Source organism: Castor canadensis, chromosome 3 (genome assembly GCF_047511655.1).
Source record: "Castor canadensis chromosome 3, mCasCan1.hap1v2, whole genome shotgun sequence".
Classification (NCBI taxonomy): Eukaryota; Metazoa; Chordata; class Mammalia; order Rodentia; family Castoridae; genus Castor; species Castor canadensis.
Genome location: NC_133388.1, coordinates 13709444 through 13853622, shown reverse-complemented (window position 1 = coordinate 13853622; position 144179 = coordinate 13709444). Strand labels below are relative to the sequence as shown.

The window sequence follows — 144179 nt, the reverse complement described above, 5'->3', positions numbered from 1 at the left end:
AACCACTGTCACACTCACTCTTCTCTGCCAGCATTGTGGGCTGGGTTCCCCAGCAACCTGACTCACAGAGCAGCAAGCAATGCTTCCACAAGGAGATTCAATGTCTTAAAATGTCAGACGTGCAAGTTGCTGCTGTCAGCTTTTACGTCCCTGTGATATTTATCAGAAAGAAATAATTAAGTCCCCGAGAACCTGGGATCTCCCTTGGAGCTTGGGGTAATGATAAAAATGCATATGAGTGAGGTGTCTCATGGTGTTCACTGATCTAGGAACCTGCACTGTGACCTCCCCCTACGGGATGGGGATGGCACTTTACACACATGACCTGGTTTCCACATGAATGTGATGCCAGGAACTCTGTACTGGTCCTCACTTTATAGATGACAGAACTGAGGATCAGTGATGATGTGACTCGCCTAAGGCCACACAGATGGGAAAGACAGGGCCAGAATTTGCCTGCCATTGGAGGTCAAACCTATGGCCTTTCCAAAATTGGGCAGCTTTCAGCACCCACAGTGGTGCCCAGCATAGAGAAGACACTTAGCAAACACTCATTGAATGAATGAAGGAATGAAAGACTGAGTGACTGAATGACTGCCTCATGCCACACTGCCTTGAATGACAGAACTTAGCACCTTGGACAGGTAACCTCATCTCACCTCACCTCACCTCACCTCCCTTTTTCAAAGGTAAAAATGCCAGTTCTTTATAATTGAAGTAGAGGATAGGAATTAATTTTCATTTTTTTACCTCAGTTAAGCTGACTTGCTGACACCAATTTCAGGGTCAAGGGAAATATTCAGGTCTCAAGAGACTCAGGTCCAAGGGCTCTTAAGTTCAGACAAGTCTGTCCTATGCTCTGAGCCTCTATGTCCCTCCTCCGTGGAATGGGAGACTCAGATGAGTTGGACAGCGAAGCCCTCTCTGTATAGTGTCCTCCAATAAAGCAAAGAGATGGACATGCAGGAAGAAAGGCTGGGGGGAGGGTTCCTCCTTCCAGAAAAGACAGTGGGGGAGATTTCCTTCCAAAAAAGGCTTGAAGGGGTAGTCCTCATTGGAGCATCATCAGGACCATGGCCCCTTTCTACTGTTGACAGCACAGTCAGATGAAACCACCTGCCCCACAACTGCCCTACACATTCCCCCTTTTCTGCCTCTGTTTAGACTGAGCCTTCTGCCTGAAGGGCCATTTCCCCAGCTCCGCCTGGTGAAATACACCTTGCCAAGCACCTCCCTCACTACGCCCCCCCATGTACTCTCTGTTCCCATGGCACTTTGTGCCACAGTAACACTTCGTCCCTGTGTTCATTCACTCACTCACCAATTTATTCATTGATTCGCCCTCTCAAGGATTCTCTCCAGCACCTTCTGTGTGGCAGACCCTGAATTATACAATTTCATGTGTCATCTCATTTGATCTTTTTAACAGCACTGTGAGGCGGCCATTGTGATTATCTAGATGTCACAAAGGAGCAGACTGAGATACAGAGATCTGTCATCTGGCTCCCATGTAGCAGAATTTGCACTTGGGTCATGCAGTCTAACTCCAGGTTCCAAGCCTTTCTAGTGTCTCCTCTGCCAGATTCCAGGCTGCCCCAGGATAGGGGCTGTCTTATTCTTGCACCCAACATCATTCAAGAAGTTTTCACTGAGCACTCACTATGCATTCGCCCCTGTGATGGACTCTGCAGTCTTGTGGTTACAGTGTGGCTCCCACTGTTGTAGTGTGTCAGGTTTGGGGCTTAGCTTCAGAAAGGATGCATTGAGCTTCCTTGCTGGGTGGCAAGGTAGGTAATGGTAGGCAAGGGGTCAAGTCCAAGGCAAGGATCTCAGGACAGATCCTGGCATGGCTGCATTGGAGACCAACGGCTGATGGTGACAGATAGTGGTCAGAGACAGGGTGGTGGGGTGAAGTAACTTATGCTGGGTGGGGAAAGCCAGGCTGAGGATGCAGAAAGACAAGCCTCACTGCTCCAGATTAGCCTAGGGCTGCCCCCATGCCTGGATTCAGACAGAAAATTCTGCTTGCCACAGAAATATGGGGCCCAGACTGTGTACATGGGTGACCTGAGCCAGCCGCCTCTCACCTCCACTTAGGGGCCAGTCTCCTTCACAGAGTAAAGGCCTGGAAGGCAGAGGGTTTGGAGAGGTGGATGCAGTACCAGGTCCTTCCTCCAGGCTCGACTGCATTTGTGCATCAGAGAGAAGAGTTCTTGTCTGGCTCTACATCTTGCAGAGCTGTTCCGCTTCCTCTGAGGGCTTCAGAAGGCCCAGAAATTTCCACCACTTATTGCCCTAGTAAAGTAGAAATCCTGCAACTTGGTTTAATGTAACACCAAACTGTTCATTCTGTTATATGCTGGGTGTGGCACTGGGCACCGGGACAAAGCAAGGAGGAAAGAAACAGCAAGGAGGGAACTTCTCTAGGACAGGGGCCCTAGAGAAGGAGATATGTGTGCAGCTGGCTCTGTCCGCAAGCAGGCAAGGCCATTTGCTGTCACTGATGAACAAGCAGGGCACTGTGATGTCCTCAAACAGGGATAATGTGTCCTGCTGTGTTGAAAGAAAGCTTTACAGAGAAGGTGAAGTTTGAGCTGGACTGGGAATGAATGAGGTTTTGATAGGCTGAGCACCGAGGCGTTTCTTTCAAATGTGTAGAATTTATTATAAAGAAATAAGCCAAACAGACTCTGATCAGAAGGTGGCCCTCATGAAGCAAGTGACACAAGGTCTTTGTGCTGCCTCAAATCTTCCTGGGATTCCCATTCCTAGGAATGTCACTGCCACTAATACCCCCTCCTCCTGGAGGTCTGGCCCCCTTTACCTATAGTTGCAATAAATTGTCCAGACCTACCCGGTCTAACCTTAATGGCTCTCAGGTTTCCCATGCCCCTCCAATTATTGTACCAGTGACTGTTCAGGCCACCAGCAATTCCTGACCAGACCACTGCAACACTCTCCCTGCCCCAAGCTGAGCTCTCTTTTGCTTTCCTCTGGATTCTCAAAGCACTTTGACCTCGTGTTTATGATCATCTTTTTCATGTTGTGCTTTGCAGTTTTTCGTGCTCTGAGCCCCACATCTGGCACATAATAGATGCTCCCTAAGTGTCTCTCTAAGTGAACTGATGGGTTGGCACTACCCCCAGTATCTTTATTTACATCAGCCTACACAATATTGCTGTAAAGAGGAACTGAGTGGTGAGCTGGAGAGCCGGTTGAAAGTTAGGGCTCAGTCTCCAGGGAGCTTGTCTAACTGATCTAAGCAGTCCTATCAATTCCCCGTTGACCATAAAAGTGGGCATTCCCAGTGACTGCCAAGCACTGGTAGGGGCATTGTGAAAGGGGTTGGTGGGAGGCCACATTAATATGAATCCCAACTGCAGGTGTCTCAGTCCATATTGTACTTCTATAACAGAACACCCAAGGCTGGGTTGTTTGTAATGAGCAGAAATTTGTTTGGGAAGTTCAATATTGAGGTGCTGGCATTTGATAGGGACCTTCATTCTATGTCATCCCATAGTGGAAGGCAGAAGACAAGAGAGGGAGAGAGTAAGAGGAGGTGGAACTACTTTCATTACAACCTGCTTTTGTGATAACTAACTTACTCCTTCAAAAGCAGCATCCATCTATTCATGAGTGCAGAGCTCTCCTGATCTAATCGCCCCTTATTAGTTCCCATCTCCCAATATACAATGGAGATTACATTTCCTACACATGAAATTTGGGGACACTTTAAAGCACAGGAACAAGTAAGAGGGAAGATGTGAAGATGACAGTGGCTGAGCTGCATGGCAAGATTAGTGCCATCCCATAAAACGGGCACACTGTCTGTAACTGTGGGGATTCTGCTCAATTCCTAGACATCCTGTCATATGGCAAAAGGGAGGGAGAACCAGCTGGTGTTGAGAGACATATCCAGTTTCCAGGATCTCTGGAATGGCAGATGACATGGAACTCTGCAAAGAACATTGAATTGGGAGTCATGAGAAAGACTCATGCATGGATTCCAGCTGTTCTGTCACCTGGCTGCGTGGTGACAGTCATATCTAAGGCAACACACCCACTCCAGCCCTAACCATCATCCTGCACTCATTAAGGGATTCACCCATATGTGGACCATACTTGATTATGAGAACTACTTCCCCATGCAGTGGCCAAGGCGAGTGAAAGTGAGGATCAGGCTGCCTGACTTCCACATTAGGAAGGGGAAAGCTTCCACAACTGCCATTCTTGTGTATTGTCCACGTGCTCTCTGGTACTCTCCTACTCCCCAGCCTCCCCACATCTGCACAGGCACACAGAGTCTATTAACTTGCCCCTCCTACTCTGGCTCTCCATCTCTTCTGCCATGACCTCCAAGGTTCCCCTGCTCCCTCCCCATCTGGACTTCCATCAGATAGATCTTACTGGTGTTTGGTCCCAATCACCTTGCATTCTTGCAGTCCAAAGTACACACCCCAAGCAATAGAAATTTCACCTACACAAGGAGTTTGGTGCCTTGCCATCTCCCCTTCTCAAAGCACTGTGCAAATTCCCAGCGACAGTCACTTTCTGGTGAAGAGCAGCGACCACCTGCTGAGGCCAGGCCCTGGCAGGGAGCCAGTCTGCTGGCCCAGGGATACTTATGCCTCAGCCCTCTCTACTGTTGTGCAGTGGTTCCAGTTGCCTTCCCAGTGAGGGATCAGACTCTCAGGAGGAGGAGAGGGTTTTGAATGTTTTGTGACATTCAGCACAAGGTTCACTTGGCAGAAGTCCCTGGGTGGTGGGGAGCTGGGTGGTCTGAATGCCCCTCCTAGAGACCCAGGGGAGGAATACAAGGCTCCTTGAATACCTCTGTGCTTTTGAGATTGCCAAGGAAGATGAAGTGACTATGCAGTACTTTGGAAAGAATGACAGAAATTGGGGTGGAGGGAGATCTGTAAGAGAAACAGGCATAGGTTGACTTACTTAAGTCAATCTTGGGTTATAGTGAAAGAGCACAGGACCTAGACCTAAGGTAGAGCTATGTTCTGGCTACACTCCTCATTGGCAGTGTGACCTTGAGGGGAGTCACCCCACAGTTTATGAAATGTGAACAGGAATTCCTCTCTCTAGTGCTGCTGAGAGGATTAATTTAGAGAAGGTTCTTGGCAGATCAGAAATTGTGAGCACTGAGAAGCTAGGCCAGGGAGCAGCCAAATGTCAGCATGAACAATGGGGCCTTAGGACATCAGGCTTGACCTAGGAGCCTAGTAGGCTCTCTTGATCTCATCTGTAGGTAGACAGAAGGATTGGACAGAGATCAGAGGCCAAGGGCATGGTAAGAGCAGCCCCTGAACACTTGGACAGAGCCAGTGGTCTAAAGTTCATGTTCCTTGAAATATCTGCAGAGAACAGACTCCCACCACACCAGGCAGGCTTGATGCTGTTCCTGATGCTCCAAAGAGTAAACAGAGTCAAGCCAAAGAGTATTCAGAATAGGCATCAGGAGAGTTTTGGAAAACTCAGGCAGCAATGGTGAAAGCATGGATTATCCTAGTTCAAGTCCAGAAGCTTCTAGCTGGATGGTTTTGAGACCATCCAGGTGCCTCTACCTGGATTGAAAAACCTTAAAATGTGTCTCCTCGCAGCCACTGCCCAAGCACTTTCCCAACTGGTGTTCAGAAGTATTCTAGTTCCTGCAGGATATTAATGGTGTTCCTTGAGGCAAAGACTCTGTGGCCCAAGCTGAGGCCCAAGCTGTTTTGGGAATGTTGAGCAAAGCAGTATGATGTGTGCTTCTACACAGGTGGACTTCTTGGTTCCCTTACAGTGCTAGTGTTCCTGGGAAACTTCCAGAAAAGGAGAGGGTGCGCCACTGCTCCCAAGCTTACTTGGTAAACCATCTTCATTTCTGCTCATGGAAGTGAGATTTGATGAAGCATGGTGTGGGAAAAGGTGGCTTAAAGTATAAGATGACGGGCTGGGGATGTAGCTCAGTGGTAGAGCATTTCTTAGCATATAGAAGGCCATGGATTCTGTCCCTAACACCGGAAAAGAAAATAATCATGAAATCTAAATCCCTTAGGCTAGCATTCAAGATAACCTGGGATTAGATCCTAGAATCATGGAGAATAAAGTTGGTTGTGTCAAAGTGAGTTGTCTACTACCAGGGAAGCCTCCACTGAGCATGCATGGATAGCAGAATTCTTGGGCATGGTGCTGTGGGTAGAAGTGTGTGTAAGTGAGACCTGAGGAGGTGGATGTATGAGAGTCAGGCACACTAGAGACTCTGTGCTTAAAAAACAGACCCTTGCTGGGTGCTGGTGGTTCACACCTGTAATCCTAGCTACTCAGGAGGCAGAGATCAGGAGGATCTCAGTTTGAAGCCAGCTCAGGCAAATAGTTCATGAGACCTTATCATAAAAAAAGTCATCACAAAAAAGGGCTTGTGGAATGGCTCAAGGTGTAGACCCTGGGTTCAAATTCCAGTACCACACAAACACACAAAAACAGACCCCTGCAGAAAGGAAGTTTCTGGTTGAACATCACGAAGGGAGACTGTTGCTACCATGAGTGCAGCACTACCATCTCTGTGTTCATCTGAGAAATGACCGTGACAAGGTCATAGGACATCACAGCATGAACCCGCTTTAGAAGTCACACAGCTCAGTGGTGTCAGATAGCAGTGCTCATGACCATCACCTGGAGGGGCTTTGTCACACATATAGCCACCCCACATTCACTTACACATGTCAGAAATCCTAACACAGTGGATCTGAAAGGGAACGTGGAATTCTAAATTTGAAACAAGCTCCCCGGGCAATCTGACTGGGCAATGCGACCCTTAGGTCACATTTCAACAGATATTGATCAGGTAGATATTGGATAATAAGTAGAGATCACCCTTTATTGTATAAGGATGATGAAGCTGAGGCTGCCCACATCTGTGGGGGCTGAACCATAGGTTAAGATGCCCTCTACCTCACCAGGGACTGGTGAGCTCAGTATCTCCCATGGAAGAAACCGGTTTAAAGAGCTGAGGAGTAATGAGGAGTGAGTGGCACCCTTTGGTGAGCTTGCGGTTCAATGTGATAAACAGGAAGTACATGCAGAGGAGCAGATGGGGGTGGCAGTCCCACTGGTTTTAACTGACTGGTTAGAGTGAAAGGAGGCATTCGGGGAGCAGATGGGGGTGGCAGTCCCACTGGTTTTAACTGACTGGTTAGAGTGGAAGGAGACTAGCTGCTAGGGAGACCAGGGTATGCTCCGATCCATGTGGCACTCAGGCACATGAATGGCACCATGGAGCTGACCCTCCACTTGAGGTAAGGGCTGGGCCATTATACTCACCCATCAGTCTGGTATTAGTTGCAAACTGCCCCATCCTGGGAAGTGGAGTCGGGTACAGCTTTCCCTATCAGGTGACTTACTACAGTTGAGGGAGTTTTCCAGAGAGGGGGCTGCTGTGATCTGTGTCTGCCAACACTCAGGGCAGATGGGAACAGATACATGGGAGCAGTAGAGGGGATCTGGTGGGGTACACACAGCATCCACAGTAACTCAACTCCCTTTTACTCTACAGAAGTGAAACTGAAGTCCCAAGAAAGTAAGTGCCTTGCTGAGGGCCACATAAGTCAGTTCTTGAGTTTAGCACTCTGATTTCTTTTTTTGTTCTTTTCAACAGTGCTCTATTTTCAACATGTCCCATATTTTTATCCACAGAGCCTCAAAGCCAGAGGGTGTCCCCTGGTGAAATCTGGTTTTTTGTCCTTGCTCAGCAAATCCAACAACTGCTAAACTTCAGGGCACAATGAAAGACATTTCTAAAGCTGGTGCCATATTGACTTTTTCGGGAAGTTGTCATGGCTGCATCTATCTTATACACAGTAATGAATTGCTTTCCTTCCTGCTTGTGCCCGGGGGTGACTGTGTTGTGCAAGGGGCTGTTTTAAAAAGCAAACAGACGACCATGTCCTTTCCGGTATGTTTCCCTAATGGACAAAAAGGCATTCTTGAATGAATACGAATACTGAAATCATTGAATTTAGCACTGACAAGGGAACCCCAGAAAACATCTGAGGACCAGAGGGTAGAGGGACTCTTTCAGTGCTCATGCTAAGACAGCACACACTTTTCTTCGGTCATCGTTTTCTATGGCAGGTTTTGACCACAAGCCTGCAGGTAGAAAGTGGTTAATTCTACCCTTTACTTTTCATTCATCAGGCACAGGAAGCGTAGGCAATAAAATAGCACCCCATGATTGCCTGTGGTGTCACTTACCACCTAATGAAGCGTCTAAACAGTACAGGAAAATCCAAGCCACCACCTGAGCTGGTATCGCTCTACCCCAAGGAAAGAAGGTTGACATTTTAATTAATGTGTATGACAAATGTAGAATTCCCAGGAGATGCTTTGAAATATGGAAACAGTTCCTGGGTCTCAATTTCAACCTTCACATTCCCCAGGGAGTCTGGGAATGCCAGTTGGCATCCCATAAATACTTTCAGATTACAGATGGGAAAACTGAGATGTGAAGTGCACAAGCAATTTTCCCAGTGCCACATGGAGAAGAAGATGCCAAACTGAAACTCAAGGTCAGACATTTCCTTGGGACTCAGAGACTCCACATCAAAAGTGAGAGCCAGGGAGATCATGAGTGAAAACAGGCATTATAAATGAGAAAGTTCTGTACACATGAAAGTGCTAGCCTTCCTTGAGTGTGTCCTTTTGAAGGATAGCCCTGACAAGCATTAGGACGCGAGAAGTCACGAGGAACGTGGAAATGCTCAGGACTTCGCAGCTTTTAATAAGGAGAACCAAGGCATTTTTCTTGGCTCCTTTTGAAGGTGATCCCTACAGCCCTGACTGACGATCTTTCCCCATTTTAATAGCGGTCTGGTGGTGATATCATAGCAAATAAATTTAAGTGACACAAAGAGTGCAATTGCCAACTTTAAACTCTAACTAAGCACTATATATTTTGTTTTCTGAAGATGTGACACCCAGCAGATTGACCTGCATTTTCAGTCATATTTATAGGACAAAAGCTTTCTTGGCAGCAACATGAATTAGTTCATGATCTTCAAGACTCAAGATAAACCAGCAAGCTAGAAGGGCTGGAATCATTATTATTCTCGCCCATTCCTCCTAAGTTCACTGCCATGTTGGCTCAGGCTGCCCACCCCATGGTAGAGTAGCCTCCCCAGGTGCCAAGACTGCTAGGAAGATGTGAGGTCATTTGAAAGGTGTTGTTGAGTTGCTTCCTCTGAGGCTGAAATTCCACAGGAGTGGTTCCATTCAATTTCATTCATTGACATCCAAACTGGAAGGGGCCTGAGATAATAATCTAAATTGATGTCTTCATTGTACAAATGAGAAAACAGCTCATACCAGGGGGATGTCTGGTTGTGGCCACATAGGTATGGACAGAGCCAGAACTGGAATGTAACACCATTGGCTTTCCCTGGAGGGCTGATTTTGCCATCACATCCACAAAGACAGTGTGGATCCAGGTCCTGAAGTGGATGGCACTGGCACCCACTGGTTCTTTCAACACACACTTTACTGATCACCTCTTATAAGGGAGGCATGGGGAGCAAGTGACCATCAAGATAAAGACTTTGTTTATGTGAGCTGCTATTCTAGGAGTAGCTATGAACTGGTAGATTAATAAATAAATAAGCAGACAACATCAAAGAGTTAGACATACAATAGGAAAAAATACAGCTATGTGGTTTTGATGCTTGTGCCCTCTAAAATTTAGGTTAAAAAGAATCAAAATCTATAAATGGTTATGGTGTGGACTAAATTGTGCCCTCTTCCTTCTCCCCAAATCCTTATGTGACTGTATTTGGAGATAGGGTTTTTAAAGATATGATTAAGTTAAAATAAGGCCATACGGGTGGGTCCTAGTCTACTCTGCCTGGTGTCCTTATAGGAAGACGACATTTGGACACATAGAGAAATATCAGGTGCTCCTATGTACAGAGCAGAGACCATAGAGGGCACACCAAGAAGGCAGTCATCTTTAAGACAATAAGCAAGGAGGAAACTAGCCTGCTGACAACACCCTGGCCTTGGCCTTCCAGTCTCCAGAACTGTGAGGAAATATGTTCTTGTCTAAGCTACACACTTCGTGCTATTTTGTTATGGCATCCCTAGAAAACTCATAAAGGTTACAAGGAGAAAGGCATTTCATCTGGCCAGAGGGGAAATAAGTTGTTCTCTAAATCTTTCAAAAACTTGGTTCCATAGGGACAGGGGACAAAATGGATAGGATCCCAGGGTTCAAAAGACTGAGGGTCCCAGGGGCCAGAAGAGCCTTCAAGATGAAGGTAGAGACTTTCACAGATAGGGATGTGTGTGAGAGAGAGAGAGGGGGAGAGAGAGAGTGAGAGAGAGAGAGAGAGAGAGAGAGAGAGAGAGTGTGTGTGTGAGAGTGTGAGTTTATAGAGCTGTGTGTTATAGGAGCAAGGCATGGAACTCGGGAGCAGGGGGTGGGCTTGAGAATAGCACAGGAATGAATGACAAGGTTCAGCTGTGGAGGAAAACTGGGCCAATCATGACAACTGGCTCAAAGAGGTGTAGTCACATGCCCAAAAGCAAACAGCTAGTGGCCAGGCTAGGCTACGAATCAAAACCTCCTTGCCTAATTTTTGCACCCCACCTCACCTCTGCAGTAATTTCTGAAGGGACAGATTGCCTGGCCAGATGGACCATCTGCCCAGCTCTGGCTGACAAATTCCTTCCTCTGGCATCAACAGGCATTGTTCACCGGACCAGAGGAGCGTGGATACCATCCTGTCCTCCATGGGTTTTTGAAGGCTGCGAGACGACCAGAGATTGAGTGGAGGGGTTTTGGTTCTAGGAGAACCTCAGGGGGCTCAGAGAGCCAGCAGGTGTGTGACACATGTGCTTGCCAAGTTCTGTGAATGCTAGCAGAGGGAGAATTCTGAGCACGGCTGTTGAGTTGGGGAGGGAGCAGGGCAAATTTTTCAGCCACAAGCCTTCCAAGCACAGGTGGACAATGAACTTCATGTGCCCTTCAGCCCAGAGTAGCTCACTTTCACCTTTGGCTCTAGAATGCCTGGGGGAAATGACAATGGCTTCCACTCATTAAGACCTACTAAGCACAGGTGCTATGCACATGTTATCTTGTAGCTAAATGGAAGAACAGGGATGATGCATTGCTAGTCACTGAAGTCAACTTAGCAGGAGCAGGAGACCTTTGTCACATGGGTGAGTGCCAGGGCAGTTGTCACCAAGGCCTGCTGAGTGGGCAGAAGGGGGGTGTTCATCCTGTCATGATCCCGTGGCCATGTTGAGTACGTGGCCAGGACTCTGTATGCCATCTGTGTGCCCAGAGAGGTACAGAACAGCTGAGCTTCCCATACCATCACAACTCTGCCAAACCCCCCCCCCCTTAGCTTCTGCTCTTCTGGCAACTTCCAGCCATCTCCCCACAGGTTCCCTTCCTCCATTCTGAGAGGCTTTGACTGTGGATTCAGCACAAAAGCAAATCCAGCTCTCCTCCCTTTACTAGGGAACTTTCTGTTTCATTAGAGCAGGTTTGAGCAATTGCGCCTTCTGCTGCAAGCTTCTGGATGCACAATGATCCCGCTGGCCAGCCCTCCAGAGAGTCCTTATTTTCTGCGCTAGTGGTTTATTGGGAATGGACTCAAGGAAACTGAAAAGCATGTAACCACATGCATGAGGGTCCAAGGCCTTCAAATTAGTTAGCTTATCTCCTGCTTGTCTGGATTGCAGCTTTCTTAGTTCTTGCTGAATTGTGTCTCTAATGGCCTCTCTCTTCTACTCACCTGTCATTCAAACTGAAAAGACCCCATGAGCCTGGAGTAGGCAGAACAGGGGCAGCCACTGAAGAAGTTTGGAGTAAATGTGAGAAAGGCCTAGATGTTAGGGAAAGAAGGAAGGTGAGTCTACAACCAGGAAGGCTGAGGTAGAGAGAAGTACAGAAACCTGCTTTTCTTAAACTCTGCTACACACCAGTGCTTGACACCACCAGTAAGGACACCCTCCTCCCAAATACTTCTGACCTCATCACTTCTCTGCTTAAAACCCTTCAAGGGCACATTAGAATCAATAGGATAGACACCCAAACCTTGAAGACTCTCCAGCTCCAATCTCTGCTTACTCTTACACTGTCTTCTTTTCTCACATCCTGACCAACACTACAGTTCCCCAAAGACATCCTTGTGTGCCTTCAAGGTTCAGCAGTGCTGGTTCCTTTGGCCATGATGCCCTTCCACATTTGCATCTGTCAGATGGTATCTATTTGTTCTTTTAAGTGTCTCATCTTCTGGATCATCCTCTTGTTTCCCCTAGGCTGGGATAGCCACCCCTATCTGGGTTTGTGTGCATTCCATCCTAAACCCAGTGCTAGACATGTTCCCCTACATGGTAGTGGTTGCTATGCTTCAGTGGGCAATGAGCTCCTTCCGAGCTGGTCCTGAGTCCCTCAGTGTTCAGGCCCCTGTGTGGTGCTGAGCATGTAGTCATCCCTCTGAAAATGCCTGCTGTGTGGGTGATGTCTGACCTTGTTTGGGGAGAATTGGAAGAATTCCAAGTTCCTTTCCAGAACTCCCATTACTTTTTGATACCCAGTGAGGCAGCTGGAGCCCTCTGTGGCATTTGAAGTGAGAAAGACATCATAGGGCTTTGGTGGGTGCACACACAAAGGGATCTGCATTTGCAGGAAGTGCAGGAGAGGAAACAAAGATAATCACCAGAAGGTCTGACTTCTGAGTCACTCATGCCTGGGCAATTCAGAAAGCAGCAGAGTGCTGTGGGCTAAGCCAGGAGTTTGTTTATTCTGCCAATTTCAAGCCAGTGTTAATATAATGACTTTCAAATTGGCTGGTTTAGCCTTCCTCATTTGTGTAAGCCCAGAGTGCCCTCTCCAGCAGCATATAGACATTCATTCACTTACTAGTTCCTTCCTTCCTTCCTTCCTTCAGTCAGCACATAACCTATTAAGTGCCAGCTCTAGCATTCCTCTATGCTAACACCTTGCGACTCAGAGATGATCAGAGGAGATGAACACCCTGAAAGATGAAGAAAGCTGGTGGTCCAAATTCTATGATAAGTGCTACTTAGCACAGAGGGGGGTCTCATCAGTGAGGGGTTCAGGAAGGCTCAAACTTGAGGGATAGGGACAGGAGGAAATGGGTGGGCTAAGTACTGGAGGTGCGAGAAAGTATTACATATTGACAGGATTTTGGTTTGTTCATCATTGATGGACAATGATGTCAGAGAAGGGGAGGGACTGAACCTATGTGTCCAGGTCCATGAAAGGTCAATTACTGTTATCTTAACCGTTGTGTGATGAGAAGCACTGAAGGGATTTAAGAAAGGTAGGATAGAATCTGAGTGGCAGAGTTCACCAGGCTGTGATTGGGAGCATGGAATGAGGTTGGGAGCACATGCTGAGGTCAGGGAGCAATTGATTGTGATCTGTGAAAGGTGTTGGTCAGGCTCTGGCCCTTGACCCATGTGAGGATGTTCCCTCTAATGCCTGACACCATGACTCCATGCATCATTTATGTATTCCATCCTCTTACAAGGACTGCATCCTCTAGGTATAGCCTGTGCCTTTTAAGGGGGTCCTATACAACATGCTGAAAACTTGGATTCCGTGCTTACCTTCTCACCAACATGACTCCTGTTACAGACATCCCAGGGTTCAAAGGGATTCACAAAAGCTACAAATATGTACCTTCAAGAAGCCTTGGAGACCATCTATCCAAAGCCCTGTGCTGACCACACCTGCCCTTGTCTCTTTCATTTCAGCCTGTTTAGGATGTGACTTGAAAAGCACCATGACCACAGACTTCCCCCAGTTATGGGGACTAGATCCCCCTCTTCAGAATCTTCCCTTTCAGCTTTCATTTATCTGAAAATTTCATAATTTATCTTTCTTTGTTCAGATACAGAATTATTGGTTCACAGTCTTCTTTCTCAGGACTTTGAATTTGCCATCCCACTGCCTCCTAGCTTCCTTAGCTTCTAATGAAAAATCAGCTGTTAATCTTATTGAGGATCCTTTATGCATGGTGAGTTCATTCTCATTTGCTGCTTTCAAAATTCCTTTGGGTTTTGAAACTTGACTATAATGTGTTTTGATGTGAATCACTGAGGTTATCTTGCTCAGAATTCATTGAATTTCATGAATGTGTTGATTCATATCTTTAATCAGGATTGGGGAGATTTTAGCCACTATTGTCTCATATATTTTGGTTCTTCTTTGTCTCTTCTTCTTCTGGACTTCCAATGATGTGTATGATGATGCAATTTATTGTGTCCCACAGGTACCTCAGGTTCTGTGCATTTTTCTTCATTCCTTTTTCTTTTTGCTCCTCAGAGTGGATCATTTCAATCGTCTTATCTTCAAGTTCTCTGATCATTTATTCTTCCTGTTGCTCAGATCTACTATGGAGTCCTCCAGTGAATTTCCCATTTTAGCTATTGTACTTTTTAGATCCAGAACTTGTTGAGTTCACTTTTATAATTTATGGTTTTTTATTGATAGTCTCATTTTATTCATACATCATTTTCCTAATTTTTAAAAAATTGTTTTATTATTTATTTGTGCATACAAGGCTTGGGTCATTTCTCCCCCATGCCCCCATCCCCTCCCTTACCACCCACTCCACCCCCTCCCTCTCCCACCCACCCCCTCAACTAATGAAACTAATTTTCTTTAGTTTCATACCTATGCCTTCCTTTAGCTCATTGAACATTTTGATACAGTTGGTTTAATGTCTTTGACTAGCAATTACAATGTCTGGTCTTCCTCAGAGATGGTTCCTGCAAGATCCTTTTTTCCTAAGAATGGGCCATACATTCTTGTTTCTTTGTATGCTTTGTAATTTTTGGCTGAGAACTGGACATTCTGAATGTTATAAAGTGGTAATTCTGGAAATCAGATTCTTCCTTCCTCAGGAAAAGCTGATTTTGTTGTTTGTAATTTTCCAAATTATGCTTGCAAAGTGTATATTACTTATTGTGCCTGGTCGTTGAAGTTTATAACCTATTATCTTTGAAGTTGGCTAGTAACCTGGTAAAGATTTTCTTGAATGTCTGGCTCCAAAAACAGGAGGGACAACATTCTGTCTGTAGATCTTTCAATCAGTACCACCATGGGAAGTCACTGTTGACAAGAGTTTGAAGGCCTCCATACCAGTTCCTTAGGGCACTGTCAGATCAACCAAAATGCACAACCCATAACTTTTGGATCCCAAGGTCCCAGTACCCATCCTTTCATCAGCCACCTGTGACAAGTGCATGTGTTGCTACACCACAGTTGTGGTGGGGTTGAGGAATAGGAATAGTAGTCTGTCCAGTTGATTCACTTATAAATGATCAGCAGCCTTCCCCTTCACTGAGCCCTTCAGTGGGTGTGGTAAATGTTTGTTTGGGTTCCAGAGTCCCAAAAGAATTGATTTCCATTGTTCTTTTCAGCTTCACATTAACTTTGGTGGAGGAACAGGCCATTAGAGATATTTGCTACACCATTTTACACAATGCTACCTGGAATCTTTTTCTTGGTACCCCTATACAGGAAGTATTTGGGGCTTGGTAAAATGTCAGTGAGCAGTTCAGAGACCAAACAATGGGGCATGGCCTCTTAAGACTGTCTCCTGTCTTGGACTCACAGAGAGAGATAAAGGAGAAGAAGAACATCGGAGTTCTCTTTTTTTTTTGTGGGACTTTGACTTGAACCCAGGGCTTTGCACTTGCAAATCAGGCACTCTACTGCTTGAGCCACATCTCCAGTACATTTTTCTCTGGTTATTTTGGAGATGAGGACTTGTAAACTATTTTGGGCTGGTGTCAAACCACAATTCTCTCAATCTCAGCCTCCCAAGTAGATAGGATTATAGGCATGAACCATCAGTATCTGGCTGGGGTCCTCTTTAAGAGTACATAGCTCATCTTCTTTGGGCAGGATGAGGAAGCAACTGACATTTATCTAATGCTAAACTTTTCTCATTAGAATGTCACCAGTCTTGAATGGCAGATTTATAAATGAGGAGACAGAGGTTCTAAGAAGTGGAGTGATATTTCTCACATTATACAGCTGATAATGGTGGAGCTGAAATTTGAACCAAGGTCTGTGGGCATCCCAAGCTTGTACTTCTAGGCCTGCATGAGAGAGGCATGCCTTGGGATAAAAATGTGGCCTCTCAAGAGAGCTTCTTGCTTACATCTTTAAAAGGCCAAGTTCCTTCTGATGCTTGGAACTCAGTTCCTCCATCTCTGTAGTGGGGGCTTGCAGTGGCTCACCTATGGGATTCTATGGAATTCAAAGAAAACAGAGGCCTGAAACAGGCCTGTACAGCCCAAGTTTGAGCCACCCAGCTGGGATAGGCCATATTTCCTCCACCGAGCACCAGCACCAGTCCCCCAGCCTGCCTGGCCCTTCTTATGCTGAGGCGCTGGCATTTGCTCAGCATCCTGACAGGGGTGAGGAGGGATGCAAATTAATCCAGGCTAAGGAGGACTAATCTTCCTTTGTCTTCCTTGGAAGGACCTTCCTTACACTTACAACCTGGGCACTGCAGTGTGCCTTGTCACTGTCTTGGCTAAGGACTAACTTTGGCTGAATATAGATTGTCTTTAGAGAGCACTGTATGCTCAGCTGTACTTGAAGTCATTTTTCACCTTGATGCTATCAACTCCCCAACCCTTGATGTCTTCTGCATGTCAGCTGTGAGCCCATGCTTCCTGTCAGTGTAGAACCTACCCTTCAGCTGGCAATCACCATTTGTAGTGGAAAGTCAGGCCTCCCATGGAGCCTTCAACTCAGGGAAGTTTCCTCCTATTGGCCTTGCCCTGTAGGAAGAAATAAATAACAGTCCTTTCTTGTCATAACCAATGCCAGGTACCAACTGAACCTCGAAACACTTTATTTGGGCTCTTCTGCCTCCTCTTCTATGCCAATCAATCCTCAAGGGCAGCAGACTACATCTTCCTCTCTTGCCTTCCTTTCAAATAGAGTGCAAACCTACAGACACATAGGTGCTCCAAGCACAAAGGCACCAAGAAGAGAGTTGGTCTCTGGTCTCAGCAGTTCACAGGTTTCATGATAAATGTTAGCAGATTTACTAAGGTCAGAGTTGCTAAGAGGCCCCAGTCAGAGAGGTTATGGAGATATCCTCAACCCTTCCAACCAGTGAGGGCTGGGACCTGCCCTGACTGACAACACGCTGGCTGTGAGCCAGAGATAAGCCATATAGCCTGGAGCCTGCTGCTACCTATGGTGTTGGAGACAGCAAGGCTATTTGGCAAGTTCTCCAGAGAAGTAGAACTGGATATGTGTGTGAGTGTATGAGATTGAAGAAAGAGGAAAAGAGAAAGATTGGGTATGAGAAACTAGAAACTGGATTACTTGATTTTGGAGGTTGGCAAGCCTCAGGTCTGCAAGCCAGCAAGCTGGAGACCCAGGAGAGCCAGTATAAAGTTACAGTCAAGACTGGCAGATGTGAGACCCAGAAAGAGCAGATGTTTAAAGTCTGGAAGCAGAAAAATCCAATGTTCCAGTTTAAAGGCAGCCAAATAGAAGTTCCACCTTAGTTAGCCTTTTTTTTTTCTTATTCAGGCCTTCAACAGATTGGACAAGTCCCATTTACTTTACTCAGTTTACTGTTCAAATATTAATCTTATCCAAAAACACCCTCACAGAAACATCCAGAATACTTTGACACATCAAAGTAATCATCTCAGGAAGAATTATTCACTGGTTTCTGGGTGTTGAGTCTTGTCTCCCTCATAGTGTTAGGAAAGTGTAGTCGAGATTAACAGTGCAGGCTCTCTGAGCTATCAGTATTTGTACCCTGTACTTTTGTCTATGCGAACTTGGACCCTTTGTTTAACCTTCACTGTCTAAGCTATTGCACCAGTAAAATGGAGCTCTTAACAGAAAGCACACCATGGCATTGTGAACACAATAGAAAGTAACCTCATAAAGCACTTAGCACAATAATGAGCATAGAGAAAATGCTCAAAAATTGTATCATTGGTGCTGACGCCATTCCAAACCTCTCATCTCCCTCCGTGCTGTGAACTAACTCAGCACAGAGGAAAGTACACAGGGTTTGGATCCAGACAGGCCAAGGCAGCTCCACCTCTTACCAGCTACACATGTGGGGCCAATTGTCTCCGTCCTTTGTGCCTCATTGTTCCCTGTGTGTACCTGGATGCAATGTGGCCTCATTCAATGGCTTTAAGGATTAGAGGACACCCATTTGGTGTTCAACCTGTAGAAGCCACTCAGCGGCTGCTGGCTCCTTCTCAGTGCCTGAGAGACAGAGACCACATTTCTTTCTTTAAAATCTCTGGTGAGCACTTAGCTTGTAGTAAGTGCTCCTAAGGTATTGTGAATGCAGTGGTTTTGCCTGGTGAGTAAACACGGCCCTCCCTATCACCAGAAACCTGTGCAGAGACTGGGTCCAACAAAGCCTCTGCAAAGCTCCTGGAATGCCAGACCCTTGCAAGCTGATGGAAGTCAAGACAGATGGCTGGTGGGAAAAGAGCAAGGTCACTGCTCAACTCTGAGGCAGTTGGAAGTAGACAGACAGAATCAGTTGTACTTGGGAATGATTCAGAAACAATTGGCAGACCACTCCAGACCCCTGGTCCTTGTTGCTTCCTTCCCTGGAGGAGAACAGGAGCCTGGGTAACAGCCTTGCATCTCTAGGCACCAATTCCATTGTGCTCCAAGAGCCATCACCCTTTTGATGATGGCTTTCCTATGTCAACCTAGTGTTTTCAGTTTGTAAAGTACCTGGGCTTTCCCACCATTTCTCTGAGAGGTAGGCCAGTCATGGCAACAGCTCTCAGTTTTCAGAAAAGGAAAAAGACTCAGAGAGGTATAGGGTTTGCCAAGTTCACACAGCTACTAAGTAGCAGCAATTCTCATTCTTGCGATGGTGTTTTTCTCCATGAAGACAAAACTAGAGTCTTTTTGGAGTATCCCTGGTGGCTGGTCATGCAGAAAGCACAGCCCCACAGCTGTTTCAGACAGGCAATGTCCCCAAGTAGCTGGAGATGAAGAATTTCTTCAACAGCAAATTGCATCTAAGTCACTGTGACAGGGGCTGAGCTCTGACTCCCAAGGCAGCCCAGCTGGTCAGGACACATGTCTCACTCACCAAGCCATTTCTTTCCATGCTTGTCAGTGACTGCCAAAGTCTTTTTCTTTCCTCCTGTCCTCCCCTGCACTCCCTCTCCTTTCTTCACTCTCTGCTCCTCATCTTCCTTCTTTTTGCATAATTGCTTATCTTGAGCAGGTTGCACAGGAAGATCCACATTTTAATGGACTGTCCTTGGAATAAAGTTATCACTATTCTTAGGAATCATTCAAGGGATTTTTGAGACTCCTTTTAAGTCAAGGATTATTGACCTGTTGCCATAGACAGTGATTGGCTCTGAAAAATAGAAACTATGAAATTATCTTAAATTTGTGTGGTCAGATTTTTATATGAATTCAGAATATGGGCCACAGCATTCATCAAATGCTCAAAAGACTCTTAACTTACTACGTGATGGTAACAAAGTGATATAACGGGGCTTTCTCAGCCATAGCAAAATGGCAACAACTAAACAAGGAGGTGACTACACACAGGAGTGTCCGGAGCCAAGCAGGATCAATGAAAAGAGTTGCTGTGCCAATAGGAGAAGGGGACCAGGAACTAGAGAAAAGGTTAGATCAAGAAGAATTAACCTAGAAGGTAACACACACGCACAGGAAATCAATGTGAGTCAATGCCCTGTACAGCTATCCTTATCTCAACCAGCAAAAACCCTTGTTCCTTCCTATTATTGCTTATACTCTCTCTTCAACAAAATTAGAGATAGGGGCAAAATAGTTTCTGCCTGGTTTCGAGGGGGTGGGTGGGAGAGGGAGGGGGTGGAGTGGGTGGTAAGGGAGGGGGTGGGGGAACAGGGGAGAAATGACCCAAGCATTGTATGCACATATGAATAATAAAACAATAAAAAAGAAAAAAAGAAAGGAGTTGCTGTTTTCTTAGGTATTTGGTTTAGATGAGTGGCCCTTTCTCGTTAGGTAGAAGTGGCATGGAAGAAAACCCTATTGATGTACCTGATTGGTTTGCAAGGAAAGGTGACTAATTTCATTCTTGCAGGAAAAATTTCCTTCCATTTCTGGAGAATCCCCAGTCAGAAGGAATGAGAATACACTGAAGCTAGTGAGAAATTAGTCTGACAAAAGAATTAACTTCTTGGACACCATCAATTAGTCCAGCAGTTGGTATCCCCATCTGTCTTTTGATACAGCGTAAAGGGCCAGGAAATTTAGGGATCATGGGTCAGCCTGAGGCACAGTGGTTGGCCAATGGCCGAAGGGAGTCCTTTTTCTGTTGTGAAATCCCAATTCTGTCGCACAAAAGCTAAGTATGACCCTCAGGATACCAACATGAGGGTCTGGTGGGGTAGGCAGGCAGAAGCCAGGTATTCTAGTGGAAAGACATCAGGCTTTGAAGTCTTAAAGACTTTTAAATCTTTGCTGCAGCAACTCACTGGTTGTACAATTTGGGGTAAGTCTCCTCTCTCCATAACATTCCTTCAGCACAAAATGGGGATGAAGACACTGACCTGATCATTTGCTTATGATTTATTGAGATGGTGTGTGATGTTAGCTCAGGCATAAGATTGATTGCCAAGAAGAGACATTGAAAAAAATATCAAATCTGAACCAATGAGTGTCATGTATTAGTTCACCAGGCCTGCTGTGACAAGAAACCTCAAGCTGAAAAAGGGCTCAGCTTGTACCTACATGTCAGTTCCCTGCCACCCTTCCACAGAATGTGTTCATCCAAAGGCCTCACTCCAGGCTACCTGTACCCCTCAGAATGGAAATCTGAAAGCAAGGGGACATAGTACAGGTGCAAACCAAGAAGTTGCTACAAAGCCAAGGACTGAGCTCCAGCAGAAACTTCAGGTTCCCTTTTTACCCTTATGTCTCACTAGCTTATTTATCTTCCAAACTTTTAGCTGGTTAGAAGCTGAAGTAGAATTGTGTTTGTAAAGCAAGACACTATCAGACTCAGGCATAAGATTGCCAAGAAAAGACACTGAAAAAATATCAAAACTGAACCGGAGGTAGGACCAGTGAGGGTAGTGTATTAGTGTGCCAGGGCTGTTGTCACAAAAGAACCCAAACTGGATAGTTTAGCCAACAGAAATTTATTTTTACAGCATGGAAGGCTGGAAGTCTGAGGTCAATGTGTTGGCTGGGCTGGATCCTTCCAAGGAGTGAGGGAGAATCTGCCCCACACTTCTCCTGGCTTCTGGTGATTTGCTAGCAATCTTCAGCCTTCCTTGGCTTATTGACCATGACCACACTCTCTGCCTTCATCTCTATCTGATGTTCTCTCTGTGTCTATGTCCACTTTTGTTGGTTTCTTTTTTTTTTTTTTTTTTGCAGTACTGAGTTTGAACTAGAGCCTACACCTTGAGCCACTCCACCAGCCCTTTTTTGAATGGGTTTTTGTTTTTTGGTTTTTTTTAAATTTTAACCAGACACAGATTTTATTTATGTTTAATTTTTTTTCTTTCTATTTCATTTTTTTTTATTCATATGTGCATACAATGTTTGGGTCATTTCTCCCCCTTTTCCCCCACCCCCTCTCTTATCCCCCCCATCCCCCCTTACCCCTCACTATCTGGCAGAAACTATTTTGCCCTTTTCTCTAATTTTGTTGAAGAGAGAGTATAAGCAATAATAGGAAGGACCAAGGGTTTTTGCTAGTTGAGATAAGGATAGCTATACAGGGAGTTGACTTGCATTGATTTCCTGTGCATGTGTGTTACCTTTTTTTTTATTCATATGTGCATACAATGTTTAGGTCATTTCTCCCCCCTTCCCCCACCCCCTCCTTTACCCCCCCCCGCCCCCTCTCTCTCCCCCCCACCCCCTCAATATCCGGCAGAAACTATTTTGCCCTTATCCCTAATTTTGTTGAAGAGAGAGTATGAGCAATAATAGGAAGGACCAAGGGTTTTTGCTAGTTGAGATAAGGACAGCTATACAGGGAGTTGACTCACATTAATTTCCTGTGCATGTGTGTTACTTTCTAGGTTAATTCTTTTTGATCTAACCTTTTCTCTAATTCCTGGTCCCCTTCTCCTATTGGCCTCAGTTGCTTTAAAGTATCTGCTTTAGTTTCTCTGTGTTGAGGGCAACAAATGCTATCTAGTTTTTTAGGTGTCCTACCTATCCTCATATCTCCCTTGTGTGTTCTCACTTTATCATGTGATCAAAGTTCAATCCCCTTGTTGTGTTTGCCCTTGATCTAATGTCCACATATGAGGGAGAACATACGATTTTTGGTCTTTTGGGCCAGGCTAACCTCACTCAGGGGATGGGTTTTGTTTGTTTTTTTTTGAGATAGGGTCTTGCAAACTATGCCAGGGCTGGCTTCAAACTCCTGATGTCTGCCTCCTGAGTAGCTAGGATTACAGGTGTGAGCCCCTGGCACCAGCTCACATTTACTTTTCTTCAAGGACACCAGTCATGTTGGATTAGGGGCTCTCCCTACTCTACTATGACTTCATCCTAAGTAATTATATCTGCAAAGGCCTTTTTTCTAAATAAGATCACATTCTGAGATACAAGAAATCAGGACTCCAACATTTGAATTGGGAGGGCAATCACAATTCAACCCATAAGAGTAGAAACCCATGTTATTCAGTTCAGTTTAGGGACAAACATCATCTACTTCCTGCAATACTATGCATTTAGTCTCCAAACAATTAATGATATTCAGAATAACAATTCTGGCTTGTTAAGAAGAGAATTAATCTTTTTCAGCATCTCAGGTATTTTAGGAAAATCAATATAAAAATGCTAATTGCAAGAAAGTTGGTGTTGGAAGTCCACGGGCATAGACTCTGCACCAGGCGTGCGAGGCCAGCCAAATTGTACACTGCAGAATGCATCTGCTGATCATAACCAGCAGTCCAGATGTGCAACACAACATCAGCTTTGCGGTCATAACCTTGAGCTCCAGCAGCCCCTAATCCATATGCCTAAGCCCCTGAGTCCACAGGGCTCTGCTGGGCCAACCTGCAGGTGTTTGTAGAGGAATCACAGTGCACACCGAGCTAAGTCCGGCTCTGTCTGGATTAATGAGGTGCAAATCAGGCTACGGTCATATGCCCAAAGGAGACTTCCAAGGTCGCTGGCTTCCAGGAATCCTTCCTCTTCATTGAGCACGTGAACATCCCTGGCTCTGAGTCGTGTATACAAATGCATAAATGATGGGAAACAAATAGCGCCTACTGTCTGCCTCTCCTGATTTGCCTTTGCACATGGCCTGAGTCTGCAGCTTGAAGCAGCAAGCAGAGCACTGGTAGGAGTAGTGTTTTAATCTGCAAACTAGTGATGACTTCCACACAGGGGGATGGCAAACATCAAACGGGGAGTGTGGGTGAGAGACTTTGAACATATGCAGGTGTGAAGACAGGCATGCTGAGTACTGAGGTGCCTGACCTGGACTCTTTAAGGACTGATGTACTCTGTGGCTGCTAACAATGCATGTGTGCATCCTTTGGGGGCTGGCCTTGGCTGATGAGGGCTGCTTTGCAAAAGATGCCTGGGATATTTGGCCAACCCCCACAGGAGTGACCGGTGAGCAGCAACCATCTGATGTTGTGGTCACATCTTGCACCCTGCCCCTCCCAGGCTGACTTCTATAAGGGCAGCACAAGCTCAAAGTGCCAGTGGTAGCGGGCTTGGCCCTCCTAAACCCTTTGCCAAGCTCCTCCTTCCATGTTCCTCTCTCTTCACTCCTTTCCAGTTCTCCCTAGAATGCTCCCCTAATTGACCCTATTTCTGGGGGACCAGTGCTAAGATCAGACACTGCGTGGGGTTTTCTCTCTCAGCAGTGATGGCAGACCTGACTTGACTCTACCATCTTTGCACTGAGTATGTACTCTGCCCTGAATGTTTTTCCCAAGATGGCCAGCTGGCTGGTTCCTTCTTGTCACCCAGATCATAGCTTAAATGTCACCAACATAGAGAGGCCCTTCCTAATTGTAATGCAAAGTGGTCATTTAAATTCCCCGCATGGCTCCTGGTCTGCCTCCTTGTTTATTTTCTCTCTCCTTCATCTTGGGAAGTGATCCTCGGTTTTCATCTGCAACGGCACATTTGGGCTGGACGGTCTCTGAGGGTCTTTCCTCTTTCCACGCACTGGGACCTATTAGGAAGCATGGCTGTTCCAAATAAAGCCAGCAAACAAATGACCCATGGCAGCTGTGTGGCCACTTGACTGCTCAGCCTGGCTGACCCTTTCTGGGCCTGTGTCCCCACCTGTAGCACAGAAGGAGGACCAGGGGACCTCCAGCTTTAGCCCTGTATTCCTGATGACACTTCACATCCATCGTTTCTGCAACCTGGGAACATGGTGCTCCTGCAGAATTGCTTATGTCAAACCTTTGTTTCCTCAGCTCTCTGTAAAGCAGTTGCAATCAGCTGACACAGAGCTGGGAAATGCCTTTTTACTATTTGGAACAACATGCCTGGCTTCATTTCATTGCTATTAGATCTGGGTCTCTCAGACCTCGTCCTTTCCAGTCACAGATGCTGAGGAGGAACCTGGTTCTCCCTGCCACCCTCAGGTGGGTGGGACAAGGAGACCTAAAGTCTCTGTACTGGGGAGGCTCCCACGTGACTGTAGTTCAGCAAGCCATACTTATTCATTCATTTGTTCCTGCGATAATCCATGCATTAATTCAACGAATACCTACAGAGTGCCCATTCTCTATGCTCTGAGGACTCAACAGTGAATATAACAGACTGCCTGCCCTTGGGAGTTGACCTTGTGTTAGCTAGGTATTTAGGGCGCTCCCAAGCACTAAAGAGGGAATAGCCAGCTCCAGCTAGATCTTGAAAGCCTTTCTTGAAGAGACAACATTGGGCTGGATTTTAAAGAATGAATAGACATTTTCCTGGGGGAAAAAAAGCGGGGTAAGGCACTGGTGTGGCTGGGTCCGAAGGCCAGTGGCCTGAAGGCCAGGGTAGGCCACAGAGGAGAGCAGTGTAGGCCATGTCTCTCATGCCAGATAGCTGTACTTTATCTTGAAGGTAATGGGGAGCCACTGATGAGGAGATAATGTTGTGTGTTTTCACACTTTGGCGGTGTGGCTGAGTGTATTTGTTTCCTGTTACAGCCACAGCAAATCAGGTGAGTTTCTGACAGCAGAAATGTATTTTAAAATTGTATTTTCTGGAGGGGAGAGGTCTGAATCAAGGTGTTGGTGTGTGTATGGGTTTTCCTTCTGAAGGCCCTGAGGGAGAGTGTGATCCAAGTTCCTCCCCCAGCTCCTGGCAGACTCTGGCAAACACTGGCACCCTTTGTTCACTCTACTCTCTGCCTCCATGGCCTTCTTCCTGTGTGTTTCTGTGTCTTCATGTGGCAACCTCCTCTCCATGTCTCTTCTTAGTAGGACATCAGTCATGCTAGATTCCCCACCCATCTTACCCCAAGGTGACCTCATTTTAATTAATTACACCCACAATGACCCTATTTCCAAATAAGGCCATGCTCTGAAGGCCTGGAGGTTAGGATTTCAGCATACTTTCTGTGGGATGTAATTCATTCCAGAACACCATAAGTGGTGCAGAGGGGTATAGCCACAGGGATGGGGACAGGTCACAGACCTGAGCTACATCAGTCTCGGCAAAGGATTTCTTTTTTTTTTTTTCTTTTATTATTCATATGTGCATACAAGGCTTGGGTCATTTCTCCCCCCTGCCCCCACCCCCTCCCTTATCACCCACTCCACCCCCTCCCTCTCCCCCCCCTCAATACCCAGCAGAAACTATTTTGCCCTTATTTCTAATTTTGTTGTAGAGAGAGTATAAGCAATAATAGGAAGGAACAAGGGTTTTGCTGGTTGAGATAAGGATAGCTATACAGGGAGTTGACTCACATTGATTTCCTGTGCGTGGGTGTTACCTTCTAGGTTAATTCTTTTTGATCTAACCTTTTCTCTAGTTCCTGGTCCCCTTCTCCTATTGGCCTCAGTTCGGCAAAGGATTTCTGTGCAGGGTTATGAGTTTGGGGTATTTCTGCTGTACTCTGTGGGAGACTGAAAACCACCAATTGTCCATAACAAAGAATGGGGTAAGTGGCTGATAGAGTGTAGGAGATTAAACCTCCCATCCCCCGCGGCCCCCTTGGTGATAGATGGTTCCAACCCTCTGATAGTGCAGGCCATCCCTGAGAGCAACTTGCACTTTTAGGCTCTAACTTGTGTGCTAGATCCATGCTCACAACAGCTGCATCCACTCCCACAACCCATGCCCAGGCCCACCATGATCTCTGGGACTGCTCGCCCAGGGGCAGCAGGCACTCTGGAGCTGTGCCCCCAGCGGTACTCATGTGAATTACAGTCCTTTGCCAACTTGGAGATTCTTCTGTTACACGTAAGGCAATTCCAAACCTTGGAGCCGCTACAGCTCCAGGAAATGCAAGACCTGGTTCCCAGCCAGCTTGGCTTTTTGGAGTCGGTCCTCTGTGAATGGAGCTGCCACTGCTACTCCCAGCCTCTTGGACACTGGTGTGGGAGGCTGACTAGAGGGCATAGCTTCTTCCAAGTGGGAAAGGCTGCCTGGCCTTGTGCCTTCAGAAACATTCCCACAGCACCCCCAGGCTAAAGGAAGGGACCTGGGTCCTGCCAGCCAGATTAAACTCCAGCCATCAATAGGGAATGGATGTCAGATCCAGATGGCCGTCACCGGCATGTGCCTCTGTGTTGGGCTGCTTGTAAGGAGCGAATGAAATACCAGATTCATGAAAGCCCATCATGATGCTTGCACTGGCTGTGCCCATGAAAGCCCTGAGATCACTCGCCCCGGGAAGGGTGCCAGTGCCCAGGCTCAGCCCCTAGAAGATGCAGCCTTCCACACTGGGTGCAGCTGCCTGCAATCCAGGGCCTGGAAGAGTGGATTAAACCACCCGCCAAGTGCAGTTCTTGGAGGGATTTCCCCTCTGATCTCCTTTTTCATTGCAGGGTGTTCTTTGGCAATGTGGTTTTATCAGCAAGCGGCCTCTGGCTGAGCTCTCATCTGACCTGGGAGGGAAGGGGCCCAGTGCTCATTCATGGAAGCAAATTCACCTGCACCTCCCCCGGCAGGGCTCCACATTGACTTTCTCCTATGGGTCTATCACTCTGCTGGGTTTTTTTTGTTGATGTTGGCGGGGGGCGGCGGAGGGGGGCGGCGTTGGAAGTACTGGGGACTTCATTCTTGGTAGGCAGGCACACTGCCCTTCAAGCTACTCCACCAGTCTTTTAGCATTGGTTATCTTTGAGATAGGGTCTCACTTTATGCCCAAGCCTGCCTGAACCACAGTCCTCTTATTTGTATTTCCCCAAGTAGCTGGGATCACAGGTGTGCACCTCCATGTCCAACCACTGGTTGAGATGGAACCTTGCCTGGGGTGGTCTCAAGCCATGATCATCTAATCTCCACCTCCTGAGTAGCTAGGATTACTGGCTTGAACCTGCACCTGGCCTACCCTACTATTTTGATTGGTGTTTCATAGAGCAGTTTTCCTCTGAGGGCCTTCACTGAAGATATGCACAGCCAACACTCAATCATTTGGCTCCCACCTCCAACAACTCTGGGAGCAAAATGGCAAGTGAGGGATCTCTACTCTGTAAGAGGAAGAATGGAAGGATCCATCCACAAAAAACAGCTCCAGACAGCTTTCACCAGAGGAAAGTTGTCTTGTCTCTGCCCTTGAGACATTAAGCCAAAGCAACTGGGGTTTCCTCTACCTCCTCCCTCTTGTGGTGTGCTCCCAAGCCTCCAGTGATGCCTCCTGAGGTGTGGGCTGAGTGCTCTGTGGCTTCTGCCTTCTTGCCTGTCACTGGAACAAATCACGGCACCTTTCTGGAGTGCCTGATTCTGCCAGGGCCAGAGGGAGCTATCTCTGATTCTTCCCCCTTTTGGAGAGACACAATACAAGGTTAAGCACACAGTCAGAGGTATTCCTGGAGAATGAAAATCTTCATTATGCTGCATTATTTTAAGAAATCTTTTATTTGTTATTTTGAATATGCAAAATGAACATGTTACAAAGAATACAGAGAGAAAGAAGCATAATTTTTCCTCCTACCTGACCTTTGGCCTTACAGCAAGCATGTCATCAGAGCTTAGGGTTTGACATCCACAGTGTCTCTCTCTCTCTCTCTCTCTGTCTCTCTGTCTCTCTCGTTCTAAACCTTGCTTTTGCCAGTTAAAAGTACTTATCTTTGAGGGAACTTCTACTTCTGAGAGAAGCAGACAAGCTTTTTCCTATTTTTTCCTGCTAAGTGTAACGGAAATCCTAGGCATTGTGTATAAGACTCTGCAAGGTAGAGGTACGGCCAACTGACTAGAGACCTTATTACCCAAGGAATAACATGGTGGTGAGCTTGTTGGGACTTTTTTCTGCCTCACATATCCCAGAATAGAACCTAAAGAAGCCAGTATCCCAGAAGCATCAATAGGCTCATGCATGCATGCATGTGCACATGCACATAAGCACACACACACATACACACATGCACACAAACACACACACACACCCCTATTCCCTCTAGTCAGAGGACCTTGGAAGAGACAGCCTAGTAAGACAGAGCACTATTAGATAATAAATCCCCTTTAGCCAAACATTGCACAAAAATACCTGACCTTTCATTTTCAATTGTGCCAAAGGCTGAGTGGGGAGCCAAGATTTTTACCCTCATGATGTTATAACATCAGAGGAGCTGGTGTCAGAGATGGCCAAGTTAGAAGCCAGGAATTTCATCCCTGCCAGCAGACCATAAGGCTCTCTTTCTATCAGTGTAGACAGAGGTCATGTGGGGATCCTGGACTCCCACACTTGCCTGATATTATGAAGAGCCCCTTCAGTATAAGCAAAGGCCAAATGTGGGAGCAGGATGTAGTGACAATTGCACCACATCTTTTTATAGATCAGTGTTGGGGGAAAAAACCATCACAAACACTAGGTTTAAATAAAATCTATAGTCTCATTGTATAGTACAAAATGTCCAGATCTCCATAGAAAACAACTTGTCATAGCATAAGTCAGAAAGATCACACACTGAATGAGAAAAACTGAGAGGACAGGGCTGTTAGAATTTTTGACAAACATTTTGAAGCATCAGAAAAAAAATGCTTCAACCTGTAGCAATGAATATTTTTGAAACAAATTAAAGTCTTGAGAAAGAAATCAAAGCCTCAGCAAAAATGAAAAGAAAATTTAGAATTAAGAATACAATAGCCAGTATAGGTAGCCATTGGTGGGCTGAAAAACACAGTGGGAGAAGACAGAGGAAAGAATCAATGAACTGGAATTAGGTAATTAGGAGTTACATGCTTTGAACCAAAGAAGAAAAATAAACTGTAAGAACATGAACAGAGACTCATGGACCAGTAGAAATACACCAAAAAGTCTAACATTTGTATCTTTGAAGCCCCCTAAAAGATAAGAAACAGAATGGGACTGAAAAAGTACTCAAATAACAACTGAAAACGTCCCAAATTTGGCAAGACAAACAAACCTATAACTTTGAAAAACTGAAAAAATCTCCAACAGGATAAACTCAAAGAAATCCAACAAATACACATCATAATTATATTTCTGTAATTTAAAAGCAAAGAAAAATATCTTTAAAAAAGTCAGAGAAAATCAACAGCTTACCTATAAAAGAAAGACATCCAGAATGACAGTGGATTTCTCATTATAATTTATGGCAGCTGAAAGGAAGTAGAATGGTATATTTAAGTGCTCAGAAAAAGGAACTTTCAACCTGCAGTCCTATAGCCAGTAAAAATATCCTTCAGAAAAGAAGGGGGGAAATGAAAATATTTTCAGATGAAGAAAAGTTGAGAGAATTTTTCATTGGCAGACATGCCCTAAATAATGTCTAAGGAAAGTCCTCTAAACAGAAAGGAAGCAATAAAAGAAGACATCTTGGAACATCTGGACGGAAGGAGGAAGATGGTAAAAAATAATGCAGGCAAATACTACAAGTTTTCTTTCTCCTCTTTGATATTCTAAATTATGTTTTGTATTTGAAGCAAAACTATAGCATTTTCTGGTATGGTTCTAAATTTATGTAAAAATGTTTAAGAGAATTATATTATAGAAATGGGACAGACTAAAGGGACATAAGAGGAAGTAAGGTTTCTGTATACTTCATTCAAAATGATACTAGTAGACTGTGATGACTTAAGTATATGTTATGGCTTGGATGTAGTTCACCCCCAAAAGTTCATATATTGGACTCTTAGTACCCAGGTACTAAGAAGGTAGTGAAGGCAGTGGTATCTTTAAGAGGAGGAGCATAGTGGACGGTGACTGGGTCATTGGCATGCTTCTTACAGAAAGAAGTGATGTAGTTCTTTTATCACAGATGGCATGATTATCTTTGTAGAAATTCCCAAGAAATATGAAAAATGAAACCCACCTAGAACTAATACAAGTGTTCAGCAAGATCACAGGATACAAGGTAAACACAGAAAATCAATTGCATTTCATATACTAACAAACAGTGGTCACTGCATTTATAATCACTTAATAAAAGAAATGCTTAGGTACAGATCTAACAAAACATGTACATGGAAATTTGTCGTAAAAATTGTAATTTACTGATGAAAGAAATTAAAGGTCTTCATAAATGGAGAGGCATACCATGTTCATAGCTTGGAAAACTCAGTGTAGTGAAGACTCAGTGTACTCAGTTCCCCCAACCTGATTTGCAAGCTTAATGTTTCCTACAAAATCACAGAAAGATTTTTTTGTAACTATAGTCAAGATTATTCTAAAAGTTATGTGGCAAGACATAGGAACTAAAATATCAACAACAATTTTGGAAAAAAGAATCAATCTATTCAACTTGAACCTGTTACAGTAATCAAGACTAAGTGGTGTTGGCAGGGAGATACACACTTACAGAACCCAGAAAAAACCCCACACAAATGTTCCCAACTGGTTTCTGACAAAGTGGAACAACAATCAGAGTGGAAAGACAGCTCTCAAAACAAATGGTGCAGGTGGACATTGTGATTCATGCCTGTAATCCTACCTACTCTGAGATTGGGAGTATCACAGTTCAAAGCCAGTCTGGGAAATAAAAGTTCAAGAGACTCCCATCTCAACCAATAGCAGGGCGAGGTGATGCACACCTGTCACCCCATCTACATGGGAAGCTGAGATTGCCAGGATCACAGTTTGAGGCAAGCCAAAGTAAAAAATTCACAAAATCCAATCTCAACAGAAAAGGCAGGGTATAGAGGTGTATGCCTGTCATCCCAGCTACGGAAGGAAGCATAAACAAGGAGGATCATGGTCCAGCCTGGCTTGGGCCAAAAGTAAGACCCTATCTCCAAAATAACCAGAGCAAAAAGGGCTGAAGACGTGCCTCAAGTTGTATAGCACATTCCTAGCAAGTGTGAAGCCCTGAGTTCAAACCCCAAAACTGCTAAAAAAAATGGTGCCAAAACAATTTGACATTCATAGAAAAATACGTGAGCCTTGACCTATCTCACACCATACACAAAAATTAACTTCAAATGGATAATGGAATTAGATGTAAATTTTAAAGCTACACATTTTTTAAAGAAAAAGAAACACAAAATGTCTTTGGGATCTCAGGCTAGGGAGAGTTCTTAGACCTAACATCAAAAGCATAGTTTATAGAACAGAAAATTAATAAATTTAATTTCATCAAAAGGACAAATTTTTGTTCTATAAAAGTTTTGCAAAATTCATATATTAAAATCCTATATGTATTTTGGGTCATTTTGGTAATACTAATTTGCTTGTCTACTCCTGCACAAATTCCACACTCTTAATATTGACAACTTTAAACTGGCACAGTGAATAGCAACTGTGAATAAATGCATTTTGAGTAAGTTATGTATTTATTTTATGAGTAATACAATGGTTTGTTATTTTTAGCATCCAAGTTCTTTATTTGTATTGTTGATTTAGAAAATGTGGACATTTCAGAGATAGCATGACTTTGGTAACTATGTTATGTAATTTCTTAATTTTTAAATGTGCCTCTTAAATCATAGAAGTTTTCCAGTCTCCTTTTATCCCCTGAGATGCTCAGCCAGAAAATAGTAGGAAGAGAGAATGGAAAACAAGATAAGTTGAGGAATGAACCATGACTCTCTAAAGAAGTCCTATATACCTGAAAAACATGACCCCACAAATGTCAACCTCCAGACAACACTCAGAGAGAAGGGGAAGTTCCTGACAGCTAGGACCTTGTGTCCCTGCTGGTCTATGTTTGGCCCTTAGAACTGAGCCCAACACATAGTATGTGTTCAATGACTTTCTGTTGATGAATGTAATTCCATGGAGAAGAAATGGATCCACTCTAGGCCTTCCATTGGGAAGGGCTATTGTAGAACTTCCTCCTTCTCTATGGAAATAGCAAAGTAGTCTTGTTCCTCCTCTGACTCAGTTGGTCTTTCTCAGTCATCTCAGGATAAAAGACAAAGTCACTCACCCCTTGCCTGTTTTCTAGTCTGTATATGAAGAAGGCAAAAACTTCAATTAGAAATGGCCCAGTGGTTTGGGTTGCTGATGACTTCACAAGGTAGGGGCCAAAGCTGGGAGTCACAGATTTGGGGGAAGTAGTGTGCAATTTTGGAAACAACATGGGCTTTCGACTGAGTGAGAGATATGTCTGAAGACCCTTTCTGCCACTTAATAGCGATGGGACCTTTGTTTCTGTTGCTTAGCCTCTCTTATGCTATGATGAGAATAAAAAGAAATCCTGAATGTTAAAATATTTACACTCTAGAAGCCATTCAATAAACCCTTGCTAAATTAGTTGATAAAAAGATAAGAAATTTATAGCATGAAGTACTGACTGAAAAGAGCTTGGGTTGAGAGTTAGATAGACTGAGGGTTATCTTATCTCTGACATTTATTAACTTTGTCCTCCAGGATGACTTGAATGCACTCAGCCCATTGTAAAAAAATAATAATAATAAATTAATGATCCGATAGCAATGAAGTCTAGAGGGAGAGCAGGCTTCAGAGTGTAGATTCAAGGCTCAATAATGTCAACAGAGACTCAGCCTCTTCTTTCTCTCTGCTCAACCGTGGCTCCATCCTAAGGCAGAATGAGGTTCCCCTCATGCCTATTCAATAGCTGCCAGCAAAAAGTGGGATCATCAGCCGAGAAAGAGCATCAGCTCAGAGGATCCCACCCTTCACAAGTCAAGGATCTTGCCCCTGAATGGCAATGTGGTGCTTATTGGAGACAATAAGACCAGGCTCTGGATCCAGGGATGTAGTCACCTTCCCCTATGGAGACAGAAGGAGGAGGGAGGTGAATGCTGGGTATATATCCAAAAGTTTAACCAGCTATAACTATAAGCAACTTTTATTTAACCACCTTGAGATTCCATTTCCTCACTCACAAAACAACCCTACAGTGGGGTGTAGTGGCTCAGGCCTGCAATCCTAGCTACTCAGGGTGGCATAGATTAGGAGGATCATAGTTCAAGGTTAGTCCAGGCAAAAAGTTCGCTAGACCCCATTTCAACCAGTAGCTGGGCTTGGCAGTGCACACCTGTCATCTCAGCTAGGCAGGAGGCATAAATAGGAGGATTGCAATTCAGTTTGGCCAAGGTGTGAGGTGAGACTCTATCTCAAAAATAGCCAAAGCAAAAAGGGCTGGCAGTGTAGCTCAAATGGTAGGGTGCCTGTCTAGCAAGTCCAAGGCCCTGAGTTCAAACCCCAGTACCATCAATAAAATAAAATACATCCATCCTATAATTTCGCACAGGATTTTCAATAGTGGTATAAGATGCAGAAGTTGGATCTGTAAATGAAGAGGCATTTTTATTATTTTGGCACTAGATGATGGCTCCCAGAGCATTTAGAGTTCTTAATTTCCATATGGAAAACTGAGGCTCAGAGACATCACATAGCCATACACAGCTTGCTTTGCTGGTAGAAAGTGTCTGCCACCAGGCTCCTGGCACTGTGATCCCCATCCTCTAGCTCTCCCCTCCTTACAAAGGTCCCAGGGGAGAGCATGATGTCCTCAATGGATGGGAGAGGGCTCCTAAAGGAGGCAGGGAGGCCTGAAGAACACCCTTTCCTTTTCTACTGAGACTCCCCAAGCTGGGGCTACTGATGACCTATTTTAGCAGCTCTGAGCATCTCCATTGAGAAGTCCCAGTCTGCCCATGCTGCTTAGTCAGATGGGCTTCTCATCCCTCCAATGTCTGGCCAGAGAAGAAAACACATAAACATCTTACTGCTGCCTCCATGTTCTGCCCAGCAAGTGGCCCTCAGGGAATGAACTCCAATAAAGTATGAGCTGGCAACTGGGGGAGAGGCCAGGCCTGCCTCTCGAGAAGCTGCTGATGCCAGCTTTCTCACCAGTGAGAGCATCGGCCAGCCACTTCTGAGATGGAGCTGAGTTGTCTAAATATGTTCCCTCCTGAGGGCCTGCTGCCTGTTTCAAGCCAAGCCTGCAGATCCCTTCCTTGGTACACACAGCCCTTTCCCAGGGCCCTCCCTGATCTCTGTGTTGACTTGCCATCTACAATACAAGGATCGTACTGGGGTGAAGGGAGAATGCAGGAACTTGAATCTCAGACTTGGGCAAATGTGGATCTGGTATTTCCTAGCTGCGAGTCAGCAGCCCAGTTACTTTGCCTCCTTGTAACATGGATTAAAATTCCACCTATTTTGGATGATACATGTTGTTTCACTTGGTGCCCGGCATTTAGTAAGTGCTCATTAAATGGTGTATTTAAAAACAAAAAGGAGCTCCAAATTTGACCTTATAATCTGAATGTGTTAGGGATAAGAAAATCCATTGTCAATTCAATGGGTATTTACTGAATGCCTTCTACAGGTTGAGCCTTGTACTAATCACTGGAGACATTATGAACAAAGAGGTGTTGACCCTAACCTCATCAAATCACAAGGAAAAGACAAGCGTTACTCAAATAAACAAGAAGATGTATATTTCACTGAGCAAGAACTTACATAGTGCTTGCTATGGGCCAAGAGGTTTTTGTAGATGTTTTACAAATAACTCATCTGATTCTGATGAAGATCTCATGAAGCAGCTACTATTAATTCTCTATTTTTACAGATGGGAAATGAGGCACAGATAAAGTAACCTGCCCAAAGATACCTGTGTCAGTTAGCTAAAGCTACATAACAAAGTAGCCTCAAACGTCAGTGGCTTAAAACCACCCTTTATAGTTTCCCACAAGTGTAAGCTGTGATCGAGGCTGGGCTCAGCCGGGTGGTTCTGCTGTCTCATCCACATACCTGTGGTCCATGGGCATTGGCTCTGTTGTCCATGCCTTCCCCTCTCTTCTGGGACCAGCACGCTAGTCTGGATGCATATGTCTTATTGTGATGGCAGAAGTGCAAGAGAACAAGTATTTTTGGCACCCTGTCACTTTCCACTTAGTTCTATTGGTTAAACCAAGTCTGGTGGCTCAATTCAAGGGTAGGAATCAAGCCTTACCCAGAGAAAAGCACTGCAAACTGGCCTGCCAAGGGAGAGCTGAGGAGGTCAGCACATCACCTATGTGGGAAGAAGTGCTGGGTCAGGTGTGCACCTGCAGCCTTGGTCTATAGTCCTGTGTTTGTACAGTTAGCCAGTCTGCCTCCCATATGTGAACACATGGGACAATTGCTGGGAAATGCAGCATGGGGTGCCATAAGCATGATCAACAATGGCCATGCCAGGGACTTGGCAGTCAAGAAAAGACTTCTTTAGGTAAGTCCTGTTTGGGAGCTGCAGGAAGTATGGGGTTAATGCAGCACAAAACACACTTTGAGGCCCCAAGGCAGTAGCAGCTTTACTTTCTAGCAGGGGAGAGAGGGCTCTGTGGTGCTCTCCTGAACACCCTTGCAGCTCCCCTCTCACCCATGTGCCCTCCCATTCCAGCAAGCCTGCTCTGTGGCCATACAGGACTTCTGACCTTTCCAGACCCAACTCTGGGTCTCTACCTTCTGTTGGTCAGTGTCCTCCTCCTGCAATCTCCTTCCCCTAAAACTCAGCTCAAAAGCCCCCTCCATGTGGCAGCATGCCTTGGTCCTCCAGATAGAATTCACTCTTGGGACGACATGCCACCCCACTGCCACTACAGAATGCACTTCACACAGCTTTGTAGTGCCAGGCTTGCCAAATAACACAGAGACTTCCACTCGATCCTGAAAGTCATCGGCTCAACCTCAGGAGGAGAAATAACGGTAAGCAAGGTATGCCATTCTCTTGCTCTGTGCAGGCAGCCATGACAGTCAGCTGATGCTCAGAGCTGTGCGTTGAAGGGTCCTTCTCTTGTACCCCCTCCTGAATAGTGGCCACCCAAGGATATCAGGCCCTGATCCCTGGAACCTGTCTATGCTTCTTATGTACAAAAGGTTCTTTGCAGATGTGATTCAGTTAAAGATCTGGAGATGAGGAGGGCCTCCTGATGTCATCACAAGTAGAGGGAAATCTCTCTCTTTCTCTCTCTCTCTCGCTCTCTCTCTCTCTCTCTCTCCGTCTCTCTGTCTCTCTCTCTCACACACACACACACACACACACACACACACACACACAAAGTGCCTGTGAACATAGAGGCAGAGGGTGGCGCCTTAAGCCACGGAATGTCAGCAGCCACCAGAAGTCAGGAAAGGAAGGAATCCTCCCCTAGAGCTCTGGAGGGAACCTGGCCCGACTCAGTCCTTGACTTTGGACTTGTGCTTTCTGGAATGAGAAAGAATAAGTTCCCATGCTGGGCATGTTGGTGCACAACTGCAATCCCAGCTATACAAGAAGACAGGAGGTTGTAGGGTAGGAGGATCTCTGTCTAAGGCTGGCAAAAGTATGAGACTCTATCTGAGAAATAACTAAAGTAAAAAAGGCTGGGGATGTGGCTTAAGTGGTAGAGGGCTTGCCTAACAAACTCAAGGTCCTAAATTCAAGCCCTAGTACCACCAAAAAAGGAAGGAAAGAAGAAAGAAAGAAGGAAGGAACAAAGGAAGGAAGGAAGAGAAGGAGGAAGAGGGGAAACAAGCTAGACGCCAGTGCCTTATGCCTGTAATCCTAGCTACTTGGCAGGCTGAAATCAGTAGGATCAAGGTTCAAGGCCAGCCTGGGCAAATAGTTCCAGAGACTCCATCTGCAAGATAACCACAGCAAAATGGACTGGAGATGTAGCTCAAGTGGTAGACCACCTGCTTTGCAAGTGTGAAGTCCTGAATTCAAACCCCAGTCCTGCCAAAAAGAAAAAAAGGATAAATTTCTGCTGTTCTGCGCTGCCCACTTTCTGGTGGTTTGTTATAGAACCTATAGGAAACCAAACAACCCTCTTGGTTCCCCTGCTGTCTCGGAGGAGTTGGAGGGAAGGGTCTAACTGTAGGCAGACCTAATGAATTTGGTCATATTACCAGTGACATCTTCAAAAACAAAAGCAAGACAACACTACCCTTTCCCCAGCTCTGTGCCCTGACTGCCCTCCAGGGAGCCATGGCTGGCCTTACCCACCTCAGGGAGTGTCAGAGCTGAGCCTTTGTTCATTTGATGTTCACAACTTGACCTGGGAGACCCCCCAGCTCTGCAATCAGGGACACTGATTGGTCTTGATGGTTCCAAATCCAGCTCCATGGAAGTAAGTAACCAGGCCACACCACCGTATCACTAGGGTGCAGGAAAGATATATCCGGATGTTTTGGTACAGACCACAGGAGCATCAGCCTCTAACCCATGCAGTCCCGTGAGTCATCCTAACATCATTTCTGAACACTTTGTGTGTGAGGGGAGCTGTGGAGGCACATGTGTAAGGACTGTCCCTGCTCCAGGGCACCATCCAAGCATTCATTCAGTCATTCATCAAACACACTGGTTGCATTACCTCTGAGTAGAGGACTGCACCAACCAAGTGGGGGAAAGGCAGTGGTTAGAACAGGCTCTGGTTTCACATCAGAAGGACAGGACAACCATATCACCTGCCATTGGAGGTCCAAGATGGAGTTGGTTGCTTGAACTCCCTTATTCAGTCCCTTCCCCTCCAGGGATCCAGTCAATGGACAGAGCATTGAGCCAAATGAGGCAAGTTACCTCTATAAGACACAAGGTTTCTTGGCAAATCAGTCCAGGAGCTGAAGAAAACCAGTCCTTCAGAGGAGCCTTGCTGACTCAGCTTACTTGATGGAGATAATGGACCAAAGGGTAGAGCTTGTCTTTCAGTCCCTGGAACAGCAGAATAGATACCTTTATTCCAGAACAGATACACTTTATTCTGTGTGACCTTGGACAAGTTACTTAACCTCACTGAACCTTGACCTTCTTGTCTCCAAAAGGAAGATCATTGTATGGACCTCATTATTTGGCTATGACAACAGAAACAGAAAAGCTGCTCTATGCAGTGGGTGGTAGCCCCTTGCCAGGAGCCTCCACACACAGGGATCAGCAATTCCTCTCTCCCTGGCCTCTCTTTTCCTTGAGATGAAGTCAGAGCCCAGGATTCTGTCTTGGCAGGGAGGGGTGGGGTTGCATTCTCTTTTCCACTGCCCCCTCCTTTCCCACCAGCCGGGTCCCTCCGCTTCAGGCCATCGTGCCCCTGCTCTGCTAGCTCTGGCTGAGCAGTTCATCTTGTAAATGCTGCACTAAGAGCCCTAACAGTGCCACTGGCTCCCTGGAGAGGGAACAGTCACAAATAGGAAAATTTGTATTAGGGCTGGACTGGAGCTCTCATCACTCATGTGACATATGACATCGCCTGCGTTCAGCAAATGGGCTTAGACTGCTCACAGCCTTAAGAGAGAGGCTGGGGTGGAAATGAAGCAAGCAGGTAGTAGGCAGACAGACTGAGGGCACAGGGGGTGTTCACGTGGTGTGGGCACCCCACTTACATTTCTGTATCTCAGTGTTCTGTCAGGAAATGGGGACCATCACCTCCACTCTGCTGGGTTGATGTAAGTCCTTGATGACATGCTTGAAAACTTCTTGGGTTCATTTTCTTGAAGAGTCAGCAGTCAGCAAGATCCTTTGTTCTGGGAGTTATTAAGAGGCTTCCTCCAGGCATGGAAAGGGTGGGAGTTCTAGTCTGGAGTCTGCGGCCTTTGGGTTGGGATTGAACTAAAAAATGACAGCTCAGCCCTCATGACCATCAGGTGCCTTGTTCTTCACCCCTGTCTCAGTCTGTTTCTGCTGCTGTACTAGAACACCACAGACGACATAATTTATAAAGAAATTTATTTCTCGTAGCTCTGGAGACTTGAAGTTCAAAATCAAGGAGTGGCAATTGGTGAGGGTGGCTCACCTCACATGCTGCATCGTCACATGGTAGAAGGCAGAAAGGCAGACTGCTATACCCTTTCAAGGGCACCTGATCCCATTCATCATGGCAAAGTCCTTATGACTCAGTTGTCTTCTGAAGGCCGCACCTTCCAATACTGCCTTATCGAGGATTAAGTTTCAAAATGAAGTTCTGTAGGGGACACCTTCATTCAAACTGTACACTCCTGCAGCACTTCCCCAGTGGAGACCTCCCCTCTCAGGGCAGGGCGGGGGTGAAGATGCTTCCTAGCTCTGCCCAGCTCAGGCCCCAGCCCTGCAGACTCAGTTTCCACCATCTGGATGGTTCTCCAGGCCCTGCCCTGTGCTGAGCAGCCACAAGGATGGCCTCTCCCAAACACCCTTCCTCTACCATGCACCTGCCAGGTAGCTGTTGTTATCTTTCTAAATCCCTCAGCCATCTCCTCTATGGGTTAATCAGTAAATGACCCTTAAGTCTGGGGTCATTCAAATGTCTCCAAATCCAAGTCTTTACCTCCCTTAATGTCACACTTCCTTAGTCTGGGACTTTTGGGATAAGACCACAGGTAAATGGTTCCAAGCAACAGGGGAGGACAACGGTCCCAACAGTAAGCTGAATTTTCTGACTGCTGCTCTGACCTTCCCCTATCACCCCTGGCCAGCTCTGAACTACTTTATGGGGGGCTGCACCCTCAATTTCCTGTTAAATATGGACCAGAAGCACCACAAGCCAGTTAGCTCATGGATGTTCAACTCAAGAGACTTTTCTGAAGTTCAAGAGCAACATATTAGAAGAGGAACAGTTGGATGTCAGTACCAGATGCTGATATTGCTTGGCCTTGACTCTACTAGGAGTAGTAGAGTGGTGGGGCATGGCATCTCGTGGACATTTCCCTCTTATAGCACCAACCGTTGCATCTTGGCTGTGTTAGTTAGCTTTCCATTAGAGTGACAAAACACCTGAGATAAGATAACTGAAAAAGAGGAAGAGTTTGTTGTGACTCACAGTTTTGGTAGTCTAGAGTCACACAGCCCCATTGTGCTTGGGGAGGTTTTGAGGCAGTAAATCATGGCAGGAGTACATGGTGGAGAAAGTTGTTTACCTCATGGTATTCAAGAAGCCAAGAGCAAGGAAGAGGGGAGGCCCCTTCTAGATCATACCCTCAATGGCCCCACTTCCTTTCAAAAGATTCCATCACCTCCCAATAGTGCCACAGTCAGAGGACAAGGACCATGGGCCTTTGAACTATAGCATTGCCCTTGGCCAATGGATAAGAAGCTATTCTCTACCCCTCCCACTAGATCCCACTAGAGACAGCATTAATTCACAATGAACTGGGTTCTCTGGAAGGCCATCTTAAGTTTAGCATGCAGGGATATATACTAGGTAGTGTCCCTGGGGTCAGCTCCCATGGATAGGAGGGGAAGGAAACAAGCAGGCAGAGAGAAAAGACAAGCCACAATGCAGGTGCAGAATTCCTGTGTCCCTAGATAGGCAGCTCCTAGCATCCAGAAAGCCCCCTAAGGGGTCAACAGCAGCAGGCTGTCTGCAGACAACATGCCCTGTATCTGGGCCATGAATCCTTCCCTGCCGGGGTTCTGGGTGGTGCATCTCCCAGTCCATCACAGCTCATGCCTTAATTAAGTCTGCAGGGATTCCCCTGCCCATGATAAAGAGTCTTCATATTTTTACACAGAACAGGTAGCTTCTTTATGTTAAGTGATTGCATTGGGATTGCTCAGGGCTACTCCAAAAAAAAAAAAAAAACTTTGTAAAAAACATCCTTATGTCAATCTACAGGTCCACAATGACCGTGCAGTATGGAACCTATTGGAACAAAACTGAAGTCAGCCCCAACACATAGTTCAGTTCCATTCCTAGAGCCACCAAAACCTAAAGTTAGAGATGTTTCTCTTCAAAGCTTTAGTGTCCCGAGCTAGGTGGGGGAGGGATCTAGGCATGCTGGTCATCCCAACCAGTCCTGTACGGGCTGTGTTCCCAGGCACACTGAGCCCTGTGGTGGCAGCTCCAGGCAAAAGAGAGAGTCTCTTTGCCAGTAATTTGAAAACCTGTTAAGTTTCTTTGGCTCTGATTGGTCTGACCTGGGACACTGCCCTGAACCCATCATATAGCCAGAGGAGTAGTATGCAATGCTCTGATTGGCTGACCAGGTATAGTGCTATGCCCATTCCTAGAGGGTGGAGAATTGAGATTAAAAAAAAAAAAAACCCAAAAAAAACTCATGGATCATGAATGGGGAGAGGTGGTTTTCTAAGAAATTTGGGGTGCTGTCACAAAAAAGGAGGGAATGAATGCCAAGCAGGTAAATACAAGAGGAATCCACTCTGAGGTAGAAACTTTGCCCTGGTGAAGGCAGTTGGTATGGAGAGGATCCTCTGAGCTGGGTTCTCATTCCTGGGCCTTCACATTACCAAGGCAGATATTTTGGGGGCATTCCAGGCCCTGACTTGCTCTGGTTTGTGATCCCCACAGGCATCAGTGCTCACTGAGGGCTTCTGTCTAGTGAACCCCTAAGCCTCACACAGTTGCTGAGGGTTTCTGCTATGTCCAGTACCCTTGGATGGGGTGTAAGACACTCTTCATTGGACTTCAGTAATTTTGGGATGCCAGCAGTCACCAATAGGCACAGGATCCCATGGGTGTGCCCTCACAGGATTTGCAGTTACAGAAACCAACTGTGCAGTCAGCGACAAGACCCTGTCCAGCTCATGAAAATGCTGTCTGCCTTCTAGGCCCCCATTTCCTTCTCTGCAGGATTGAATGGATGGACACTAGGCTCTATCGTCCCTTAGACTAACGGACCTCCCACTCCAGGGAGAAGAGCTCACATTTACTGAGCAGTTACTAGGTAGTAGAGACAGTGGGTGTGCCCTTCAGACACCATATCATACAGTTTCTACAGTGACCCTGGAAGAAAGACATTTAATCTCCCATTTTTCAGCTGAGAAAACTTACAGAACAGTTTAAGTGGCCACCCTGATTGTAAAACCAAACCTTGAACGTGATGTGTCTGACTCCATGCCAAGCAAGCACATGCCAGCTTGGAGACAGGTTCTGGTCATCCTTCTCTCCCTAATTTCTCTCTCCAACCTGTCCCTCTCTCCCCACAGGAGAGCTCTGGGCAGAGGGCAAAGTGGGAAAGACTTGGTTTCCTTCTTGGAAATAGTCTTGTCCTACACGTGCTCTCGTATTACGCTCCTGTTCTCTAGTTCTCTCTTGCACAGTCACACTAATCAGCTCCAGGAATTGATAGCTGAACAGCAGGCAATATAAGCGCTGGGAAAGGCCTGGGAGATCAGCCAATCCAGTCCTTCTTTTCATTTCTCTGTACCTGACTGTAAACTCTTGTGGGGAGAGAGCCTGTGTTAGCTCTCATGAAATAAATGTTTATTGACCTTTTACTGACTGAGGACAGGATCCATAGTGGCTAAATACATCTTATTATTTAATTTAATTTATTGTTATAAAGTTTAAAAAGGGTAGGCAAGTGACTGGGCCAGATCTACACAGCTGGGTAGTGACAGAAAAGGTGTGACAGTCATGCAGCATTGCACTGAGATTTGTGCAAGAGTCAGAGTTATAATTCACTCCTTGCCCCTACATTCCAGCACAGGAAGGCAAAAGATAGAAGAGGCAATTCAGCCATAGACTCTTGACTCAGAGAAGCAATGTTAACCCCAAGAACACTGCAGTGCCTCTTCCCACCATTCCTAGTAACATTCCTAAGTGAAATGATAGTCAAAGGAGTATAGGGGCAGACAGGGAGTCAGTTTACCTCCTGCCTTCAACTTCCACTTCTGACTTAACTTGCCTCACTCATTTCTTCTGCAAAAAGTGGTCCTGCAACTCCGGCCGTGTCACAGTTAGTTGGACCACCTGTGACTCAAAGTCTGCTCATTTGTAAACTAGTTTGAGCCAGTCAGACTCTATAAGAGGAACTAAGCCCTAGAGATCAGATATGGTGGCCATGGGTGAGAAGAAATGGAGGGCTCCAGTTGGAGTTGGTGTCTCGCTAAACTGGATGCAGAGGAGCTTGAATCATGAGAGACAGAGAAGTGTGGTCTGTGGAGAGGAAAGGATAAGCAGGCTGCAAGATAAGCCAGACTGGAAGGAGGAGGCCTCAGGGAGAGACTGGAGGAAGCCAGGGGCCCTATAGTGCTTCATACAGGTCTGTCCCATAAAAGAGGAAGGTGCTACATGTACCCAAGGACCTTTCCATTTCCTGAGGCTGGGCAACTGACTTTCATTGTAGCCATATGAGCTTTCCCTAGTACAGCCTACTATTGTCAGGCAAAGTCAGGCGAAGGCAAAAATTCTCTCCTTGATAAAGCATTAGTTAGGCTCCTCTAGCCCTCTTTGTGGCTAGCCCTTGACCCTGTGTCCATTTGTGATGAGTTCACTTTTAGTAAGAATCCTGCTAAGTCAGTTTAGAGAGAATTTGTCACCCTTGAAAAACTGATCATCATACATGTTTGATCTAATTCCTTACTCCCAACTCTTGGCATCCGGTCTGCTTTAAGCAAAAACTTTAAGTAGGTTTATCAAGAACTCTACCCTTGATGTTTCCTCTTTGCAAGTTTCTGTCCACTGCTCCCTCCTTCTCATCAGCTACAAATCCCTCCACATTCTTTCAGGAGTCACACTTGACCTTGACCTTTCTCCATTATTGTGATGGTTTTGAATACGGTCTTCCTTACAGTTTTCATAAGTGTCAGAGAAAGTAAGACCAAGGAGAAGTCTTCATTGAATTAGACATAGACCCTGCCCTCAAGGTACTCTTTGTTTAGCAGGGAACATCAGAGCCCAAGTAAGGTGGAGCCCAAGTAAGGTGGATGAGTGTGAGCATGGGAAGAGATAGAGACAAGGAGAGCAATCACTAGTACCAGAGGCAGCTACTCCACAGAGAGGATTCAGGTGTGTGACAGTTTGGAGAGGTGGGGAAAAATGGGGAACTGTATTACCCCTAGGAAATCCACCCCCTTCTGCCAATTAACCCACTGAGCAAAATACCTTTGATTCACAAATACTTGGCTCAGAGCTTCCTCTTCCCAGGCAGTCTTCCCTGATCCCCATTTGGTATGGGCCAATCCCCTGGCTGCCAGCTCCCCAAATGCTATGTGAATCCTGTTACAACAGCCATTACCAAACTGCCTTCATTGGTCCATTTATGTGTCTGTCCCCTCAATTATCACCAGCATTAGCTCCAAGCAATCATACCCAGAGACTTTTCTGCATATCTACATCTCTATCTATCTATCTATCATCTATTCCATGTGTAATATTTATTGTACTGCTTATGTCCTTCTTGACCATTCAACATGTGTGAAACTGTCCTATTGTTCTGGATAATTCCTATCTTTTTGAAACTCTTTTTAAGAGTTTACAAAGATAATACAGAGTTCCTATATACACCTGTCCACTCTTTTTGACAATGGTTGCTGAGACTTTGCTTGTTTTTTATGACTGACAGTTTTCAGTAGTGGTCAAGTATTTTGGAGGATGTCCTTTAGTTGAGATTTGTCTGGTAGTTTTCTCATTATCACACCAGGTCTATGTATTATTGGAGGAGGATGGAGAGCCTTTTTGTCACATCATATGAAACGTTTATCTATCAGTGTGATGTACCACAGTCAATGTTAACTTTGACTAAGGTAGTGTTTGTCAGGCTTCTCCACTGAAAAGTCATTTCGGGTTTAAAAAATAGTGCATTAAAATAGTATTTATCATATCAGGGAGTATTTTGGCACCCAGAAATGGTGGTTGTCTCACCCCATCCTGCTCTGGGCTCTGAGCTAGTAAGAGAAATAATAAAATGGTAGGGATTAAATAGTGCTTTGGTATTTCAAGTCACTTCTTTCATAAGCATGCTCATTTAATCTTTGTAATTGCATTTGAAGTAGACATTATTAACTCCGTTTTAGGAAATGGATGCTGGAGAAGATAAGTAAAAGGGTTGTTCATTAGTGCATGAACCACCCCTTGAACACAGATCCTCTAGTTTCAAGTTCAAGGCTTTTTGCAAAGGAGGAGAAAGCAGTTTACGGTGGAAAGATTGCATGCTTAATTAGGGAGTGTTTAAGTCTCAGGTAGATGCAGATATGAAGGTAAAACACTCCACATGAGAGTTGAAAATAAAATTAGTGATCTTGGGAAAAGGTCAAAACTAAACAGAGCTTTGGATTCATCCTCTTGATGACAGTATGACAAGGAATGATAATCCTTGGATGAGAGGTGTAGACAGAAAAGAGGGTACCATGACTGACCCTTGGGTGACAGACTTTCAGAACAATAGAGAGGTCAGAGAGGAGGAGGCCCTCTCTCTGGAAATCAGGGAAAGAGAGACTGGCAAGGACAACTGGGTCACCCAATGTTAAGAGGCAAAGAGGCAGAAGATATAGAAAAGGCCTTTGAGTTTCAGTTTTGTACAGTGAGGCCCACTCCCAGCACTCAGTTGTTTAAGATGTGGTCTAGCCTGCTGCTCTCTGATGATACAACTCCCTCCTCTTCAGTTTGGTTGACAATCAGGTGCCATCCAGGACTCTCACTTTAAAAAAGGCAGTATGCTTTTGAAATGCATACTTTGTAGGACCATTTTCCACTTCCTTTGACCCAGTGTGTTCCCACCTTCAGAGGCATGTTTCAGGGCTTGGCTTAAGCCTGTTTGCTCCCCCAAATTAAGATATATTACACTCCTTCCCGTGTTCCTCCTCCAGTGTGTCTACTGAGCTGAAAAAAAAAAAGGTTGCAAAGTGCAATAAACACAACATGCAAATTAGAGCCCCAAATATTTTGAGGTCCATGATTTCTGGGAACTCAAGCTGTCTAGAGGCCAGTGCCATGAAGGCAGATTTGCATGAGGAAAATCAGTTCGGTACTGGTTTGGTGAAGAGAGCATGATCCGTTCAAGGAAACCACTAACAGATCTGAGCATCCCCCGACCTAAAGATTCTCCAAAAAAACACCCCTGGTATACAGCTTTATTTTGTAAGCTGAGATGGGATTCCAACCCACCAACTGGCACAGAAGAGGTCTCATCCCACTGGTGACTATGGGAAATGTTTGATGACCCCTGTCTCTAGCGAAGGATCTTCACAATCTTTATCTCATTTAGTCCTGCATGGGGAAATGCAATCTCTACTTCATGGATGAGCGAACTGAGTTGTTGAGCTGTTGAGTTGACAAGAAATTCAGTTTTAAATAGTCCCAACCAGGATTCCTTACCCTTATATGGCTCTTCCTGCATGCAGTTTTTTTGATGTTGCTGTTGTTATTTTTTCTTTTCTTTTCTTTTTTTGGTACTGGGGTTCAGGGCCTACTCCTTGAGACACTCCACCAGCGCTTTTTTGTGATGGATTTTTTCAAGATAGGGTGTCAAGAACTATTTGCCTGGGCTGGCTTCAAACCACGATCCTCCTGATCTCTGCCTCCAGAGTAGCTAAGGTTACACGTGTGAGCCACTGGCACCCAGCTGTCTGATGGAGTGTGTTGGAGAGGCTCTGAATGGGGTTTTTGGAGAACTGGGCTCTGGCAAGCCTTGCTTGGTGGCTTTGTGGAAGTCACTTCATTTCTTCCTCTGTGAGAATGAGGGAGCAGGCCGATTGAATTGTGACCTCCCTTGCTCACAGTTCTCCAGTGGCTGTCAGGACAGAGTTTGAGTTCCTTTGTAGCCTTGCTCATTCCCATCCATACTCTTTCCTGACACACGTTCACTGCTGCTTTAGCAGTGACTAAGGTTGGAGGCCCTTGCACACCCCTGTGTATTTGCACATGCTGTGATGTTGTGGCCTCTGTTAGGGGGTTCCAGCTGTCCTGCTGGATAAACTTTTCTTCATCTGCTGAGCCTCAGCTAGAGTGTCCCCTCCCCCATGCATTCTTCCTGATCCCAGGAGGCAGCTCTAAAAGAGCTGTCCACCCATCCTTATCCATAAGAATCCACTTCACAGCTCTCCTTCCATCCAGTCCATCCCTCCCTCTCTCCCTCTCTCCCTGTCTCCCTTTCTCCCTCTCTCCCTCTCCCTCTCTCCTACAATTGTTTCTGTTCCATACCTTTCTGTGACACAGGGGCAGGACTCAGGTTATATTGGTGTTACCAACCTCAGACACACCACCTGGCACATAGCAGGTACGTGCTGGATGGTGACAGAATGAATGTCTTTTTAAGGCAAACCTCATCTCTGGAATCCTAAGATAGCACAAATTTCACTGTGGTTCTGACAGGGCAGCAAATGCTAAAACGAGAGATAATTGTACCTTCCCCATCTATTTCTGTTTCTCTGTGTCATCAGCTTTCACGTCTGCATTCCAGCTCCTCATCAGCTGAAAAGTCACCTCACAGCTTTTGGACCTGCCTGTCATAGCTGGGATCCCCTCCTGAAACAATCCCGATTAGCCTGCAATGGATGGAATGCAGAAGGGGAGGGTCTGATGCCTTTGTGGCTGAGAAGATGTTAATGTGGAGATGAAAAGGCCAGCCAGACTCTAGTCCCCTGAATATTCATCCTATTGGGAAGCCATGATTGATGCTTAGAGACATCCTCTTGGTACCCTAAGGTGAAGGAATCCTCTGCTAAGCAGTCCCATCATGTGAAACAAAAACCAAAGGCATTAATCATTGTTCAGAAGGACTTTGACTTCTCCCATCTTTCTCTGTTCAGTTATTTATTCATCTACTCACTCAGTTACTACAAACTGGGTACAAAGCATTTTAACTGTGTCCCTGAAAAAATACCACAATGGCTTATTTACCTGAGGTTATTTTATGGGAACAGCCAGTATTTCTGTAGTACCTACTGTGTACCAGGCACTGTATTCATAGTAACCTGCCAGATGGGGCTCATTTTTTATCTTCTTTCTTTTGCAGATGAGCAAGTGGAGGCATGGGAAGATGTAACTTGCTCAGATTTGGCATTGAACATCCCTACTGTCAGCCATGACCTGGTAGAAAGAGACCCCAAGGGTTGGTTGTGTCCCAGGTGTCTGAGCAGACTGGTAGCTGCATAGGATGGGGAGACAAGAACTCTTGGCTTCCCACCCAAAGTAGTATCCCCGCCAAGTGCATCAGAGGATCAAAGCACTGGCCAGTTGAGAAAGAATGTTGCATTGCTATTGTTTGTTTTAATTAATCTACCCATATTTAAAAACAGAATTAAACTAGAATATGACTGGTAAAGCTCCAAGAGCCGTCCTACAATTTCAATTCCACAAATTAGATCTTTCTCCCCGAAATTATGACCAGTATTATGAAAGTGAGGTTTAATGGGTAAAATCAGGTTTAACTGGGGACAGGCTGTCTTCAGGTTTTAGTATCTTGTTTTCTTCATGTAATGGTGATGTCATCTGTGTCTCCAGCACCCAATTTGACTCTTTCCATGTGGCTGTAGGGACAGATACCCTGAGGCCCTGTCCTTGGATGAGCCTGTTGAAAATGCTCATGCTTCGTTTTCACCATGATACCCAGAATCCTGTTCCCAGCTCCAGCTGGGAGCACCAGTGCTACTCTGAAGTGCAGGGGTGTTGGCTCCCTGTGCTCCAGAGAGGAGCAGCACACATTGAGATACAGGTTGAGCAACTGGCAGAGTAGCAGGAAATCCAGGGTTGAGAACAGGCCTCCTACATGCTAGGGCTACCCTGGGGAGGCAGTGTGAAGGGAGTTTCGAGTGCAAGCCTGTGGAAAGATCATGGGTTAAGTTCAAGAGCAGCTTCTCACTACCTGTCATCCAGGGGTGAGGTATGGCATCTGTGATGTGAGCCTCATTTGCCTTTTCTGCAAAATGGAGCTTTCTCTCCACCTGCCTGGGTTGTGACAATAAGAAGTGAGGTGAGTCAAATGCCTGGTGTAGCACTGTGATGAAGATCAGGAGATACCACAGAAAGCAAAGTTGGGGACAATTCATTCCTTCATCTGATACATAGTTGTTAGGCAATGACCATGGGCCAGGTGCTGTATGGGGTGGGATCAGCCCATGGACATAACAGATGCTATTCTTGCATTTTAGTTTTTTGTTTTTTTAAAAAAAAACAGATACCTCTTCTTGTGTCAAGGAAGTTCCCTTCTATTTTTGTTTTGCTTAGTTTTTTTTTTTAGTGGTGGGGGGGTGAGTATGATCGAATTACATTGTATGCATTATGAAAATAGAATACTGAAACCGATTAAAATTGTGTTAAAGGGGGGAAGGGGATAAGAAAGAGTAATGGGTGTAATGTACATTTTAGTACATTAGAAAGTACATTCCATGTATGTATGCTAACATCATATATGCATATATGGTAATATCACACTGAAACTCCTTTGTACAATTAATATACACTAACAGAAGAGTTTTTAAAAATTGCCTTGAATGCCTTTTCTCATTGATTAAGGTGAAACTATGCTTTCTTTTTGATATGTACCTTTTAAGCTAATTTCTTAAATATGGAATTTTGAGTTAGGTTGAGTGAGACATTTACTTAAATTATCCTTTAGAAATTGTTTGCTATCCCCTCATGGTCGATAGCATGCTGACTGCCACACACCCTCAGGACTAGTTTTCAATTATCTCCATCATTCTCACTGATGGTTGAAGCTTGGAAGGGTGGCCAGTTTGGGTCCTCTGAGAAATGGGTGTGGAGATGGGATTTGACAGAGGACAGAGTGATTGGGAAAGTGGAGGAAGAGAACTGTGAAGGTGGGAAAAGCCATCGAAGGCCAGAAAAGAGAAGGCTGGTTGAGCAGGCAGAGGCTCAGGCTGCCTGGCAGTTCCAAAAAGTTTCAGCCAGGACAACTGGTGAGTCCTCCAGCCAGCCCCTCAGAGGAGTTTTTCTCATTCAGGAAAGAATCACAACCATGAGCTGTGAGCAGCCCCTAGGAAGCAGGGCCTTCAGGCAAATTTGATGGGGAATTCAGAGCACCACAGGGCTGTCCATCAATTATGCCTGGCAGCAGGAGAACAGAGTGCCCCAAGCCCAGGTTCTCACAGCTCCAACAGGCTGTTTGTTTTATTCATACTAATTTGTCAGAATTCCATAGAGATTAAAGGTATTAACTATTGAAAGGGCTGAGAATATTTTCCATAGTTTATCACATTTCTTATAACCTAGTGGGGGATGGGAGGACTGATTGTCATAAAGGAATGAAACTTGAATGATTTAGACAGCCATTTAGACATGTTTTCTAAATGGGTTTTGGTACTTTTTCCTCTCTCTCTCTCTCTCTCTCTCTCTCTCTCTCTCTCTCTCTCTCTCCCCCCCCTTCCCCTCCCCCTTCTTTCTTTTTGGCATGCCTAGGAAAGTTTTCCTCCCCCACAGTTTAAAAAATATTCTTTCCTAAGTGTGAATTAAATCATACCTGGACTGTCACTGTCCAGTGCACTGTCTGCAGGAAATTAGGGGGTGATGGAGGCACACACCCAGAGACACCATGGGCCGGTCAGCAGGACTCAGACTGGGAAGACCAAAACATCAGGGACCATGCTTCTTCAACAAATAAATTACAGGGATGCAAGGGAAAGAATGAATTGAAAAGGGACTTACAAACCAGAAGAGACTCAAAAGCCATGCCAAGCAACCTTAATAAGTAGATCCCACCTGCCACACAGTGAGACAAGCAGGTGGGAAGGTTTGGAAGCTGACTGTTTTAGAGTGGTGATGGAACTGTGGTTATATTTTGAGAAAGGTCTCTTTGTCTTTTAGAGGCACATGCAGAAGTATTGTCACATGAAGTGGAATGAAGCCTGGAATTTGTTTCAGAGGGACTTAAGGTGGGGCAAGGTGGGTGGGAAGGGGTGATGCAGGCTTGGCTTCATGGCTATTTCCAATGGGGATGCAGCCACAGGAGCTTCTCTTTGCCTTTGTATAGATTTGAGGTTTTCCATAACAAATATTGAATGATTACATTGTATCAGAGGCCTATCTACATTTGTAACAGAATTTCAAGTCTAGGTGGCAACTCCACCCTTTTTAGCTGGGGAGGGGACTTGCTGGAGCTACCTGTCTTCCTCATGCCTCTGTTTCTAATCTGCAAAGTAGAGGAATTATTATTTCTTACGTCATAGGCCTGCCAGAAAGATTGAATGAGACAAGCCATGTCGAGCACTTTATGGAGGATCTGGCACATAATAGCACTACGTGAACTGATTTTATAAATTTTTACTGAGTGCCTCAAATGTGCTGGAGACAGTGCCAGTGGAGGGGATTAGCTAGTATTTTATTATTATCAATACTACCATTGGAGTTATTTCGTGATTCAGTCTTGCACATTTCCACTTTTTTTATTTGAACTATATTTTGGGTAAAAAAGGATATAGTGAATTTTTTCAGCTATCTTGCTGATTTCCTATATAATCATCCATTTAAAAGTTCCTTTTAGGACTGGGGGCATGGCTCAAATGGTAGAGCATCTGCCTGGCAAACACAAGGCTCTGAGTTCAAACCCCCAGTATGGCCAAAAAAAAAAAAAAAGGAGAAAGAAAAAGTCCTTTTTTTCCTCTTACCTGGTATGAAACATTTTCTTTACCATATTCAAAATTTCCATGTCTATTTCTGGACTCCCTATGTTCTTTATCCCCCCCCCCCGGCCCCACCCAGTCTCTGTTCTAAGGCAATGGTTTCCTCCCTACTCCATGCTATCCCAAATATGCATATTGTTTCATTGAAGTCTTTCAAGATACAGAGAGGAATGACTGGGATCACACATGTGGTAAGAAATAGAGCCAGGACTCAAGGAAAGTACCAATATCTGACTCTGAAAGTCATCTTCTGCCACGCTGGGACCGTTTTTGCTTCCCACTGCCCCAGCACTCCAGGTGAATCTCCAGTGCCATGGATGGAGTAAAGGCACCCAGGCTCAGTGTTTGGGATTTATGGGCTTGAGAATTCCAGAAACTAGGCTTGATGTTTTCTGGATCAGTTGCTTTGAATTTTCTGAAAAAGCCCAGGGAAATTCTACCAAGGGAGCTTATGCTAAACACTACTATTCAGAGAAGTTTTCAAAATACTAAACAGAATCTTCTAGTTGAAAAGAAAATCACTCGATAGAAAAGATTCTTATCAGAAAGTCAGAAAGTGGATCTTGTAAGGAGGTTTATGTAGAGCAAGATTTCCTCGAATTAACTAATTTCTTAGAAACAGAATAAAATGCACATAGATTCTCTTCTTATCATTCTTTTAGTGACTGACTAAATGGGCCCTAGAAAAATGAATACCAGATGGAACACATCAACCTGTCTCTGGGCTCAGGAGTTTTGAAAATATTTTTCACAAGTGACAGAAATGTGTCCAGCAAGTATGCAGAGCACAGTGACATGAGAGGAAAGAGTGGTATCCTGGTGTGAAGAATTGGTGTCAACCATGACACCACTCACTGCTTCCACTCACCCTCAGCACCTGCTTACATTTGAGCTGGGTGTATGACCATGACATTAGAGAATGGTCCTGTGATTGCATTTGTGACAGACTGCTGGAGGATGTGTCACCATCTGTATCACTTTGCTGAGGCTATTGTAACAAATTACCATACTTAAATGACACAAAACAACTGAAATTTATTCTCTCACAGTTCCGGATGCCAGAAGTTCAAGATCCAGGTGTTGACAAGGTGGGTTCCTTTTGATGGCTGTGAGGGAAGTTCTGTTCCTGACTCTTTCATAGCTTTTGCTGGTTGCTGACTATCCTTGGAGTTTCTGGCCTTAATCACATTAATTACTCCAATCTCTGCCACAATTTTCACATGGCCTTCTCCCCTGTGTCTGAGTATCTGACTCTAGAATTCTCTTCTTAAAAGGATAGCAGACATTGAAAGAGGACCTGCCCTAATCCAGTGTGACCTCATGTTAAATAGCTTTTTTCCAATAAGGTCACATTTGCAGGTACCAAGAATTAGGACTGGAACAAATCTTTTTTTTTTTTTCCATTGAGGGGCACAATTCAACCCCAACACTGTTCTTAATTGGAGGGTGTTAAGGTTTGACTGTATCACCCAAAGCCCACGTGTTGGAAGCTTAATCCCCAATGCTACAGTACTGGGAGGTAGGGCCTTTAAAAGGTGATCTGGCCATGGAGTCTCTGTCCTTGGGAATGTTCTCTCAGGTGTGGTTAGTTATTTCAAGAACAGACTTGTTACAAAAGTGAGTTCAGCCCCCTCTTGCTTGCTCTCTTGCCCTCTGCCTTCACCTGGGATGACAGAGCACAGGTTCTACCCTAGAATCAGCACCTTGATCTTGGACTTCCCAGCCTCCAGAACTGTGAAAGATAAATTTCTTTTCTTTACAAATTACCCAGTGTGGAGTATTCCATTATCACAGCACTGAGTAAGACAGGGAGACTGGGAAGAATTTTATTAAAGCAGTTGAATTCTATTCTGCCGAGCAGCCGGGCCATCTCACCCTTCTATTACAGCTCCTGTATGCATGCTTAGGACTGTCAGGATCAGAGAACAAGGGGTTTTCAAAAATCTAGGAGTGGAATTGTGCAGGTGCACGACATCCCAGTATGTAATGGGTACTGGCAAGGCAGCCATGTGGCAATTACAGTTTGACTTGGAGTTTGCTTAGCAGAAAATGTTGTATTTGTACTTACAGGTCAGAAGTGATATCCTAGCTCACTAGTTTGAAATTAAAAAAAAAAAAAGAGTTCATTTTGTTTGAAGTGCTAGTGCTGACCTGATTGTATAAAAGCATTTTTAAATGGCATAAGATAAAGGTCAAATACCTCATAACTCTGGAACTCCTGACAAATGGGGCTGGAAAAATTTCCAAAGCATGGCAGTGAAGGCACTGTATGCCCTGTCCAGCAGTTCCCTGCCCTGGGCCTCCTGAGTCATAGCTCCTACTCTCTGGAATATTCTGTCACATTAAGGCTACTGGGCTCGCTGAGCAAGTCCCCCTCCCCCACACCGCTGTCACTGTTTGCCCCTTTGGCCAGACTTCTGTCCCATCCCAATTCAGTCCTCCACTGGCCACCCTCCAATCCCCATCTCACCCATCTTTCAAGGCCAACCAAGTTCAAAGGCTGTTATTTCAGGGCTCAGCTATTCCAACCATGGTTAACTGTAGAATCCTGGTGTCAGTGGTAGAAGGAGGTCATTCAGCCACCAATCAGGTATTAGTGAGTCCCAGTTGTGTGGCAGACATGGTGACTGGTGAAGCAGGGACAACAGAAACTGCCCCCCATTTTTGCCTAATGGAGCCTGACATCCAGCAAGACTGAGTAGACTCCACTTGTATCTGGGCAAGTCCTTTCACCTCTGAGTGCCATAAAGAGGCCATAAAGAAATCATTGATTTGAGCTGCACCCATTTTTAATGTAGGGTTTACCGAAGAATTAACTGAAGTCAATTCCACATGACAGTTATTACATTGTATTCCTTCAATTATAAGATCATGTCTTCCAATGTTAATGGGTCTGAAATCAGGCTGCAGCTTAAAAGCGATTTGAAAAAGAACTTGTCCTCTGGGCAAATGTCGCCTCTGCCTGTCAGGTGTCTTTGCCTCATTTGAGTTATTTGACTTGGCAGCACCACCTAGAGTTGGATTTTATCTTAAATTGAATCCCTAATTGTCACTTGCAATGTCTTCAAAGAGATTACATTCTGAGGCAATGTTGAAACAAAAGCTGTTATAGGGAGAAGGCCTTGCACAGAATTGTAGGAGGTAAATTTACCAAGAGCCAAGCAAGTATTTGTGCCCAAGGAGTCCCGCCCCCCTGCCTTTCCCATGGTCTAAGAAAGCTACAACCCTCTGGGCAGCAAGGATGCCAATCTTCTGTGTAGAGGGCCATGTCTCTGTCTTGTCCTGAGGCACAGGTAAGAGGATGGCACAGGCCAGGTAATGCAGTGAGCTGGTGGCAAGAGAAATGGACCTGTCCCTTAGAACAGGGGAGAGAACATGGAGGCAAGAGGGTTAATGTGCCCAATCTGTGCTAACAAAGGACGAAGACTTGGGAGTCACAGTCAGAATCTAGATGACCTCCTAGATGATCTCGTTGCATTCTCCTTCCAGCAACAAGAACCAATTTAGGAAAGAAGAAAGTGTTGAGTTTAATCAAACAGGCGACTCAGACCGAGTGTCAATGTTCTTCCAAATGCTTTGAGTTATGTCATCAGTCGTAAGGCACTAAAGAGTGAAGGTCATAAACAATGCTACTGAAAACACTGGTGCTCACCTGTAATTCCAGGAGGCAGAGGCAAGAAGATTCCAAGTTTGAAGCCAACCTGGGTGAAGTTAGCAAAACCTTATCTCAAAAACAAAGTGAAAACAAAAGGGCTGGGGACATAGCTCAAGTGGTAGAGTGCTTGCCTAGCAAGCATGTAGCCCTGAGTTCAATCCCCAGCACTGTGACAAAAAAAAATTTACAGAAATTAGCTCATGTCCCCGATGCTTTGTATCAATGCCAAAGGCCCAAGGGGAGTGAAACTTGAGACTCCGCCTCATGTAAGGGGCCTCAGCTTAAATCTGAAACATGCAGCTAGAGAAGCGAGTGGTACAAATGGGTGTCTTTAGTGTACATTTAATATAATTCCACCTTTTTCTTCTAAAGCAAAGCTATTGTGGGCTGTGTGGATATTTTGTAACTGTTGACACTCCAGCAATCCATTTCTAAGTATACATATATATACCCAAGAGAACTGATTTCACAGAGACGCCTGCTTTCCTGTGTTTGTAGCAGCATTACTCACACCAGCTAAGCTCTGGATAAGACCTTAATGTCCGTAAGAAAATGTGGTCTATATACACGTGGAATATCATTAAGTCTGAAAATGAAGGAAATACTACAATATGCAACAGCATGGATGAACTTGGAAGACCCTATACTAAGGGTCGTAAGTCTCAGGACAGCACTGTGTGAATTCTGCTTATATGAGGTCCCCTGGGTAGTCAAATTCATAGAGACAGAATGTAGAATGGGGGTCTCCAGGGGCTGAGGGGAGAGGCAATGGGGATTGGGCAGTGAATGGCTAAAAAGCTACAGTTATACAAGATGAGAAAAGTCTAGAAATCTAGTGTAGTGCCTGTAGGTAATGATACCATGTTATGCCTTTTAAAAAGCTAAGAGAGTCAATCACATGTTAAGTGTTCTCACCATAAAAAGCAATCAGGCAGGAGTGTCCTCTCAGAGGTGATGGATGTGTTTATTACCTGGACTGTGATGATTGTTTCATGGGTCTGTGTCTAAGCCTAAATCCATCAAATTGTTACATTTCATATGCTCACTTTTGTGTATCAATACAGTTGTTTAAAAAAAATAAGAATTTAATTATGGGTAGATTTTTTTATTATACTTATAAAGGTAACTCCTAGGTGGGAGCAGGGGCAATTATTGTCTTGGAGTGGCTGAGAATCTCTGGTCCCATCCAGTTCCTCTTCTTTCTTACTTTGGGTTTTTATTGTACAATGGTTCTTGTGAGTTTCTTATGCTGATAACAGATTGCAAGGGAATTAACATTTTTTATTATCAGCATTTATCACTTAGGGATTTTCGGGCAATACAACAGAAAATCCAGTAACGGTGCTGTAAACAATATGAGTTTAAGGTTCTCATAAAAAGATAAATTCAGAAATAGGGTGTGGCTAATATTACTTAAGGTCTAGTGACAGTGGATTTCTTCACCATTTTGTACACTGTTGCAATATAGAGGCAGCAGCTCCAGCCATCACATTTCTGTTCCAGGCAGGAGCAGGGAAGAAGAAAAAAGACACACAGGAGATGAATTTTCTTCCTTTGAGTTACTTACTTTCTTGAAACCCAATCCCAAAACTTCTGCTTGCATCTCATTTGCTGAAAGTATAAGAGAAGAGTGACTGGGAAAAGCAAAGTTATTTTGAAACTGGGTTTCTTTCTGTCTTCCATAAATGAGGTTTTTAGACTAAGGCAGGAAGAGATAGTGGATATCAGCGGGCACCCAGCAGGGTCACAGAGCCTTCCTATGACACCACAGTGTTTCCTTCCCTCTCCCTGAACTTGCTCAAAGGACACATTTAGGAAGAGTCTTGACTATCTGAAGCCAATGACTCTGGTAGACCTCTTTCCTAGTCTGACACTGCACAGATACACTTCAGGTCAATGGTACATGTTAGTTCTAGAACTCCCTGGTACTAGACTTTCTGTACTGAAGAGAAGGGAGAGTTTGACAGGAAGGGAAATTTGTGAAAGTCATGTTTTCTTTCCTGCACAGAAAACAATGCTTGAAAAATCCTTCCTGAATTCATTACCAAAGACGTCCCTTGATCATGACCTTCACAGACTTTTTCTGAGGCCTTCTGCAGTAGCCACAAGTGGGACTGGACCAACTTCTCCATCAAAGATAGAAGCTATACCATTTTCTCACCAACATCCTAATGGGCTTGCCACTGTAGGGTCCCCAGAGCTCAAATTCACTTCCTTTTCTTGGCCTCCTTGGTCTGCTACTCTTTCGGGGTTTCTCTTTTTCTGCCATCGGGGATAATTTCATATCTGCCTCCCAGTGGGCAGGGCTGCTTGAGGGCGATGCTCTGGGTCCTTCATCCTGCCTCTCTTCCTTAAGTATCTTGTGGTCCTCAGTGACAATGGCCAAATAAAATGAACTCTATGCCCATCCTAGAGTTGAAGTGATCCTGCCTTGCTGAAGCGTGGTCTGTGCTGAGGAGAGGGAAGCTGACCAAACACTGGGGTGCGTGTGCCCATAGGAGAGAGTGGATATCTGGTGGCCCCTCACCAAATGTTTGTCACAATTGTCCAGTTAGTGTTGCCTTGACTGGTGTATTTGCTACCAATGGCTCCTGAAGCAAATTGCCATAGCCTAGGGGGCTGAAAACAACACAGATTTATACTCTTATAGTTCTGGAGGCCAGAGATCCGAGGTTACTCTCACTGGCTGAACCCAAGGTGTTACAGTGTTGTGCTCCCCCTGGAGGCTCTGGGGGAGACGCTGGCTCTTGGTCTTGTCCAGCTTCTAGAATGGTTTTCCTTGGCTTGAGACCCCTTCCTCTTCTTTCAAAGCCAGCAGCATAACTGTCACAGCTCTCTGTTTCTGTGACAACATTGCCTTTTCTTCTCTGCCTCTCTGGCCCCTCTGCCTCTGACTTTCCCTCCTTCTGCTTCTAAAGACCTTTGTGACTCCATCAAGCCATCCAGACACTAGGGATCATCTCCTAATCTCAAGATCCTTAATTCAACTACACCTGTAATAGGACCTTTTGCTACAAAGGACCTGGATATCTTGTGAGGAAGCACTGTTCCAGCCACCACAGGTGGCTCTCCTACTGTCCTGGGCAGCTCTAAACATACCTTCTCAATGCTTTCAAGTGTCAATTCCCATTGCACCTGAACCTGGCATCACCAGCTTCTCCCCCACTAAGCTGAGCCTGCCTGGGTACTACAAATGCTCTGTTTACTTCCCCCTAAGCCTAGCAGCACAGCTAACCTAGACTGAGTTCTTCATCAGTGAATGGGTCCATCTCATCACCCTAGCAAATAGAACACAAGTTGAAGACACAAGACCCAAGGGAAGCTGGAACCCAGGACAACTCAAAGCCAGCACGGGGTTAATACAAAGATCCTACAGCCCAGCCCCCATCTGCAAACCCCTTCTTCTGCTCCACACTGGGAGAGTTGGCCAAGCACATCTTATTTCCTGAAGCCTATTTTTATAATCACTCAGTACTGGTTAGCAACACTGTGGCTATAAATAGAAGCCATGGATTTTATGATCAGAGAAAATGAGTCCATCATATTAAAAAAAAAAAAACCAACACGTGAGCTATTTATAACCCAAGGATTTCCATAGCCAGGCACACTCTCTGAGAAGCACTGGCTGATTTTCTTCTGGCCATGCAGGGCTCATGGAAATGCAGCAGGCAAGGGGAAATTATGTCACTCACGATTTTTGAAAACCCACTTGTAAGAAGGGGGTCATGTAAAATCTATGGACACTACTTCCTACCTTGGAATTCACCTGCTTCCTAAGCATCCTTACCTTCAACTTTGCCTCTTTTATAAAGTCTTCCCCATACATCCTTCTAGCCTGGTGGAATTTCATCAAGCCTTCTGGGAGCACAGTATAGTACATAGTTTCTGTGTGTCTGTCCTTCTCCAGGAAACTGCCCCACCAAGGACAGAGACCAGATTTTGCATATGGGTCAACCCTAGTGCCTACCATATGGCCCTAAGCTTTAATGACTGAGTGAATTGAAGGACTCTGACCAAGTGAATCAATGAAAATGCTAGGTAACATAAAAGGTTACATAGAGAGTTAGGGCCAGATCTCTGGCTAGGGCCAGATTCTTGTGTGGCAGTTTCCAGTACTCTGTTCTTTCTAGCACTTCCCCATGTTGATAGGAAGCTGGGAGTATTAGTACTTGTAGAATTTTTTAATATTGCCTAAGCTGACCTCAAATATCTGGCTCAAGTGAACTTCCTGCATCAGATTCCCCAGAAGCTAGGACTGCAAGCATATACCACTGCATGTGACTCAGTTTGGAAATTTTTTCTAGATCTCTGGAGTGCTACAGAACATGTCAAGCAAGTAGGATCCACCACCAAGTAACTAAACCAGGAATGTGTCTGCCCACAATAACAAACTCAATCACTCCTCAATGGTTTCTTTTCTGGAAGAATAGTTTGCAGGAATCATGAGTTTTCAGGAATCCTGTTTGATTGGTTCACAGAACAAGCCAAGATGTCCTGGGAGCAAAGCTGTGCTCAGCTTGGGAGATCAGAATTCAGAGCTGGGTGGGAGAAGGAAAGAAGGAAGGAAGGAAAGGAGGGACAGGGAGGGAGGGGAAATGCCCTACAACATTAAAAAGTGATATTACATAGATTTATTTAATTCTCATAAGAAGTCTACAATTCCCATCTTACAGATGAACTGAGACTTACATAAATGTCTCACCCAAGGTAAAAGGCAGAACCAAGAAATCTCATGGTCTTCTTGAGATTCCTTCCTACAGAACTGACAACAAAATTGGAATAAGAAGAATAAAAACCATTACAAGACACCTATGGGCCCTTTCTCCCCTACAAAACAAAGTAAGGTTGAAGCTGTCTTAGAAAATAGCAACATGGATATATGGATCAATAATTTCACTTTATTGAGTCACAATGAAGAAAGTTAACATTGGCTCTCAGCTTTTGAAAACTATGGCTCCATGTAGAAGCATTCAAAACAGATTTCCTACACTGAAATTCCTACATTCAAATTTTAATTATATGCTACATGGTATAATAAAATAGCTCACCTTTTCATGCTCTTTTATAATGCTTTACCTCTTCTGCTGCCATTTTCTCCGCAAGTTGCACTAATTTCTAATGGCCATCTTTGAGTTATGCAACTTCTGATATTTCACAGAAAACCAAGAGAAAGCCACAAGATGTACTTTGTGGGGGTGGGGTGGGAGGGAGCATATTCAGACCTTATGGAACATGGCCCTGCTTAGTTTGAGTGACTTGGCTCAGAAAGGTATTCCTTTCTGAGCAGGGGACTTTTGTTGAGAGTGTTGGCATGGAAATGGGACTGACATTAAGTTAACAGCACAATTCTTGACTCTACTGGTGAAGATGGACCAAACCACTGCTGATGAGTATGAGTCCCACCAAGTGAGGTGTAACAGGCATCTCCCAACTTCTCATACTCAAATCCAAATCTTTTACCAGATTTACATCTACCTTTTTGTGTATTTCACAGAGAAAATGTGTATCTGCCTCTTCATCTCTTAATGATAAGTCTCACAACAATAATACTCTCACAGGGACAAATAAGCTCTACTGCTTGCAATTCTCCATCCCACTCAATGTTCCTTCAAACCCCAGAATCAGAGGTGTTAAACAGGTAATAATTTTTGGCTCAAAGTGTTTATGTTCAGTTTTCTCCAGCTAGCAAATTTGAGAGATTATCTTTTTCAAAGACTGTAAGGAGAACCCCTTGTAGGCCACTTCCAGCTATGCCAAAATGTATGCTGACACCCTTCAAGGATTAAAAAGAGCAAGCAAAACATTTCAACTATTTTGACTACGTGAACCAAACCAGTGGGGAATGCATATGACACTGCAGAAACAAAGAACATTATTCAGCAAAAAATGACATGCATTCTGCATAAGGCTATAAAATAATTTTTCTTAGAGCATATTTTCAGATCATTGAACTGTAAGAATGCTGATTTCTTCCTGAAACAGATTGATTATCAAGAATTATTGAGCCCCTATTTAAAAAATAGCAACTAAACTAAATTCCTTGTTTGACAAGCATTAAGGAAAATTAAATCCCTTACAGCACAGAGGGATATGCTATACAATTCTCATGTATACTGAGACTGTAAATCATATCAAAACTAATACTTTCACCTAGCTAAATTTTTAGTTGGTACATCAGGTATTTTTATTTCAATACTTAATTCATGGATTCAGGGAGCCATTGACCAGTCAGTGGAGGCAGAAATGCGTACAGGGGCCCAGACATGGAAGCCACTGTCCGTGGTGCTGACCCACTCACCTCCCAGCTTTAGGATCTAGATGTGTATCTTCATCCTGGGAGGGCCAGACTGAGAGATAGAACGTAAAACCTTGCAGAGATAAAGTCACAGTAACTTGTGACTAGGGGACAGATTACTCACTGGTTCTCTCTCGTTCTCCACTTCTTCTAAGTATGAACAAGTTAAAAGGAGGCCTCGAGTTCCAACACCTAATGATTTGGTGACTTAGAATTGCCAAATATTTAAACAGATGCTGGGATTCTCAATACAATTCAACAGATTATCATTAAGGCTCACTCCTCATATTCCATGCACTGTGCTAGGTACTAAAAGTACAATATATGAGTTAGAAACTTTTTGGTTGAAACTAACACAAGACATACTGAGAAAAGGTAACAGTGATGGGGTAATTTGTTGAATCAATTAACCAAACTTCTAAGATTTTAGCTGGGACTCAGGTATACTTGGAATGAGAACCTAGAACTCCATGGGTCTTCTTTATTTATTCTTTCTGCTTTATGCCTTTCTTCCCAAATGACTTCTAGCCACATGTATAGCAGAGTCTAAGATGGTCCCTAATTCTCTCAACCTCTTAGAAGTTAACCTTGAACAATCTCTTCCCCCTTGAATGTAGGAAGGGCCTATCTCTTACCTGTAAACAACAAGATATGGAAAAGGTGAGGGGATATCACTTCTATGATTATGTTACATAATATTCTAACATGTTTCTTGCTAACATATTTTCCTTTGTTGGCTTGGATGAAGCCAATGGAGCTGCTGAAGGTGCCCATGTGGCAAAGAATTAGGAAAGCATCCAGCCAACACCCAGGGAGGAACACTGAGGCAGTCTGTTGCCAAAAACAGTCAATAAAACACTAAGACCCTCAGATCCATGGGGAAGCAAGGGTCTGAACTCTACCAACAAACATGTGAACTTGAAAGGGGATCCTTTCCCATTTGAACTTTGAGATGAGGTGGGTACATCAGGGGATTCCAAGATGGTGGCTAGAGGGAGGAAGCAGAAAGCATGCCTCCTACTGTGAAATCTTGGAGAAACGCTGGAGACACACCTGGCAGGCAAGGCCACCGAGAAGAGGCAAAACTTTGACCCCTCCACATCTCCAGCCTGCACAGAGCATCTCCACTTCACATTAAATGGAGAAACCAGGAGGGCCCCCGGGCCGCCGCCAGACGCCAGTGCCCAGACGGCTTGGGAAGACACAGACCACAAGGTGAGCTAAGTGGTATGCAGTATTTCCACAGACAACCCTGGGTCAGATCAGCATAGCCTCATGACAGACTGACCCCCATCCAGGGAAAAAAGAGAAACTGACTAATAAGCAATAAGAACAATAAAGACATGTTGCAAGGAGGGTGGGGCACCCTGAGCACCAAAGAGCGGGGGAGGGGAATCCCTCCCAGAACTGTAAATAAACAAGCCAGGCCTGGCCAGAGAGGCTCCAGCGGGAGTGGGGGCACGCGCCCAGCAATCAGGAGTGGGAAAGCTTGTGAGAGTGGCAGAGGGGGGAAAACTCCACAGGAGAGGAGGGAAGATCCATCTCCCATGTGAGCTGTCAACAAACACGCCGGCTGGCAGGAGCAGCAGCACCGCCCAGCAATCAGGAGCAGGAAAGATTGTAAAAGTGGCAGTGGGAGGAAAACTCCACAGGAGAGGGGGGAAGACCCACTTCCCATGTGAACTGTAAATAAACACGCAGGCCTGAGAAAGCGGGTGCAGTGTCAGCTCCCCCAGTGTGCTTGGAAAGGGGAAAGCTTGTAGCAGCGGCTCGCGCACAGGAGAACTCTGAGTAAACAAAGACTGTGGGGCCAGGTGAATGTTAAGCTCACCCCAGAGATCTGCATAAACAACGCCTCCAGCTACAGCAGCGGGCAGGTGAGCCACAGCCGCAGATAGCCATTCACAGAACTGTCTCCAGACTCTTTTTTTTCTCTCTCCCTACCTTTGATGAGAAAACAACCGAACTACATTTGCATGCTGAAAAACTTACTGAGACTGTGTTGCATTTGAACTTGGGACACTTGTGGGGTTTTTTTTTTGTGCAATTTTGTTCTACTTTATGCATCCCGTTTGATGAGACAACTACAGAACAACATCTGAGGCACCATCTCCAGGATCGGAGGATGAGGGACAAACACCAAAATAATTAAGACTGAAAATTCATTCCATTTGAAGTTGGAGGTTTTTATTTTTTATTTTGTTTTATTTTATTTTATTTTATATATATTTTTTCTTTCATTTACTTATTTTTTTATTTTTATTCTTATCTTTACTCTTTTTATTTTTTATTTTCAATCCTCTCTCTGTCTCTCTAATGCCTTTTCAGCTTATGGTTGATTACTACGCAGTCTCTCGCTATTTATATCTTTGAAACTTTTTTTGTTTGTTCCTTTGTTTTGTTTTGTTTTCTACTTTTATTTGTTTTTCCCTTTTCCTTTAACTTCTTTGCTTTCCATCCCCTCTCACCCTTCCATTCTAAATATCACTAGTGCTATTATTACAAGCCAGAAAATACTTAATTGCACACAGTACAGGGACAATAACAACACCAAGGGCAATGACAGGAAGACAGAAAAAACAGGGAAACCAGTTTCCCCACAGCAAAAAATTAGAACAGGAACCAGAGGGAAATGAAGAAAAGAGATATTCAGATCCAGACTCCAACAAAATGAAGATAAACTATGCCAAAGAACCCAATGAAGCCCACATGAATAATCTAAAAGAAGAAATACTACAGGTACACAATGAGAATTTTATACAGATGATACTGGATATGGTCAACCAAAATGTACAGGAGACACTCAAGAAATTCCAAGACAAGAAAAATTTAAAAATTGAAAAAGCAAAAGAAGAAATAAAGTAAACCATAGAAGCACTGTATAAACACCAAAGTGAAACAGAGAACACAATGAATAAATGGATAAATGAACTCAGGACAAAAATAGACAACATTAAAGAGGAAATGACCCAGGATATGGAAAACCTCAGAAAAAGGAATGAAACAGAATTGCAAAACAAAACGGAAGGCCAATCCAGCAGAATAGAACAAACAGAAGACAGAATCTCAGAACTTGAAGATGAAATGGTAATTAAAGGAAAAACCAAAGAACTATTAATTAAACAACTCAAGACCTGTGAAAAGAAAATGCAAGAACTTACCGACTCCATCAAAAGACCAAACATGAGAATCATGGGTATTGAAGAAGGAGAAGAGGCGCAAGCAAAGGGAATGCATAATACATTCAACAAAATAACAGAAAATTTCCCAAATCTAGAGAAAGATATTCCCATGCAGATGCAAGAGGCCTCCAGGACACCAAACAGACCAGATCAGACCAGATCAAAATAGAACTACCTCATGACATATCATCATTAAAACAACAAGCACAGAAACTAGTGAAAGAATATTGAAGGCTGTAAAAGAGAAAAAACAAATAACATACAAAGGTAAACCCATCAAAATCACAGCAGACTTCTCAACAGAAACATTAAAAGCAAGAAGAGCATGGGGTGAGATCTTCCAGGCACAGAATGAAAATAACTTCAACCCCAGGATACTCTACCCAGAAAAACTATCATTCAAAATAGATGGAGCAAGAAAAGTCTTCCATGATAAGCAGAAACTAAAACAATATGTGACCACAAAGCCACCACTACAAAAGATTCTTCAAGGGATTCTGCACACAGAAAGTGAAACCCAACATAACCATGAAAGGACAGGCAGCACCAAACTACAGGAAAAGAAAAAGCAAGAAAGTAGAGAGTAACCTCAACTTAGGTACACACAATCAAACCCTCAAACAACTAAGACAACTAAATGACAGGAATCACCACATACCTATCAGTACTAACGCTTAATGTTAACAGACTTAATTCACCCATCAAAAGGCACCGCTTGACGAAATGGATTAAAAAGGAAGATACAACAATTTGTTGCTTACAGGAGACCCATCTCACTGACAGAAATAAGCATGGGCTTAGAATGAAAGGCTGGAAGAAGATTTACCAAACCAATGGCCCCGAAAACAGGCAGGAGTAGCAATACTTATCTCTGACAAAGTAGACTTCAAACCTACATTGATCAAATGAGATAAAGAAGGACATTCCATACTAATAAAAGGGAAAATAGACCAAAAGGAAATGATAATTATCAACCTGTATGCACCCAATGTCAATGCACCCAATTTAATCGAACATACCCTGAAAGACTATAGGAAAGAAACTATCAGCCAATCTCCTTAATGAACATTGATGCAAAAATCCTCAACAAAATAATGGCAAACCGAATTCAACAACACATCAAAAAGATTATTCATCACGACCAAGTAGGCTTCATCCCAGGAATGCAGAAGTGGTTCAACATATGAAAATCAATAAACGTAATAAACCACATTAGCAGAAGCAAAGACAAAAACCACTTGATCACCTCAATAGATGCAGAAAAAGCCTTTGATAAGATCCAACACCATTTTATGATAAAAACTCTAAGAAAACTAGGAATAGAAGGAAAGTACCTCAACATTATAAAAGCTATATATGACAAACCTACAGCCAGCATTATACTTAATGGAGAAAAACTGAAACCATTCCCTCTAAAATCAGGAACCAGACAAGGATGCCCACTATCCCTCCTCCTATTCAGCATAGTACTGGAATTCCTAGCCAGAGCAATTAAGCAGGAAGAAGGAATACAAGGAATACAAATAAGTAAAGAAACTGTCAAAATATCCCTATTTGCAGACAACATGATCCTATACCTTAAAGACCCAAAAAACTCTACTCAGAAGCTTCTAGACATCAATAGCCACAGCAAGGTAGCAGGATATAAAGTCAACACAGAAAAATCATTAGCATTTCTGTACACTAATAATGGACAGACTGAAAAAGAATATATGAAAACAATTCCATTTACAATGGCCTGAAAAAAAAATCAAATACCTAGATATAAACCTAACAAAAGATGTGAATGACCTCTACAAGGAAAACTATACACTTCTGAAGAAAGAGATTGAGGAAGACTATAGAAAGTGGAGAGATCTCCCATGCTCATGGATTGGTAGAATCAACATAGTAAAAATGTCTATACTCCCAAAAGTAATCTACATGTTTAATGCAATTCCCATCAAAATTCCAATGACATTCATTAAAGACATTGAAATATCTACCGTTAAATGTGTATGGAAACACAAGAGGCCACGAATAGCCAAGGCAATACTCAGTCAAAAGAACAATGCTGGAGGTATCACAATACCTGACTTCAAACTGTATTACAAAGCAATAACGATAAAAACAGCATGGTACTGGCAAAAAACAGACATGAAGACCAGTGAAACAGAATAGAGGACCCAGATATGAAGCCACACAACTATAAGCAACTTGTCTTTGACAAAGGCGCTAAAAATATACAATGGAGAAATAGCAGCCTCTTCAACAAAAACTGCTGGGAAAGCTGGTTAGCAGTCTGCAAAAAACTAAAACTAGATCCATGTATATCACCCTATCCCAATATTAACTCAAAATGGATCAAGGATCTTAATATCAGACCACAAACTCTAAAGTTGATACAGGAAAGAGTAGGAAATACTCCGGAGTTAGTAGGTATAGGTAAGAACTTTCTCAATGGAACCCCAGCAGCACAGCAACTAAGAGATAGCATAGATAAATGGGACTTCATAAAACTAAAAGCTTCTGTTCATTAAAAGGAATGGTCTCCAAACTGAAGAGAACACCCACAGAGTGGGAGAAAATATTTGCCAGCTACACATCAGACAAAGGACTGATAACCAGAATATATAGGGAACTTAAAAAACTAAATTCTCCTTAAACTAGTGAACCAATAAAGAAATGGGCAAGTGAACTAAACAGAATTTTCTCAAAAGAAGAAATTCAAATGGCCAAAAAACATGAAAAAATGCTCACCATCTCTAGCAATAAAGGAAATGCAAATTAAAACCAAATTAAGATTCCACCTCACCCCTGTTAGAATAGCCATCATTAGCAACACTACCACCAACAGGTGTTGGTGAGGATGCAGGGAAAAAGGAACCCTCTTAGTCTGTTGGTGGGAATGTAAACTAGTACAACCACTCTGGAAAAAAAATTGGAGGCTACTTAAAAAGCTAGACATTGATCTACCATTTGATCCAGCAATACCACTCTTGGGGATATACCCAAGACTGTGACACAGGTTACTCCAGAGGCACCTGCACACCCATGTTTATTGCGGCACTATTCACAATAGCCAAGTTATGGAAACAGCCAAGATGCCCCACTACTGACGAATGGATTAAGAAAATGTGGTATCTATACACAATGGAATTTTATGCAGCCATGAAGAACGAAATGTTATCATTCGCTGGTAAATGGATGGAATTGGAGAACATCATTCTGAGTGAGGGTAGCCTGGCCCAAAAGACCAAAAATCTTATGTTCTCCCTCATAGGCAGACATTAGATCAAGTGCAAACACAACAAGGGGATTGGACTTTGAGGACATGATAAAAGCGAGAGCACACAAGGGATGGGTGAGGATAGGTAAGACACCTAAAAAATTAGCTAGCATTTGTTGCCCTCAATGCAGAGAAACTAAAGCAGATACCTTAAAAGCAACTGAGGCTAATAGGAGAAGGGGACCAGGAACTAGAGAAAAGTTTAGATCAAAAAGAATTAACCTAGAAGGTAACACACATGCACAGGAAATCAATGTGAGTCAATGCCCTATATAGCTATCCTTATCTCAACTAGCAAAAACTGTTGTTCCTTCCTATTATTGCTTGTATACTCTCTTCAACAAAATTAGAGATAAGGGCAAAATAGTTTCTGTCGGGTATCGAGGGGGTGGGGGGGAGAGGGAGGGGGCGGAGTGGGTGGTAAGGGAGGGGGTGGGGGCAGGGGGGAGAAATGACCCCAGCATTGTATGCACATATGAAAAATAAAACAATAAAAATTTTTTTTAAAATGATGGGTACATCAGGTGATACCTTGGTTTTAGCTTTCAGATAAGGTCTGGAGGACAGGTTCCGATAAAGCTATGTATACATTCCTCATCCACAGAAACTGTGAATTGGCTAATGTTTTAAACCACTGAGAGTAAGGTAATTTATTAGATAATAAATAAGTGATATGGGTGTTATGGCCACTGAAATACCTGGACCACATCTCCACTTTGGGATCTAATGAAAGGCTCAGCTTGTGCTTCCTTCAAAACCCCAAGATCTGCATGTGGGGATCAGCAGAAGATAGCAGATTCCATTTATTAAATTGTATTAGACAAAATATTCCCAGAATAAAAGGAAGTGCAATTCTGAACATGCAAAACAGTACCTTCACATTGCAAACAGTAAACAATGTAAATACGTTCCTAGCCCATAGTTTATAGATAGATGTAGATGGGTTAATTGCCAATTAAAATGCAATCATTTATGTGCTGCAGTAGGAAGCATATTTCAAAGAGGGACCTTTAACATAGGCCTACGAGTCAGGACCCAAAACCTGAACAGGAGTAGTCAGATCAATAAGAAACAGCTAAGACTGTCTCAGACACAAGGAACATGATGTGGAAAAGCCCAGGATCTAGAGGAAGAATGAAGTATTTGGTGGACTCCAAATATTTGTAATACAATCAGATGGGGTGTCTGGGGAAGTGCCAAGAGGGAAGCTGAAGAAATTTGCCAGAGGTGGGACATAAAGGACCTTGTATTAGGATTACTGGCGAGAAATCACAGATTCACTGTTAGCTCACATGCAGCCAGAAACCATGTAGCCAAGACTGTCGCCCAACACACCAGAATGCCATGTTTGCTAATGCCCAGCCATGGGCCAAATAATCCCAGACTGCCTCAGAGGAATGAGATTTCTCAGCGAGTAGATCACTTCCTGGATATAATTGTGCCTTTTTCTTCACATAACACTCCAGCATGCATGTTTCCCAGGAACAATCTGATGGGAAGAATCCAGGTCACATGCCTGCATCCTAACTGTCAGAGAACATAAGAAATGTTGTGATGCTGCTTTTCATCTCACCATGGGAATGTGCAAATTCTATGTGGAAACTTTCCAAGTTCAGAGAGGCTGTTCCAAAGGTATTAGATATCCCCAAGTGACAGCTGACCATGACAGACCTCATGAGCCAGCCAAGGATTTTATCTTTGTCTTGGGGACACCACTGAAAGGAGTTAACCAAGAGATTGGCATGCTTACTTTTATAGTTTATGAATTTCACTTAGCTTACAGGGTAGAGGGTGAATTGGAGGCCAGGAGGGCAGATGGGAGCCTGCAGAGGCATTCAGGTGAGGAAGTCTGACCACATGAAATGAAGTTGGGGCAAAGGGAAGGAAGAGAAGGACACGTCTGAAAGGACATTAGAAGACATATATTCTCTCTTAAGTGGTTGGAATACAATAAACTTCTCTGCATTTCCTGCCCCCTCACCTTAGCAATTCTTAGAGATCCTCTTCTGTACATAGGTCTAAATTGGATTTTAAATGCATTTTTGGCAAAGAAATACTATAGTGGCAGACTACATGGGGAACCTGCCTATCATTTGTAACATTGCTTCTCTGACAAGTGGCTTCTATTGAGCATGGAATCTTCCTTCAAATAAAATCTAACAAAAAGCTGATAAGGATGGATGTTCCTGTGGGTATGGGGGCTTTGGGGTTGTAACTCTGCCTTCCCATTCTCCCCAAACTGCGAGCCACGAGGAAGCTCTTCAGAAGCCTGGGGGTTGTGTGGCGCATGGTTTGAGAAGATGTGCCCCTTGAAAGTGTATCTTGAGAGAATACCAAATAGCTCACTTGAGAATTGGTTAACAACAGTAATATTTCACAGTTACTGTGTCTGCTGCTGTAAATGCTATGGAATCCTGTGTCAGGGACAGGAAGCTGGAGTTACCAGAGAAGATTTCCTAGAGGAAGGTATGGCTGGATCCAAGCTTCCAAGGATAAGCAGGATCTGCTGAGTAGAAGTAAACAACAGGAAGAACACCAGAAGGCAGGATGTTGGCAAGAGCACTTAGCAGAACTAGATGGAGTAGGGGAGTGGACTCAGAGATGTCCCAATGATCCTGGCCTCCTACTATTCACACTGTTGTAAACTCTCTTTTTCTTAATTGCGGGCAGACCTGTGACTTGCTTTTAACCATAAAATACAGTAAAGGTAGTGGGATGTCACTTTGGTGATAATTACATAAGATTGTGTTTCCATCTTTATGGCAGATTCTTTTCATTTCCCTCTCAACTTGGACACTTTGGAGAAGCCCTGGTGGCAGAGAATTGACAGTGGCCTCTGGTACTAGGTCCAGAGTCCCTCAAGGAAATATATTGTGCCAATGTTGTGAGAAAAAGCCTGGCTGAATGAATACTGCCCCACTGAGCCTTCAAGTGAGTCCCCAGCCTTGACTGATACATTGATTTCAGACTTGAGAGAGACTCTAAGCAGAAGACCCAACCAAGCTGTTACTGTGGTTTTGATCCACAATAACTGTGATATAAGATTATGTGTTTTTCTAAGTTACTACATGTTGTGATCATTTGCTGCACAGCAAAGATAACTGCTACAGTGACTTTGAGTAGGTTCCTAACATCTCTGACCCTGGGCTGTCTTCTCTGTAAGTGAGGGTAAAATGTGGAGCACTTTGCAGGTTTGGTCAAGGGATTAAATAAAGCAAAACATGGAATGCCAGCATTCTGCAAGGCTAGTGGCAATGATTGCTACTGTTGTTGTCACTATCACCAACGACCCTGCCTAAAAGAGAAACAACCCCCAATAGATTTTTACAAGTTGTTCCACTTAGTGGAAGAATCAAATGGCTCCATAAACCCCTCCTAGAAATGTAGCTCCAGAATAAGGCCAAATACCAATCAAGGAAATAAAATTTCTCAAGATGCTTTAAACCCATCAGTTGGCTAGGACTGCACAGGTTTCCTGATCATACTGCACCAAAGAAATCCCTGGGTCCGAAAGTGGCTGGATTTGTGATGCATGTTAATTAGTTTATCTTATGTTAAGGAAGAGAAAGGCAATATTTTACTAGGTTTTTTTTTTAAGTCAGCATCCTCAAGGTAATGTAAAAAGGGTTGCATTTTCTTTATCATTCCTCCATCATACTTCAGTCCTAATGCAGATTACAACCTTTGGACAGTGGTTACTCTTCAGTTGTAAGACTTAAAATGAACAGGGTAAAACATACATTCTGTACTGTTTTGCCAGAAAAGCTTGGCTGATCCAACAGAATTTAAGTCTGTAGGGCAGATTTTGCTGTATTTGTGCTTTCTTGCTTTCTATCTTTTTGTTGTTGTTGTTCTGTCTTCCCCTGAGGAGTATTAACTCAAAGTCATCACCAGAGACCCATCCCTGCCTGCTGCTTTTGGCACCACCACTTGCATCTCTCCTCTTTTAAAATTTCATTTGATTAGGCACACGTGCACACACTCACTCTCACTCATGTAAAGCAGGGGTGCCTTCCACTTCTAAAGTGGAAAATGGAGAAGCCATAAACTCACTTTCATTTTCACTTGCTTTACTTTCATCTACCTTTTCATTTTACTCAAGCCAGGAGCAGGACTTTGCTCTTGAACTGCATGAGCTGCTGTGAAATGCAGCTAGTGAGGGGTCCTCAGAAGATCTTCTGACACATGGATTTGAAGCTCACAGACAGGTACCCTTTGGAATTGTATTCCCAGTGCTCTCTGAAAACAGAATTGTTTCCAATGGTGTTTTAACAAGGCTGCTGATAGTTAAAACTTTATGGTTTAGAAAAAATGGATAAGAGATGCAAGAACATTTTTTTTCTTCGTCCTAAAGTAGGTTCAGTGGCACAGTGTTCTGAGGGGGTGAACTCTGAAAGTGACAGTAGTTTAGTACACCCGCCATTTAGAAGGCACAGAGGTAAGTCAGCCACTCCTTTCTTGTTACTCTAAAAAAGGATTTTTTTTTCCTTCAAAGTTCTATATATATGTTCATTGATGTGACAGAAGGTGTTGCATTTTATTAGTGATCAATTCTGGCTGGTCAGATATAAATATATTTTGCTGTTACCATTAAATTGCTGGTGTCTCACCATCTAAAATATTCGTCAGGTTAAGTTTAGACTTCTGAGGATTAAAAATAGCCTTGGGCTTTTGGGATCACTGCTTTTTTTATCTATAAAATAGGAATAATGAAATGTACTTGCACTGGGCTTGTGAAGATATAATATATGTGAAAGTGTGTGGCACAGAATAGAGACCCAATTAATGCTTGGCAATGACAGTGATTATGGCGGCAGTGGTAGTAGTCATCATGGTGATGGTGGTGGTGATGGTGATGGTGGCGGTGGTGGTGATGGTGATGGTGGCGGTGGTGGTGATGGTGGTGATGGCGGTGGTGGTGATGGCGGTGGTGATGGCGTGGTGATGGTGGTGATGGTGGTGGTGATGGGGGTGGTGGTGGTGGTGGTGGTGGTGATGGCGGTGGTGGTGATGGCGGTGGTGATGGCATGGTGATGGTGGTGGTGATGGAGGTGGTGGTGGCGGTGGTGGTGGCGGTGGTGGTGATGGTGGTGATGGCGGTGGTGGTGATGGTGGTGGTGATGATGGCAGTGGTGATGGTGGTGGTGGTGGTGGTGGTTATGACTGTGATGAGGAAGCCTCGCAGAGATATGTACATCCTGATTAGTCCTATTATAAACATCATTTTCTTTTCTCTCATCCAATTACTAACCAGGCCTGACCCTGCTTAGTTTCTGAGATCAGAGAAGATGGGCACCTTCAGGGTGGTATGGCCTTAGACCAGCTTTCTTTCCTCAATGAAACATCTTTAGAAAATTTCCAAGATATTATTGTAGTCACCTGAGTGATGCAACATTCCTGTTTTGTGAGATGTTACCTTTCCATGATCGACCCAAGCCCCTCCCTTCTTATCTTCTTTAGAAGAATCTTGTGCAGGGATCTTGAGGGGGACTTGCTTTCTGCAGAACTTCCAGCAGGACAAGCCAGGCAAAGTCTTGTTTGAGTAAATATAAGTCTTAGTAAAGATCTCGATTGGAAAGACAAGGAGGGATAACATTTGCCTCCCCTGTTCTGAAGGTATTCCTTTCTTAAATGTGACTGATAGGACAGTAGAAAATTCTCTTTACTGGCAGCCCATGACCTGGTTAACTGGGTGTGTGTGAAGAGGGTGGGTTGGAGAAATGGTTTCTGATTATGTGTCAGCTCTGTGGCCTGCTCTCTTCATTACCATGGTTTCCTCATCATTGGAGGACATTTGTCAGCTTTTAGAGCAATTAATATTACAGAGAGTTGAGACCAGGAGAAAGACTGAAGGACTTTGACAACCTTCACACTTTTGTAATTTTATGGAAATTCTATTTTATTGGATAATCTCCCTAGCAGATGTGAGTTACTGCGTTAATATTAATCCTTGGAATACAGTAATGTGTGCGTGAGTGTACACAGAGCAATTAATTTAACAGTGTTTTCCAATTTTACCTTGGAAGCCCAAACCCAGCATGCCAACATCGAGTAATTATAAATAAAATATCTAAGAATCATTTCTTTGTAATTAAGTGGAGATAGGCTATTATTACTTTGCCCTTTACACTGTACATTATCATAAAAAAAGGAATCAACTCTCATTTAAGAATTTCAACACTGTCCAAGCTTAAGGCTTGTGGGTCCTGTGGCCCAAAGGAGAGGCTAGAAATGAGGACTTGGCTTTGAGATTAGGTAATCTGCATCATAGACAGAAATGGGAATAGAAGAAAACAGAGTAATTGGCTCAGGGCATCCCTGAAACATTGGAACCTTTTTCATGATGCTTATTTTGTGTCAAGTCTCTGGCATTCTTTGTAGTCTTTTAAAATTCTAAGTAAACACAGAACAACACTAAGATTTCTCCTAGCTGGAGAGCAAGTGTAACTTTGGTTCAAATAGATTTTGAGCATGATTAGTGCTGGAGAAAGGATTCATTAGGACCTGAATGAGATCTGAGTGCCCTCTCAGGGGGAATGCTCTTAGGGGCATCTGTCTCTGTGCTGGGGAACTCTCCAATGGCAACCTGCAACCAAGCAGCTTGGTTAACCACTGTCACCTGGAAATGAAGGCAGCAGTAAGAAAGATGCAAAATGTAAAGATGCAAAATGAGTTCGCTGCTGTTGTCATTTTACTTTTATGGGTAAAGGAATAAAATCAAAGCAATGAGAGGTTTAGAAAAATCAGTACCTGGAATTCACTATGCTGTGGACGGGACCAGGACATTTAGAAGGGGGAAGTGGTCCTTTGTGCAATGACATCACGAGTAGAGTTTAATCAGTTTGGCCTTCACTGACGTTCCTCGTAAAGGGACATTCTCCCTTTGTGGTTGAGAAATCTTTGCATCTGCACGCAGGCTGTGGATGACTGCATGAGAAAAATTTCCTTCATTTCCATCGTACCAGGGTGTTTGCCAGACTGTCTGAGACGGGGAAATTGAACCTGTTTGTATCCAGCCTGGCTGAGAAAAAGACAGTGAAATGGCCACAGACTTTTGTTTTCTTCAAAGAGGCCATTTTGATTTTCTTTGTGATCCATTTGGAAAGAAAGCAAATTTCTGTTAATAGCATCACACAGGGTTGTGGCTTTGCTGGTTAGATGTGCCTGGCTGTGTGTGTCTCACCTTGACTTTGGACTCAACCAGTAGTCATCACATTCTGGTGAAGACTGCTGGTGCCCAGGACACCAGCCCTACAAGGATAGGTGCTCTGTCCCGCTCAGTGTCTGGCATAGAGCTGGCTGAATGATGTCCCTGTAGACCCCAACAGAAGCCCAATGAATTAATTTTGCTGATACCCAATCTAATCCTTTCCAAACCCACAGTACCATTGTGGGAGCCACCTGCGTGTAAAGGTGGCCCAGAAATGATCCACACAGCTATTCAGCAGTGAGCTTACCCATGAGTGCCTCTTTCTCAGTGGGAGAGGATTGGGTGTGAAAAGATTTGCAACAGATATTCACCCTTGAGATTGCCTGAGTTCACACATCATCTACCTTGTTATATCAAGCAGTCAGAGAAAGCTATTGCTCTCTGTGGTGGGCATCAGATGCTGGTATGGGAAACCATAGACCTGAGATCTACTAAAGACTACTCTATGGTAGATTATTTATCTATAGTGTGACTGTTGTCAGGCAAGAAGGACTCTACAATCTCACATGGACTTTATAGTTCTCTTGGGCACTTTTCAAATCGCTGCTTTCCAGACCCTCAGCTTTCCCTTGAACACCATAGGCAATGGGAAACTCACTACCTATCAAGGTAGTCCATTTGGTAAGTCAGGATGGGTAAATTGTTTCTGTAAAGGATTGGATACTAAATACTTCAGACTTCCCTGGCTGTACAGCCTTGACTGCAACTATTCAACTCTGCTCATGGAGCACACAGGCCCTACAGACATAGGAATGGGAGGCTGTGAGTCGCTAAAACTGTTTACAAATGTATCAGTGGGCTGGATTTGCTCTGTGAACTGTAATTTTCCCATATTGTTTTAGTAAAGTGTTCTTCCTTATTCTGAAAAAACCACTGTGTCACTGGTTCAGTTCAAACTTTTGGGACCACACACAAGAGCCAATGAAACATTCTCCTGTAAGAATTCCCTCAGCTAGTTGAAGATGATACCTCCTCTAAGTTATCTCTTTTCTTTTGGCCAGTTATCTTCGATGTTCTCACTTGTCCTAATTTCAAGTCTTTTTCTATCTCCTTAAGTGTGGTCAATAGATTATTTTATTTTGATAACCTCTTTGATGTGGGTGTTGCAAATGAAGGTTTCAGACCCTAATGCCTTCTTTCCTATACAAATGTTTGAGTCTTCTTTGCTTCATCTTACCCATCCTTTATGTCACCCCCACTCAGGCCCTGTCACCCAGACTGTCCTGTTAACATGAATGCAAATGGGTCAGGCTGCTGCTCCTCCCAGAGATTGCAGCCAGAATAGGTGTGAAGGAGCCCTGCTCCTCATTCTCTGGGCCCCTGGCTAACAGAGGACTTTGCTGGGGTAGCTCTGCACCCCATCTCACCCAGCTAGTACTATATGCTTTTGAAGTTAGAGATGCCATCAGAGTCAGGTGTACTCAGGGGGGCAAGTCATAATTATTCACATCAAACTGCCTGAGAAGAACCCCAGGGTCAAGTCATGTGTTGTGCCAGGTATGAGCTTTGAGACTGAAGAGTTGTGCTGCCCAAACTCCCCATGTGTGAGGAGAACCAGCTTCATGAGAGGCAGACTTTGACAACTGCATCACTGTAAAAAAAATCCAAAGTCATTAACAACTAAAGATCCTGATGTTTTCGATTTTGCTTTTAACTGACACATAGTAATTGTGTACATTTATAGGATCCAATATGATGTTGTGACACATGTATCAAAACCAATTAGGCTTTTTAGCATGTTCATCACCTGAAACGTCTTTCTACTGAAAGCATTCAAAATCCTTTTTCCAACCACCAGATGTGGGGGTACCTGTCTGTAATCTCTGCACTTGGGAAACTGAGGCAGGAGGATCATGAGTTTCAGCTCACCCTGAACTACATTATAAGACCCTGTTTCGAAAAAAGTCTTCTCTTCCAACTATTTTGAAATAGTCAATGCAATATTGTTAAATAAATATAGCCTCTCTACCACAGCATAGGATACAAGGACTTATCCTGCTTGTATGCATTGACTGAACTCTCCCCATCCTTCCCTCTCCTGGTCCCCTCCACTTCTGGTATTCTACTCTCCACATCTGTGATGCCAACTTCTTTAGATTCCACATATGTAAGATGTTGTGGTGTTAGTTTTTCTATGCCTGGCTTATTTCATCAAGGTTGCCGCAAATGACAGGACTTCATGATTTCCTGCCAAATAGTATTCCACTTTTTTATCCACTCATTTGCTGATGGACACTTAGTTTTATTCTATGCCTTGGCCCCTTGCTGTCCTCTTGCTCATCCCAAACACAAACTGTATGAACATGCTAGCTTTTGCTATGGCACACATGTCTATATACTGTGACTGAGATGTTTATGCCATCAAGTCACTCTTTCCCACAGGCTGCTGTGGCCTGGATATGTCTGTGCATGGAGTACAAACGCTGAGGTTTTATGTATTGTAAGCACTGGACACCCTGACCAAGTTCAATGTCAAATTGTATGCCCATGTGAGAAATTAGGGCCGATGAAGAGCCGGCTGTCAAGTTGGCACCAGCAAATGGTCCTCTAGCATTCCTATAGACCAGCCACTGGCGTTCACCACTGTCAAAATCTGGTGACAAATTCCGAGGTGTTTCTCCTGATTTCACTGGAAAATGTCATTGCCTATAGGCCAAGATGCAAAGTCCTTTTATTTGCAGAAAAGGACTGCCTTTGGGCATTGGTTTCTTAAAACAGGAGTTTTGGTTTGGGTGGGTTTCAGCAGGAGTTACTGGCATTTCAAAAACAGGGAAATAAACAGAAATGTCCTGCCTCTGGGCCTATGAAACCACCTGAGCCCCTGCCATGTCCCACAGCCCCTTGGGGAGGGGCTCTGCCCTGTTGAGTTGCAGGACTAGGATGTGCCTGTCTTGGGCAAGTGTGATTCTCGTTCTCTGCAGGATCTGTCTTCTGCCTCTTTCTCCACATCTGCACCAGAGAAGAAAAGAAAACATAGGTTGGTGAGGGGTGAAGCAGGGGGTTGGTCCTGTGGGTGAGGTGGCAGGTGGTTCCTATTCTGTAGCAGGAATGGCAGGGAGGCAGCATTTCAGTAGGTGGGTGGGGGTCCTGAGATGCGAGGAGTCCTTGCACCCTGCTATTGAATGGGGACAGAGGTGGGCCCTGGGAGTCTGTTAACCAGAGGTCTGGGCTTTGTGACCACTCTATTTTTGAAGCACACTATGACTTGGGCAAGTTGCTTCTCTTATCCACAGAGGTCCCTGCCTGCTCCAACCATGTCCCAAGTTCCTTGCCCTTCTTTCCTAAGCATTAGGGTGTATTTTGGTTAGCCCAGAAAACCAGAAGCCAGCATGTGCCTAATAGAAAATATATGTTCACATTCATGGCCTTAGTTGCAAGTACTTGGTTAAGACGCTTTTACTGAAGATGACAACCAACTTAAAAACATCCTATGAACCCCAAATAATTAAAGGCGCCTGGATTTGAAACCTAGTGGGCCTGAGAGGTCACAAATTCAGAAAAAGGAAGACACCCAGAGGTAAATTTACAGGCACACCAAGACAGGTAAATGGGCACAGGGGTAGGTTGGGGAGGCGCTACTGGGTGGGCAACAATACAGTAGCTTGACTACAATGTAGAGGCCGCTAACCCTGTGGCCACCCTCCTGTTCTCAGGAAGGTAGGAGGGGCCCAGATCAGGGAGCTAAGCGACCAGCGCTTCCATGATGAAGACAGCGCAGGAACAAAATGTCCAGGAAGGAGGGAGGGAGGGAGACCAGAGGAAGGGGAGGCTCCTCTTTCACCTACGTCCCCAGGTCCCCATGTACTCCACGTGGGGCCCGTGTCACACACACTCACGCGCCCACAGCCACATTCGCCGCGCTCCCGCAGGGGTTGGGCTCCTCTCAGTGCACCTATGGGCGTCAGGCCTCTATGGGCCACGTTGCCGCCACCTGCTGCTGCATCCCCAAGGCGGGGGATACCATGCCTCCTTCCATCCATCCCCGCCCAGAGCGGATCCCTAATCTTCCTGGGCCAGGATAAAGCCAGGTCTTCCCTGGCTCCCTCCACGACGCCCAGAGGGAGGTAGGGGGAGGAGCTCCGGCCGCGGCCGACCTCCTCCCACCTCCCCCCACCCCCAAGCCCCAGCACCGGAGCTCCCCCTCCCCTCCTCTGCTCGCCCCTCCCCTCGGGTGCCGCAGCCCAGCTAGCCGCGCGCGTCAGCGTGGGCTCCCCGGAGCCAGTCGCTAGGTAACAGGGCTGGCTCCGCAAACCCACGGCCAGGGAAGCCCGCGCGCGTCGTCAGCAGCTACGTCGCGGGGCGGGGGGCGCACGGACCCTCCCCCATCCGGGCCTGCAGACCCCGGGCTCGCACTCAGCCCCCTCCCAGGATGCCTTAACAGTCTCAATCGTCGCAGCCAAGCTGCCCCTTCCCTGCGGGGACCCCGACGCCGCCAACCCTTTCCTCCTTCCCATTTGGTGCGCACTGTTCTGCGCACGGCCAGGTGGGCGACTCCCCGTTGCGGTTACGGTCGCCGCCGCCGGTAAGCTGCGCTCTGGGGCCCGAGCTGGGGCGGGGAAGGGAGTGTGCGGCAAGCGGCAAGCGACAAGCGGGGCAGCTCCGGCCACCGCGGTCGCCGGACCGGCCATGTGCTAAAGTTTCTGGGGCTCGGCGCCCCACCGGGCGCTCAGCGCGGGGCACAGAGGCTTGGTGGGTGGGGCGACGCGGTCCTGTTGGCTCCAGCCCGCCCGCCCTCAGCCCCCGCGGGGCGCACTTCTGCGCCCTCTCACGCTCTCTTTTTTCCTCCTTCTTTCCTTCGGCGTTGCTTCTCCTAGGTCCTCCCGCCGAGCCCCGGCGTGGGGCATATGAGGAGCCCCCGGGTATCGCCTGGAGACGACCCGGCCGCGCGCACACCTCGCCAGCGGCTGACGGGGACATGAGCAGCGCGCTTGGGCTTCACTGCCTGGCGGCCAGCCTCAGCCGGCGGAGGCCAGCGGGTCAGCACTGCCCGGGAGAATGAGGCAGGAGCTGGCGGCAGCCTCCTCTTTCTCCTCCTCCTCGCCTTCATCTGGCTCCGGCGCCCCGGGCCCCGGCCGGGCTGTGGCTCTGCTGCGTGCCCCGCGCGCCCCCCACGCGCCTCCGGATGCTCTTCTCGGTAAGCCAGGCCCTTCACCTTGGGAACGAAGCCCCTTCGCAAGGCCCGGAGGCCTCCTCTGAGCCCCCTCCCCAACCCCCACTCCCCCAGCACCTGAAAACCTTCGAGGCTTTCCTTCATATCTGCCAATTCCTTCTGGCCCCAAACCCTTCCTGGAGGCTGAACTGCCAAGGCTCCTTCAAGACCTGATGGTTTCCAGGGCCATTGGGGAGACAGATGCGGGCTTGACACGCAGGCGGGAGACCTGTTTGGTTTAGATAACGATGTAAGTGTGCAGCCTGGATCCAGATTCATCATTTGGATGAAACCCAGACCATTAGTGGGTTTCCAGGCTGTGCTGGTCCATGTACTTCAGAACCACTCCAGGAAGTCGGACACCTCCCCCGCCCATGGCTCAGATGAGGAAACTGAGGCCCAGAGAGATTGAATGACTTAATCAAGGTCACAGGCTAGAGAGTGGTGGGACCAGGATTGGAAACCAAGGTACACTTTCTACTTCTCCACCAAGCTGATCCCTTTGGAAGGAGCACATCTTTTCCATTTTCTTTCCTAGCTGCTTTGGTTCTCATGAGCCATTGTGTGTGCGAGAGTGAAAATACTTGTCTCAATGACGCTCTCAAGTGAAATAAGTTGCCGGGAGCATGTATTTTTGGTTCATCCCTCCATCTGCTGCTGCTGACAATGTGTTCTGTGAGTACAAAGCTACTTGCTTTAGTTAGGGCAGGAGGACAGTGTTTTCCTGGTGCGTTTTTGCCTGGGATTCTGTTTTCCAGGCCTTTTGAAGGGTGGGGAGGGAGTGTTGGCTCCTCCTTTGTGCCCCTTCTTGCTGTGTGCCAGAGCATGCTTGGCCTCTCAACTGCATACTAAGCGTTTCCCAGGGTCAAGTCTTGGAGAAGGTTACTTAACAGGAGCCAGGACTGATCCCAGATGGCCACCGAGCAGGGGCTGCCCCAGTCCTGTCTCATATCTGCCATCCCTGTAGGACAACAGAACTTCACACTTCTCAGTCCAGGAGAAGAGGGGATGGGCTTTAATGGAGATGTGAAGCTCTGTGCTTGCCCCACTTCCCTGGTTTGCAGCTCTTAACTGTTTGCTTAAGTGCATTGATCCCAAAGAAGGAAGCCACATGGAATTTTTTGGGCCTGAAGTGAGCAACTTGTTTAAATGATTCAGTCTCAGAGTGTTGAACTCAGTTGTCTACAACACATGGACACTGATGGTGTTGGTGCAAGGAAAGACCTTTGCAATAAGAGGCCTCAGTTTCCCTGTTCGTGAACATAGCAGAGTTGGTCTAGATGACTTCTCAGATCCCTTTTAGCTGAATGATTCAGTGAGTGGGTTGCAGGCCTGAGCCGATCAGACTCAGATGTGTGGACTAAGCTCTGCACTGAATAGGTTGTTGGTTTCCAAGAAGAAGACTTAGTGCCGGAGGAGCTTCGAGATTCAGGTTTAGCAAGAAGGAGGTGAAGTCTGGGCCATGCTTTGGTAGGTTGTTTGTTGGGTGAAAGCATAGTGGCTATAAAATGCACCAAGGTACTAGATTGGGGTGGTAGGATAGGTTGGACATTTCAGTTGGAGAGATGACATTAGCCTGTAAGACTGGATGAAATGCAGTGTATGGAGAGGTGCTGGCAGACTCAGAAGCAGCAAGGCTAATGAACCTTGCTGTGTCTTTTTAAAAAGAATCAATCATATTTGCATAGGCAAAACCTCTGCTAAACAATCAGTGTGAGCAAAGAAGTGGTTTGGGCCCCTCCTCTGCTGCTGATTATATTAGTGCTTGGTAGAGCCTGCCTGAGTATGGACCTGGAGGGGCTGTGACAGCAAGGATAGGCAACAGAGATGTTCGGACCCAGGCTTTAGTTTTTTGGCTGTTAATTACAGCTGGAGAATCAACTTGACCTATGTGCTACTAATGGGGTTGTCATCAGTCTTTTTAAGATGTGTATTAATGAACCTTTTAAAGTGTTATTGAATCCCAGATGAAATGGGCATATGCCACCTTTTCCCCCCAAAGTCTAAGCTCTCAGTGGTTTTGGTGACTGAAATTCACAAAACTGTAGCAAAACTTTCATTTTTGACAAGCTCATAAGGTCTACAAAAGGCAAAATCATGCACATTAGATGAAGGTGTGAATTTCTCAGCTTGTGTTTTAGCTTCTTAGGATTGAGTGATAAGGTTTTGACTGAAAATGAATGCAGAAAAACAATCTTCGTTAAGTTACTTCTGAAAATAATGATGTAATTATGCAATAATGATTTTCAGATCATGTATCATGCTACTTGTATCTATAGCTGGATTATACAGTAAGCCATTACTCCATCCTGGAGTCATTTTTAATTTTTAATTCATTGGCATTCTCCTTTTTTTTCTTTCCCCCACAGAGTGAAAATGTGCAGTTAAGAATAAATTCTTTCTTCTTAGCTTTGCTTTGTCTTAAACCCACTTGTTTTTCTGAAAGATTTCGAAAGCTGAGCTCTTCCACGCCTCTCTAGCCTGGGGAGGCTGTCCGTTCCCTGTGCCTCCCATTAGAATGTGTCCATTCAGGACGTATCTGAAGTGCCTCGATTACTTTGGGGAGAGCAGGAGGGTGTATCATAAACAAATAATGTGAGACAGTTTATTTGTTTGCCTACCATTTCTAATTTAGGAGTTTGGACCGTGCATTCTTTTGCTCCTGGCCGTCATGCTCAGCATTGTGAGGTCTCTTCACTTCCACAGTCTGATGTGCATCCATGCACATATCGGGGGGTAGAGGGAAAGAGCCAGGAAACATGGAATTTATTCCTGACTCTCGTGTTACTTGGACTTTGGGCAATTTATTCTCAGTCTGTGGTTCGGGGTTTACCTTTATGCAGTGGGTGTCTGTATATTTTTATGTGTATGTGTGTATGGGTACCTGACGATCCCCTCCAAACCTCAGCCCCAAGAATCCTCAGAATTTGGGTGCAGCTGGTGGTTAATAGCTCCAGAATGCTTCGTACATGCAGTGTTACATAACATTTTCAATTAAACATCCATATAAACAGGGATGCACTGGTCACTATAGAAGATGCATTTTATTACCCAGAGTAGGGACTGCATGCCTTGGATGTGTGACAGTGGATATTTCATCTTGCAGGCGATCGTGCCAGCTTCCCCATCAGGGTTCCCCCGCATAGTGGAGTCCCACCAGACATCTGAGAACACTAGAATGAGGCATGACCCTCTGTAGGATCTGTGTGGCAGGAGACACAGGAACTGTTATGTAATTGGGGTCAGCGGGCGAGCAAGACCGTGATGTTCTATTTGTATAGCTTCTCAGACCAAGGGACTTGGAGTTTTTACCTCAGTGTGGGCCATTCCTGGAAGGTAAGGAGGGGAAGTATGTAATTTCTGTTTGCACTTGTTTTGAAAATGGAAAGTACTTTAATTAGAGCCCTGAACTCAGCTGAAGCTGAAAAATGGTGAGAAGTTCGTAGATTCGGCAGCGTGGTAGTATTTTTGGCAGCTTCTGTGTGTAAATTTCTTTGTAACACGTAGGTAGTCTGGGCTTCCTGGTGAAGTTATTTACAGATAAAGAAGGAAACCACCATTCTTAAATGTTTTTGTTCTTACAGCTCAGCAAAGAGGGCTCGGAGTGCTGAAGAGTTCTGCTCAGACTCACACAATTATCAAATGGCAGGACCCAGCAAGATTTTAAGTGTACACTGCTAGGGTTTATATCACCCCATGCTGTATATACCTCATTTCCACTGTTGTTGCATTGTGTCTGGTAACCAAATTGTGTCCTTCCTCCCGAATTTCTAAATAATGCTGTGGCAGTAAGGAAAGTATGCAGAAGATTTGACGTAGGAAACATATGGGGTGATTCAGCTATTGGTAGACTTCTGAACTCACTGTTCACTGTTTTCTTTTTTTAGGACATCAGATTTTTTTTTTTTCATTTACGTGGTATCAAATAGATTCATTCCCAAAGAGATTCAAAAATAATCCAAGTGTAACCTTAAGAGTTAGTGTTGGTAGCTCAGATAACCCCGCTAAGTTCCACATGATCTGAGAGTTCTGTGAGAAATGATCCCAAACTGACACCTAGGATGTCTTGCAAGGTGCTGTGTGGGTCCACACACCTTGGCAAGGGACATAGAATAAATTACGTAACAGAAGCCTTCAAAGGATTGTTTCTCTTCCTCAGGATGTCAACACTTTAATCCTCCCAGGCAGAGAAGGGACTGTGAGGGACATCTGTAAGGTGCTAAAGATTTACCTCCAGCCCTTAGGAATTTCCAGCAAATTTAGGTTTGAAAGGACTTTTCAAGCTATGGACTTGAGATGTTATGGGAGGGATATCAAGGGTGGTCTTTGGGTGTCTCCCCAGGTAGCACAGCTGCTGTTCTTTGCTGATCCATTTGCAGAGCTCCCTGAATATCAGCCATACCCAGGACCAGAGACTCCGCAGTCCCATCTGCAATCCACAGTTTGCAGAGAGTAAAGGGAAGTCACTGGGATACTCTTCAGCCCATCACTGGGCTTTCCATTCTAGGAATGGTACTCACACTGGTTATGCTTGCCTGCAGTTGAAAATACTTCTAGCTCTGATGCTGGCCTTGCTTGTGTCTTTCTAGTGATATCTTAACAAACAGATCCCTCCTTCTCTTCCCTTGAACTGCCAAGCTGTTCATATGCCAGAACTCTCAAGTTTCATGGTAGGTGATTCATGAGAAAAAGCAGAGAGAATGTGTTAGAAAACTGAGTTGTGATTCGTCTGTGATCTGTACAATACAGACATCATAGCAGTCAGCACCGTCTTTTTTTTAATTTGGTAAATGAGAAATAACATAGCCTGGCCTGGCCCCAGAGAGACCTATAGAGTCTGCATCTTTTATGCCAAACTTTGGGAGAACAGATAGGTGCCTTTGGACTAGTTTTCTACTGTGGGTGCTTATTAAAAAGTAGAAAATGCAAAAGTTATCTATGCAGAGGCATCAGTGAGAGGGAGATCCAAAGGCAGCAAAGTCCACGGCCTCTGACTTTTGATGACTGTGAAGTCACTGTGACCGCAAGTAGACGTGATTTAATGTTCGTTTCTAGCATCTACAATCAGGGAATATGTTCAATGAAACCATGTTAGCTGTTTTCTTATTTTCTTAGTGTGTGGCTTAAGACAAAGGAAGATGACTTTCTGTGGTTAAAGCTTGCACCTGCTTCAGCCCCTCCTGGTAGACTACAATAGGTGTGGCTTAGTATTTGCTCGGTTAAAAGCCGCAGTGGACAGGCATGATGGAAAGCTGAGTCCAAGGTCACAGAGTAGTGTGCTTGCGAGGGTCCACTTATTCCCAGTCGATTCGCTTCCTTAGTAATCTGCTCTGAGCTGCCGTGTGTGCCTCATTTAGCATCACGGAGCTAAAGAGCAAATAGGGGATGCCCAAGGCATTTTTCCATCAACCCCGGGTTCTCAGCCAGTGTCTGCTGATGTAATCTGGGGATCTGACCCAACACATCGCTTCATCCTGCTACAGGGAAACTGTTTAAATTCAGATTGGCCTTAATGTGCTCCTACACCCCCTCCCCCTGGATTCTTGACTCCTTTTAATTCAGAAAATGAGTGATAATGACAATCGTTGTCTTTTAATGATTGATCATAACAACTCTTAGATTTTTAGATAAAGTGAATGTGCTCAGAGAGCACCATGTGCAAGCTTAAAATGATTCATGAATGTATATAGTTCCCTTTAACTTGCTGAGAGGGCTTTTATTGAATACTTCTAAAAACGTAAGCCCAGCTTCGCAATATGAAAATCTAAAGGTAGGAATGAAAGCCAGCACTCTGTGTTCTCTGTCTGAAAAGCAGGAATGGAAAAATCCACCTGGTTCCTAAAAGAAACAGAAGAGTCTGTTCCTCCGTCATTTTTGCCAACAAGCTCAACATTGCCCCAATCCAAAAAGTCTCTGTGGATGCAGCTTCTACATGAGGGCCACTTGTTTTCAGGCCTGCTCGAGGACATCCCTGCAGTGCCTCCTGGAGCTGCTCTGTCCATTTGTGCAGGCCTGGTGCTGTCTTCTCCATCAGCAGTGTGCTTCTCTCTGGTCCTGTCTGATTACTGGGAACAACCCCATCATTTTTCCATCAGACAGATGTCACTTGTCAACAGCTTTGGAAAAGCTAACTGAGTACCAGCCTAAGGTAGGCACTGCTGGACTCAGGCTGCCATGGTGGACACGGACAGCTACAGTGCGCCATACACCGCCACTGCCCCTGTAGGCCTGGAGCATCAGCCCCTGCTCTTGGTAAGGGATCCATGCGAAGTCTAGAGGGACCTGGAGGCAGGCTGGGGAAGGGGAGAGAGCCCCAGCTGCAGTCAGTAATCTGCTTGTTTTCCCTACTTCTCACCTGGGTGCCTGGAGACAAGCCACAGCCCTCCACTGGTCTCCATGGCTGTCAAGGCAAGGATGGGGTCACTGCAGGGTTTTTTCCAAGTGTGATTCAGAGACCATGTCTGAAAGCTCTGGGCAAGTTTATTAAAATGCAGATTCCTGGGCTTTGCTGACCATCTGTTGAACCAGAACCTCCAAGGATGGGGATCTAGAATATGTATTTTAACCACTTTCCAGATCATTCTCTGCTGAGGCACAGTGAAATTCAAGAACTCACCTAGTTCTCACCGGTGGCTGACCCCTCATTGCCCTTCCTGCTTTGAAGTACTCATCATAGAGCACCTCTCATGCTGGAGTCTTGGCCCCTGCACCCACCACCACGCAGAGCACTGGCTCCCAGCCACTCCTCCTTCTCTTCTGCTGTCTACAGATGCCCAGAGTGGGCCTTTTAAAGGATCATGTCATCCCTCCCCCCGCCCCGCTCCTAAGGCCTTCAGGCCTGAAGAGGACCTGCAGACCTGAGTGATCTCACCCCGGGTCTCATCTCCTCTCTCACCCCTGTCTCTATGCTTCTCCCTCTGAGCCAGCCCTAAAGCCGGCTGCCAGACCTCCCTCTGAGGGTTGTGAAGCCTGGGCCTGAAATGGTAGAGTGGTGTTCCGGGAGGGTGGAGATAACCCTCCCCCAAGGAACTGCCATTTTCTGACCCGCTGCTGCTAAACCCATGGAGATGGAGTCTCTTAACACCTACAAAGCAAACCTCAGCTTCCGGGCTCACCGTCACAGCAGAAGCTGGCTTCAAAGCAGCTCTTAATTCCAGGCAGGATGTTACCGGGTGACTCAGTATTGGACTAGATTGTCAGTGTGGCTCTAGAACTCTCTCTCGGAGGAAGTTTCTAGAAATAGGCTGAGCCCCTCTTAGACTAGATGATTCTTTCAGCTATCTTGGCCTCCGTGGCCCTGCCATCCTTCCTTGTCTTCCTTCCATCCACATTGACAGGTCATCTCCTACATCCAGGCATCGCAGGTCGCTGGATATGAGTCACACCTCTTACTCTTGCTTTCATGAAGATGGAGTGATGAAGTTTGCAAAGTGTCTCTCTGGCTTCTTTTATCTTTTCCTACCCAAGAAGGGGCTTCCTGGCCCTCAAGGGGCCTTAGTTGATTGAGCCACACTCAGAAATATCGGCTGCTTGGTGACCATCTCAAAGACTGACCTCTGAGGTGAGCTGGGCTCATGATTGGAAAGACAGACAAGGGTTCTTTGAGATGAGATGCGTGGTCAGCACCGAGAGCTAGTATTTGGCTCGGGGGAAGCCAGCCTGCCCAGCAATGTAGCAACCAGAAAAAGGCCAGGAACACTTCAGACCCTTCTGGGCCCACGTCCACTGCAGATGTTTTTCCTTGACTCCTACAGAGGGAAGCAACCCCCCTCTTAGCACCGGGTCTTCTTTGGATATCTGTGGTGGCCACTGGAGTGGCCATAAGGCAGGATGGTGTGAGGCATGAAGGTAAATGAGGTAGTCCCTGCCCTTGATTGACTCAGAGACAGTCTAGGGAAGCCTGTTACATAACTATCTGTGGCTAATTAGAGAGAAGGCAGTGGTGGGAAGGGTGGGTTTGAAGGGGGAAGAAGGGAGCATCTTCTTACCTGAATCTTGAGAGATGAGTTGGAGTTCATCAAACAGAAACAGAGAGGAAATGTGTTCCTGGTTAGAGGTAAAGTATAAACAAAAGTGGGGAGGCATGAAGGTTGGGGTGCTGTAGGCTGTAGCATTGGGCAAAGGTTGCATAGGTGGACAAGGTTGGATCAGTCCTGCTCAAATGGGAATGGGACCTGCATGTTAGGTGTAGGGGTGTTCCCTGTCTTATAGGTGCCAGAGAGCTATGGGAAGTGTTTGAGTGAGGGTGTGGTTCTTAAGACAATAGCTGGTGTCCCTGTTCCATAATCTCCTTGTAACTCTATTATAAAATTGTAAAATGTGATTGTCCAGGGTGACCTCCAGCACCCTTCCTCTGATTGCACTCTCAGCTTGTCTGTATCTATTGAGTAATCCTGGCCCTGCTACCCAGACCCCAGCTCCACTGACCTTGCTGAAGCTCGTAGGGAAAGTGAGGTAGCTGCTGGCTCTAGCACTTGCTGCCCAGCCCCGTGGACTCCAGCCAACAGGAAATGGAGTGGGCAGTGTCCCAGCCTGATTCACTGAGCCATGGGTCTCCCTGCACTTCTGCAAATGCATTCAGGCTGCTCATGGCCTGGAAACAATGCTCCCAGACCTACATCCACAGCTGAGAGAATCCGGGCCATGAACACCTCCAGCCGGCCTCCCTGGCTTCCACCAGCAGTGGCCATGATGGTTGGGGAAAGAGGGTCAGTCTCAGGAACCACTCTGACCGTTGGCTTTGAAATGAACGTGCCGGGCAGGGCAGGTGACTTCTGCAGAGCTGCTGAACAGATGGGGCAGGAGGAAGCTCATCCCAAGGTCATGGGTGCTTCTGCTACTTCTGTCTTCTGCTTCCATCTCCTTATTGCTAAGGGGATGGGGGAAGACTGGGAGGTGTGGCTCTGGCAGACAAGCTTCTTCAAAACAGGCTGATGGCCTTATCACACCAAGGGCAGAGCAGCCAGGCAGTTTGCCTCTTGGTAAAGTGCTGCTGGCCTCTGGAGGGGCCCCGCCCCAGCTGTGGACCTGCGAGGGAATGCAGCTCTATCTTCACATCAACTCCCTATACAGGTCAGTCAGCATACCATGGCTGACAGATGAGAAGCAACCAGCCAAGGTCACACAGGCAGACCGTGACCGAGGGGGGCTTCTGATTGTTCTGGAGCTAGCCGTGATCTTTGAGGCTGGCCGAGGCCCAGAGCTGGCACATGTCCACCTGCGAATGGTCTGTTGGTGCTCATACTGCCCTGCTGCCAACAAGCATGGAAGACGTGGTTTTCTTCTGTTCCTTCCTTTCTTCATGAAAGGCAGGCCCAGAGCCAGGGGGCTGGGTATGACCCCGAGTTCTCTGGCCCTTTGTTTGCTCTTTGATTTCTAAAGTTCATATGTATGTTTAAGTCAAGCAAAGAGAAAAATTCAGTAGCAGGTTATCATAGCAGAGCTGAATAGGTGCCAGGATCGGGTGTGCCTGGGAAGAGATGATTTTGCATGTGTATTGGAGTTCTGGGGCTGCTGACTGTATAATTCGGTCCTGGGAGACCCTCGCACCCTAGCACTTAAGAGCCCCTGTGCCTAGCCCTGGGGTAACCCAGATCACCTTAACATCACCATCCATGGCTGCCCTCCATCTCTCAGTTCTCCGTCCTCTGGATCCCCAGTATCTGGGATAGAGTTTGCTTGGCACCTGGTAATTGCTCCCCACCTGCTAGTGATTAAATGAGGGGTGCCACTGGAAAGGGACATGCACCATGGTCAGACCAACTGGTCCTTCACTGCAACTTGGCTCTCCTGGCTGTTCTCCACCCTCTCAAGTAGGTTCTCCTGAATGTGTGAGCAGCTGATGGTGGCTCTGCTGGCTGACTTCAACATAGTCAGACCTTCAGGGCTTGATTTGTAAAGCACAGTTCCCGCTCATCAAATATGTCCATCATAGCACTGGGAACACAAAGAAATTGTCTGCAGACTCTCCAAGGTTACTCCCTCTGAACTCAGTAAATCTGTGTGTTAGGCAAATAATCTTGGGAGACTCAAAAATTATTGCAGTTTTGTACGGAAGTAATCTACCTGCTGACAAATTTCATAGGTTTTACCATCTTGTTGGCTTATATTTTAAAGAAAAAGGAGAGCGATACTATTAAAATTATCCTCATGAAGTGGGGGCCCAGCAGAACTATGGGTGATAAAACAGTTTGGAAAATGCATGGGTGCCATGCAGGTATTCAGGGAGCTTGTGATTAAGACATTTTGAGCATCTGCCCTCAGCTCCTTTTGTTTTTCTGGGCAAGGACCTCGTGCCTCCTGGCTTCTCCTATATGTGGGTGACTGATACTCTGTACCTAAAATCCCAAGCTGGAGTGGCAGTTTACCAAAAAGATTCTGCTGCCGTCACAGCCACTTCCAGGGTTGTGCACCTGTCATTTGAAGCTGTTCTCAGAAGCAAACTGCAGATCTTTGGACAGGTCTGGGTTTATGTCCAACCTCATCCTCTCACTTGTTTGGTTCTTGAACAATAAGTGAGCATAATTTTAGCAACTAATGATAAATCATAACATGTATATCCTGAGTGCTCACTGTGTATGGGGACCCTCCTCAAAAAGTATTTTGATAGACTATTTCACTGCAGATGTGCAACAGCTCAGGCCAGTTTGTTACCTTTGTTACCATTCCTTGTTTACACATGAAGAAACTAAGGCTTAGAGAGCGTTTACTGCCAGATGCAAGCATACTTCCAAACAGTGGCTTCCAACTCTATCCACTGAAGTAGGTGCTTCTTGCTGGGGGCTTCAGGTGAGGTTGTAGTTGGCTGGGGCTGGAACCATCTGGAAGACATCCTCATTCATGTCTGGCACCTGGGCTGTGATGAGATGACTGGAGAGGCCAGCATGGTGGGGATTCCTCCATCACTCTGTAGATGCTCCATGTTCCCCTCAGTGTGGAAGCAGTCAGGAGAGCTGTGCATCCCAGGGGTGGCTCAGCGCTCCATTGCACATGTGCCAAGAGAGAGCAAGCCATTGGATCTGTCTGCATCACCTCTTATGACAGACTTGGAAGCAGTGCAGTGTCACCAGAGGGCAGGTGCAGTTAAACTCCATGTTTGGATGGGAGGAATGTGGAAGAATTTGCAGGAAGTTTGAAATCACCTAGCTTAGGTATTTGTACAATTCAGATGCTCTGTAAGCATCTGAATTGTGTTGGCTTTTTGTTTCTTCCCCAAAGAAGCAAAGCTATGTGAGAGCCCCAGTGTTGCTGGATTGCTCCGTCCCTGATGCGGGCCACATGTTGTCACCCCGGACATCTCACCTTCCTTTCCTTTACCCGCAGCCAAATCTGTGCTTTCTTGTGTCTTGAGTACTTTCTCCATCAAAGAAGAGAGAAGAGAAATAATGTTACATGAACTGATAGAAAGAAGAACACACTGATGTGATAGATTAAAACATTTTCTTCTCCTCAAAGTTGATTTCTTCCCTTTAAATTTAAAAGAAATTGAAGCATTTTCATGGACTCTGGGCACTGTCTGTGTGGCATTTGAGTCAGCCCTGCCTTCCCCACCCTTCTGCCTCCCCTCTCTTCTCCCTTTTCCTTGTATGTCCCCTGTACCCCAGACTGTGAACTCCCAGCATTCTCTGTGCATCCCCAGGGGAGCCTCCTAACTGCTCCTGTTGTCACCCTGAACCTCCTCTCGTGGTCCATCACTGGGGACAGGCTTACCTTGTGAGAAGAGACATCAACCCCGTCAGCCCATGAAGTCATCACCCTTACCTGGCTGGCTTGTGTCTGAGAGCAGAGCCCTAGCAGGTCCCATTTTCTGAAAGTGTGGTGGCAGCCTGGAGAGCAGCTTCGATTGGGGCTGCTGCTGGAAACTAACCCTCTTGGTTGGTTGCAAAAATCAGACACTCCCAGCCAGGTTGTAATCATCCACTCATCCATCTAGGAAGCAACTTTTTGCTAACTGGCTGTTCTGTGCCAGGCCAGTCATAGGTATCTCACAAGGACTATCAAGTCTCTGTCCTTGCAGAACTAAGAGGGTCAGAAAGGCAAACAAATTAACAAATAAGTGGTTATAAGCAGTGGAAAGTTTTCCATAAGGAAATGGCATTTCATGGAAACCAATGCAAGAAGTACAGTCTGGCTGTACACAGGAGGAATGCTAACCAGAAAATCATCTGAGGAAACCAGAAGGTTCCCTCTCTGTTCGGAGCCCCAGGTCTTGCCATCTGATACTCTCTCCCTCTACCTCTCCTTCTCCTCCTCCTCCTCCTCCCCCCTCCCCTTCTCTCAACTTTTGCTTTCTCTCCTCCTCTGAACACATGGCCAAATAATGACCACCCCAAAATGACAGCCTTAACATGTCTTCATGACCTCACTCCATCTTCATGGAAAAACTAAATTCTTAGGAGAGAAACAGTGTTCTGCATGGGTAGGTGCCCTGGCCGAAGCAGCTTTGGTGGATGGCAGGGTCCTGTCATGGGGAGAACTCCCTCTTGGAGCTGTAAGTGGGACAGGTTCCCTGGGAACACACAAGGTGGAGTGACAGGGGGTAGCCCTTTGCCACAGAGCTGTGTCATGGTTTTGGCTGGCCGTTGCCAGTTTGTGTATGTGCACAGATAAGGAAATCTATTTAATAGAGGAGCTGGCATAAGATTGCTAAGTTGTTATTTTCCCTCTGTTGTTACCATCATAGGATAATTTTTAAAAACAGGAAAACCTTAATACTAGAATTTGCTTAAAGTAATTATTCTTAATTAGTTAATTAAAGATAATCAAACTGCACTGTTGTTTTTTTCTCATTTTACCGCAGCTGGTCATGGGTCTGAGAATGCTGGGTGGACTCACAGGGGTCCTGGAGGTCCTGTAACGATAATGACACAACTCTGACAGCACTGACAAAGATTGCGCTGTGTCCAGAGCTGGCCAAGGCTGGGGTGCAAGGAATGTAACCCAGCCTGTGATTTAGAAAGACAGTCCTTTGGCAACATAGAGGCTGAGCTAACGTGTGAATTAGGGCTCTGTGCTGGCGAGCACTTCTAAGTAGAGCAGATGTTTGGCCCACGCAGACTCCAGCTGACTGAACTCTGAAAACACAGCCCCAGGTGTAAGCTGCAGCCAAGGTCCCACTTATGCCAAGCTCTCTATGGGGCCAGACCGGAGCCCTGTTCATTACCTACCTCGGAGTCCAAAAACCAGGCTGGGGTGCAGCACGAGAATGACCTTGACTTTGAGTATTGATTTCTTTCTTAGAGAAAATCATTGGCTTTTAGAATAATTTCTGCCCTCTCTCCACCAGAGTCCTGGGATTCCTATAATGAGTTTGCTCAGTAAAGCCCTTTCATGGGCACAGTCAAATTTAACAACACTATGGTGTACAAAAAACTGAGGAGGAAAAAGGCTGGACTGCAGGGGAGTTTTCTCTAGGTTTCAGGGCTCCTATGGGATGAAGTGGGAATGTGGAGCAGACCTTTCCACTGCTGAGATAGCCCCTGAGGGCGTCAGATGAAGTTCTTGTGGCTCGTACAATGCACTTGCTCCTGTGTGGGTGGGAGGGTGTGCTGGCCTTGGCTCTGCTGTTTGTCCGGTGTCCTGGCTGTGTCCCAAGACTGTTCAAATCGTCTCACAAACTGGGTGGCTTAAGACAACAGAAATGTGCCTTACAATTGTAGAGGAAGAGTACCCCTCCCAAACTTGTTTCCTCATTTGCAAATGGGCTCAGGCGCAGCCTTGCAGAGAGAGCCAAAAATGTGGGGACTCCGTGAACACCAGGCACACAGAGATACTCTGGCTGCTGGGAGTCAAAGGAAGCGAGCCTCATGGGATCCTTCCTGACATCTTCTAGTTCACAGAGATGGCCTTGGTGCTCCTTGGCTTGTGGCTTCATCAATCCCATGTCTTGTCTCCATCTTCACCTGTTGTCCCTGTATGTCTCTGTGTCCAGTTCTCCCCCTCTCCCTTCTCTTCATAAAGACAGTAGTCATTGCATTTTGAGCCTACCCTAGTCCATCTTAACTTTATTACATCTGCTAAAATGCTGTTTCCAAGTAAGGCCAGAGGTATAAGCAGTTTAGACTTGATGTACCTTTGGGAGGGGACACAGTTCAAGCTATGACAGAGAGATTGCGATGAGGGGAGGAATTAGCAGATCATATCCTCAGCCAGAGGATTCTGTGAGTGATCATTGCTGTCCTGCCCCCCAGAGTACTCACTGTCCCCTGCCCAGGGGACTCCCCAAGTGGGGCTCTGTGTCCACTGCCAGGATGGGCTTGGAGGCTGCTGCTGCCAGCATAGTGCCATGAGGACAAGTTGTGCTGCTTTAGAGTCTGTTTGGAGCACTGCACATGCCTGGGCACAGTGAGTGGGTGGCAGCTTGGGCAGTGTGTCCTGGGAGCAAGGCAACCCCCAGCTACACGTGTTCCCTTCTTCAGGGCTCCCAGCAGCACCTGGCACATTATTGGTCAGGATATCATTGTGATCTCAGTGTGGCTAAGGAGCATCTGTGTTTGGGGAGCAACCTGAAGCTTAAACATTTTCCCCACCAGGTGACAGGCATGTCTAGTCTGCAGCATGAGGACTCTGAGACTCCTCCAGGCGAGTTTCTTCCATCTCTGAGCACCCTGCAGGGCTGTTGTGGTGTTCAGTGAGATGGTGTGTATTAAAACCATGCCCTGGATAAATGCCAGCCACTTGCGTTAGAACCTGGGAGGCTCTTGACTGAGGAACAGAATGGAAGATGGCAGCCCCCATCTGTCTGCTGCAAGGATGGTGGTCATGTGGCCCCTAAAGGAACTGCTCTTGGGCAAATGTGGTGGTTTAAACAAGGAGGTGGCCCTGTGAAAACGTGATGCAGTTGCTAGTGAAAGCCTGAAGAGGTGCTGTTTTCTATCCATCCAGCCTGCCGTTTTCTCACTAGAGGGAACAAGGATCTTCTAGAATTTTGTCAGAGGTCTTCTGCCAAGAACTAGAGAGAACACGGGCGGGGCGGGGGGGAGGTGATGGTGGGGAGAGGCAAGGAGATAGTGGAAGGGGTGGGAGGCAACACGGGAATCTGGGCAAAAGAAATCTGTCCTGTAGTTTGCATAGGAGGCAGCCTGGGACAGCCAGGAAGGGGATTCGGAATTTTAGAAGACAGGAGCCTGGAGCAACCAGGCTAAAAATATTGACTGCTTGGTCCTTAAGGAAAAGTGTGCTACAAAATAGAATCCATGGTGGCACCAGTCAGCTGAGAAGCAATTGCCCTCATCTAATACCTTCTAGTTCTGAGAGTGGGATCTGTCCTTGCTTCCTTTGTGTGACTCTGATTCCCAAAGCTGCCTGAATGGCTCCAGAGGGCAGCGGCTGCTTCTGAAAGACCATAGGATGCCCCCAAGTTAGGTATAGCTACTACTCCTAACTGAGGCATTAACTGAGGTCTAGCAGGTGCTCAGTTACCAAGAAGGGAGGACCCCCATTGTGCAGGACAGCTTGCTCAAGCACTGGAGCTCTCAGCTCAGGTGCATCTGAAAACACTCTCCCTGGGAACCTTTGAAAAATGCTGGTGCCTGGGCCCTCACTTTGTTTTAAGGATCAGTTGGTCTGATGTGGGATCTGTGCATCAGTCCTTAAAAGCTCCCCATTAATGCTGCATCCAAGGTTAAGATTCACCACCCAAGGCTGGTGTGTAGCCAAGCTATGTGAGCACATCCTGCCTTGCCTGGCCTGTTTCTTCATTTGCCAATAGCCCAAGGCCCAGCCTTGCAGGGACCACTATGTGGAGGCTCCAGACACACAGACCCCTGGCTGCTGTGGAGTCAAAGCTGCTGGATATGCTGCCCCATTGTGATGGGCGGTTGGCTTCCTCTTGCCAAGGCCACTCTGCTCCGGAAGCTGAGCAGGGGGTGTCAATCGGATCATCTGAGCTGGGTCGGCACCATGTCTCCAGTGTGCTGTTAAGGCCTGGTGGGCTGTTGAGAGGGTGTGTGAGGAAAGAGTGCACCCCCTTGGTCTTGGTCTCTTTTTGGTGAAAAGTATCATTTGGTGTTAAATTTCTTTCCTCATGGAGGAGGCAGTGCTGACGGTGTTAACGAGCTCTCATTGAACACATGCTAAATGTCACATCTGTGCAAGGGTTTGGGGACCCCTAAATGAGTCCAACAAATTAACAAAGTCATGCCCTAAAGTCATGCCCTGTTGGAGCCCAGCATGTTTTGGGTCTCCCTCCCCAGCATGGTAACCCCAGGCAGCCTGGCTCAAAGGGCTAGGACAGGCCGGCTGATATTTATCTCTGAGGTCCAGGGCTCCAGACCTTGGAAAGGTCTGCACACAGGGTGTGCAGAGGCCACAGGCAACCGTTGTGCTCATCGGAACATTTTTTTCCCCTTGGTGGAAATTGTTCCCAGTCAACTGAGAAAGGAGATTTGGAAGCAGGCCTGTGACCTTCTGCAGGTGCAGAGCTGTAGGTGTATAGATTGTTAGGTTTTTACATAAAGCAGAAAGTCCTCTGGCCATGCTGGAGAGAACAAGCTTCCCCACAAGTTGACCTGCTTCTCATTGCACACAGTGCCTCAGAGATCCCGATTGCCAGCCTTGCAGCGGCTGGATGGGATCCGGCAGTGTATAGTAGACATATGTGTAGTTACAAGAAGGGTGGCTGTGAAAACCTACAGGCCCTCAGGTTCATCAGCCCATGTGTGTTGGGGCAGTGCTGTTCAATGGAGTTTTTGCCCTGCCACACCCATCAATGGAGCACCTCCTCTCTGTTGGCGCTGGATTGCAGCTGAGGGTACAGAAAGGAACTAGCTGGGGAGTCAGGCCACACAGTTAGCATCCTAAAAATAATGACATGTGCTCTTTGGGAAGACCCTGCCTTGGGAGGCATCTTGGGGAGTGGCCATCTGAGCTGCTCTTGGAGGAGTAGCAGCAGTGAGCCTAGTGAACGAAGAAGGGTAGTCTAGGCAATGGGATCTGGGTAGCAGGAGCAGGTCTGTGTCTGAGCCTGGGAGGAGAGCATTAGGCAAAGCCTGCTGGGCTTAGCACAGGCCTGGGGAAGGGACAGGGGCCAGGTCTGCAGGAGGTTCACACAGATGCAGATTTGTTTGAAGTTCCTGAACTCCATTCTAGCTCAGAATCCAAACAGCTTGTTCTGGCAAAGTGTGTTTACATGTGTGCACTTGGTGTGCGTGTGTGTGTGTGTGTTTGTGTCTCTCTCTGTATGTGTGTGTAGGGGAGTGTTAGGGGATGTAAATTATAGAATGAGGCAAGTAAAAATCCAGGCATTGGGGTGGTCAAGTCAACCTGTGCCTTACAAGGTGGTTTCCAGGTTCCAGGGGTCAGCCACTCCACATCATGAATTACTAAACCTCCCAAGTTTTCTGCAAAGTGGATTTTACATGACCTCAAAGCCCTTCCCTGTGCTGATGGCATAAGCCATCAGCCTCTGATCTCCCTGGCATGGTTTACTGGCATCTTCCCTCACTACTAGCACCCTAAGCCCCACACTTCAGAGGTTCTTTCAGGTCCAGTGTTTCCTTTCTTTGAGCTGTAGCATGTGCTGTTTCTGCCTGTGGAATGGTCTCCTGCCCCTGCCTTCCTTTGGATCTCAGCTCAGCTGTGAGCCCCAGCTGCCATCTTCTCCTTGGCCTTGGGCACTCTCACTTCGGGCCATTGCTCCATGTCTCTGAGCTCCAGTTGCACATAGTGCCTGCCCATCATAGCGTCTACTGCAAAGTGGCCTTTGCCTTGGTTAGTTGGTTATAGGCTACAACAAGCCTTGTGCACCTATTGAATCCCCAGCACCAAGCATGGTACCTGGCCCTACATTGGCACTTGGTAAAATATTTGTTAAATTATTGAACCATTGAGAAAACCCCAGCTAAGGTCAGTTAAGAAATGTCCCCAAGATCAAGTGGTAGAGTGGGCAGTTAATCTAGGTTTCTCTCTGGCTCCACACCTGTGCAGCTCTTTCTGTAACACCAACCTGTCTTCCTGGGCTAACCTGAGAAGTCTGGCCAACAGTAGAAGAAGTGGGATTCAGAGGCCATTTCCTACCAGACGGGCACTGGAAGGAGCCAGGCGGTGTGTCAGGGTTTTAGTGTTCATGCTCCCTGGGGAAACTGAGGTTGAAGCTTACACACAGATTGAGCTGAGCTCCCCAGGCAAGGCATGGGGGCAGACATCACCCCATACCCAGGAGAGATTTCATCTGTGACAGTGGGATAAAGCAGCCGCACCCCAAGCTCAGAATGCAGCTGGGACTTCCATGAAGGGGCTGGGCTGGGTCAGAGGCAGGCCAGGAACTGCAGCACCCGGTCCTGAGTTCTACAGGCCCACAGCCTCATGTCACACACAGGTGGAAAGACTGTAGCCTCAAATGTCCAGCAGCAGACTAGCAGCTCAGATTCCACTTGGAAGCAGAGGTGCCCAGCTTCCACCATCGGTGGATACACTCATTTCTTGTTTAGGAACAATAACCCTTTGCTGTGTTGATACCGTGCACTCTACAGTTTGCAATCCATGCAAAGGGCAGACTCCTTCCAGTCCTCTCTCTGAGAAGCTTCCTCTCCTCCATCCTTCTACTGTATTTTCCATGCCACTCATCAGTTTCCAACACAAGCTGCCTTGCTCTCTGCTTAGCGCCTCTAAAACAGTACCTAACAGTTTAGGACTTGATGAAAATTCACTTATTTTTTTTCTTGAGACAGGGTGTCCCTATGTTTCCCAGGCTGGCCTTGACCTCCAAGGGTCAAGGGATCCTTCTGCTTCAGCCTCCCAAGTCGCTGGGACTCCAGTCATGTACCACTGCATTTATTCCTTCAAATAGCATAGCTCTGCTTGGCACATTTTAAATTTAACATTAAATTAAAAGGCATATAACAGAATTCCTGATACATGCCAAATGTTTTCTTCATTCCAGGCGCTGTTCTGGAAAGGGTCATTACATAAACTCATTTATTCCTCACCATGACCCTGTCATACTGCCTGAGCCACGAGTCCCATCTAGCCAGGGAGTAGATCCCCTTTCCACCCTGCCACAGGCTTCCTAATGTGACAAAACAAGGTTCAACCCCACACTAGCACCTCCTCCTCCACCCAGACTTGCCCGTGCTTATTAAAGTGCTTCTGCAGTTACTTTTTAATCTCTAAATGCGTGTCTTTCTCCATCTGACCAGTGTCAGACTCCCTGGCCCACTCAAAGCAGAGTAGCCTGGAATATTTTCTTTGCTTGCACTCCCTCAGTGGCTTGAGACCATGCATGTTTTAATTTGGATCACGACAGTGTTGTGCAGGCTTTCTGCTAGGATTTCTAATTGCCTTTCTTTACTTGTCTTTTTCATGCTCTTCCATTTCCTTCTCCACCCCTGAGCTTTTGTCCTGGAAACCCCCCTCCTGGAATGCTCTGGCTTCCTCTCCAAGCCTCCTGTGCTTCCAGGGGATGTGGGGTGGGGGGAGTAGGGGGTAGGAGCTCTTATTTCCACTGACCTCCTAAGCCGAGGTACCTGTAACACAAAGACTGAACTTCATTTTACGCACATTCGAGGGTGGATTTCCAGGTTCAAAACAATTCCCTTCAGTGCTTTGTAAACTCTAGAGCTGTCTTTCTAGAATTCTTTCTTGAAAAGAATTCAGATTCTTGGTCCCTTGCAGGTCATCTGTTTTCTGTTCTCCATTCCTAGAAGGTTTTAGGAATTCTTCAGCCTTCACATTCAGCTATTACCTGAGAACAGACTTCAGGGAAGCCCTTATTCACTCATTGTCTGGACATAAGGTGAAGTGCTTTAATCTGAAGACCTAGGACCTTTAGCTCTGGGAGATTCTAATATATCTGATTTTCTAAAACCCTTTTTTTTTTCCTTTCAATTTCTGAGCCTATTTGCCATCCGTAACACCTTCCAGCAGGGATCCGTATTCGTCTATGTTCACTTTCTCTTGTCCCATTTCCTTACCTTTCACTCTTTAGTCTAAATTGTATTGACTTCATTTTGCAGTATCTTGTCTTTTGAACTCATAGTTGGCACTGATATTTTCAGTTTCTGAAAGCTTGTTTTGCTCTCTGATCACCCCTTTTCCTAGAATCTATTTTTGTTTTATGACTAAAAATATTTGGAGTTCTAGAATATTAACAGGTGTTTGATTTGTTTGCTTTAGTCTATGAATTATTTCTATCTCCTCGGATGTTAGTTTCTGTGTTTGTTCTGCTCTTTCACTTCGTGCTTCTTCTTTCCTCCATGCCTGCTCACCCAGGATTGACAAAGATCTGGTTGTCTGTTAAGAGTTTCTTCTTTGACCAATGAGAACAGTCAGGCTTTGTATCCATGGTTTCCACAAATGCAGATTGAACCACCATAGGTCAGGTACTGTGTACTTAGGCCTATCATCATGGTTGCATCTGTACTGAACATGATGTACTGACATTTTTCTTCTTGTCATTATTCCCTGAACAATCCAATATAATAATGACTTACACAGCGTTTTCATCATATTAGGAATTATAAGTAATCTAGAAATAACTGAAGTATAAAGGCAGATGTGTGTAGGTTATAAGCAAACACTATGCCCTTTTATATAAGGGATTTGAGTATCCATGGAGCTTGGCATGGGAGGGGTAGTGTTTTAGAACCACATCCTCTGTGGACACCAAGGGACATTGTCAACAGACTGAGGTCACAAAGGTGGAAATGATTCCTAGTCTGCTTCTCTCCTCCCAAAAGACTTGATTGATTTCACATAGATTTTAAGCCCAAAACTTGTCCGTCTCTGCTTACTGCACGAAGGCTGCTTGTGGGGAAGTATAGGCTCCCACGCCAGTGTCTTTGCTTCCCAGGAGGAGGTACACAGAGCTCCGAGGAGTTCTCTGGCCTTCAGGGGGTGGTGCAGCCCCGCCCTGGATTACTGCCTTCTTCTTACTACTCCAACATCCTTTGCCAAAGGCAAGGTCTCAAAATTTCTCCCAGGTGTCCCACTGAAAACTGAGGTTCTCCCTCTCACAGCAGGAGTCTCCACTGTGGGGTGCCACATGGGAACCCAGTGTGCCTGCTGGCTGCTCCATTGGAAGTGCTCCCCATCCATATTTGGAAGAATTTGAGGATGTTTCTGACTCCAGAGAGGGTGCATGTCTCAGTCTTTGTCAGCTGCTAAAACAAAATGCCACAACTGGGATACTTAAAAGTTTAAGAGCAAAATGTCAGCAGATTCGATGTCTGGGCAGGACTCAATTCCTGGTTCACAGACAATGCCTTCTAGCTGTGTCCTCATAGGGTGGGAGGAGGTGGGATCTCTCTGGGGTCTCTCTCTTTTTTTATTATTCATATGTGCATACAATGTTTGGGTCATTTCTTCCCCCTTCACCCACCCCCTCCCTTATCCCCCCCACCCCGCTCCCTCCCTCTCCCCCACACCCCCTTGATACCCTGCAGAAACTATTTTGCCCTTATCTCTAATTTTGTTGAACAGAGAGTATAAGCAATAATAGGAAGGAACAAGGGTTTTTGCTGGTTGAGATAAGGATAGCTATAGAGGGCATTGACTCACATTGATTTCCTGTGCGTGGGTGTTACCTTCTAGATTAATTCTTTCTGATCTAACCTTTTCTCTAGTTCCTGCTCCCCTTCTCCTATTGGCCTCAGTTGCTTTTAAGGTATCTGCTTTAGTTTCTCTGAATAGAGGGCAACAAATGCTAGCTAGTTTTTTAGGTGTCTTACCTATCCTCATATCTCCCTTGTGTGCTCTCGCTTTATCATGTGATCAAAGTCCAATCCCCTTGTTGTGTTTGCCCTTGATCTAATGTCCACATATAAGGGAGAACATACGATTTTTGGTCTTTTGGGCCAGGCTAACCTCACTCAGAATGATGTTCTCCAATTCCATACATTTACCAGCGAATGATAGCATTTCATTCTTCTTCATGGCTGCATAAAAGTCCATTGTGTATAGATACCACATTTTCTTAATCCATTCGTCAGTGGTGGGGCATCTTGGCTGTTTCCATCACTTGGCTATTGTGAATAGTGCCGCAATAAACATGGGTGTGCAGCTGCCTCTGGAGTAACCTGTGTCACAGTCTTTTGGGTATATCCCCAAGAGTGGTATTGCTGGATCAAATGGTAGATCAATGTTTAGCTTTTTAAGTAGCCTCCAAATTTTTTTCCAGAGTGGTTGTACTAGTTTACATTCCCACCAACAGTGTAAGAGGGTTCCTTTTTCCCCGCATCCTCGCCAACACCTGTTGTTGGTGGTGTTGCTGATGATGGCTATTCTAACAGGGGTGAGGTGGAATCTTAGTGTGGTTTTAATTTGCATTTCCTTTATTGCTAGAGATGGTGAGCATTTTTTCATGTGATTTTTGGCCATTTGAATTTCTTCTTTTGAGAAAGTTCTGTTTAGTTCACTTGCCCATTTCTTTATTGGTTCATTAATTTTGGGAGAATTTAGTTTTTTAAGTTCCCTATATATTCTGGTTATCAGTCCTTTGTCTGATGTGTAGCTGGCAAATATTTTCTCACACTCTGTGGGTGTTCTCTTCAGTTTACAGACCATTTCTTTTGTTGAGCAGAAGCTTTTTAGTTTTATGAAGTCCCATTTATCTATGCTATCTCTTAGTTGCTGTGCTGCTAGGGTTTCATTGAGAAAGTTCTTACCTATACCTACTAACTCCGGAGTATTTCCTACTCTTTCCTGTATCAACTTTAGAGTTTGGGGTCTGATATTAAGATCTTTGATCCACTTTGAGTTAATCTTGGTATAGGGTGATATACATGGGTCTAGTTTCAGTTTTTTGCAGACTGCTAACCAGTTTTCCCAGCAGTTTTTGTTGAAGAGGCTGTCTTTTCTCCATCATATATTTTTAGCGCCTTTGTCAAAGACAAGTTGGTTATAGTTGTGTGGCTTCATATCTGGGTCCTCTGTTCTGTTCCACTGGTCTTCATGTCTGTTTTTGTGCCAGTGCCATGCTGTTTTTATTGTTATTGCTTTGTAATACAGTTTGAAGTCAGGTATTGTGATACCTCCTGCATTGTTCTTTTGACTGAGTATTGCCTTGGCTATTTGTGGCCTCTTGTGTTTCCATATAGATTTAACAGTAGATTTTTCAATGTCTTTAATGAATGTCATTGGAATTTTGATGGGAATTGCATTAAACGTGTAGATTACTTTTGGGAGTATAGACATTTTTACTATGTTGATTCTACCAATCCATGAGCATGGGAGATCTCTCCACTTTCTATAGTCTTCCTCAATCTCTTTCTTCAGAATTTTATAGTTTTCCTGGTAGAGATCGTTCACATCCTTTGTTAGGTTTACACCTAGGTATTTGATTTTTTTTAAGGCTATTGTAAATGGAATTGTTTTCATATATTCTTTTTCAGTGTGTTCATTATTAGTGTAGAAATGCTAATGATTTTTCTATGTTGATTTTATATCCTGCTACATTGCTTTAGGTATTGATGGTGTCTAGGTGCTTCTGAGTAGAGTTTTTTGGGTCTTTAAGGTATAGGATCATGTCATCTGCAAATAGGGATATTTTGACAGTTTCTTTATGTATTTGTGTTCTTTTTATTCCTTCTTCTTGCCTAATTGCTCTGGCTAGGAATTCCAGTACTATGTTGAATAGGAGTGGAGATAGTGGGTATCCTTGTCTGGCTCCTGATTTTAGAGGGAATGGTTTCAGTTTTTCTCCATTAAGTATAATGCTGGCTGTAGGTTTGTCATATATAGCTTTTATAATGTTGAGGTACTTTCCTTCTATTCCTAGTTTTCTTAGAGCTTTTATCATGAAATGGTGTTGGATCTTATCAAAGGCTTTTTCTGCATCTATTGAGATGATCAAGTGGTTTTTGTCTTTGCTTCTGTTAATGTGGTTTATTACATTTATTGATTTTCATATGTTGAACCACCCCTGCCTTCCTGGGATGAAGCCTACTTGGTTGTGGTGAATGATCTTTTTTAATGTGTTGTTGAATTCGGTTTGCCATTATTTTATTGAGGATTTTTGCATCAGTGTTCATTAAGGAGATTGGCCTATAGTTCTCATTTTTGGAGGTGTCTTTGCCTGGTTTTGGGATAAGTGTAATACTGGCTTCATAAAATGTGTTAGGCAGTTTTCCTTCCCTTTCTATTTTGTTGAACAGTTTAAGGAGGGTTGGTATCAGTTCTTCTTTAAAGGTCTGATAGAATTCAGAGAATCCATCAGGTTGTGGACTTTTCTTTTTGGGGAGACTCTTGATTGCTGCTTCAATTTCATTTTGTGTTATAGGTCTATTCAGGTGATTAATTTCCTCTTGGTTCAGTTTTGGATGATCATATGTATCTAGAAATCTGTCCATTTCTTTTAAGATTTTCAAATGTATTTGATATAGTTTCTCGAAGTAGTCTCTGATGATTTCCTGGACTTCCATGGTGTTTGTTGTTATCTCCTTTTTGCATTCCTGATTCTACTAATTTGGATTTTTTCTCTCCTCATTTTAGTCAGGTTTGCCAGGGGTCTGTTGATCTTGTTTATTTTTTCAAAGAACCAACTTTTTGTTTCATTAATTCCTTGTTAGGTTTTTTTGGTTTCTATTTCATTGATTTCAGCTCTTATTTTTATTATTTCTCTCCTATTTGTTTTGGGATTTGCTTGTTCTTGTTTTTCTAGGAGTTTGAGATGTATCATTAGATCATTGATTTGGTATCTTTCAGTCTTTTTAATATATGCACTCATGGCTATAAACTTTCCTCGCAGGACTGCCTTTGCTGTGTCCCATAGGTTCCGGTAGGTTGTGTTTTCATTTTCATTGACTTCCAGGAACTTTTTAATTTCCTCTTTTATTTCATCAATGACCCATTGTTCATTAAGCAATGAGTTATTCAGTTTCCAGCTGTTTCCATGTTTTTTGTCTTTACTTTTGTTGTTGAGTTATAGTTTTATTGCATTGTGATCAGATAGAACGCATGGTATAAATTCTGTTTTCTTATATTTGCTGAGGCTTGCTTTGTGCCCTAGGATATGATCTGTTTTGGAGAAGGTTCCATGGGCTGCTGAGAGGAATGTATAGTTGGATGAAATGTTCTGTAGACATAAAGTAGGTCCATTTGATCTATTGTATATTTTAGATCTTGGATTTCTTTATTGATTTTTTGTTTGGATGACCTATCTATTGATGATAATGGGGTGTTAAAGTCTCCCACAACCACTGTGCTGGAGTTAATATATGCTTTTAGGTCTTTCAGGGTATGTTTGATGAAATTGGGTGCGTTGACTTTGGGTGCATATAGGTTGATAATTGTTATTTCCTTTTGGTCTATTTCCCCTTTTATTAGTATGGACTATCCTTCTTTATCTTGTTTGATCAATGTAGGTTTGAAGTCTACTCTGTCAGAGATAAGTATTGCTACTTCTGCCTGTTTCGGGGGCCATTGGCTTGGTAAATCTTCCAGCCTTTCATCCTAAGCCTATGCTTATTTCTGTTGGTGAGATGGGTCTCCTGTAAGCAACAAATTGTTGGATCTTCCTTTTTAATCCATTTCGTCAAATGGTGCCTTTTGATGGGGGAATTAAGTCCGTTAACATTAAGTGTTAGTACTGATAGGTATGTGGTGATTCCTGTCATTTAGTTGTCTTAGTTGTTTGAAGGTTTGATTGTGTGTACCTAAGTTGAGTTTACTCTCTACTTTCTTGCTTTTTCTTTTCCTGTGGTTTGGTGCTGCCTGCCCTTTTATGGTTTTGTTGGGTTTCACTTTCTGTGTGCAGAATCCCTTGAAGAATCTTTTGTAGTGGTGGCTTTGTGGTCACATATTGTTTTAGTTTCTGCTTATCATGGAAGACTTTTCTTGCTCCATCTATTTGAATGATAGTTTTGCTGGGTAGAGTATCCTGGGGTTGAAGTTCATGCTCTTCTTGCTTTTAATGTTTCTGTTGAGAAGTCTGCTGTGATTTTGATGGGTTTACCTTTGTATGTTAGTTGTTTTTTCTCTCTTACAGCCTTCAATATTCTTTCCCTAGTTTCTGAACTTGTTTTAATGATGATATGTTGTGGGGTATTTCTATTTTGATCTGGTCTGTTTGGTGTTCTGGAGGCCTCTTGCATCTGTATGGGAATAGATTTCTCTAGATTTGGGAATTTTTCTATTATTATTTTGTTGAATATATTACTCATTCCCTTTGCTTACACTTCTTCTCCTTCTTCAATATCCATGATTCTCAGTTTGGTCTTTTGATGGAGTCGGTGTGTTCTTGCATTTTCTTTTCACAGGTCTTCAGTTAACTAATAGTTCTTTGGTTTTTCCTTTAATTACCATTTCATCTTCGAGTTCTGAGATTCTGTCTTCTGTTTGTTCTATTCTGCTAGATTGGCCTTCCGTTTTGTTTTGCAGTTCTGTTTCGTTCTTTTTTCTGAGGTTTTCCATATCCTGAGTCCCTTGCTCTTTAATTTTGTCTGTTTTTGTCCTGAGTTCATTTATCTCTTTATTAATCATGTTCTTTGTTTCACTTTGGTGTTTATACAGTGCTTCTATGGTTTCTTTTATTTCTTCTTGTGCTTTTTCAAATTCTCTATTTTTGTTGTCTTGGAATTTCTTGAGTGTCTCCTGTACATTTGGTTGACCATATCCATATCATCTCTATAAAATTCTCATTGATTACCTGTAATATGTCTTCTTTTAGATTATTCCTGTGGGCATCATTGGGTTCTTTGGCATAGTTTATTTTCATTTTGTTGGAGTCTGGATCTGAGTATCTGTTTTCTTCATTTCCCTCTGGTTCTTGTACTAATTTTTTGCTGTGGGGAAACTGGTTTCCCTGTTTTTTCTGTCTTCCTGTCATTGCCCTTGGTGGCGTCATTGTCCCTGTACTGTGTGCAATTAAGTATTTTCTAGGTTGTAATAATAACAGTGGTGACATTTAGAATGGAAGGATGAGAGGGGATGGAAAGCAAAGAAGTTAAAGAAAAAGTTAAAAACAAATAAACAAGTAGAAAACAAATAAACAAAATTTCAAAGATATAAACAGGGAGAGATAATGAACTAACCAACAGTAAGCATTAGAGAGGCAGAGAGAGGATTGAAAATAAAAAATAAATGAAAATAAAAATAAAAAATAAAAAAATGAAAAAAAATCTCCAAGTTCAAATGCAGTAAAGGTTCAGTCTTAATAATTTTGGTGTTAGTTCCTCAGCCTCCAGTCCTAGAGATGATGTCTCAAAAGTAGTTCTGTCATTGTCTCATCAAAGGGGAAAAAACTAAAAAAAAAAAAACAACATAAAACAAAACAAAACAACCCACAAAGTGTCCCAAGTTCAAATGCAATACAGTTTCAGTAAGTTTTTCAGCATGCAGGTGTAGTTTGGTTGTTGTCTCATCAAAGGAAGGGAGGAAAAAAAGAGTCTGGAGACAGGTCTGTGAACGGCTATCTGAGGCTGTGGCTTGTTTGCCTGCTGCTGTCAGCCTGCTGTAGCTGGAGGCTTTATTTATGCAGATCTCAAGGGTGAGCTTAACACTCACCTGGCCCCGCAGGCTTTATTTACTCAGAGTTCTCCTGTGCACAATGCCACTGCTATAAGCTTTCCCCTTTCCAAACTCACTGGGGGAGGTGACACTGCACCAGCTTTCTCAGGCCTGCGTGTTTATTTACAGTTCATGGGGGAAGTGGGTCTTCCCCCCTCTCCTGTGGAGTTTTCCTCCCACTGCCACTTTTACAAGCTTTCCCGCTTCTGGTTGCTGGGTGTGTGCTGCTGCTCCCACCTTCTCCAGCCGGCTTGTTGTGAGGGATTTCCCCTCCCTCCCTCTTCAGTACTCAGGGCACCCCGCCCTCTTTGCTATGTGTCTTTTTTGTTATTATTGCTTATTATTCAGTTTTTTTTCTTTTTTCCCTGGGTGGGGTTCAGTTGTCCAGGGGGCTATGCTGATCTGGCCCAGGGTTGTCTGTGGGAGAACCACGTACCGCTTAGCTCACCCTGTGGTCCACGTCTTCCCAAGCCGTCTGGGCGCTGGCATCTGGCGGCAGCATGGGAGCCTCCTGATTTCTCCGTTTAACGTGAAGTGGAGATGCTATGCGCAGGCTGGAGGTGTGGAGGAGTCAAAGTTTTGCCTCTTCTCCATGGTTTTTCCTGTAAGGTGTATCTTCAGTGTCTCTCCAAGATTTTACTTTAGGAAGCATGCTTTCTGCTTCCTCCCTAAGCTGCCATCTTGGAATCTTGGGGTCTCTTTTTGTAAGGACACTGATCCCATTCACAAAGTCTAGTCAACTCCCAAAGACCCCTCCTCCTGAGGCCATCATCTCGGGTTAGAATCCCAAAATACAGATTTTCAGGGCACACAAACATTCAGACCATAGCAGTGCAAAATTAGGAGAAGACAACATAAGCACGAACCACTGTGCTTAGGCACTGTGGCTTATTTTATCCCACCTTCTGCTACTGAGAACCTCCCCCTCTAAAATATTCTGACTCAAAGAGAGGAAAGAATAAAAGAACCTCCTTGAAGCCTTCCAACTTGGGGGAACTCCTCAGATCACACAGACCCAAGACCAAGGCATTTCCTGTGGGCTTTAATTACTCCTCTTTTTCATTTATTCACCATCTGTGTGTGAAATCTTCCCATGAGCATAAAACTGCTTAAATACAAGGGGTAGGAGAATGGAAAAGCAATGAAGACTTAGTCTCTGTGCTCGTGGGTCTCTGCAGCTTGGAGGAAGAGAACATGCAAACAGAGAGGTAGAATGAAAGCCTGCTGCTGGGAGGTGCTGCTAGCTGGCTGTGAGCGTGAGGAGAATCCAGTGGTGCCCTGGGGAATTCAGGCAGACTAGAGCAGAGATGAGACGGTGCTGGGCTGGTACATTTGGGTCTCTTGGATGGTGAGGTCACAGCTCCTACCTCAGGCCCAGCGCTGTAGTGGAGAGCAAATGAACCTGCCTGGTGCTGTGCTGGGTGCACAGTTAGTCTTAATCCAGGATGGCTCTTATCATGGATGATAAAGTGGCCCACAATTCTGGGCAGCCTCAGAATGACTAGTTTGGATGGCAAGTTGTGCTGGATTTCAAAATACTATTGGCATTAACAAATAGTTTCTAGCCCAGAGCTGAAGCAATCTGCCCTCAAATTGGAAGAAACCACCTGACCCAAATCCTCATCTGGAGACAGACAGAGGGCCCTGGAGGGAAAGTGTGGCCCATTTATATACAAGACTATAGGTGCCTTTTACTTCTTTTTATTTATTTATTTTCTTGCCCTATTTGTCTGTATTTTAAGAATGCATTTTCTCTGCTTTTTATTTCCAGTAATCATTTATTGATTCTGTCTTTTCTTTTCTAACCTGGTGTTTGAGATGGGTAGGAAGTGAACAGGAAGCAGTCTCTCTGTGGTCAGCAGAAATTGAAGCAAGTGCTGTTCTCTGGCACCCGCTTGCGCACTGCTTTGAGAGGGGATGGATCGTGCAGTCCCTGAAGTGCTCCAAGGCAATTCTGGAGAAGCATGGGGAATTTTTGGGGAAGGAATGGAGGCTTTTGTAAGTCATCAAATGGGAAGCCTAATGTTGGTTCCTTCCCTGACCCTCAGGGACCAGGGGATTCTGCCCCTGCCCCTGCATTCAGAATCTTCTTGGGCAGGCATCCTGTTGGTGGGAGAGGTCTCTTCATGGCAGGTTCGTGATCCTGTCTCCTAGTAATGCCAACCTGGATAAGTCACTTAACCCCAGGAAGTCACAACTTCTCTTCTGGAAAATGGGCACACATTCATTTATTTACAACCAGTGTGCTTGACTTGTTCTTAGCATGGAGGCTGCAGTAGAAGGCAAGATTACTGCATGTAGCTTATGTTCAAAGAGGGGAAGAAAAAAGGGGGGAAAAAGACCTACTTTCAAGTAAGGACTGGTACTTTGAAGAAAATGAAGTAGCTATACATATGGAACATGAGAGGAATGTAGGACCTCTACAGGAAGATTTGCCAAGGAGATATCTGAGAGTTTGGGCAAAGTGTGTTCCAGTAGAAGAAACAGCAAGTGCAAAGGCCCTGGGGTGGTATTTTCAAAAAAGATAAGGGTGCCAGTATAGTTGTTTTGGGATTGACAAAAGGAAAGAAAGTAACAGGAATTTGATGACTTAGGCAGGGATGGCATTGTGTGTCTTTTTTTCAGTGATGATGGCTTATAGGAAAATCCTTTTTATTCCCCTATTAGTTCCAGACAAGTATTGGATCAAAATAGTAACCTTGACTTTTCTCTGCACGTCACTAGCAGTTTCTTCAAAAAGTTATCATTCACAGGCTCAGGAGATGCTATTTTGCAGCCTGGGCACACGCACACAAAAAAATGATCTCAGGAATCCATATGCAAAGATGAGATTTTTGTATCTTGGGAGATGGTGAAGCCCACCCAGCTGTCTGGTGGTGTCGAAAAAAATCACATTAAAATGCAAATGTTCCTGAGGAAGTGAAATGTTGATGGGTTGCACCCGCCAAAGAAAATATTCATGAAATACAGGCTGTTAATCCACAGCTATAGCTGCCAGGCCATTTTGCTCAGCAAGACCCACGCACTAGGAAATCTCAATTATGGGAGCTGTTCTGTGCTGTGCCCTGAGCAAACCCCGGGGTCTCCCAGGGCATTGAGAAATGGGGACACTCAAGTGCTGGGTAATCATGAGAGGTGGGGGGGAGCCCACTTCTTTTAGGGCTGTCTGGCCGCATCCCTTTCATGTTCTGTTGGGACCTCAGAGACAGTGCCAAGAGTAAGGGGTCTACCTGCCCTTGCACTCACTCCTGCTTCTTCTATATCTGGCCTGAGCAGGGTCTTCAAGTTGAATTTTCCTAAAAAGCATAATCCTTTCCTTTGTGAGATTTGGAGGGGAAAAAGAACCTGAGAACATACAGTTTTCTAAGAAAGATCATTTATTTGCAACATTGAGTCATGAAGTATGGTAAAAAAGAGAGAGGAGGGAGGAAGGGGTAGCTGACCCAGGAGTGGGTCCTGGTTGAGTCCACATAGCAGTTACTGGGTAGGGATTCTTAACTTCCTTTTGTAGCCAGGAACCAGACACACTCCAGTGGGGCTCTTCAGAGCATGGGCTTGGCCTGGGACTGTGTGGGTCTGAAACTGGCTTTGTCACGCCCCTCCAGCTGTGGGACCAGCTGTGAGACCTGCCTGGAGCGATCCTCCTCCTCGCTGGACTGCTTCCCTCTTTTGAAAGATGCACTGATGGCGCCACCGTCCTCAGTTGTACAAGGATTAAAACTGAAGGTGGATGGACACCAAGTGCTGAGAGCATGGCCTGGCTCCTAGGACCTGGGCAGCCTGAGGACTGTCCAGTGTGTCCAGTGTCGCTCAGCTAACAGGAAGTGAGAGATGACAAAGTCAGCAGAGCCAAGTGACTTTGTCCTTGTTAGGCAAAACCAAGCTGTAAGCCCAAGAGCACACAAGAGTTCCACAATGAACCTCCCCAAAACACACATCGCACACTTTGCACACGTGCACACATGCAATGACAAACTTTGGACACAAATCACAAATTCAGTGAGCTAGGTCTATTTCCTGCTCACAGTTCTTACTCAGCTCCTCAGAGAATTATTCTCCCCACTTTGTAGATGAGAACATGGAGGGTGATAATGTTAATTGCTCCCAGAGAAGGCTCCGTCTGCCTGTTCATCAAAAGAGACCGGAAACTTGCTGCCATTTGAAAAAAACCTTTCCTTCTTTCCCCAACGATGTCAGACAGAAGCTTCTTTTAGCAGAGTCCCCGTAGGCCACCCTAAAGTGTAGAGGTTTGAAACAAAAGGTTAACATATCTCTTGGCTGAGTGGGTTAACTGGACCCTGACATTGGGTTGTAGCTGGGGTTGCCCATGTGCTTGAGTCAGATGGTGGCCGGTCTGGAGTCACAGAGGGCTCCTTCCCTTGTGTCTGGTGCCTGGGTTGTGCTGCTGCACAGCCATGGCTGCCGGGTGTCTCCCCACCATCCTCCTCAGGTGACTGGCTGGGTGGGCTTCCTCCCAGCAGGCAGGCAGTCTCAGGGCAGCTGGGCTTCTTAGACAGCAGCTGGCTTTTCCCAGAGTGGTTTTCCAAGATACAGGAGGCAGAAGCTGCCTGTCTCCATGGTGGAGTCAGAAATCCACATAGGATCAGGTTCACTGTATGTTTTCACCCAAGGGGAGGGGGGCTCACACCCTGCCTGTTGATGGGAAGGAAGGCCAAAGGACACTGCCTGCAGCTGGGAGGTGGATTTTGCAATCCTGGATGTGGTTGATAGTTTACTCCCATGTAAGTGGGTTCTTCTGGGCTCCTCAATAGATCTGGACCAGCCATGTGGCCTCTGTGGCTGGCTTAGGTCAGGATTCGTCTCTTCTGGGAGGTAGAAAAGAGTCAGTCTGGCAGGCAGAATGAAGCCAGGCAAGCACTAGACATGAGGAGTGTGTGGGGGACACCAGGCAGCAGGGCCTGTGCCAGTTGATGGGCAGAATCAAGGGTGAGGAAGTGGGAGAGAAGCGGGGCACAGGCAGGGCTCAGGGATGCAGCCAGCTAATTCTGGCCTCAGGAGCAGAGCTGCAGCCATTCAGCAGGTTCCTGAGCAGGACAGTGGGGGAGTGGGGATGGGCATGAAACTAAATGGCTTAGGTCCAGGGTCACCAAGCAGACACCTGGGATAGAAGCTCAGAGGCTGGCCCTAAGATGTGGGCCTGAAATCTGCAAATGCCAGGTCTGCCCTGAAATGTAAAATCTAGGGTGCCCAGAACCCAGGGCCCTTGAGACTCAGCCCAGATAGGTGGTGGAGCAACCTCCCAGTCTTAATTGCTCCTGAAAACAGGGTGGCAGGATCTACACAGAGCAGTCGAGGGAGGTGGAGAAGATATCACAGTGGCTGGAATCCCACAGGCCTGGGGTTCTGTTCAGTTCTGGAGTTCCCAGTAACCAAGAACAGACTTAGAGCTTGTAGCCAAAGACCAGCCCCTCCCACCAGGCCCCTGGAAGCTCTGGTTCAAAGCCAAGGTTCCTTAGCATCTGTCCTACCCCTTTACTGCTGGAGGGATTTTCACTTAAGTACATCTTGAGTTGGACCTAGGAAAGGCCCTGGAGGTCTGGTAAGTATTTGTGAAATAACTGAATGATGAGTGTAATTTTTGTCTCTTTTTTTTAAGGCCGGTTTCTAATTTAAACTTACATAAAATGTGGAGAAATAGAGAATTTTTGTCACCTCGCTTCCCCTCAGGTTAACATGTTACATAACCCCAGTGCCTGAGCACACTTAGGAGGCTAACACTGCACGAAGTTGTGAACTGAACCACACATCTCACTCACACTGCACCAGTGTTTTCATTAATACCCACTCTCTTCTGGATCCCACATTGCTTGGTCTCCTCCAGTCTATGGCAATTCCCTGTCTTTCTTTGTCTTTCATGACCTTAACGCTTCGGAAGAGCACTTATCAGTTATTTTGTCCTGTGTCTCTCAGTTTGGTGTTTGACCAGCACTGGACTGAGGTTGAGAATTTGAGAACAAAATCCCCCAGAGAAGACACTGTCTCCTTCTTGGTGATTTTTGCCAGGAGTTTGTGGTGTTAATGTCTCATTCCTGCTGATGTAGACCATGACCCCTACGTGGCACCAGGGGCATCCACCAGGCTTCTCTACTGTAAAGTGACTGCCTTTCCTTTGTGAATAACTTTCATGGAAGATACTTGACACCCTATCAAGCCTGTTTTCCTCAAGCTTTCACTCATGACTTTGGTATCCATCTGTGGATCTTATCTGCAACAGTTTCTGCTCTGGTATTGCTTAATGTTGATTTGCTACTTTGTTTCCTTCTGCATTTATTCATTGCAATTCTATAAGGAAGAACTGACCCCACTCATTTATTTATGTATGTGATAATACCAGTAAAGTCTTGTGGAGATACGTTTTTTTCTATGAGTTCTGATCCAGTGCTGTGGCTATCTATTTCTTTGTTCACATTCTTGTTCCTTCTGACTTTTGTCACTAGGAGCTGGTTCAGGTTTGCTCTGGGGTTTCCCAGCAACTCCTCCACCCTAGCTTCTTTTGACTATTTCCTTCTTTCTGCACCACAAGACATTCAAGGTTCCTCTTGCATTTTCCCTTTCTCAGCCCTGGAAGTGGTCACCACTTCTCCCAGGACTGCTGGTTCCTTTCCTTGTGGTCATACCTGGTGACATCAGAGTCACTGTCAGTTGAGGAGTTCCCTTTGTTAGGTTGATAGAGCAAGGCAGTTGCCTAACAGCACATTTCTGAAGTCGTATCCTCATCGGTAAGCAATGCCTGACTGTGGCTATGCCTGGACCCAGGCATGCGCACCCTTCTGTGTTTCTGTACCCTCCCACCTGGATGTATATGAAAGACCACGAGTTGATACTGGCACTCACTCCAGCCCAGCAGCACCTGGCTCACTCCTTTCCCGTTTCTGCACCTTCCTTCTCCAACAGTGAGAAGCCAGCTCTTGTTAACTCAAGTGAACTTTTAAAATGTTACTACAGTAGCAGCAGGCTGCCGAGCCACAGCCCTGGAGAAGCATGTTCATGGAGTAGATGCCAGCGTTTGTCCTCAGCCTGGTGCTCTCCAGCCAGGGTTCTCCAGAACCCTCCAGAGTTCTCCAGGTGGCTCCGTCCTTCTCCGCCCCCTTTAGGGGTGTTACTCATTTCTCATAGTCTGGTCTGCTAGCTCACATGTACTTTGTGGTTTGGGTTCACCTGCATCTTGGTTAGATTTAGAGAATCTTCCATTTCCTCTCCTCCCTTCTCCTCCTCTTCCCCTCCTCTCCCTTCCTTTCCCTTCCCTACCAGGTCCTGCTATGTAGCCCAGCCTAGCCTTGAACTCAAGATCCTCCTGCCTCAGATTGTAGGCACGCACCTCCACACCCTGCTCCTGTATTTCTTTGCACTGATGAGCATATACACCTACATCCTTCCCCACACCTTTTTTTCTTCCTGAAGTACTGAGGGTGGAACCCAGGGCCCTACTCATGCGTTCCAGTGTTCTGCCACGGAGTTATACCTCCTGCTCCAGCCCCTGTCTTGTATGAAGTACAGCATATCGTGAGTACTCTGCCACACTTTGCTTTCCTAAGGTATCTCTTCATAGGATTCTTCCTTCCTCGTTGTCATGGCTGCATAGTACTCCCTTGAGCAGATGGACCGTACTTTATTTTTTCACTGTCCTGTATCTGGGCATTTATGTTGCTTCCCATATTCTTGGGTTTCCAAGTGATGCTGCACTGAACAACCTTGCACGTGGAACTGTGTTTCATCAGAAGTTGTCTTCAGGGCAGGGTCCAAGGGGTGGGGTCATCAGAGCAGCAGATGAGTGCATATGTCACTTTGTTCAGTACTGCTGACTTTTTCTTCTGGGAGTCCCAGCTTCAATTGTTGGAAAACATTTGCTTATTGTTGAAAGTCAGCTGTCGGCAGAAGGGGCAAGGTGGGGAAACCGCTACTCTGACAGAGGCTGTTTCCTGGTCCACTATACACCAACCTAAGAGGCCAGTGTTTCTTCCACTTGTCCCCTTTGGATCATGGCAGGACTGGTGTCTCCCTGACACCCTCATCAGGTCCTTTATCAGTCTCAGGAAGAAGCTGGGTTGTTCTGCTTATGGTTTCATTTTATAGGCTGGGCAGCTGTAGAACAGAGAAATTACTGCACTCGCCCAAGTCTCACCGTTCATTGAGATCACAAGATCCTCACCCTCAGTTTTCTCAGATTGTGGGCTTTCTCCCCTTTCCATTATACTGATGGAGCCAGAAGAGACCTTGACCATCACCCAGTTTGAGTCCATCATGGATCCATAGTCTCTTACAAGGGTAGGAAGGGTACTGGAGTGTAAGGAGACCCAGCTCCCTGGGGCCAAGCTGGAACCCTGACTCTCTATCCTGCTTCCTGCTGGTCCTGGAGCCCAAGAGTGGAGTCTGCTGACTGGCACGTGTGGTCCATGACCCCAGACAAGTGCAGGGGTGGCATTGTTGGTGGAGGAGGACAAAACCACAGCCCTGGGTCTTATTTCCTCTGCTTAGTTACTATATCCTTACCTTGGAGCTATCTGATGACTTGTGTTCCTGAGGGAAATCTAGTCTAATATAATTAATTTTTCCCACAACTAAAAAAAACTGTGTTTTCTTTGAGCAAGGGAAATGCTGATTAATTTACCCTTAAGTGTTAGTACAGGGAGCTGTTTTTTCTTTTTATATCAGTGCTTATACTTTTCTTATTCAACACACAGTAAACTAACTCTCCTCATCAGATGTCAAAGCAAGAAAGAATAAGCAAGTCCACTAAAGGGCACTGAATGTTACCACCTGGATCCGTGTTCTTCTTGTGCAAGTGGGCAAATTGAGCCTGTGTAAACCTGCCCAGGCTCTTTCCCTAGCTGTGAGCAGGGCAGGAAGCTGGATACCTTCTGCAAACTCCTGGACTCATGTTTTCATTGTGACTCTCACTAGTGTCACCACTTGTAGCTGTGAGAGAAGGAAGGGGCTGGAGGTTGCTGGAGTGGTAGGGACAGTTTCTTCAACTTCACTTTGAGACTAAGGACTCCTTACTCTCCCACTATGAGTGTACATACAGATGTATGCACCAGTTGGCCAACCTGCTTTCTCTGGCTGAGCCCTGCTTGGTGATGAGGGCACACTCGTCTGACACAAGTTTTCCTCTGACTGTATCTGTATAGTGGCATCCAACCTGGTGGTCTGGGAATCACTATTTCAGCTACTTCCCATGCTTTCCCTCCTTTAACTTGCAAACTGACTTCCCAAGGCTCACTTGAGTTCCACCCATCCACCCAGCCACTAGTCCACCCACCCATTCACCCATCCACCCACCCACCCATCCATCCACCTACCCATCTGGCCATTCACCCATCCATCCACTCATCTATCTACCCATCCACCCACCCATGTATCTGGCCATCTACCCATCCATCCATCCATCTTTCGTCTCATTCACTCACTCAATGAACTGAGCACTGTGCTCTGGGGTCAGAGAACATGGAGATGCATCAGACCCAGGTTCATCCCTCCTAAAGAGCTCACAGATTAGAGGGGAATAACTCAAAACAAGGGATGGTTCCAGACTAGGACAGGCGATGCAAGATGCAGTCTGAAGAAGGGGTCCCTGGAGATGCTGTTGAGCCTGATTCTCAGAGGGGATGAGGAGCTATGCAAGCTGAGAGGAGCGGGAAAGCAAGCGCACTGAGTCGAGGGAGCACAGGACTGGGGCTGAGCATTTGAGGCACTCAAGGGCAGGCAGGAAATGGCAGCATTGAGAAGAACATCAGCTACTGGATTCAAGTCCTGGCTCAGTTTTTGTGGAGTTATTTGTTTTAGTCACTGCTATATTACTGGTGTCTAAAAGCAGTAACTGGCATGTCCCAGGTGATCAGTAATTATTTTGAGTTTCAATTTCTTGTTTCTAAAATGCTAATGATACTTATTTTTGTCCATGCTTCTGCTGCTACATCCCACCCAATGCACCAGGTAAGGCTTCACGTATCATAGTTGAGTGGATGGATAGATGGGTGGGAGGACAGACGGTCATTCAGTGCTTGGCCCATACCTTGTGCCTACTAATTAGTAGCAACTAATTAGTGCAACTGCAAGAGTACTGGCCACATTGTGAGAGGTGCCAAGTGCAAAACTAGATCCAGCAACATCTTGGCAATTACAGACAGCACTCTAATTAATTCTAATAATTGTGAAGCTCTGTTGAGCAGGCTAAATACTTTACAAATGTTTTCTCTCTTCAGTGACTCTTTGGAACTCCTTGGGAGTGAATTGCAATCACCGGGGATGACCTGACTGTCATCTCCCTTGCTTGCATAGCCATGTAATGACACCTCAACCATTCTGTGACCACCTGAACTGGGGACAGATCCGTATAGAGGAGTCTGCCCTTTGGGAAACTCTTGCCCTGCTGAAGACCTTGCTGAGGCACAAAAAGTCTGTCACTTGGACAGACACCTCGGCTCATTTCCTGAAAGCCTGAAAAATGGCAAGTAAGACTTCCTCATACAACATGGGCCAAGCTTAGGCCCCAAATGCTTCATTCCTAGGGTAGAAAGTCAGTGACTTTTACTCACTATGCTCTGATTTTTAGGGGCAAATCGAGTTTTAACGTTTGATTATGGAGAAGCATACAGAAGAGAATAAATAGTAAATGTGTGTGATTGGAAAAATAAATATAAACTCAACCTCTATGTACCCATCATGTCTACTGAGTAAATTCCATTTCTGATCCCTGCTTCCCCTTCCAGCCCAGCCCCTGCCACAGCCCTGTCACCGTGATACCACAAAGCCTAGACTTTCTGCAACATCTTTCAGGAATGATTGCCTCTGTGCCCGTCCCAGTAGGTGGTCAGACACCTATCCAGGGTCCCTGATTGTGTCATGCTCAGAGAATATTCCTTGGAATCCTGACCTTGGGTTCCCGAGGAGGAGTTGCTTTGTTTTTGGTGACCACTGAGGTCTCTTGTTGGAGGACAATTGATGCTTCCTCAACAGCTGGTACCACCTACTAAATTTGTCAGCCAGCTATCCTGAATTTCAGGCAGAAACTGTTCTTGTATATAGGATCAGAATGAACCTTCCTCACTGCCAAAATATGGAAGTATTCTCAAAAGGGAAGATGCTTGGAATTACAATTGTGCCTGAGCACCAAGAGCAGGCAGTCAATGAGGAATGGCAGACTGTGGGTGAAATGGCTTCTCCACCTTTTCTTGAATGTGTGGTACATTTCAGCACAGCAGGGAGCAAAGATTTACTTCTGAGATAGGCATTATTTTGGAAAAAGAAGTTTCTAGTAGAATTAAATGACACCAAAGCCAACTTCTGTTCAGTGTGAACAGCTCTGTTATGTTGTAGAAACCCTGTCAGAACCTCTATCATTTGTCATTTTTACACACTAGTTGCAACCCCTTTCTGGCTCAGTCTCAGTCTCTATGGCAGAGACAGACTGACACAAAGCTCTCTCTGTCACACTGGCATCTAACACCTTGTTCTTTTCACTTGATGAAACTCTCTTGGGCCTGTAGGAAAACAGAGACACACTTAGAGTCTTCATAGTTTTACTTGCTAGGTATCAATTGCTTTGAGTGTAATAAAAGCAGAACAACATAATCAAACATGTTGCAGAAAATTTCTGAATTCCCTCTCCCCCAGGCATTTGTTTTTACTATACAAACAAGTAAGGTTTTAAAAATATTACTTATAATCACAAGTGGACCTGAATTTTAATACCCTGTATTTTTCCCCTTATCATAGCATAGGCAGCTTCCTTTTTGCCACACTTCTTTTTTTATTACTGTGCTGGGGGTACATTGTGCCACACTGTCTCATTGCCAGCATTTTTAACTGCCGTGTAATGTATCAGTGAGTTGTAATCCCGGGACTTTTTTCATTGGTCATTGAGTGCCTCGTTGAGAGGCAATTTGTCATTCTTGGTAAACATCTCTGAGAACCTGGTGTAGACTCTGAAATCAAGTAGAGGGGACAGAGAGGGCCAGGACACATGGGCTCCTAAGACTGACTGTGATCTCCGTGTGATCTCTAGCAGGATCACTAGTGCAGTTGGTTTAAAGTCCTCACTGGACTTCATTGTGTCCTTGGAGAAACATGGGCAGAAGAAGAAGCCATCAATATCAGAATGGTGACATCAGAGCATGCCTATTAATGAGTTGATAATAACCTGGAGATGAAATAAAAAATCAGAGACCAAGTCATTTCTACTGCAGTGTGGGAGGTGCATACAGACTGCCTGAAGCTGGAGGAGAGTGACTGTATAGGAAGACAGAAGCATCCAGGAGATGATCTCCACAGGGTGGGACAGTGGGCAGAAGCCAGCCCTTGGGAAGGTAATGCAAATGCACAGCCCTGTTCCTGGGCTCAAAACACTCACCTCCCACTAACAGGAAGGGAGCAGTGTGGCACTGTAGCATCAAGTCCACAGTGTGAGGTGGCAGCCTTGACTGTCTGCAGCATGGATGGATATACTGCATCCAGAAGAAGGGAAGGGAGAATCCTGGAATGGAATGGCTGGGAAACCTTTCCTGGAGAAATGTTCTCCTTATGCGTACTGTGCTTCAGGAAAGACCTTCCCAGGAGAGGGACCGTGATAAGGAAGGACTCTCTGGAGAAGTGTGGAACTGGGATGCTTAGCTGGAGAAAGGGTACTCATGGTGCCATAAGACTGAGCCTCCATCATCACCCCCACCATCACTTACCCATAGCAGCTGCCATTCGCTCAACTAGGCAATGTGTGACCATTGCCTTTAATTCTGCAAGCTCAGTGTTATTCCCAGATGGAGAAATTGAGGCTCAAGGGATGGTCACATGGCTGGGTAATCACGAGACAAGGTTGTGACCCATCTGTATCCATTAGCCAGAGTTGTCCTTTCTTCCACATTAGGTTTTTAGACACAGAAACGGTGCAGGAGATGCAGAGGACTTTCTTTTGTTTAGTTCCTAGTTTTAGGAAGAGTCCCAGTGATTGCAAAATGTAGTGAGAATATTTTCTTTTAAAGCATAAGGGAACTTTCCTGACTCAGCTGTCAGCTGGTAGAAGAAGCCATTTGAGAGGTGGTAAATTCCAGAATGATGGGGATTATTCAGAAGGCTTCATTAGCACCTTCTGCAGTTCTTCAGGGGGACTTAAAACACCAAAGAATCAAACAGAGTAAACCTGGATATCCATTCTGTAGGAATGAGAATCCTTTGCTTGCCTCTAACAGGTATTGATGGCAAATGGGTTCCACCTGCCTTAAGCCAAAGCACTATTTTTTATAGCAGGGATGTGGGGTAGTTTATGGGATACAAAGAAGTGCTGAACCAAGCTTTAAAAGAGACAAAAGTCAGGAGCCAGTGTCTCACATCTATAATCCTACCTACTTGGGAGGTTGAGATTGGAAGGATTGTGGTTGGAGGCCAGCCCGGACAAATAGTTTGTGAGAACCCATCTCCAAAACAACCAGACCAAAATGGAGTGAGGTGTGGCTCAAGCAGTAGAGCGTCTGCTTTGCAAATGCAAAGCCCTGAGTTCAAACAAACAAACAAAAGAGCCTAGCTCCAGGCAGCAGCAGCCCATGGCATTTCACCTGGGCACTGTGGCTAGATAAATAACGGTTTACATCTGCTTCACATTGTCCCAACCCACCTAAGACTCAGTTAGAGAGAGCATCTGAGGAGCTTAGCTAGATCAGGGCCATCCCCTTGGTACTGTGATTGACAGCATCCACTGAGAAGTAATTTTCCAGAGGAAAATGTAAAAGGAAGGAGGGCACGGGCAGTGGGCAAGCAGGTGAGCAGCTTCCGTGGTACCTCCTCACCTGACTGGCTGTGACTCCAGGGTCCACACTGAGCCCTGACTCCCCTCTGCTCTCCCAGCTGCCCTGCGGCCTCCACACTCAGCCACATGTACGTGGTATCACTGTGTACTTAGTCACATGGTTTATTTCCCAACATACACAGGCTAATTATCAAACCATTCAAAACTCTCAGATTTGTTTATCAGGAGCAGCCAAGGACCAGCTTGCTGGGGTCTGTGCCCAGAAGCAAGTGACTTACCACCTTGGCCCTTGAGGGGTGCTGGTGAGGGGACACTGTCTTTCTGGGTATGGTGCAAGGCTTCTTTTTGGCAGTTAGCATAGCACTAAATATATCCAAGTAATTAGAACCCTGTTGTTGTTTTCAGTGTTGTTCCTGTGAATTATTTGTTTTTCTTAGCAGTGTTTTCATTTTTCTAAATTTTATCTTGGTTTCTAATTAGCATATGTGGATCATACAAAGGGATTTCATTTTAATTCCATAGATGTATACAGTATACTTTGAATAAGTTCACCCTCTCCTTTATATCCTTCTTTTCCCTTACTCCCTCCCATCATTTTCAAACAGTGTTTGGTAGGTTTTATTAAGCTATCTTCATATATATAAACAAATATCATATATGTGTGTTGCATATAACATATATATGACATATATAATATCCCCAGCATCCTTTCCTTCATTAAGTGATTTATTAACTATTGAGTTTTATTAAAAACTTAGGAAATGCAAGGTACAAAGAACAAGCTGCATGTACTCACTACCAGCCTTAGAAATGTTACCAGTTCCTTAGAGCACCTCTGACCGTCCCCTCCATCCTGTCCAATTGGTGGGAACCACATACCTGGCTTTGGGGTTTATTTCTTTGCAGTTTTATCACATTTATACCTCCAAGCAATATATCACTGTGTGGGTTTTCTACATAAATGATACACTTCCAACTCAACATGTACTTGTGATTTATCCGTGCTGTGGCAGGCTTCAGCATTTCACAGCTTCTCACCAGTGTGAGAATATACAGCATAGAGTGAGAGCTGTGATGGCCATTTGCACGGGGTCCAGCATGTCGTTCTTGCCCGTGTACCCTGGTGCGCATATGCAGGTGTGCTCAAGCTGAGAGGTGGACGGCTGGCTCACCAGGTGTGAGATGCTCAGCCTCTCAGCGGTCCTCCTGCAGCTGGCGTCTGAGTGTCTCCATTGTTTTGCAGCCTTTGTCAGTGATGGTGGTTTTGCTGAATGTTTCATTTTTGCCAGTCTGAGGGTGATTTGATAGCAGCTCATTGTGTTTTCATGTCCACCTCTCTGATGAGTATTTGCTCTGATGACACTATTTAAAGAGCTATTTGCTCTTTAAGAAGTGCTTACACATGGTTTTGCCCAGTTTTCTACTGGATGTTTATCACTTTCTTGCTGATCTGATACAAATATATGTATAGAAGATATGTATAGTATCTTACATCAGTGTGCCTCTCTCTATCATTCATATAGCGTATCTTCATATCCATATAGATCCCAGTTTGACGCTTCATGCCTCACTTTTTATGATACTTTTGGACAGTCATTAAGCTTAATGTTGTTTATTAATGGTTTCCTTTATCATTTGAGCTTTTAAGTCTTATGAAGATATCCTTCTCTACACAAAGATCATAAATTACTTATTTCTACTGTCTCATAAAAGCATTTAAGTTTTCTATTTCTGCTGTTGTCTGTAATCGGTCTGGTATTGATGTGATAGTTGTTTGATTTCATTTACCTTTGATTTGGATACTCAATTATTCCAGTACTGTTTCTCAAAGACCTGGGTCACCCCATTGGTCAGCTGTGTCCATGTGTGCATACCTCTGATTCCATTTCTTTGGCTTATTTGTCTGAGCCTGTATAATAATTCTTTCTGCTTTATAAGGCAAGCCCCTCCTTATTCTTCAGTAATTATCTTGACTGTTGTTACTGTAGGCCCCAAAGTGACCACACAGAGAGGAGTGATCTGGCCAAGAGATTCTTTATTGCCGGCCCGGCGAGGAGCGAGCCACCTGGGAGAGAGAGCAGGCAGAGACAGAGAGAGAGATAGGGGCAGGGGCTTAAATACCCCTCAGTGAGACTTAGCACGATCTGATTGGTTAAGATCATATGATTCATGCTGAGTGGAGGAAGGGGCAGAAGGGAAATTTAAGCTAAACATGAGGCAGGACCGTGACCCTGGGAAACAGAAACTTAAGAGTGCAGTAAGAACTGAAACCCATCGGCGCCATTATTGCCAACAGTTCCCCTTTGCACTTAGGTATATGTGTAAGAATCTATTTGTCAGACAGCACCAAAAAATCTAACAAGAATTTTGACTGGAACTACAATGAATCTATAAATCACTTTAGGAGGAACTGGAAGTTTTAGGATATGAAATCTCGTATTTCATGAAGGTGGTATGTCTTCCCTTTTATATATGTCTAATGTTACATCTTTTGGCAAAGTTTTATAATCCTCATAAAGAGGCTACATGGTTTTGTTTTAGATTTAGTTCTAGGTACTTTATATTTCAGGTATTACTGCATATGCTATCTTTTAAAAATTAACATCTTTATTGAGATTTAATTCACAGACCAAAAAATTCACCCATGTAAAGTGTACAATTTGATGATTTTAGTATATTCACAAAGTAGTACAGTCATCACCCCCCCAAAAATCTTAAGTTTAGAACATTTTTATCATCCCCCCAAAAATCTGCTTTCCAGTTCACAGTCACTCCCCACTCACCCCTCTACCCCACCTCTGGCAGGAAGAAATGAATGAATGAGAGAGAGAAAATAAACAAACTGATACTCTTGCAGCGAGCTTTCTTGCCTGGCCCTGGCTTCCTGTTTTGTTTAATTTTGTTCTTGTTTCCCTCTATCTCTGTTACTGGTCTGGTTTCCAGGCTGATCCTCTAGCCTCTCTCAGGTTCCTCTGTCATCACTGCACCCTGCCAGACAGATGTTTCCAAAACAGTGTTCTAACAACTTCCCTTCTGCAAAGCCCTGTCACTCTCCAGAGAGTCCATCCCTCCTTCCATCATGGTTTCTGTCAGCAGTGTTGGGCTGATGACCCAAGCAACTTAGAAACAACCCTCCTGTAGGTCTCTGAAGGCCTCTCTGGGTCCCTGGTCTGCTGCAGAGCTCTCAGAATGTAAACACAACGGACCTGATTATCCCCTCCACTTCCTCCTGAGTCAGAGCTATCTCGGGTTAACTCAGGGAAGAAGCTAAATTAAGCCTTGAAACCAAGCAGTCTCCACGGCAGGCACTTTGTTGTGCTTGAGTGACTGCGATGATGGGTCTTTGGTCATAGGGCAGCACTAATCACATCTTTTAAGATCGGTCTTGCCCGTCCATTCCCTGCCCTGCAGAGACGGGAGGTGGCAGATTCCTCACAGTACCTGCTCATGCACACAGCACAGCTTTCCTGGACACCTGCTCCTTGCTGACACTGTGCTTAGAGTTGGGGACTCAAAAAACTCCCCCTCTGAGGATTCACAGTCTATCTAAGAAGACAAAAAACAAAGAGACCCCAGTAAAGATGTTTGGAGAGACCCCTGTTCAGGACAAAAAAGGGAGTGGATTTCTAGGGAACTTATGTCTTCTCATGGCTTTGTGCAAAGTCTGGGCCATGGAGTTACCAAAATAAAAGGGGAAGGTGGCCAATCCTCACTTGGCAAACAGATACCACTGCAGTGAAAAACTGTTTCACAGTATGCATTAAAGCCAAACACATGTGTACCCTGGGCCTCAGCACTGCCTTTCTGGATCTATGCAACCAACAGGAAATGCACACGTACAAATTTTACATCAAAAGAACTGTAGCCAGGGGTGGAACTCTGGTTAAAATATGCGCATTGCAGTATTTAAGGGGAAGAGTAATCATGTCTGTAGTTCACTTTAAATGCACCAGAACAGAAAAGAAGGATAAGGGGTGAATAGATGTGTGATGAAATAAGTACAGCCCTATGAAGGGTGGAGTAGCTGGTAAAATTCTTTCAACTTAGCTGTATGTTGAGTTCTCACATGAAATGTTGGAGAAATGTATGCATGTTTACCAGAAGACACGTAGAAGAATGCTTGCTACAGTATCATTCATAACAGCCCTAAACTTGAAGCATCCCAGAGGCCCACCAGCAATAGATAGGCTCATTCATGTGGGTGTGCTGATACAAAGGAATGTTTTTCATGAATGAGAATGAAGGAGCCACAGCTACACCCAACAGTACGGGCCAATCTCACAAAATAATACTGGGAGAAAGAAATCAGATTCCTAAGGGAACGTACTACATAGAACATCCCATTTATGTAACATTCAAAATCAGACAAAACGGACCTATGCTGTTAGAAGTCAAGCAGTGGTTGTCAGGAGGAAGGGACAGTTTCTGGAGGGGACACCATGGGATTCCGGGGGATACAGAAGGTTCCATTTCTTGATCTTAGCACTGGTTAAACAGATGTAGCAAGCTGAACACTTAAAAGTTTGTGTAACTTTCTGTATATTCATTATATATCATTAAAAGTATACAAGGGGAAAAAAAAAAACAGAAAGAAAGCTAAACTGAAGCTTTTCCTAGCTAAGCTGTGGGAGTAGGAACCCACCCAAAGCCTTTGTAGCAAAACACAGCTGTGAAGGAATGAAACTTCCCTTGAGGACATTCATTGCCTCACTGTGAACACATTCATGCTGCACTAACTCCCCCAGTCTTCACAGATGTCCTTGTCTTTCCTTCACACAGATGTCTGTCCACAGGTACTGTGTTGCAAGTTCTGAATTGATCTGCAAGGAGTGACCTGGCCATATCAGGTTCACAGGCACAGTGTGAGGGCCACGCAGACATTCATGTTTGAGCCACAAACCCACTTTCCTGGATTCCATTGGTGATCCTCCTTTCTGGATATATTTCCTGAGTTCTCATTTGACCCCTGCATTAGTCAGGGTTCCCCAGAGAATAGAACCAATGCAAACTATATATGCACATATAGATATTCATATGCATATCTGGATACTATACAGAATTGACCCATGACCTGCAGGCTGAAGCAGAAATCAGGAGAGCCAACAGTGTGGTTTCTTCTTGTTAGAAGACCCAGGGAGTCCAAAGTCAGGAAAAAGCCAGTGTCTCAACTTGAAGTCACTTAAGCAAGAGGAACTCACTTACTCTCAAGAATGACCCCCTTTTTGCTCTCTTTGGGCCCTCAACTGACTGGATGAAGCCTGCCCATATTGCTGTTCTCATTTTCCCATTCGAATGCTAATCTCATCCAGAGACACCTTCACAGACTCATCAGAATAACATTTGATCACATATCTGGGTACCCTGTGGTGCAGTCAAGTTGACATAAAAAGTTAACCTCAAGATCCCCGAGTATGAAAAGCCTTCTGACTATAAAGGTACAGCTCTAACAGAGGAAGTGTAGCCAAGAGGTCTTGGCCTGGCTGCATCCTATCATCATTTGTTCACACACAAGTATATTTTACACATAGTTTGGATTGTTAATTGGTGAGAAAGAAGGTTTTAGCTTCCCACCCATGTCCACTGGATAGCCATGTTGACTACCTTAAAGAATAACAATTTTGCTTATTGAAAAATGCATCAGACATACAGAAGGGTAGCTGAAACACAGTGTAAAAAATAGTGATAAACATGAACAGCCCAGTGCCCACCCTCTGACTTAGCAGGTGGAAAATGACTGCCACTGGAGTCCCTCCCCAAATGACTCTGCTCTGCTCTTGCCTGGAGGAAGCCACTCTCCTGAATTTTGTGCTAATTATCCCTTGCTTTTTGTAAGTCAAAGTACACATCTGTAAAACAGGATGCTACTTGGTTTTGCCTGTTTTGAGCCTCCATGAATTGAGTCATCTTGTATGTGTTCTGCATCACGGTGTTTTCCCTCCAGTGTCTGGGCTTGGTCATGCTGTCATGGGTCGCCACAGTTCAGCCATCTCACTTTGTGAACTGTGCCATCCCATGGCTCTGCCACCAGTGTGCTCCACTTGTCTCTTGGTGCACACCCAGGCAGCTTCCAGCCCTGTCTGCAGGTGCACAGAAGCAAGGCTTTCCCTTGGTGCGCACCTGGGAGAGCAGGTGCCCAGCTGTAAAATATGTCTCTTCACTTTTCTAAGCAATGCCAAGTTTTCCAGAATGATTGGACCACTATATGGACCAATACGTTCCTGCCACAGGCGTGAGACTCTTCATGGCGCTGCCTGCTCTGCACTGTGCAAGGACCTATTCCCTGCCTCTGGGCACAGTGAATTGCCTTCTCTGGGTCCCATTCACCCTTTCCCTACCACAGCCAGTGATGTCCCCTACACTCTTCCTGAACACACAGGACAACACATCTCTTGGTTGTGACCCAATGTGAAAATGTGACCTCCCTGCTGTCACAGTAGCTCTTCAGTTTTAGTGCATCTGCTGGCATCTGCCACCATTTGTGCTTCGTGGGAAAGTGGGGAACAAGCTCCACGAAGCGGGGGGGTGCCTGGGCTGGACTCTAGGCTAATCTTTTTTTACCGTGGTTAAGGGATCCACCCCTGAAATTGATACACCACATTTTGCCATTTCTCAATGGCCAAGAGCAGTGTGCCCAGAAGGGATCAGATGATGTGTGATTTGCTGCCCCTTTCCACAGTCTAGTCCTACAGGGTGAAGTCACCAGCCCCAGCAATTCTGCCTGGCTGTGGTGAGGGTGTTTGGAAATGATAGTCTCTTGTTCTGCCTCTTCCCACTCACAGGTTAGCCTGGCGAGAAAGATAAAGACATTTGCAACCAAGATGGTAATCACGAGTGGGAATGATGAAGACAGAGGAGGCCAGGAAAAAGAGAGCAAAGAGGAGAGCGTGTTGGCCATGCTGGGGATCATAGGAACCATCCTGAACCTGATTGTGATCATCTTTGTGTACATATACACCACTCTGTGAATGGCCCCGAGCGTCCCTAGAGGCCTCAGGATGGCCACAAGACAGGCGTCCTGTGTGACCACAGATCAGTGACCAGACACTACAAGGACTCGCAGGCTTGAGCTCCACACAGCACTCCATCAATGCACCTTCAAACTTCCTAAAAAGGTCACTAAACAAACCAATCCTGCTGCGAAGAGCAGACGCTAAAGCACAACGAATCCAACCAAACTCATTCAGACCACAAGGAACTCAGCGTCTTTGGCAGGGGGCCAGGAAGAGTGCTGGAAGACCAGCCTGTGGTACCAGCGGTGAGCAGATGGGTGCCGACATCCGTCATTCCAGAGCACTGATGACACCCCGTATGGGAGCAGATGCACAGGGCGGTTGCAGCTCGGCTGTGAGTCTCTGAAGACCAGCGCTCCATCCTAGCCTGATGAGCTGTTCAGTACAGATACCACAGGGGCCGTCCTTTGACAGGCATCCATCCTTCAAGAGTGTCTATTTGATACCGGGAGATAACTTATTTTTCTTTTTTCATTGGCTTGATGTGTGGATCTGTTCATATCAAGGTTTATAAATATATATTTTTAACAAATGTGCTCTATTTTTTAGCATGAACCAAATATTTGAGGAGGCGCTTCTGGATCCATAGTGATTGCCTTTGTTTTAATTGCTTTGCTCCTGTAGCTGTCCTAGTCGTGTCTCATTCTCAGTCTTTTTACCTCTGTGCTCTTACTCTCCTTTCTCCTCTATCTCTCTCTGTCTTTCTCTGTGTGTTACTCTGTCCCTCTGTCTCTCTTTCTGTCTTCTGTCTGGTCTGGAGGACATTTTCCCTCAGTACCAGCCATGCTCTTGGTTGGTGCATGTTATCAGATTGTGTGTTGAGTGGCTTTTTTGTTGTTATATCAGAGATGTAAATTGACTGTGGGCATGCAGAGCTTAAATACACTCTTATCTTTAGTGAGAATTGTGCATGAACAAGGGCTGAGTGACAGGTCAGCTTTTAAAAAATATTTTTGAAAAGGACTACCATTGAGGAACAAGAGCGTGGCTATGTGTGCAGATCAGCCACTGGGTGGAGAAGTCACTGTTTTCCTGGCAGCACTATTATTACTTCATTCTTGCAGTCATTCATTTATCAGATTTTGGTTTCAGTGACAGTGAGAGGTAGGAAGAAGGGGAGGCTCAGAATAGGTGCCTCCTTCCTTCCCTGGCAAGGCACCTGGGGCCTCATCAAAAGTCAGCAGGGTATAGATGGCACGTACCCTCCCCACCGTGAGAGTGCATAGTGGTTCAGGCTACAAGGACACGCCTATGACAGATGATGGTTCAAGGGCACTGGAAGGGGATTGACACCCTGGTTTACACCCACATGAAGCTACTTCCTCCTTGGGGAGATGGTTAAATAAATAGAAAATTTTCCTTGTTCTCCTGGTTCCCTGAAACAGGCCCTGGCCTGGTAAGGCCAATAGAGGGATTCGTTCTGCTGTGAGCAGAAGAAGCAGTGGTCTGCCTGGTTGGATTCAAAAGACACCGAGGAGATCCGCTACCTCCAGGTCTCTCCCTCCCTCCTGAAATTCCACCATTAGAGAGTCATTTCTTGGGCTCTGCTAAGGGACCAGGCTGTTTTATAGAGTAAATGCCCCTGAGCACCTGGCTCTGGCTCTGATTCATCTGATACCTTCTCTTCCCCATCAGAAGGGAGGAAACTGAGGTGTTATGTATGGCATATGTGTGCTAGGCACTTAATGCACAAGACATGAATCGTCATAGTAGCCCTGTGTGGAAGGAGTCTTTCCCCCATGAAGAAGGCAGGAGGCTGGCATCAGAAAACTTCCCTGAGTTCTCATGGGGAGCCAGGATTTCAACCGTAATCTGTCTGGCTTCTTGGAGAGTTGAGGAAGTCACAAGAAAGGAGGTTGGGATGGGAAGATATCATTTTGCTGAGAGCCAAGCTCTGCACCCCTCCTTTTCTCCTCCCCCTTAAAAATAAACCAACCCCAGAACTCCTTGACACTGGCAGAATATCATACAGCAAGAACAGGACAGGAGGCCAGTTAGAAATGAGGGAAATGGGTGTGTGTGGGGCTATGTAACAGACTGTGATTCTGGAAAGACTGTATGAAATTCTGATCAGTGAACAGAATAAACAATAAAGGTGCAATAGGGAAAAAAAAACCTATTGATGTCTTCTTTTCAACTTTTGCTTATACATATTTTTTATATTTAAAAAATACTGAAAGTGATTCTGTTAGAACTCTGTTGGGTATGGAGGTGGAAGGCCTGCTGATTTTTTTGAGTGTACTAATTTGGAGTTTATTGAGGGGAAAAAATGCCTGTCCGACCCTCTGCATAGCTCCCTTGGTGGCTCTTCCAGGTAGTGCTAACCCACAGCCTGGAAATAAAGCTGGCCACCTGATGGCTCCAGCCCATGTGTCTTTTTTCAGTTCTCACTGAGCAGAGGCTGTGAACAGGCACTGGGCAGGCTCCCAGCCTCTGCCAGGCCTGCAGCCATTGTGAGGAGATGTGGGAGGGAGAGGCTGACACAGCCCTCCACCCCCAGAACCTATGTGATTCCATCTAGCCTTGACCAGCAGTGTCAGTCTTACAGGGACACAGCCCTGGTGTGTGACCCAGCACTTGCCATTCCTTCTGTGGGACACAAGATGATCCTGTGGGTTGTGTGCTTGTCCTCTTTTTACAAGATGGGAATAAGGCTCCAAGAGTTGAAGTGACCCTTCTGAGCTGCCCCTTGTCCCCGAGCCATTAGCATCTTTCAAGGTCTCAGCCATGGCCATGACATCTGCTGAAGGACGAGATCTAGCTGGATCTCACAACACACAGATTCCCACCAGCCCTGATGATTCTTGGTCACAGTGCAGTTGTCCCAGGGAGGGTTGGCGGAACAGATGCCTTCCACCTCCACCCAGGAGGACAACTCAGGAGACCCAAGTCCTGGCATGCCACTCCAGCAGCACAGCATGGTGGCGTCAGGCTGCAGGCACTTGCTCAATGGCCAGAAATTGCCTGGTCCTGAGTCCCATCTCTGCCTCTTTTGAGTGACCACAGGTGCCTCACTAGCTCTGTGAGTCTCAGGAAGCTTTGTGAGGACAAGAGGTGACAGACCACCCCAAGGTGCCAACACCTGGCCCGTCCCATGCATGGAAGTGCCCAGGGAAACGAGCTCTAGGCAGTTGGAGGAGCTGTTTTTCCCCCAAATCCCATCCTTGGGTATTTTTGTCTCATTTAATTGACATAGCAGGTGTGACCCTGAAAAGTGAGTCAACTTAGCCAAATTCTAGGACCAGGAAGTCATGCAGGAGGATACCTGACCTGGGCTCCAGTTGTCCCTGCCTTCACCTTTGATGCCAAAGGGTATTTAAACCCCAAATGAGGAGCTTCGTGGGTGTGAGAATCGGTGGAAGGAAAAGGATGCCTCAAGAACTTTCACGCTCATCGTGAGGAGTCTGGGACCCTGTGAAGGGGTCTTGGGGTACCAGCGGTTCTGCAGGGTGGAGTGGGGCTGGGAAGAGATGCTTTACCTAACATTTTTTTGTTTTAACGAAGAAGGCAACTGAGAACCAACTAAAGCAAGTCCTAAAGTCACATAGTTCAAAGTTACAGCTTCTGGTTAAAGGGGGCTGGTCACAAGGCTTTTTTCTACTGCCTGGGTTTCTGTGGTTTCAGAGCAAAGGCTCCTCAAGAATCCAGAGCCCTGCCCCTTCCTGATCCACAGGAATGTGGTGACCAAGCCCAGCCCCGGGGGACACAGCTTTGGGTCCTACTTGACCTTGCTCCCTCAGATGGGAGATTGCATGGTGCCCCCACTGTGGGGAGGGCCAGAGAGATTGGCCTCCTTATGCCAGCCACAGGAGGGGAAAATTAACAAAGCAACCCAGTCCTACTTTTATTGTTGCCTTTGTGTAAATCACAACATGCACAGTCACAGTTGAAAAGGAACTCCAATTTTTCTAAATTCTATACAATTTTTTAAAATTAAAATAATCCCCAAATCTCACCACGACCCAGAATCAACCACTGTGAATAGTTAGTGTATAAACTACAGACCAGGTGGCCTGTGTATGTGTTTGAGACCATTTTCCTTAACGTTTTAAAATTCCATTGCCTTTGGCAGACACACTCTTTAGTTACTGTCACTGGTGCTCCTTATCATCTTTCAGTGGATATCATCCCATGCTTTCTCATTTATTGGGTCCAAAGGCTTTCTAGGTGGTAGCCTTGTCTGGTGGTGCCCAGACATTTCCCCATAAACTAGGTGGTTACAATTTGTAAACATGGCCTCATGTCATGAAAGTTGCTCCCAGGTACTTTTCATTAGCAATTATGAATGCATTAGTGTATCAGTGAGTGTTTTGGCAAGCCATGGATGATGGCTTCATGGATGCTATTTCAGTAGACTGTCTACCACGTTAGCCACTCTCCCAGCCCTCAGGATGCTGTTTAGATGGACCACCATGGGTCTTGTTAGTGTAAGCAGCTAAGTAAACATAAGCAGGACAAGGAAATGTCCCAGACTACTAGATTCTATTCTAAAACCTCAGATGGCTGCATCTAAGGATTAAAATAATGGCCTTATATCCTTATAAAGCCCATTCCCCAAATCAGAGTTAAGCCGGGAAAGGCCAAGAGGATCAAATGTGCTGGTATATGCCTTCCTTCACCTGGGCAGCCTCTGCACAGTGGCAAAGCCATTTGAGGAGGGGAGTGCCTCAGTTTTGCACCACCTAGTAACCCCACCCTATTGGACAAGACCCCAAACTCCAACAGTTTCCACACCGCAGGTCCTCATCCAAACTGCCTCATACCTTATGGTACAATTCTGCTTTGCTAATAGAGCGTTCTTTACTGCCTTTCTGCTCTTCATGGTTCTTTAGGATGGGTAGCATCCTAATCTTATATCCACAAACCAACGAACATCTGAAACACCCCAAACATTGGTAACAGTCTTCCTGGTTTCTTACTTTTGAGCATTAAGGTTCTTGTCTGTGTTTTGCTATGAAACTCTCAACCTTGCTCTTTAAAGCATCCTAAGCATGGCTTTCCTCCCCCAGGGTCCCTTAGCATAGTCTCAGGTGACCTTTACAGCAAGTCAAGGACAGATAGGTCACCATGTCCCAAACTCAATCAGTGACTGGGATGACCTCAATGCTCACTAACAATGCCCATCCTGAGGCCTCTGCTTTGGAGTGGGACTTTCTGGAGTCTTTTTGATGAGTCCCCAATTGATCATGTAAATTTGCAAATATTGATCCAGATGAATCCCAGCATACCCTCCTGGGACAGGAGCCCGATCCTGTAACCAAGGTGGTTGCACTGGTTTTAGGCAAATCACTTCATCTGTTTTCATCTGGGTTTCCTCATCTATAGAAAAGTGATACCATCTTCTGTAGGTTAAATGAGACAACGCAAATGCAGCTCCCAGCTGAAAGCTTGCAGACAGAACCGTGGTGCTGGTGCCCCTGTGCACATCACAAGTCAGCTAAATCACAAGAAATAATCCAGTTAGATGCACTGTCTCATTATCCTTTTCCTTCCCGCTCTTCCTCTTTTCCACTTTACCTCCCACCTTCCCTCCTGTCTTTCCCCCTTCCATCTTTCTCCCTCCCTCTGCGCCCCTCTCTCTCTACCCTCCCTCTCTCTTCTCTATCATTTTAAGGCCCCTTCCCCACCTCCTCTCTAAAAACCTGGGCTTCATTCACTTTCCCTTCCTTTGAATGTCACTGACATTCATGCTTAGTTGGGGGTCCCCCTTTCCAGTAATTGCCCAAAGACCATCAGAAAGCCCACCCACCTCCCTGCTTCATTGTTCTCCATAGAAACAACCATTAACCATCTAACACATTACTAACTTCGGAAGTAGCTCTTCCAGAGCCCAGACTGGCTATAATAAAGCCACACACTGGGAAGAAAAACGCTCAGAGACCAAATTCCTGATTCCTCTCCTGAGAGCTCTGCTAGAAGACCCTATGGCTTCCACCTCCCTAAAGTCAGACCCCTACATGGCACACCTTCAGAAACACCCACTAGTGGACTGGAAGATCCTCTTAAACCACTGTGAACGATTCCTCACTCTCGTGGGAAGCAGGTGGAATAAACAGATTGCTAATATTTTCTGTTGTTCATAAACATGTGACAAGAGACTGCTTTTCCCAGATGATGGGCTTTGTGTTGACATGGGAAACAAGATCACATAATATCTGTAAATTTTCTATTAAAAGGCTGTGAAGAGTGTTAGGTTTTAGAGCAGCAAGAAAATAAAAGAAGCACACAGAGTGTGACTCAACAGCAACATAGGTTTATTTGTGAACAAAACCTATGGAGGGGGACACCAGCCAAAGCCACAGCCCATGCTCTGCTCACAGAGTGTGGCAGTTATAGGTTATTGGGGTGCCTACATGCTACTCTGGGTGGAGGAAATTCTTGTGATTAGCTATTGCTAGGATTACCAGTTCTTTGATTAAGCCACATTCCTGTCAAACAGAATACTTTTGCTGCTAGGTCCCTGTAGGTATTTTTCCATTAGGACCCGGGCTTGCAAGATGGCAGCAGCATCTAAGATGGCGGAGGTCATGCTAACAAAGAAGTGTGCTTCTTTGCTCTTTTCACTTCCAGTAGAAAATAATGAGAAACTTCCAGAATGAGATGAGACCCAGGATTAGATAGCTTCATGAGAACACCTTTTATTAAAGGTAAATGCATCTCTCTACCAGGGACAGCAGCCTGCCATGCATGTCAGAACTCAGCCTCAAACCTGGGCATTCAGCTCGTTGACCAGCTACATTACAAGCAGGCAGCATCAGACAATGAAGCAGCCAGCTCCCAGCCAAGCACAGAAAGTGGTGGGATTATGGTTGAATAGTCCTAAGCATTGTAGCTGATAAAATAAAAGGACGGTGGGTTTTGGTAGTATCTGTCTCAAAGTTAGAACAAAGACAGAGAGGTGACTCAGTCCTGGTAAGTTTCAAAGCCTGCCCTCCGTGTCTCCCTTATCCTTAAGCTGTCATCTTTCTCTCAGCCAGGAAGGGGCCATTTCTCCTGGGAAAGGCAAGGGAAAGACCAAGCACACAGACTGATCCATCCATGTAGAGCAGCCACAAGTCAGAGCTGCTGAATTTATGTTCAGTCACTTAATCTCAGAGTCCACCAGCCAGGAGAGGGTGACTTCTGGCACCTTTTCACAAGCTGCAGATTCCAGAATAAACCATGGTGGATTTTCTGGCATACCACTGGAGTCCATGCATGGTTGCCCTGCCCAAACCTCAGCCAAAGACTTGTTCTCATGTCTCTTGGAATGAAAGCCAGGCAGCCTGCCACAATGCGCCATCCCTCCCCTGGTGGCTATCCCCCACTTCCTTCTCACCATCTCAGCCTCCATCATTCCAGCCTTTGTGGTCATTATCAGATCACGCTTGTCCCATTCTTCTTAGTGACTTTGTTCCTAGTTCTAAAGAGTTCACTTTAGTGTTTCTAGTTTTAAAGCCTCTGCTATAGGACCTGAGGTTCTAAAGTTCTGAGCTGCCTCAGTATTAAAAAGTTGTGTGAACTCAGCTTCAAGGGATGTCTGAGTTTGATGCTGGCTTAACCACCCAAGCTCTAGCCTGCACTTTTTCCTCCAGAAGAGTCACTGGCTAATTCTATTGCTTGCAGACATTTGAGTGACAAAAGTACACAAAAATTCCATCTTTCATTCCTCACCAAGGATCCCACATCCTTTTCCTGAGACCAAGAGGTCACTCAGAAATAAATGGAAAGAAGATTTGGAACCAGAAAACCTGCATTCAAATTTCAACTCTACCACTTACTGGCTGTTGACCTTGGACCAAATCCTCAGTGTTTTTGAACCTTCATTTTCTTGTTTAAGTTTAATAATTCTGATCTCTTGATGCTATGTGCATTATATTTTAACAGAATATTATCTTGAGATAATATATGCTTCTATTAGCTATTAATCACAGCAACTTAAAAGATAAATGATAGATAGATAGATGCCTATATATAAATATTCTACTAATGAATAATGGTATAGATATAAGACTAGGATTCAGTGATGTTTCAAGATCCTTTTACTGTCAAAATAGTGTCATTTCACCTAGGATGATGGCAGAAGTCTATCTAATTCAAAGTCTAAACAATAGGAACTCAGAAGTAGCTACCTATTGAAACAGGAGCACCCTGAACTTTCATCAGACTTGGGATTTAAATTCTACCTTCTACGCACAAAGAAAACAAGCAAGAATGGTTATTAAGAAGGCAGAGATGCAAGCGTGTGAGTAACATGGAAGAGAGGAAATTCTAAAAGTCCTCTGTGTGGGTGGACTTGCTGCATCTTTTGCCTCTTGTTCCAAGTGATCCTCTGAAGGATGCTAGTGGAATGAATGGAGAAAAAGGGGACCATTCACCAGCTGCAGCCAAGAACTAGCCATGTCAAGCTTGACCTTCTGGGCAGGGCTCCTGCCTCCTTTGCTGCCTGTTACTTTTGCAGGAGGAGAGAGAGAGAGAGAGAGAGTCATAGTCCCGGAAGTTGGAAGAGCTCACAGCAATGCACTGGGTCTCTGTGCAAGAAGAAATAATATAAAATCTATGCAAAGACTTTCAGACAGTAAAGTAGGTGGGAACATCTCCCAACAGGTTATCTGAGGTCAACATTACCCTGATACCAAAGTGAGAAAATGATATATATGTACATTTGTTAAATGCACCTATAGCTCTCATGGATATAGATGTGAAAATCATGGAAATGAACACATCACACTTAACGGTATATAAAAAGAGTAATATCCTATGACAAAGAGAGTTGATCCTAAAAATGAAAGATTGATTCAACAATTGAAAATCAGTCAATGTCGTTCACCACATTGTCAGGAAGAGGAAAAGTATAAGATCATCACAGTGAGCTCGGAAAAGGCATCCCATGAAACTCAATACCCATTTGTGATTCTCAAAAATTATAGGACTAGGATTGCAAATCAACATTTGCACTTGTATGACTTAAACCTGCTAAAGGATGTCTACAAAGAAAACCCTTGTTAAAATTATACCTAACAATAAAAAGCTGAACACTTCCCCCCCAAAATTGTAAGCAAAGTTCCAATCCAAAAATATGAATCAATTAAGAATAAACTTTAAAAACATATACAAGGCCTCCTATGTGTGAAAACTATAGACCTTTGTCAAGAAACATTCTAAAAAGAGCTAAACAAATGGATAATATTCCATATTCATGGATTCAACAACTTAATATAGTTAACATTTCTGTTTTCCCTAAGTTTAATCTCAGCCACATTTTTGTGTTGGAGTTGGTTCCAGCGTTGAAGCTAATTCTGAAACTCAAAGGGTGACTCACAGCTAAAACAGTTTTTAAAAATAAAAAAGCCTGTGGGCTTACACCGTTTTATTTCAAGACTCACTTTAAAGCTACCATGAACAAGCTGTTATGGTCTGGGTATAAAGAGATGGGTGAAAAAAATAGAAAAAAAATCTAGAAATAAACTCATACCTAGTAGGCCAGATGATTTTGACAAAGGTACCAATGCAATTTAATGGGGGAAATAAAAGTCTTTTCAACAAATAGTATTTGAACAATAGAGAAAAATTTTAAAATTGAACCTTGATCCTCTACCTCACTCTGTATTCCAAATTAATTTGAGATGAGCCAAAGACCAGTTTCAAAGCTAAATCTATAAAGCCTCTGTAAGAAAATATACAACTTGGGCTAAGAAGAGATTTCCTAGGATAGGACACAAAAAGCATTCATAAGATAATAAATTAATAAATTAGACTTCATTACATGTATACCTCACCAAGGCATGGTGAAGTGGCTCAGTGGTAGATTGCGTGAGTAGCATGTGTAAGGCTCTGGGTTCATGCTCCAGCCCTGCCAAAACTTATCAAAAGATACTATTAGGAAATGAATAGTCAAGATACAAATAGGGGCCTAGCATGATGATTCACACCTGTAATCCCAGCAACTTGGGAGGCAGAGATAGAAGGATTGTGGTTCAAGGCCAGGCTAAGCAAAAGAGTTAGCAAGACCCTATCTCAAAAACAAGCCAGGCTTGGTAGTGCAGCTTGTAAACTCAGCTGCTTAGGAGGTAGAGGTAGGAGGATCATAGTCCAAGGCCAGACCCAGTGAAAGCACAAGACTCTTATCTGTAAAACAACTAAAAGGACACAGAGAATGGCTCAAAAGGTAGAGCACAAGTGCTAGGCCTTGAGTTCAGTTCCTAGTATCTCACATGCACACACACACACACACACACACACACACACACATGCACGCAAACTGAACTGGAGAAAAATATGTACAGTACCTTTATCTGATAAATGACTTGTAATCAGAATATACAGAATATATGCACATCTATACAGAATTAAAAGAAAGACAATTTTTCAAATGAGCAAAAGGCTTTAATGAGCACTTCACAAAGTAAGATGCAGAGATTACCAATAATCAGATGAAAACATCATTTATCCTCAGGGAAATGCCAACTATATACTCACATCTTGAATAAAGTTTTACATCTGGTTTTTGTCTTCTGAGTCTCCAAAACTCTTTACTGAGGTCTTTGAGATGGCACCCACAATGCAAAGCTTAGATAGTTCTACAGTGTAGCATACAGTTCTTCTCCTTAGACATAATCTTTTTAAAGAAAACCCCACATTATCCTGTATGTTTAGAAACCATCCAACTATGAAAATCTTGAAGCTTGCAACAATCAGAAAATGTCCAGACAAGCTTCTTTCTTGTGTATCTCAAGCTTATTTCTTCGCCATTAACCACGTTCATATATCTGGTGCTGGATATCAGAGATAACATTTATATTAAGAACCCATCTCTAGCCAGGCACCGGTGGCTCATGCCTGTAATCCTAGATATTTGGGAGGCAGAGATCAGGAGGATTGAGGTTTGAGACCAGCCTAGCCGCAAAATGAGACCCTATCTCAAAATTACTCAACACACAAAAAAGGGCTCAAGTGATAGGAGCACCTGCTTAGCAAACGTGAGACCCTGAGTTCAAACCCCAGTAAACACACACACACACACACACACACACACTCCATCTCTATCCTCAAACTTTTCGTCCATGATGACAGTTGGCTCGGTTAAATGAGTGGCAGTGGCAGTGTTTTCCTAGAAGCTTTTCCTGCTAGAAACAGCTTAACTACATAAGAAAGTAACTGTGAGTGACATAAATGTGTTTCACAAAACTCAAAGTAAATAAAGGTGTTCCTAATTCAATATCCCGTTAGCTCAAGACCAAAAATGCTCACAGACACTCCAGCACCATCTGCTGCAAAGGAATGTGTGAGCGCAAAGAGATGGCAGGATTAAACCACAGCAGCTAAAATAGTTTACTTTCATGACAACACAGGACTCTGTGAACACATTGCCAGAGCTCCGTCCAGTGCCTTGTAAAGGCCCATTCAGTGGGAGGCAGTTAGTTCATGTTCAGTCTGCTACTGTGTCTTGTAGTGGACACCCAAAACCTGTTTGCAAAAGTAGGACTCCCTTCTGCACAGCGCTCTTTCCCATCTGATGAGATTCTAGCAGGATCTACCCTTTTCCAGATCCCACCTCCCTGCAACCCCTCCTTACTTTTGATTGGCTAATGGATGAATCAATCAGAATAACCTCCCAGGTAGCCAGAGTTGAGTGGCCAAGGATTAATCACCTGATTCAAACTGAGGCTATTAGAACTAAAGATAAAGAAGAGCATCACTTGTTCGAATGGCAAAGCTGTGAGATGCCAGCAGATGTCATCATAGCCACCACCCCCATCATAATCATCATTAGAATTAACTGAATGTTTGAGTATTTGCAATACCTTATGAGAAAGGCTCTGATGTTACTCACATTTTACAGATGGGAATACTGAGGGTCAGCAAGGTTAACAAACTGCTAATGGAACAGGGCTAACAAGTAGAAGAACCACGCAGATGGACATGAGGACTCCTGCACTTGATCACTACGCTACATTACATCAGTTGAGTCCTAGCTGCGGGAGGGGGAGGGGAGAAGCTGTCTGAGAGAGTGACGCCTAGCCTCAATAAGACACAAAGAGAGGCAGGAGTCCTCAAGGCCCAAGTGCCTAACTGTCCTTCCTGGGCTGCAGTCCTGGGAACAAAAAAAAAAAAAAAAAAAGGAAAAGGAAAAATAAGTTTACATTTTACATTATATTACTTGCAATGAAAAGAGGCCAACTTAAAATGGCCACAGAGAACCTCTGTCAGGGTCTGTGCACAATAAGCTAGAGATCCTGAAAACCCAAACTCCACACATCTCATTGCAAAATATTGGTTTCCTTATTGCTCAGTGGCTTGTAGTCTCTCCTCAGCCTCTGAACACTCATGTCAGCATGCCTGGATCTGGGAATCAACAGACTATTAGATGCGAAGCCACCTTCAGCATCCTCCGTCCCACCCCTTGCATTTTACAGCCAGGGAAACAGAGAAAGTGACTAGCCAGAAGGACCACCAGATGAGAACTATCTGCCTTGCTAATGACATAGGTGAAGCCAGCAGGTTCCAACCTTAGAGTGCAGGCTGCTTTTGGCTGCAGATGGCCACCTCCACAGAAGACATGGCTGACAGCTGGGAGGAGGAAGGCACAACCCATTTTTCTGATGTCACGTAGAAGTGTGGCACTCTTGTCTGCCAAGTGACATGCTGCATTTGTTTTCTTTGTTAACAGCTGGTCACTAGGTTTTATGCCTTGAGAGCCCTTGTCCAAATGGAGAGTTTATATTGGCTTTGTACATCTGGCATGCAGGCTATCAGGTATATAAAGAACCAGATTTGTTCCAAAACCTAGATTTGTGCAAACTCCTCCAAATGCCCATCCGTGGGCTGTAATTCCAAATGTGCGGCATGACCTACCCCAAAGATTTTGTAAATAGTTGAACTACAGTGAGGATGGAGCTGGGGGGGGGACAGTGTGTGGAAAGGCAAAGCCAGCTGGACTGAGTTTAAGAGGCAGGAGGAAGGAGCCATAATTTATTAGTAAGTGACATGGCACTGTGATTAAGAAGTAAGGTCCCAGAGTTCAACTCTCCTGGTTCAAATCCTATCTCTGCTACTTCCTAACCAAAAGCCTTGGCAAGATCCTCGGCCCGTTTGATTTAATGACCTTCCTTGTGCAATGGGAGTCTTAACAATTGAGACTACTGCTGAGACTTGGTGGGAGAAGAAAATGATTTTCCTACATGTGAATAGCTAAGAACAGTGACTCACTCTATGATCAAGGACTTACCAGGAGCCATGCAACCTGCTACCTCACTGAATCTTTATCGCACCTCATGAAATGACTCCCAATTCCTTTTGAGGAGGAAACAGAGACTGAGGGTGAGGCAACTCTGTGGGCAGACCTCCCAAACCTCTGTCACACACGCTGATCCTTTCTAAGCTATAGCCCTCTCTTTCCAGCATTTCCCTTCAGTAACACAAAAATTATGCAGTGGGATAGCTAATAACATTGACTAAGATACAGTAGACACTAGCTTCCAAAGTGGGAGTTGAGACAGCCTCTCACCCATGCTGAAGGTCTACACGGGGCAAGCATGGAGCTTGGGAGAGGGTTTAAACAGAGTATTTCTTTGAAAAGGACCTAGATGAGAGTGAATTACTCTGAGTGTAACCGGGGCCTCATGCAGGTTGGAAGCAGGCAACACAAAGAAGGGCTGGTGTCCCAGGGACAAGGGTTGAGCTGACTGACAGTTGGCATAAGTCAAAAGAGGTGACTTTGTTGGCAGAGGATGTTCCCAGAGTTTGTCAGGACACAGGAAGCATGTTTCCCATGGAGTAAGCAAGTAAACCTGATATGAGAGAGTCACATGAGCCCATGTCCAATCCTTCCCAAGAAGACCACCCAGGAGGCAGTGGAGTCCCTATGAAGAGCCTTGTGGCATTGTCTACCCTCAAGGCTAGACACAGTCAGAGAAAGAGGCACACACTCTAGTCCAGGAGACTGGAGGTCAGAGGTCCTCCACACTGAATAGGGTGTAATCTCTGAAGAAGCCACATTAAGTCTTTCTGGGAGAAAGAACCAGCTTCAGATGTCTTGCAGGCTCTTCCTTGGACTTCCACCCAAAATGGACAACTGGAATGAGAATTGAGAGAGTGAGGATATCCATGACCTTCTGGTGTCATATGATGAAGCTGGGCCATCTCATCACGGCTGGACCCTTCTTTCCGTCCTGGCATCATCCTCGGCCTGCCAGCCTCCTCATGGTGCTTCAGCTCATTTTCTTCCTGGTGCTTATCGTCTTGGTGAGTGGATGCTGGTGGGCAGGAAGCCAGAGGTCACTTCCTGTCTCTCTTCCTGTCCTCTCCTTTTCTAAGTTGCTTGGGCTCTGTGCCTTGCAGGGCATGAAGCCAGCTGGCCACACAGCCAGTTGGGCACAGTAGGATCTGCTTTGGGGCCAAATAAGTGAAGCAAGACAGAGAGTGTGCCAAGGTTAGCAATGGTGCCGAGCTGTTCCCCCCTAGCCTGAAGGTGAAGAGGGGGAGAAGTCTCCCTAACTCAGAGTAGTTGTAGAGGAATCTGCTCTGCTCTGCAGGGCTGTGGGACTCAGCCAAGCCACAGCAATATGGCAGGGAGGAGCTGGGGCATAGGCAGTATGCCCCCACTTGCTGCTTACTCCCTCACCCTCCTGCAAGAACTTCCCATTGGGAGGACCAGCTGGAAGACTGAGGACTAGAGCACCTATTGGTGGTCTATGCAGGTCAGGGAGGGAGATGGGTGAAGAGTGGATATTGGGGACCAGTGGGAAATTCCAGCACACATGACTTCTTGGGTCTGGAGCTTCTGGGCTGTCAAGCCACCACCTCTAATCTTCTATTAATCTAACCACAAAGAGAAGCCACCAGCCACGAAGAGAGTTTATAGAGCCCACCTGTGGGACCAGGTGCTCCTCTAACTCAGGACCTTTGCATATGCTCCTCCTTCATCAGAAGCACACCTCTCTGATCTCTTCCACCCACAGCCCTACCTGTTAATTCTTAATTCTTGGATGCATTATTTTATGTCTCTAAAAAATGTTACCATCACTTACAGCATACCATCATTTGTAAGATGCACCCTAATTTCAGAGATGTTATTGCATGGGGAAATGAGTCATTTAGAATAGATAAAATTTGGGCAAGTTATCATCCACTTACCCCTCTGGTCTTAGCTTACACATTATGTCCTCTAAGAAATGTCATCCACCCAGGAGTGTAGCCCCACTTGGTCTTCACAACAGTGTTGTGAGACAGAGTGAGAAAGTGAGGCACAGAAAGGCCAGCATGACAAAGATTACACTGCCAGCTCTTGGTGGGATTGGCGTGTGAAGCTGGGTTGTCTGACCCCATGCATGCTGATCACAGCCCTGTTTCTGGCCACAGCCTGCCCTTGCTGTTCCCAGATCTCCTCCACCTGTCCATCTCATCCTCACCCTGAGCTCCTTGA

The 144179-nt window shown here is 45.2% G+C and overlaps 1 protein-coding gene across 4 annotated transcripts; it reads left to right on the top strand.

The window, feature by feature from the left end:
- Window positions 1-79640: 79640 nt before the first annotated feature.
- Window positions 79641-130891, top strand: Tunar (transmembrane neural differentiation associated intracellular calcium regulator). Of its 4 annotated transcripts, XM_074067199.1 has the most exons (3): window positions 79641-79942; window positions 80235-80554; window positions 128546-130891. In XM_074067199.1, the coding sequence occupies exons 2-3, from the start codon at window positions 80543-80545 to the stop codon at window positions 128729-128731; spliced, it is 198 nt and encodes a 65-aa protein (XP_073923300.1). In that variant the 5' UTR covers window positions 79641-79942; window positions 80235-80542; the 3' UTR covers window positions 128732-130891. The 4 variants fall into 4 exon arrangements, with proteins under 4 accessions (XP_073923300.1, XP_073923303.1, XP_073923301.1 ...); XM_074067202.1 differs by lacking the exons at window positions 79641-79942; window positions 80235-80554 and adding an exon at window positions 80667-81037; XM_074067200.1 differs by lacking the exons at window positions 79641-79942; window positions 80235-80554 and adding an exon at window positions 81106-81244.
- Window positions 130892-144179: the final 13288 nt, after the last annotated feature.